General features: G+C 37.6%; 4 protein-coding genes across 9 annotated transcripts in view; 2 read left to right on the forward strand and 2 right to left on the reverse strand.

Annotated features, from left to right (window-relative positions):
* The first annotated feature begins 3,259 nt into the window (after nt 1-3,259).
* Nucleotides 3,260-10,844, forward strand: LOC149820469 (putative polygalacturonase At1g80170). The gene is made up of 9 exons (XM_089981808.1): nt 3,260-3,421; nt 4,050-4,184; nt 4,305-4,441; nt 5,807-5,955; nt 7,534-7,615; nt 8,679-8,771; nt 9,015-9,123; nt 9,954-10,067; nt 10,554-10,844. Exons 1-9 carry the CDS (start codon nt 3,260-3,262, stop codon nt 10,842-10,844), a joined length of 1,272 nt encoding a protein of 423 aa, XP_089837934.1.
* Nucleotides 10,845-27,201: 16,357 nt separating this feature from the next.
* Nucleotides 27,202-99,286, reverse strand: LOC149820470 (TOM1-like protein 9). Its single transcript, XM_089982834.1, has 10 exons — nt 98,717-99,286; nt 96,433-96,511; nt 72,734-72,832; nt 72,547-72,660; nt 63,016-63,173; nt 62,097-62,178; nt 61,806-61,891; nt 61,372-61,554; nt 27,836-28,560; nt 27,202-27,701 (listed from the first exon to the last, which is right to left on the reverse strand). Exons 1-10 carry the CDS (start codon nt 98,815-98,817, stop codon nt 27,370-27,372), a joined length of 1,959 nt encoding a protein of 652 aa, XP_089838960.1. The 5' UTR covers nt 98,818-99,286; the 3' UTR covers nt 27,202-27,369.
* Nucleotides 99,287-103,089: 3,803 nt separating this feature from the next.
* Nucleotides 103,090-133,434, forward strand: LOC149820471 (uncharacterized). Of its 2 annotated transcripts, none has more exons than XM_089982973.1 (6): nt 103,090-103,400; nt 104,527-104,654; nt 104,799-104,902; nt 124,070-124,157; nt 124,432-124,493; nt 132,877-133,434. In XM_089982973.1, the coding sequence occupies exons 1-6, from the start codon at nt 103,288-103,290 to the stop codon at nt 132,928-132,930; spliced, it is 549 nt and encodes a 182-aa protein (XP_089839099.1). In that variant the 5' UTR covers nt 103,090-103,287; the 3' UTR covers nt 132,931-133,434. The 2 variants fall into 2 exon arrangements, with proteins under 2 accessions (XP_089839099.1, XP_089839100.1); XM_089982974.1 differs by having other exon boundaries at nt 103,212-103,400; nt 132,902-133,223.
* Nucleotides 133,435-143,430: 9,996 nt separating this feature from the next.
* Nucleotides 143,431-144,179, reverse strand: part of LOC149820472 (putative lactoylglutathione lyase, chloroplastic) — a 6,438-nt gene continuing 5,689 nt past the window's right edge. For all 5 annotated transcript variants that reach the window (XM_089982248.1, XM_089982254.1, XM_089982249.1 and 2 more), the window contains one exon: nt 143,431-143,694. In XM_089982248.1, the coding sequence (XP_089838374.1) occupies nt 143,653-143,694 (42 nt within the window). In that variant the 3' untranslated portion in view covers nt 143,431-143,652. The remainder of the gene's footprint in view (nt 143,695-144,179) is intronic.

The following is a 144,179-nucleotide window of genomic DNA, read 5'->3' on the forward strand; positions in this document are numbered from 1 at the left end:
GAACTCCAACAAAGTAACCCTAAATATCAACAATTACGTGAGTGTGTGAAAAATAAAGTGTTACATCTAATAAATTAAATAACATGTGATACGCTTGCATCACTTACTCACCACGGGTATTTACCCGATTTGCATTGTTTTTTTTTCACTTACTTACCACGAGTGGCTGAGCACAAACGAGTTCCGTTGAGAAATCTGCAAAAAACAATGTTTTAAAATGAAGTCACAAAAAAAAAATCGAGGCAAAATAAAACATTTTGCATAGGCCTTGAGAAGCCCAATAACCCAATGACCTACCAAAACCGCAGGGGGTCGACCCCCGACGGTTTCACAGGGGGTCGACCCCCTCACGAAAACCGCAGGGGGTTGACCCCTTGTGTTTCGGCAGGAGAGTTGACCCCCTGCCGAAACAGTAGAGGGTCAACCCCCTTTTGGAACATAGGGGTTAACCCCCTCCCTTTCTGGCAGGGGGTCGGGGTCGACCCCCTGCCTGTTCCGGCAAGGGGCTAACCCCCTGCCGGAAAGGCATGAGGGTTAACCCCCTGCCGAAACGGGGGTCGGGGGGTCGACCCCCTGCCTATTCTGGCAGGGGGTTAACCCCCTGCCTGTTCCGGCAGGGGGTTAACCCTTTGCCTTTCTCCGGGTGAACGCCGGTCCCCGTAATACCTTTCTCCGGCGAGCGGCGAGAGCGGGCGAACGACGAACGACGGGAGCGGGCGAACGGCAAGCGGCAGGAGCGGGCGAACTGCGAACAGTGGAAAAAAAGAAAATGAAGGAAAAGAGGTCTGCGATTAGGTTTATCGAAAATTAGTGACGGATTAATTCTGTCGCTACGCCGTCGTAAATGGAATTTACGAACTTAGCGACGAAGTATATTCCGTCGTCAATTCCATCACAAAATAGCGATGACAAATTGTTTGTCGGAAAATCCGTCGTTAAATGGTGTGTCCATTACGATAAAATGTTCCGACTCAAAATCCGTCGCTAATTAGCGACGGATTGTGCGAGGGGATACATATCGTCGCTATTTTCGTAAATTTCATTGATTATAGTGACAAATATATTTCTCTCGTTAATTCGTCGCTAACTAGCGACGGAATTATTATGTCGCTAATCAGCTATTTTCTTGTAGTGATTTACCATTGACAAAACTGGCTAAAAGTATTATTAATTCAGGTTGTCTTGGTAAAGAAAATGGAATACAAACCCAACTTACATAATTTTTTAGGACATTTACAAGACATAATTTTTATGATATAAGTATAATTGTACACTTGGATCAGATATTTGGCAAAAGCATAGCCCAAACCTTCCCATGTTGCCTTTGTTGGGTTCGAGTCATCCTGAATGACTTTTGGGTCAGTGTTTTTTTATGTCCATACCCCAATATCCAGAATCAGGTTTGAGCCGGGTATTGAGACGAACCTGACCCATTGACGGACCTAGCTAAAAAGAAAGGGAAAAAAGAAAATGTTTATCGATCATGTTGAGCCAGGTTAAGAAAAGGTAAATATCAATGTATAGACCAATGTTGTCAGTATCGGTATCGACCCTCAAATCGTTTGGCCAACTTATCAGGTGATCAGCCAAAAAATAATTTAAAATATTACTTGTCAATCAAAACATGACACATGTTAAATTAAGCTGTTAAAATAATATTAAAAATACTAAAAAATAATTTTAAGTTTTTTTTGCATTTATTAAAAAATAGCCGATTCAGGGGTGAAGCGTGTTGATTTTCTGCCGATATGATATAAGAATTGGCCGATATGCACCGATACTGACAACATTGGTATACGTAGACAGGTTGAAATGAATAGACTTGAAAATTGTATAAGAAAGCCTAGATCCACTTATAACCCAGTGGGTTCAGGCCAGCTTGAGACAGGACCCTGGTCATGTTTCAATCCAGTTTTGAGTCTGGATCTCACTCATGACACGTAGAATTCTGCTTTCGGATCTGATCTGTCACCCTCTGGCACTGGATCCACAGAAAACAGATCATGCAGGTAGAAAAGATTAAACGGGTCGGATCTGATACGGTTCTGATGTATTCATTTGCCTGATTCTGACCCCAATCCAACTAATCCCAGCATTGTTTGTTCCCAATTCCACCCGTTCACAAAATGGGCATTGGTTTTAGTGGGAGTGCATGCGGCGGGACACAAACAGTCCATGGGGATTCTTGTGTGTCCCATCCCGTATAGGCACACATTTACCATCAAACTTGGGCACAAAAGTTAGGCGCCTTGGATGTCGTTCATCTTAAAAATAAGCGACACCCATCAAACATAGGGCTCATTGTGAATCGTTCATTTTAAACCATTCCGATGACATCCATCCGGAGCATGAATGCCGTCGGGATAAAGCGTGGGGCCCATCCAAGTTTTGGGCATCTCGCTCATAGCGTTTTCGATGCCATTCGTTTTGAGATCAACGGCATCCAAGGAAGCTCTGACAGTATTACAGTTAGAGCTCAGTCTTACCTGATCCCGTCTCCCCCGAGTTAGCTTCGGTCCTACCAAAATCTGATAAAGATCCGACCCACTTAAACCCCTTACTTAGGGTTCCCACCCAGCCCTGAGTTAATTATATTATTATACCATATATGTTGTAGAGACTGGAATAGCAATAATCCGCCCTTTGGTAGCCGTAACTAACAATATAATGATGTGCCTACCATCTGTGTTTGGAGGCCTTTTCTTCTACTTCTTCTCCTTATCTTTTTTATGCATTTACAAGTGACTTTCAATAATATTCAAACGTCAAGGCAACATCCCTGCCATTGAGGAGCAATGCACCTTCGAGGGTATACAGGGCATTATGAAAAACAAAGGAAGGATTTTGGTAAAAAATAGGTCTCGTATCCTCCTACGTGGCAGCCGTTGCTCATCCCACTTTTTCCTATGGTACAACCATTTTCATCTCTTCACAAATTAAAAGCCAAAAAGGAAGGATTGGAGAAAGGTTTGGCTTCTAGAACCAATCGGCAAGCAGAAAACTATATTGGAAACGCATCTGTCAACCTGTCAAATATGGCACATAAGGGCGCATTACTATATCTGCACATTGCCTTGTGCCATTTTCTGCAGTTACAGTAAGGAAAAATAAATGCCCAAGAGATGGCCTGAATCCTGTGTAATCTTTTGGTGCCCCCATGTCAGATGCCTTAGTGAAATTGCTCTCGATATTAAGGGGGCACTAGTCTCAGATAAATGTGTCATTGGTTTGGCTTGTTTGCACCAAGTGCCCATCAGAGATGTATCCTTCACCCTCTCCTACTTCACTAGTCATTTGTATCATATTGGCATCTCTTTTGCCATCCCGTGGTTGGGCAGCGGACATTCAGAGAGCCAATGGCAAAGTCTTCAATGTTGTTCGATATGGAGCAGTTGGTGATGGCAAGACTCATGACACCCAGGTAGAAGTTTTTGATAAAATTTGTTTTGTATACATGGTGGCAATCTCTAAACATACTTTGTTTTTTTATGATTAGGAACTAAGAACCCTTCAGGATTTAGCCTCACCTTGTAGTGGTAAAACCGTCCCACAATGTTGTTCCATACCTGTCATGGATTTGATCTTAGTGGAGAGAGAAGATCCAATAATTTGGCTGAGTAATTAACAAAATACTCGGAACAAAAAATCACTGCTCAAAATGGTGATAATCACCCGGGGCTATGTGGACTCCGTTATCGCAGCGATTTTCTGTACTTTTTGTGGGTCGAGCACTGTGTTAAATACTCGGTCCGATCATTAGATGTGCTCTCCCAAGCGGGAATCGAACTCGTAATGTCTAGAGCCTTGGAACATCTAGACATCCTTTGGAGACCTTTTGTTGATCTATATCTGCAAAAAAAAAATCGAGTAATTTCCCTACACAAATTAAGGATTTAGAGTCATCAACAACACTGAAGTGATGTTCAACAAGGTTGTGATATCTAGAAGCTAGAATTTGGAATAATTTTTAGATAGTAACCTTGGTTGTAGAGTTTGTGAAACTTGGATATGAAACTTACTGTGGTTTATATGGTCCATATCTTTCCTAGGCATTTCAAAAAGCCTGGGCAGCAGCATGCAGCACAGCAGGCCCAGTGACATTGATCGTCCCTATGGGAAAGACGTTCTTGGTGGATCCTTCTTACTTCAATGGCTCTTGCATTGCTAATTCTATTCATGTCCAAGTAAAGTCTCTCTCTCTCTCTCTCTCTCTCTCTCTCTCTCTATATATATATATATATATATATATATATATGACTAGTTTCTATTTTGTTCTTCATGTTTCCATTTTGGCACGAGTGCAGATTTTTGGGAATATAACTGCACCTCGCAATCCTTCTGAATGGAAGAATACGAACACAGACTATTGGCTTGCATTCTACAGTGTCGAAAGATTGACCATCGACGGCACCGGCACGATCAACGGCCGCGGCACCCTTTGGTGGGATTGCAAACAAAGATCTGTAAGTGTGTATATTGATAGACTGTAACTCGTCTCCTCAATCCTTCTTTCTTTTTCGCCGTGAGAGTTCTGGTCATTTTGTATGAGCAACTTGTGAACATCACCAAGCTAGAGGGATCATCACGGTTGGCAACCCATCGGAGTATCCCTTGCTGCAATGCCAAATCTGAGCGCACTCACTGATGGGCAGAGGGACCTCTAGGGTTTTGCTTCTTAATAAAGAGAAAAAACCATCATTATTGTTCGGACATTCCGTTAACAGGCTGAGAGGTGAACCTCAAGGGTTTTACCAACTGAAGGCCTACCAAGAGATCGAATTAAGTGGCGTACCAAAATACAAAAATATTTGTGTTTTGAGGCATTTATCAACACCACTCATTGTGCAAACAATGTGGGCTAACAAAAAGCAACATTAGGCAAACATAGGTTGTGATAAGTAGGGATGTAAATGGTTTGGATTTCAAATCCCAAAATACATTGAAGAGTCAAATCAGATCAAATTGAGAACAGCCAAAATTTGCAAAATCCCTTTTGGGCTTAGGCAAACATAGGTTGTGAGCGGGCCGTTGACGGGTCGAGCCTGGTCAAGACCGACCTGTTGATCAATCAGGTCAGGCCTAGGCCCAAATCGGGTGAAGCCCGAGTCTAATACAAAGTCCACGGCCTACCTGCTGCCCATATGCCTAATTCGGACGGGGTTGGGCTGGGTTGCAAGTCATAATATATTCACAATTTGTTGAACTCATAGTTTCTTTTAAAGAATATCTAGAAAATGTAAAAGAATAGATGGGATCCAAGATGGATCCATTTTTTGAATCGCTTACTTACCTGATTTTTATATTTATAGCATTTCCCGACCTAAAATTTTGTTGGGTTGTTTTAAGCTCAGTTCGGGTCAAGCCTTCTTCCGAAAACTAGGCCCCGAGGCCTGACCCATTCAGGCCGCCCAGCCTGTTGTCCAGCCCTAGTGATAAGTTACATCATAACGGCCCCCATGAGGGTATTTTATTTCAGGGTAAAGTGTTGAAATGTATTCCTTCTTAAATATATTAAATTTATTTTTTTATTTCTTCGTGCTAATCTTCCTTTTTGCTAGTTCAATTCTAACAGATCTCTCTCTCTCTCTCTCTCTCTCTCTCTCTCTCTCTCTCTCTCTCTCTCTCTCTCTCTCTCTCTCAGGCTTGTAAAGTGGCACCCTCGGTAAGAGATAATGTTTGTTAAGAGCATAGATTTTGTTAAGTAGGTCACTAGGAAATGCTAAGAGTAGCGTGGTGAATGGGGACAGGCATTTTACATTGCACACTGCGACTATTTCACCTTGAGTGGACTCAACTTTGTCAACAGCCAAGCTGTGCATGTAAAGATAGTATTCAGCCAGCACGTCAGAGTATCCAAGCTCAACATAAGAGCACCAGCTGATAGCCCAAACACGGATGGCATAAACCTAGGAGGCTCTCAGCACGTGGAAATTGATGACTGTAACATCCAGACAGGTATGGTATTGAGTCCTTATCACTACTTGAGTTGCAGCTCTATCATGCATATTTATGTTACATGCATGGACACGGCTGCGGATACATGGATACAACCATTTTTATGAAGCTTTTCAATATGACTTGTATATAAGAGGACATGGAACGATTGTCAAAATAGATCATTCACGGAGGAAGGATCAGGTGCAATCTGATTTTACACTTTTGGTGTGCTGCTGCACCTGATCACCCACCATCTTTGGGATATAGCCTGTCCGTTGTGGCGCCAAAAAAAAACAGATGAAGGGTGATCAGGTGCAGCAGCACACCAAAAGTATGCAATCACATTGCACCTGATCTGCTATCTCATGCATGTAACATAGATCCAGATGCACTACTGCGCAGCCTTACTTTCTCAGAGCCCAAAGAGGCCGTTCTGATGGAATCATCATCTCTGCCCTTTGTGATACAAAGACCTGTTGATAGCAGGGGCAGAGACACTAGTTAGATATATGACCAATCGACACTTGGTTTAACTTGGTATACGAGATTATGGATCCCGTTATTTGACATAGGATGGGTTCCATCCAACATTCAATCCTAGCTGTCCAATCAACAGCTAGGATTGGTCCATCTCACCTGGTTGTGGTTGATCCTAGCCATCAAGATGCATCAGTTGAATGGCTATGATCGGCATAGGATCCTTTGTATCATATGTCAAAGGATGGGATATTTTTGTGCATTTGAGTCCTGAATATGATATGAATGTGTAAGGCTGCGTTTGATGAATTGCCTCAAATGACAGATCCTAGACAATATTAGATCCTAGAATCTCAGGCACACCGATCTCTGGCCCGGCCCTCCACCCCAAATGATTCATGTATTTTGGAGGTCCAGACCAGATCTGGTCAGGAGGTGCTGATACCGGGTTCAGACCCAGATCCAATCAGATCTTTCATAGAAAAAACCATATTGGTGTCCATCAAAGATTACTTAGACCAGTTCGGGTTCAAACCCAATAAAACAATATTTTTTATATTTTTTATATTTTTTACATTGACAAATTGCTGATTTTGATTGGATAAACTGGTCTGTTTGCTATCTGGATCTCACGGTCCAACTTGGATATATTTAGCTGGACCCTTCCTTTGTTATCAGACCCTAACAGTAACGGATTCAGTATGGGTCAGGATTGGGTCATACCCAACCATTGACACCCCTAGAGAGAGAGAGAAATTCACTGAAAATTAAAAAGTACATAACATATATGTTATATAAGTGTATAATATGTGATATATTGGCATTGGAAAGAACCCAGTGGTAGCACCCTAAGTACCAGCATCAACATGGGCATACTAAGCATTTTGAAATACCCACGTTACATATGTATAAACTATTCCGTTTTCATGCTTAGTTAAATGCCCTTTTATACTTTCTCAAATGCATTTTTTTTTTCGATAGGCTTTCACATACAAAGTTTTCTGACCATACAAAAAATTCAATATCTGAAAATTTGCACAGCCGGAGAGGAGAATGACATTATACATTACATGCTTACTTTGTACCCAACCTCAATATGATTTTCATGTGAATTTGCAGGAGATGACTGCATTTCTATTCTGTCCGACTCGTTTGACCTCAACATCAACAGGATCTCCTGCGGACCAGGCCACGGCATTAGGTTTCTTCATAACTCTGCCAATTAACGTCTTATGTCAACTAATAATTCTTATTTTCCTGCTAGTCCCTGTAAGTAAGGCTGTTAAACAAGATGAGCTGCTGCTGCTGCTCTTGGCTTGGCTTATGTTCGGCTCATAAAGAGCGTGCTCTTACTCATGAAATGGGCTTGACAAGCTTTGCGCATGAACAACCAATGTTCGGCTGGGCTCAGCTCCTATGAGCTCGAACACCCAGTATATTCTGCATATAGTTTATATCATAGAGTGAACATGGTTGAATTGTTTGGCTTGCAAGCAATAAGTTTTAGAGTTCAAATCCTATTGCTTACAAGTTTGAAATAATTATTTATTTTGTAAATGAGTCAGTTTGAGCTTGGCTTTGTAGGTTTAGGGTATAAATTTTATTATTCTCAATTCTTAAAAAATATATATTTGTGCAAATGTCGACTCCACACAAGGAACAGCCGAGCTTGAACACCCTCTGTTCGGCTCGTCATCAGCCCTACCTGTATGGCATGTGTACCAATCGACTACCCGGGGTTTACTTTGTAGGGAGGCAGGCCCATTAAGTGACCTGCATCTCTAGGAAGGTTACTCATCATTAAAAAAAATCTTATTTTTCATTGCCATTTTTCATGGCCATACAAGATACGACGTAAGACCAAAGTGAGCTAATATGGTTATGTTATACTGCCTATATCCGACCATCTTAACCCTCACCATAATCCACCCACCACCGAATTTGATTCATACCCACTTGGGTCCAACTCGAACATGTTGAGATTCATCCTAGTGCCACTTATACCCAAACTCGAAACGCTTGTAGGGGACTGGAACCCAGTTCACCTAGGCTAATCTGAATTATGATATCATGGGACTGGCCCTACTCCAAACAGTTCTGACCGGGTCCGCACAGACTTGGACCAACACTTTTTCAAATTGGGTCTAACCGGTTCATATATCAGGTAGTCTTCAGATCACACTAAATTTTACATAGGCCTAGATTGGATTAAACAAAACCCAGCTCCAAACCACCTGTGGAGACAAAGGCAACCTGGACTACAGATTAAGGATTAACCTTGAAGACTTTGGGTTGGATCAAGGACATGTTGATCCTAATTCAATAGGTTCAGTTGGATCTGTACCAATATACTCCAGGTAGGTTAGATTTAAACCCCCCACCCCTAACTGGGTCAAGTCCTACCATCCATTTCCCATAGGGATGCAAATGCTTTGGATTTCGGATCAGAAAATACATTAAAGAGTCAGAACCGGAACATCCAAAATTTGCAAAAGCCCATCCTGAATCCGAACCGTTTGCGACCATCTTCAATTTGCACTTGAGTCTTATTTTGATCGAGTGAAAATTGCTTCTCAACCATTTATCTGCATCTGGGGCAGCATTGGAAGTCTTGGCAAGGATGGGACTGAAGCTGCCGTGGCAGATGTGAATGTCAAGGATGTCAAGTTTACTGGAACTACAAACGGGGTCCGGATCAAAACATGGCAGGTCTGTGATCCAACTTAATTTTTGGTATGCATGTAGTAAAAAAAAACTTATCATGGATTATTAATGCATGTAGTAAAAATTAATACCAACTTAATTTTTGGTATGCATGTAGTAATAACTTATCATTTATAGGCCAATTTTTTTTTGCCCCTAATTCCATAGAAGGGCCGCGTGTTTATTAATTTCTTGATATAGGCCTTTGTTTCCCTGAACTGCCAAACAAAGACCTGCTCTTGACATTGAGTACCAGCAAACATGGCAATTTTCATAGATAGTAACCCACTGTTTTGCCTGACCCACTCACCCTAATCTTGCATTATGTCTTATCCATAGCAGTGATAAAAATGTTTTTTCAGGTAAATATAGTACGTAGTCAAATTTTATGATAAGTTGAAACTTCTTTTCTTATCAAGTTATTGGCAAAAAAAGTACATTAGAAAAATAAAAACACCGAATTTTACTTTCTGTGTATGCTCTTCTTTTACTTTTTCTATAGAGGTAAATTTTTATGCAGCTAGCGGTGCTGGCATGCTCCACTGCTGATGACCATCCATTTAATTTTTTTTGGAGATGACCACACCCATCTCCAGAAATGTCAAGATGGGTGGCTGTCAAGCGCGTGAAATATCAAGATGGGTGGTTGTCAAGCGGCTCGCTGCACTGCATCTAGTGTGAACACTATTCCATGATACTGTTTGGTGCATGATATATTAGGATGGTTTCACAGGATTGAAAAACTATCTGGATGTCATTAAAATTGGCATCAATAGATAGAGGTGGTTTAGCCTCACCATTTTGTCTATAAACTCAAAGTTTTGTTTGATTTGCAGGGAGGTCGTGGATGGGTCAAAAACATAGTCTTCGAGCAGCTCCAATTCACAAGAGTAGACAACCCAATCATAATTGACCAATACTACTGCCCTAACCATGAATGTGCAAATCAAGTAAGTGATTTCTTGAAAACGTGTTCAACTTAAAAAAAAAAATCAAGCTTTTTGGTTGTCTTGAAATTAATCAAGTACGTGATTTGAAGATTTTGTTGTCTTGAAATGCTTCTTTCATGGCCTCCTAAATTAAATTCCATCAAGACAAGTCTTTCCCGAACTGTAGTACTAGCCTTTGAAGGAAGTTGTCATTTGAAATGATGGTACTAGGTCCGGACCTGGATCTGATCAGACCTACCACAAGAGAAACCATACCCACCTGAATCCTATAAGGATTACATGAACCAGAACCAGACCATAAATGGTAAAATAATATTTTTTATCATTTTTACATTGAAAATTTGTGGATCTTAATTCGAACTCGCTTCAGGCCTGGGTCTAGTATGAAATTTCACAAACCATACCCGGCTCCATATATTAGTCGGACCCTTCGGCTAGCTAGTTTCAAAAGCATCGTTTTACTCATTAGTGTGTCAATGATTGCAGACAGCAGCAGTGCAAATAAGCAATGTGAGTTACATTGGGGCGGCTGGCACTTCAACAACCGAAGTGGCCATCAACTTAAAATGCAGCAATAGCCTTGGGTGCACAGGCATTTTGCTGGACAACGTGAGATTGGCGCCTGCAGATCCCAAGAAAAGTGCCATGGCTGTCTGCCATAACAGTCGCGGAACGTTCAACAATGTTGTTTTCCCACTTGTTCCTTGCCTTTCTTCCAACAAACGATCAAGCCAATCTTCAGGGGAGAGGTGGGACCTTAATGAGCTCGGCGAGTGAGGTGGCTTTCCCACGCTACCCAAAAAAAGTTGTCGAATACATTGGATTGGAAAATTGCTACCTAGAATTTGTAGAGAAATGTTTACATGTTTCCTTATGCTTCGAAGAAATTTGGGCATTCTTTTCTTGTGTTTATTTTCTCTGTTTGATTGGTGTCTAATGAACATTTCTTTCTTGCATACGGGCAGAGAGGATGAGGATTTGCATGTGGGTATGGTGCCAAAATGCTGTTCACATACATCTCACTAGATCAGCAACTGAGTATGAACAATCAAATCTGACCCTTAATGTTGAAATAGAAGATAGTAGATATTCTTAAGCAGAAGAAGAATGTGAATGTTGTCATTCATGCATACGCGCGTACATGCTCTCTCTCTCTCTCTCACTCTAATAACCTCGTAATTCCTAATCCTTCTATGTGAGGTTTTCAAGACTTTGTTCATCGACATTTCCTCTACCCTATTCCTTTAACCGGGGAGCGTTTTTCTTGATCAAATAGGCGGTCTCGTCCGTGATGTAGGGTCCTTGATAGGGTCTTTGTCACCCCTAATTTATTGGACCTCATTCCCGACGTTAAGTGTGTGTTGTTTGCTCCCTCTATCTCGGATCATGGGCAAATCATTACTCATTGGGGGGTGACTTTCAACCTACCAAGAGCTTTGCGTTTGAAGAATTGTGGCTTCAGAAGCCATATTTTCTCTCGGTTATTGTTAATTCTTGGAACAAACCTGTTGATGAGCATTGGGCCGCGCTCCGGGTTCAAAATAACCTTTCTCGTCTAGCTAAGGATATCAAAGTTTGACTTCATAGTCGTAATGTGGAGAAATTTCAGCAAATGACCGCATGAGATCAAGAGATTTCTGCATTGTATCAGTCTATGTCTTCTCCTGACTCTTTTTCTGATTTGCAACTTTTCAGTCTCCAGGCCAGGTCCTTAGATTTAATTATGCTCTTGAAAAGCTAGAGGGTCAAAGAGGAAATTTGTTGGAAGCAGAGGTCTAGGGTGAAATGACTTGCGGCTGGTGATGGCAACACTAAATTTTTTCACTCATATGCTTTCCATCGCCATAGGAGGAAGGTCATTCCTTCTATCTTCACTGAGGGTATTTTCTATCTCAATCAACACGTTAATCTGGCAGTCTCGCTATATTTTAAGGACTTATATTCTACTTTCGTTAACTGCGGAGGGTATCTTTGGTAATGTCCTAATTGGTTCAATTCAGCCTGAGCAAGCCAGATCTATGCAAAGGAGGTTCTCTGACGATGAGATTTTTAGGGCCATTAAGGATCTGTTGGGTTGAAAAGTGTCTGGCATTAACAGGTTTCATGTCGACTTTTTTAGAATCTTTTGGGACTGTGTTAAATCAGACGTGGTGAGCATGTTTGATGAGTTCCATCGTAACTCCAGACTGCCTTATCATTTTCATGTTGCTATTATTTTGCTCATTCTGAAAGATGATGAGGCCACTGATATTTCAAGATTCTGCCCAATCTCAGTTACGAGTGCTCTCTATCGGATGTTTGCCAAGGTTTTGGCGAATAGGCTGAAATCGGTGGCTAACCAAATTTTTTCAGACTCTCAGTTTGCCTTTATCCGTAATAAGAGGGTCCAACACTCATTCATCATGGCATCCAAAGTTGTGCATTCCTTACAGCATAGCGGTCAACCTTACTTTATCCTTAAATTAGACTTTCATAAAGCTTTTGACTCTGTGCATTGGCCATTCTTATTTCAAATGTTAGCAAATTTCGGTATTGGTCGTCGTTTTTCTAGGTGGGTGAGGGAGCTGGTCTCAAATGCCTAGGTCATGTTAAATATCAATGGTGTTAGAGGAGACCGGTTCAAGCTGGGGCGGGGTTTGCGGCAAGGGTGCCCCCTATCGCCTTTGTTGTTCAATGCAGTTGCTGAGGGTCTTGTAGTCTTGCTTAAGCGGGTTGCTGTATCGTGTTTTATTGATCCTTTGCAGGTTTTCGACTTCCCGGTCATATTCTTACTTATGTTGATGATATGATCATTTTTTGTCATACAAATGTTCAACAAATGCTTAGGTTCAAGCTTATCATTTAGTTCTTTCTCTCTCTATCGGGGCTTTCTCTAAATGAGACCAAATGCTCTATTACCATGTTCAATGTTCATGCCAATATACTTGCAACTGGAAAGAGAATTTTTAATTACACTATTTCTGACTTGCCTATTATGTACCTGGGTTTGCCGTTACAAGTGAAGCACCTCTCTTCTGCTGCTTGGGCTCCGATGCTTCAAAAAGTGAAGCGCAAATTGCTTTCGTGACAGTTATCTTATCTCTCCATCGCTGGCCGTCTAACCATAGTCAAACATGTTATTTCAACTATTCCAGAATTTTTCATGTCTATGTTTGTGATGCTTGTGGGAGTAGAGAAGCAGCTGACGCGCTTGCTGGCAGGTTTTCTATGGTCTGGGTGTCAACTCAAGGGTAAGTGTCACTTGATTGGTTGGCGTTTGGTGGTCTTATCTCGGCGTATGGTTGGTTTAGGCATTCCTGCGCCCAGACTGCGGAGCATTGTTCTTGTCGCCAAGCAATGTTGGTTGGCCCACCAACCGAATAACCCTTGTGCTAGTTTGCTTCTTGCTAAATATGGGGCTCCTGCTCTTATCTCGGTTCGTCTGGGAACCCAGGGTTTGGTGCTCTCGCACTTGCATAAATCGTGCTTGAGGGTTTTAGACTGCTTTAGTGACCATTTTGAGGACTTCGAAAATTTTGGTCAGTGGATTTAGGTCGTTACATATCTAATTTTTTTTGTCATCCTTTGATATTTCAATTAGATTTATTACCAAATTGTAATGACTCAAATCGGGGCCTCTCGAGCCCAAGTTCGTGTATGTTAGTTCTTAGAGGAAATTTACCAAAATAACCTAAAAACCCATGCTAATTTTTTTTCATAAGGATTAATGGACCATATATCTATCGACAATAACTATTATCATCCAAATAAATATGACAAAATTACATATTAAAAATAAAACAAAATACAAGACAAAAAATACTCTAAGTGCTAAAAAAATCTGGTGGTAGCTGAGTCTAAGTCTATGGTCAATTTATTCGGTTGGCAACAGTCCCTCAACCTACAACTGTAACCAAGAGAAGGGGTGAGTCTATAATTCAGTAAGTTTTTATTTACAAATTACATACAACTGTTGTGAACTTTAAGCTCCTAATTTAGTTTAGTTTGCTAACTAAACAAACAATGTTGTTTATGGATTTTACCCTCCCTTTGTTACTTCTCTATCATCATTCTCAAAGTAGACATTCACATTCTACTATAATCAGCTATTCTGAAAATAGTCTCCTTGGGCATAGCAACACATGTAGATGACTCAGAGTCTATGCTGTTGGCTAGACATATAAATCACTCACGACAATATAGTCCAAACTGGTACAGATTATGCACTTACAAGTGTTGCAGTTGTTCGCCAATTACAATGCAGGAGCCACAAAGTGCTCATCGTTAACTAGCCGAAGAACTCGAGAGGCTATATCTACCCCCAAGGTACTCAAGAAGTTATACTTGCCCTCAAGGTGTCAAGGAGATATACATGCCCCCAAGGTTTGTTGTTTATGCTACATCCTACATGTGTCTAGTGGGCGATGTCTTTAACCCCTAAGGGTCACCTAGGAATTTTTGAGCAAATCCTGAGGTACATATACCCCAAAAAATGCCATAGATCATGTCTCTCCTAGTAGAGTTTCTTATCATACCCTATATTGTTATCCTATGCATATTATTCTTTCAGGTTTCATTTCTTAACGTTAGTGCCTTACATAAAAACCAATGTATGTACACTAAATACTTTTAACATGTAAATACATGTTGTATATCTAAGGATAACATTCCACTACAAAATCAACTTATTATATCACGATACTTATAATGCTCCTCCCAAAGTGTATGTGTGACATTTTCAGGATAGATCTTATCCTGAAACTTTGGAAATCTACTCTTATTTCTCAGTCATACATCAACATTTAACAATGTATTACATGCATTAATGTTATGATTATCTTCACACAGGATACATTCATAATCTACATCATGTCATAAATTAGGAAACATGTACCATATATCATCATATTTAAGCATCATAATGAACATCAAGGTTATGGATTCTTAAGCATGCTAACCAATTGTTATATTCAAAATAAGATAAAACTAGCATACTTATAACACATAAAATCACATTGCATGATGCCTAAACTAACCAGCATATATTTTGTTTAAATTAAGAGTAATTTGCAAATGTTCACTTATTGAGTTGTAGACTCACCTCCTCACTTGATTACAACTGTAGGTTCAAGGACTGTTGCCAACCAAAAGAATTGACTATGAACTTAGACTCAACTACCATCAAACTTTTAAGGACTCAGAGTATTTTTCATCCTGTATTTTCTTTTATTCGGAATATGTAATTTTGTCACTTTTATTTGGATGGCAATAGTTGTCAATGGATGTATGGACCTTAAATTCTTATGGAAAAAAAATCTAGCATGGTTTTTTAGGTTATTTTGGTAATTTTTCTATGAAAACTAATGTCCATGAACTCGGGGTTGAGAGGCCTTGGTTTGGGTTGTTATAATTGGTATCAAAGTCATGTTTTGAAAAAGAAAAGATTTTGAAAAAAATATATCATGGATTGAGGATGATTAAGATTATAAAGTCTTATAAGAAGGATAATTTGAATCATCCAAGTGAATCAGTAGCAATGAGTCAGAGAAAAGTCCATGTAGTTGGTTAGATCTTGAACTTATTGAGTGTTTCATGTTAGCATATATGGATGCTAATAGTAACAATGAAAATGACCATAGGAATGATAGGGATGCAGGAAGGCGGAGGCATCCAGAAATCATTGATATAGACTAAATGGTCATCGTCCTATCACTTTTTGTCACAACTCTGATAAATATATCCAGGAGAATCGGGAGTATGACACCTCTCACTCCTTCCCGGACCCCAATCGTTGTTATAATCAATGATTGGGGGAAAGGATATGAAGCGGAAGTGGTAGCACGTCTCCAACCACCCGTTGGGGAATCACCAGCATCACGGGGATGTCTTCCCTATAGTCATGTTAGGAGAGGACCAATAAAGAACTGTGGAGACAGGAGTCTAGCAGCTTATGGTGCATGTTATAGTAGACTCTGCTATGGCCACTGCGGGGCAGGGCCGAGCAATGCTACACCTGTTAGTAGCTATGGAAGGAGTTAGGAGCATCACATAATATCCTATCACGAGGATGCTAGGAGGACAGTTGTGTAACAAAATCGGAGCATTGTTGTCCCAAAAGAAGATCAAGCAAGAGTACTGACATAGCCTCTTCGGGAAATGTCATTACCTAGGAGAGGTAGAGGGCATATAAACATGCACTTATACCTTTGTGCCTTTCAAAACACTACAGCACCATCACCTATGAGGGTTCCTTCAGACTCTGAGCATGAGGAAGAACCCACATACACCCCAAGTGCCCCTACCCTTTAGTGTGTTTTATGATGTTCGTCGAGTAGTGTCTTGTAAGTCAAGTAATAAAGGCCTGTTGTGGCCTAGTTGTTAGTAAGAATTCATGGGTTGTATTATGGAAGAACTTGTGATAACTTTGTAAAGATGTCATTTAATAAAATAATAGTTTATGTGTGATGGATGTGTTTGCTTGCGCAAATGTTGAATGACTAACATCTACAAGTATAATTATTCAATAATTTACTTTATTCTAAATTGCAGTATGAGGACTCACCAAAGTACATCATACCAATTCAGGGGCTCCCAAGCAAGCAAGAATCTAGTTGCCTCTTCTCAAGCAAAGCAAGCATATGAGGGTTCTGAAAGAAGGGGTACTGCAAGCCCTAGAGGTCCTGTTTCTTCACAAGCATCAGGGAGTCTTCCTCTATGTAAAATGAGAACAAAAGGTAGAGGAGCATCACCAACTTCACTCACGCAAGGGCATACTACAGTAGAGAGTGGTGTGCCTCCCAACTATACCACAGAGAGAATTTTGTACGAGTTATTACAAAATTCACTGCAATAGAGATAGAACCAAGTAGCATCAAAAAATAGTTCTTGGGCTGAAAAGTTCAAGAATATGAGAGTGTCTACATTTGATGGAACTCCTCAGGGAGAGGTGGTAAAAAAGTGGATGATGCAAGCAGAAAATATATTGGATGTGATACAGTGCCCCGAGGACCAGAAGGCTTGGGTTACAGCATCAAACCTAGTCAGTGATGTAGAGTACTGGTGATGATCCATCAGAGATGTCCTAAGTAATGGAGAGTTTGTTCTCTAGATCACTTTCAGGAACAAGTTCTACCAATAGTTTTTCTCTAGGATCGAGAGAATAAAAAAAAGAGTTCAAAAAGTTTGAATAAAGAAGCATGAGTGTGGTACCCTACACTGCCAAGTTTAATTCGTTGTTCAGATTCACAAAGAATTTAGTATTTACAGAGAAGTAGAAATACAAGCTCTATGAGTGTAGACTAAAGCTCAAGATTTTGAGAATGATGGGACCATTGCAATTTCAAAAGTTTGCCAGATTTGTGAAGATGGCATCTCGTTTCGAGTTTTGGGATGCCCGAACAGCGAAACTAAAGACAGAGGAGAAGCTAAAACAAGTATAATAGAGATAACCCAATTCGTCATCCTGTGGTTTTTTTAAGAAGAGGAAAAACAACAACAAATTTTTAAAGGTACAAGAAGAAAGTAGTGTGATAAGCAGCAATAAGCAATTGGAAAAGAAGCCTGATCAATAAGAAGCAAAGAAGCCTCGGTACCAAGGGTCACCTTCCAAGAGCTTCAATAATTATAGGACTTGTGACCTCAAGCATGATGGTCGTTGTGATCAGAAGAATATCAAGTGCTATAATTGCGGGTAAACGAAATACATCGCAAGAAAGTGCCCCCAGCCAATGCAAGGAGATGGAGCAAAACCCAAAGATAAACCAGTTGCTCCAGGTTGAGTTTATGTGGCGACTCTATAAGAAACTCTGGCCAGTCTGGATGTTGTGGAAGGTACACTTTTTATTTCTAGTGTTAGTGCTCATGTTATTTTTTACTCGAGTGCAACACATAGCTTTACTACCCCTACTTTTGTTGCACTTTTATCTGTTCCACCGATATCTCTAGACGTAAATGATCAAATAAAAATATCAGTAGGGAAGACCGTTTATATAGATAAGGTTACCAAAGAATACTTAGTGCAAATCGAAGAACGTCTATTGTCGGTAGACCTTCTGATACTAGAATTTAAGGGAGTGAATGCTATCTTGGGCATGGATTAGTTATTTGAACATCATGCGATGATCAATTATCAAAGAAAAAGTGTCAGTTTTTAATACCCTGAAGCCCCAATATTCGCCTTTCAGGGTGTTAGAAAACTAGCGAAGCTGACAATTATTTCATGTCTTTAGACCAACCATTACCTACAAAAGGGTTGTCTTTGATATTTGACATATATGATGACAGAAGTTGGTGATAACCTTACAGTCACAGAGGTAGATATTGTACGAGAGTTCGTAAATGTTTTCCCTAAAAACTTTTAGGACTTCTACCGGATAGGAAAGTCGAGTTCTATATCGACCTAGTTCCTAGCACGACAGCTATCTCTATTACATCATATAGGATGAGACCTACAGAACTTAAAAAACTCAAGGATCAGTTGCATGAGTTATTGGAAGTCGGATTTATCCGACCATCGGTGTCACCTTGGAGCGCACAAATCTTGTTTATGAAAAAGAAGGATGGGTCACTGCGGATGTACATCGACTACAGAAAATTGAATGCAGTGACAGTAAAGAACAAATATTCACTGCCGAGGATAGACGATTTATTCGATCAACTCTAAGGAGTAGCCTATTTTTCTAAGTTGGATTTATGCTTCGAGTATCATCAATTAAAAATTAGGAAGGACGTAGCCAAGATAGCTTTTCGCTCAAGGTATGGGCATTATGAATTTTTTGCCATGTCCTTCAGCCTGACAAATGCCCCGATTGTATTCATGGATTTAATGAATCGGGTATTCAGATTATTTTTGAACAAGTTTGTGATGGTATTAATAGATGATATTCTTATCTATTTAGATAATAAGGAACAACATACAAAACACTTGAGAATAATTTTGCAAATACTTAGAGAACATAAGTTATATACTAAGTTCTCTAAATATGTGTTTTGGCTAAATCAAGTCTCATTTTTTGAGACATATCATCAGTAAGGAGAGAGTGATGGTGGAACCGATAAAAGTTGAAGTGGTGACCAATTGGTCTAGACCCAAAAATGCCACTAAGATTTAGAGTTTCCTGGGTTTAGTTGGGTATTACAGGCATTTTGTCAAAGAATTTTCAATTTTGGCAAGCCCCAATGACAAAGCTGACAAAGAAGGATACAAAGTTTCAATGAAACAAGAAGTGCAAGCAACGTTTTCAAGAGATAAATAAGCGATTAATCACTGCACTAGTGTTAGTTTTACCTTCTAGCACTGGCGGTTTTACCGTTTATAGTGATGCATCGCATAAAAGATTGAGTTGTATCCTAATGCAACATGGCAGGGTTATTACATATGCATCTCGACAATTAAAGGTACACAAGATGAATTATCCAACCGATGATCTGGAGTTGGCGGCGGTAGTGTTTACACTCAAAATTTGGTGACATTACTTATATGGAGAACATATTAAAGTCTATACTGATCACCAAAGTTTGAAATATTTTTCTCCCAAAAGAAATTGAATATGAGGAAGAGAAAATGACTTGAGCTACTCAAAAATTATGATTTTGAGCTAAAATATCATTCAAGGAAAGCCAGCATAGTGCTAGTGCACTTAGTTGGAAAGCAGAAGCAACCACAAGAATATCAGTATCAAACTTGCTTGTCAATATTGTAGAAGAAAAAATAGAAGTGCAATGCCTACCAGGTGGATTGATGTTTGTCCAGACAACCTTAGGGTTTAAAATTTGGGATAAGATCAAGGAGAAGCAACCTTTAGATAAATAATTGGAAGGAATCAAATCAGCAGTATCTAAAGACGAAGTTCCAGATTTCAAGATGGATGACCAAGGTATTCTGAGATTTCAAGATTGAGTATGTATTCTTAAGGATACGGAACTTAGGAATCAACTTCTTGATGAGGCTCATCATTTCAGGTATTCTATTCACCCTGGTAGTACGAGGATGTATAGAGATTTAAAGGACAACTTTTGGTGAAATGGAATGAAGAGGGATGTTGCTGATTTTGTTAGTAGATGCCTTGTATGTCAGCAAGTAAAGATCAAACATTAGAGACCAAGTGGAATCTTGTAACTGCTAGCCATACCTATATGGCAGTGAGCGGATATCATAATGGATTTTGTTACATGATTTCCTAAGACCAAGGAAGGATTGAATGCATCTAGGTGATCGTCGATAGATTGACAAAGTTTGCACATTTTATCATGTGCAAGATAATGTGTTCCTTCAAGCAATTGGTTTGTTTCTTTATTAGAAAGATAGTGAGATTGCACGGAGTGCCAGACTCTATTGTATCTTACAAAGATTCAAAATTTACCTCCAAATTTTGGCAACGCTTTTGAGAAGCTATGGGGACTCAATTGAAGATGGGCACAACTTTTATCCTTTGACAGATAGATAGTCAGAAAGGACCATTCAAACACTGGTGGATATTTTGGGAGCTTGTGTATTAGAGTATCATGACTCTTGACACAAGATTCTACCATTAATAAAATTTTCTTATAACAATAGTTTCCAAGTCAGCATTAGTATGACTCCCTACGAAGCTTTATATGGGAGACATTATAGAATGCCTTTGTGCTAGGACCAGGTAGGAGAGAGGAAGACATTAGGGCCAGAATTGGTTCGACAAATGGAAGAGCAAATCAAATTCATCGGTAAAGGACTCCTAGCAACTCAAAGTCGTCAGAAAAGTTATGCAGATAAGAGGCGACGTGAGTTGGAGTTCAAGTAAGGTAACCACATTTTCTTGAAGATATCACCTTTTAAAGGGGTAATGATGTCTGAAAAGAAGGAAAAAATAAGTCCAAGATATATTGGACCCTTTAAAATCTTGAAAAAGATAGGTTCTACTGCCTATTGGTTGGTATTACCTCCATCATTGTCCAAGATACACAATATATTTCATTTATCCATGTTAAGAAAGTATATGTCAGATCCTTCACACATACTAAACATAGTTGAATCAGTATTGGATATCCAAGAATACTTAAGTATTAGTGAAGAACCAATCGAGATTTTAGAATTCAAAGAGGACAAACTGATAAAGAAGGTTATTTTGATGGTCTTAGTAAGATTAAAGCATCACATCAAAAATAAAGCTACATGAGAGAGTGAGGCAAACATTCGTGCATAATTTCTTCAATTATTTCCAGGTAAGATTCGAAAAGAATCTTCTTTTAGGAGGGGTGAAAATGTAACGTTGACTAGGTGAGAGTAACCCCCACCTGGATCGATAATCTCTCTCTCTCTCCCATTAAATGGGTAATGGGAGAGAAAGGGTTCATGCCTTATCCTTATACAGGTGTTACCCCCTCTTTCTCCCACGTATGGAAAGTGAGGGAGGTAGACGGGGAAATGCCTCTTAAAGAGGCAAGCGGGGGTGAGGGGTAACACCCCTCACTCATGGCTATAAAAGCCATGGGTTTGCTCTCTCTCCTTTATCAATTTTGGCAAAGAGAGGAAGAGAGAGTGGACACATAGAGAGAGAGAGGAAGGGATTGAGAGAAAGAGGGAAGAGGAGGAGAGGAGAAAAAGCAGAGGACAGAGAGGAGTGCCACCGCCGGCGGATCAGGTAAGTCTTTCCTTGTTCTAAAAAAAAATGGCAGGGACAGGGGTTGAACCTTGTTGCCTAACGCTCTCAATGGGGAGGCACAGAGGGGATTGTCCCCTCTACCCTGGCAACCATGTGGTTGCCAACGACTATAGAGGTACATGGATAGGGAGGTGACCCTGTCCATACTGCCCAAAATGGTGAGGCATAAAGGGGGTTCCCTCTGTCCTCACAACCGGCAACCAATAGGTTATCAACGACAGAAAAAAAATAAAAGGGATGTTGGGGCGGACAGCCATCGACAATCGTCGGTTGCCGACAGTGCCACCGCAGTCGTAGTGGAAAGCAGAGGGGGAGGTGCCCTGCATCAACTGTTGGCTATTGTGAGGTTGTTGAAGGCAATCATAACAAAGAAGAGGGGGAGATAGAGAGTTCAGACTCTCTATCTCGACCCTCAGTAACCAGGGCAGACTCAGTTTGCACAAAATGGCAAATCGAGCTAGTCCGCTCAGTCTGGGTATGACCTAGATCGAGTTGGGCAAGCAACAAAAGACTAACCAGCTGACTCGGTCTGGCAATAGTCCAGACCAAGTCAGACAAGAGGGGAAAAATGATAGACTGACACAGTCTAAACATACCAAGTCGGGTCTGTTAAACGATAGACCAAGTCGGGTTTGTTTTTTAGCAAACTAACTTGGTCTAGACAGACCGAGTCGGACCTATTTTTTGGCAGACCGAGTTAGGCCAGCTTTTGGATAGACCGACTTGGTCTAGGTTGAGTCAGGTTTGATAGACTAACTCGGTCTAAACTGGGTCGGCCATGTTTTAGAAAAATATATAAAAAGAAATAATAAAGCATTAGTATATATATGTGAATATATAAATACATATGTGTAAGCGAATATGGACATGTATATGAAGCAGGGCAAAAATCAATATGGTGAAGACCTCAATTTTTTAATGAGTTGAATCTGGGTTTGGATCTCAATTGGATCTAAACTCATATCAGATATCGTGTAAGTAACATGGATCTAAAACAAATTTGGATCTAGTTGGGTTTAGTTCAAACCCAAGTCATTTCCATCGTTAACGACACACTTGTACTAAACCTATTACGAAAAAGTTTGGATCGGTCATACCGTATCCAAGATCCAATCATGTTTATAGTTGAAAAGCTTGAAGGATCGACATTAGAATAAAACTGAATTTGGATCCAATACTCAATCAACAAATCCAATTAAACTAAATCTGAACTATAGTGAATGTGAATTAGGTGTGGTGTAGAGACAAAATGAATCTAGAAAAAATTACATGAACTCAGGGATGGTCGAAGAGTAAAAAAATCATTTTGTCCTTGATATGCCTTATTAGTAAATGAGGCATAACTTTTCATCCCGATATCATATTCAAATGATTTTTGGATCCTTGGATTTTTTTTTTAGTAGGATCCATTAGCGGGAGATATAATGACAAACTTTAAGAAAATAGAGTTATAGTTTGGAATAAAAGCTTATAGGTATTTTTATATTTTTTTACAAAGATGAGACTTTAAATGATGATACAAGGTTTTTGTCTATTTCAGATCAGAACTTGTGACAAGACTAAAGTTATTCCTTAGAATTTAGAATTTAAGTGTTTCAATTAAGTGAATATTTACAAATTTTTCTTTAGTTAAACAAAATACATGTTGGTTAGTCTAGGCATCTTACAATATGATTTCATGTGTTATAAGTATGCTAGTTTTATCGTATTTTGAATAGAACAATTGTTTAGTAGGAATCCATAACCTTGATGTTCAGTATGATGCTTAAATATGATAATACATGTTACATGTTCCCTGATTTATGATATGATTTAGATTATGAATATATCATGTATAGAGATAATTATGATATTGATGCATATAATAAGTTGTTAAATGTTGATGTATGACTTTGAGAAATGAGAGTAGAGTTTCATAGTTTTGAGATAGGATATGACCCGAGAATGTCACGCTTATGCCTTGGGAGGGGCATTGTAAGTGTCATGACATAATGAGTTGACTCTGTGGTGAAATATTATCCTTAGATATATATGTGTCTGCATGTTTAAAAGTAGTTAGTGTACATACATTGGTTATTGTGTAAGACACTAATGTTAAGAAATAAAAGTTGAAAGAATAATGTGCATAGAATAACAATATAGGGTATGATGAGGAACTCTACTAGGAGAGACATGGTGTAGGGTATTATTCGAGGTATGTATACCTCGTTTATACCTCAAGATTTTCTCAGGAATTCCTAGTGACCCTTAGGGGTTAAAGACATCGCCCACTAGACACATGTAGGATGTAGAATGAACCACAAACCTTAGGGGTAGGTACATCTCCTCGACACCTTGGGGCAGGTATAACTCCTTGAGTACCTTGGTGGCAGGTATAGCCTCTCGAGTTCTTCGACTAGCTACCGATGAGTACTTTGTGGGTCTTGGCTTGCAACCGGTGAGTAGCTGCATTACTTATAAGTCTATAGTTTGGGTTGGTTTAAACTATATTGTTATAAGTGGTTTATATGTCTGGCCAACATCGTAGACTTCGAGTTGTCTACGTGTTTCTACACCCAAGGAGGCTATTTTCAAAATAACCAATTATAGTAAAATGTGAATGTATATTTTGAGAATGATGACAGAGAAATAATAAAGGGAGTAAAATCTATAAACAGCATGTGCTTAGTTAGCAAACTAAATTAAGATTAGGAGCTTAGAACTCACTGCAGTAACGATCGTATCTAATTTATAAATGATAACTTACTAATTTATAGACTCACTTCCTCTCTTGGTTACAATTGTAGGTTTAGGGACTACTGCCAACCGAAAGAATTGACCATGGACTTAGACTCAGCTACCACCAGACTTTTCAGCACTCGAAGTATTTTTCATCTTGCATTTTCTTTATTCTGAATATGTAATTTTGTTACTTTTATTTGGATGGTAATAGTTGTTCTCAATGGATGCATGGACCTTTAATCCTTATGAAAAAACATTGCATGGTTTTTTAGGTTATTTTGGTATTTTTTCTCTGGGAACTAACGTCCATGAACTTGGGATTGAGAGGCCCCGGTTTGGTTTGTTACACAAACCTTGCCTAAAATATCCACCTTAATTTCATTATGGATTTAAAAGACTCAAATCATGCACATATTCAATGTGATTTAGATTCAAACGAGGATTATCCATATTCAACTATATAATCCTAGTCTAACATGAATTTTGAGTCTATATTTATAAGATCCAATATTGCAAGGATCCAAACCGATCTAGATTAATAACATGAAAGCACTTAACAACAGAGCCAAAACCTACACTTTTTGTTTTCTTAAAACACTCCAGTTTATTTTGCATCAAATGCACAACTTTAAAACTGTTAGCTCTGAAGATTTTTGGTGATGTAAGTGCTAATTAAATTTTTAAATCCACTTCCCTTAGAAAAAAAATCAATAAATTCACTTTTTTTCTCCCTATCTGTCTCACCAGGATCGATTTTCCTTCATGTTTCCTTCAACTATCACTTGTTAGGCTGTCAAAAACTTAAAAAAGAAACCCATTCTCATAGGCAACCTATGGTTATTACCTTAGAAAAAATGAAAAACCAGTAAGAGAAGAGTTGTCTCTCTAAAAAAAATAAAAAAAGAAAAGCTCTCTCTCTCTCTCTCTCTCTCTCTCTCTCTCTCTCTCTCTCTCTCTCTCTCTCTCTCTCTCTCTCTCTCTCAAACTGTTCGATTTTAGAGAGATGTTGGTCTCCACAGGCCAAATGTTCAAGGAGCGATGCATGTCATGTGTGAACTAAAGGAATTGCAACATATTAATTGTTGACCCTCTCATCGTAGTCGTATCTTCAATCAGGTACGATTATACTTTTGGATAGGTGCGTCATACAGGTGTTACGATGTTTGGATGATGAGGTTGTGAAAACCTTAAAGTGTGCATGTAGCACAATGTTAAGATCACATAAATGGTGACAACTCGCCTTCACAGGCAAGATGCTCGAGTGGGTCTAACAGACCAGAGTATGTAGAATGGGGCGGCGGTTAAGAAACCCCCGGCGTACCCATTCAACCTTCACAGTTCATCAAGGGAGAGGATGAATGATACAAAAACTTTGATGGACAGGTTGTTAACAACCACCCTACGGGCGAAAGACTCGGGTTCCCCAGTCATCGAAATCAGGGGAATTGAGATTACCATAAATTATCCTAGGTGGTAACTCTCAGGTACTTCTGCAGAAGATGGATGCATCCATGGGCCATGAATGCTTTTGGGGATTTACTCTCTTGGTCACTGAACGTCCCTTTAAGAGCAGACTCAGTCAGTCATTCGGGTTAATGAAAAACACCTGACATAATAAACCCCAGGATTGGTCTCGGTTGTTTCTATGATTCGTATCTGTGCGTACCCACAGGCCAGTTGATATCAAAACTTAAAGAATATCATTTTCATAATAAGTTGTAGATGATTGAGATTTATACTACTCGAAATATTGTTGCTATATCTACTTTAAGACAATGGATCTTTGCATATATTGTACTTGCTAAAGTAGATTACATATTGTACTTGTTGCTTTTAATGTAATAAATTATTTATCTCATGAATGTTCTGCTTTATTTTATTCTACATTATCTATTCATCCACGAAACTGACCTATTTCATGGGCAGGTGATGAGTAGAACTTCACAGGCGACCGATGGCGCGATGCAACATGGCTCAAGATTTTTCTTCTTTCTGCTGACGTCTTGGTTCTGAGTTTTGAGTTTTTCTTTAGATTATTAGATAGTGAGAAAATGCTCATTTTGTAATAAACCGAAAATTTTATTAATAATCTATTGTTTTATTTTCTCACTTCTTTTAAGTAGTTATTTTATGTAAAATGATGATTTTACTACTAACGTACCTAGAATTTGGTAACTTGTGCTCCTTCCTAAATGTCTTCTGTTATTGATTTTTAAAGTAAAAACTTTAATCTATGAAAGGTTTTTCGTCAATGTTTTCGAAATCAAAGTTGAAATTTTAGGGCGTTACATACACTATCAGGACATAGCACTAAGTATATAACTTGGAGCTATTAAATCAACATGTAAGAAAATTTTAGATGACATGAAAAAACAACTGATCAACTTCAAGAGAATTACGCCAACTCTTCTCAAGTAGAGTCCTCTTTCGAGTCTTTGGCGATGATTGGACATGGACTAGGCCAAGGGACCTCACTGGAACTTGAAGAACACGTTTGCCATGCACATCTTGAGAAAATGCATCAGGAGACCACAAGTACATGGCTTCCGTTTTCAGATGCATTTTTGACAGTTACACAACTTTTTCCATATTTTGTTTGTAACCAAACAAAATACAGAGGATGGCAGTGGATCTTCTGTAACTGGTACCAGTCACTAGAAGACTTGGCCTGAACAGAGCTGGATCCCAATTAACATACTAAGCGTGAAAGCCTAGCAGATTCGATTTTGCAATGAGAAGTATGCATTTCAACAACACAAACTTTGAATCATAATAGGGGGCCATGCACCAACTTGAACAACAGAAGCAAAACCCACACAAGCTCTCATTTTACACAGAAATCGTGATGATTATAATATGTGGGAAAAAAATGGACATGATTTTAATAAGCAAATCAACATTCCAACAGGAAACCTGAAGAAAATATCAGAGCCAGGGATGAGAAGATATATCATTCAAAGCCATTACATGCTAGTAGAAGTAGAGGGTTTAGACTTTATTTTTGCAATGTCTACAAGATCTCCGAAAAGTTTGTCCTCAGGCTTAGCTGGTTTCTTCGGCTGCAAATAAGATCCAGAAGTCTGGTAAGAGCCCATGGGTCTGTCATCTTGAAGGAAAAGGCCTTGTGTCCTTTGAGATATATCTGTTGTCACCGGGGGGTATGCAGGCCTTCTTTGATCGAGAAACTGCACCTCCGGCTGCTGAACATAAGGAAAGCCCATGGGCTGAGGAGCCTGCATCGGCTGAATATCCCAGGGTGCTGGTGGAAGTGGCCCCACGCTCTGTGGCCCTGCTCCTGCAGTATTGAGAGACCAAAAATGAAATAATTCAAAAAGCATTCACAGGCATAGTACTCTTTGTAGAACAGAAATTAAAAGTTGAAAAGAGATGAAAGGGCTTGGATGCAGTCAAAGCAGATGGCAATCATACCATACGCAAGAATCTGCTGTTGAGGGTTCAAGTTTGGTGCAACCTGTCCGCTCCAGGCAGGATGGATTTGATTAATATGCAAGCCCTGCAGGTAAGCTGCTTGTTCATACTGAGGTGGTCCCATACTTGGGATGCTTCCATTTGGATACACTACAGGCAGCATCTGCTGCTGCTGTTGGTGAGGTGCTCCCATGGTCAGGATGGTTCCATTTGAATACAATGCAGGCTGTTGTTGCAACTGTGGAGGTGGTCCCACGGTTGGGATGGTCTCATTGGAATATAGTACAGGCTGCATCTGTTGCTGTAACTGTTGAGGTGTCCCCATCATTGGGATGGTTCCATTTGTAAATGGTGCAGACTCTACTTGCTGCTGCTGTTGTGGTGTCAATTGTGGTAGACTCTGAAACTGGGAGGTTACCTGAGATGTCGGTAGAGTCATCTGAGAACCCAGAGAATCGGTAGCCGCGTTCTGAGAAAATTGATCTGAAAGTGCTAGTATGTTCTGCTGCTGCAACTGTATCTGTGACTCAGAGGAACTGGAACTTGGTTCACCAACAGGAACTAGAGCTAGCACATCATTGCTAGTTGGTGACAGGTAATCTTCACCACTAAGAAGGTCCATCTTGGGATTAACTGTGAGAGCAGGAACTGAGACAGTCCCTGGTGGTGCAGGAAGCAGTAGTTGCTGCAAAGGAGGTTGATTTGCAGTACTACTTGATGTGGACCTATGTTAAATCATGCCATTTTTAAAATTCTAATCTATAGTAATGACAACAAAAATGACTCGTTTGATTGGCAAAATAGATCATCATTAAAAAGACATGAGAAGACAATCAGCCATAGGAGACAAGATTTTGCTACTATTGGATAGCCATCAAACAGAGGTTGCTCATAATGAGTTTCTGATTCAATTCTTCAAGCATAGCACATCAAAACAAGACAATTCTATGCCTATTTTCTGTGCCAAAATTTCTTAGTGCCATCTTGGCTAGATAAGATTTTAGTTCATACACTGTCACAGGGAAACGCCAACTCCCTCTCATGCGGTATCCTCTTATATACTATATTAAATGGAGATTTTCACAAAAAAGGCATGTCCTGTGTCCTTGTTACATAGTTCATACATCTAGACTAAAAGTTGTTTCAGTCAATATTTTCATGTATCCACTGATGAGATCCAGTGTGATTTCACCGGCAAACCCTCAACTGCACCTTTTTTCACTTGATCTGCCTGTAAAGATGAGCTAAATTATAAAGGCAGACAGCTAAGCTGGTGTTTGTTTCAGTTCTCCTAAATGTGATGCACATGAACCATCAAAACTTTCAATCATTACCATAGAATTTCTTCTGAGCAACTGCTGAACTACATCAAATCTTGAAAAAGCAGTTGGAGTTAACCATTATTTTGCATTTTCTGACTTGAAGATCTCTCTTCAAGTCCACAGCAGATGGGTGTGGATCTATGAGCCCAAAACCACCTATTGAATCAAATGACCTAGTTAACATTAGTTGGTGCAATAATCCTGATCAAGGTTGTCCGTATCATACCGAATCGTATGACACGTATCGTAATTATGAAGGAAAAATGATACGATATGCACTTGTATCGTGATGAGTGTGTATCGTACCATATCCTATGATACGGCCTGTATCGTACGACACAGACTCAACACAGTTAAAAAGGATCCGAAAAGTAATTTTTTTATTTTTGGGTTTTACATACCTCTTGAGGGCCGACTCCCTCATTTGTGTAGAGGTCATTAGAGAGGTATTCACACATCCTAAGACTTGTCAGAGTAATTTGGGGGCTGATCCGTGAGCAAAAGAGAAGGTTTTTGCGATTTCATCAAGAGTGAATTTTCACCTTTTTCACTCAAGGAAGTGAGTTAAGTAAAAAAAAAACTTATTCTTTCCTTTTTATTGAGCTCTTTTAGGGAATATGACATTAAATAATTGGGCATGGCAATGGGGAACTCGAATAATGAGTGAAAACCAGTTGAAAATCAAGTGCAACTATTGTCATACTGTTATTTTGAGTGGTATCTCTCGGTTGAAGCATCATTTAGCTAGGACATATCTCAATGGTGCGGCCTACACAATCAAGAAAATTGTCGATGTCATAAAATGACAATGCCAGTAATTATTTACTGGTTTGAGAGAAAAAGGATAAGAAAAAGTGACAAGTGAGGCAGAAATGGGGTATGCAGAACCCTAGGAGGATGAAGATAAGCTCTCTACTTTTGATCCTACAGTTCCTAGTATAATATTAGAAGTAGGAAGTTCTGCAGCGAAAGAAAAAAGTGTAGTTGGTGCTAGCAATAGTGTCACATGAACAAAAAGAAGAGAAGGAAAAAGGAGATTAGGAGGGAGTTCTTCGAGAGAAGGTAGAGCTAGAGGCTCTATTATGAGTTTTTTCCTTATAGGATTGCCCCTGAGGCGCAAACCGATATTCGCATTGCTATGACTCCTCAACATTTAGTAGATTAGGCAAAGGCCGTGGTTAGGACATGGTTTTATAAATAATGCATTCCTTTCAATGCTGCAAATTTATTTCATTTTCAAGCCATGACAGATGTCATAACCAGTATCGGGCCTAGATATAAGATGACTTCATATCATGCTTTGAGAAGAAATATGATGTGGTATCGACTGCGGGTCGGTCCACGATCCAAGACCCAACTGGATCGTCACCTGCGGAAGCTATAAACTAGTAAACTATATTCTGACAGGGTTCAGTTCGGAGTCGTTTAGACTCAGTTACACGCTTAGTCTGTCAATGGTGACAACACGAAAATTGGTCACACTTTCGCCTTACCAATGAACCTAAGTTTGCAATTTTCTAACCACAGGTGGTTAAGAAACAACTCTAACAAGAGGACAGTTGACTGGTTTTAAAACCTGGAACTCCTAGCACAATCCAGTTGGGACATACCAGAATGAGAATGATTCTTAAGGAATCTGCCGAAGATCCGAACACGAAAGTTTTAGAAAATATTATTGAGGTTCCAACGAAACAAGAATTAGGTTGATCGAAGTCGAAATGGCTCATATACGACTCAATCACTGGGTCGGATTGGTTGAGTCCTGGACAGTCACCCACATGACTGTCCACACTGTTCCTAAGCATTTTTGTCAGGATAAATGCCAGAATCAGAAAATAGGCAAAACATAAAAATTGTAGGCGTGTTCGATAGCTTTTCAACAAACTATGACACGCAGAGTTTCAATATCTGAATCAGAGAGTTATACTCAAAACAACGAAGACTGGTTCTCTTTGACAGAGTTCCGATAATCAATAATATTTTCATACTCTTTTAAGCACCAAAATTATATTAGGTCAATTTTAGTTTAATGTTTAAAGTTTGACCTGAATAGACAATCACTTCAAATGGTGGACAATAAGATTTCCCTTCCGCATTACCCCAACTTCGGTTAGTCTAAGCAAAGAAATATCACACAAAAAACAAATTTGTCTAAGCAAGTATTTCTAATAAAATCACTTTTAATGCAGCAAATTAAAATCTATTGATGTTCTAGTCAAACCAAAATTGCTGACAATAGACAAAGGTTCCAGTAGTATTTCGTAAGTCCACAATGAAACAAAGGCACGAGTTAGTTCAAGACAGCAGTTGGTCAAGGATAGCAGCACAACGAACAGGGATGGAAAACGTTTGGAAAAGAAGGTTGTTCACGACAGCAGCACCCACGATTTTGCAGCTCCTCCAGATGGCTTCTTCGACAACTCGAAGACCAGCAACTTGAAACAGCACTAGTCACGAATCTCTCGGACTAATGGTAGCAATAAAACATTCACAGCACACTAGAAATCACAGCAATGGCTTGGCTAGCAGCAAACGGTCCACACGACCAAGTTGCAGCTTCTCAGCACCAAGATTCTTCACACAGTATGGAAGTTGCAGCAACCAGCAACTCGTCCAGCTGAAGCAACCTTCAGAAAACCATCTAGATGTAGAAGACGCCCATGGAGTTTTCCACCATTTTTCTTGAATAACATTTTTTTTCAAAGAGAGCATGACTTTCTCAAAAGGAATATAGAACTCAGCAAAGGCTGACGCTTGATCCAAATGCCACTTCTAACATGTCCAATGGCTGAACACATTTTGAAATTTCTTTTTAACTTAACCTTAACTCATTTTGCCAACAACCAAAGCAATAATAGGCTTCCACGATTTTGCTTATAACCCCATTTCACAATTTTTCCAAGAGCCTCATAACTCACCTTTCACGCCCTTTGTGGCTGGTTTAAATAGCTAGAGTATGGGTCCACATTGGCTCAACCCCAAGGGTGCCAATGTGGATCCAATCATGAGTAAGTATTGTATCTTTTGCAAGATCCAATACTTGCAAATTGAATCTCTCTCAACGGATAGCTCTAGATCCAAAACCATAAATGAAATAAAAAATAAAAAACTACCCGAATATCCACATACACCCTCTAGTGCCCAAAATCCTAACGGACGCCAGAACTATCCGGATTCGTAGAATCCGGCACCTAAAAAAAATAAAATTAAAAGAAAAATAAAATTCAAAAATACAATAATGATTTCAACATTCTAAAAAATGGAATCACAATATAAAATATATTTTCTAAAAAGATAGAAATCAAAGTTCTCAAAAAGTAAGATATGCATACAACAACAAAACAACAACAACTACGCCTTCATCCCAAAACAATTGGGGTCGGCGATATGAACCAACAAAGAAAATCATTCTGGGTCTTCCGCATGAATCCTTCTCCTCCATTCATTTCTATCCAATGCCATGTCCTCGATGAGGTTCAAAGCATTCATATCCTTTCCTATCACCTCCATCCATGTCTTCCTAGGCCTACCCCGACCTCTTTTAACTAATATATTTTCCCATTTCTCCATCCTTCTAACTGGAGCATCATTAGGCCTTCGTCGAATATGTCCAAACCACCGTAAACGATTCTCTCTCATCTTATTTTCAATGGGTGCAACGCCTACCTTCTTACGTATCTCCTCGTTCCGAATCTTATCTTTTATTGTATTTCCACACATCCATCTCAGCATACGCATCTCAGCTACACTCATTTTTTGAATATGATGTCTCTTGGCAGCCCAACATTCCGTACCATATAGTAAAGCGGGCCTAATAATCGTCCTATAAAACTTTTCCTTCAACCGCAATGGCATTCTACGATCGCACAACACTCCAGTTGCACTCTTCTATTTCATCCACCCAACCTTTATCCTATGATTTACATCTCCATCAATTTCTCCATACTTTTGAATGATAGATCCCAAATATTTGAAAGAATCATCCACCGGTATTTCTTTCTCACCAAGCTTCACTACACTCCCATCTCTATTTCGTTGCTTACTAAATCGACATTCCATGTATTCTGTCTTACTCTTACTCAACTTAAAACCTCTTGCTTCCAATGTCTGTGTCCATAATTCTAACTTAGCATTAACCCCAGCTCTAGACTCATCAATCAAAACAATATCATCAGCAAACAACATACTGATAAAACAACTTTTGGGTTGGGTACTTTACCTTGAATACCGAGAAAGAGGAGGGGAGAAGAGAGGAGAGACTTTCTTGGAATCGGCAGCCACTGTTTTCTGTGTGCTGCACTAAAACATCATTAGTATATAAAATAGGTTTACAATGATATTTTTACAATGGCAAGATTGCCCCTGGTTAGTAATGTACAATACACGTGAACACGTGAATCTATTCTGTATGGATATGGATCCAGTACTGGATCCATATCCGATCTATATTCTAATACCCTCCCTCAAGTTGTGCATGGGATTGAACCATGTGCAACTTGTTCTTCAGATACCAAAAGCGGTTGCTTGTGAGACCTTTTGTGAACATGTCAGCAACTTGGTCTTCTGAAGGCACATAGACCGGTTCAATCTCTTTGTCAGCTATCTTTTGTCTGATGAAATGTTGATCAATCTCAATATGTTTGGTCCGTCCATGATGAACAGGATTGAACGCAATTTGTACAGCACTTCTATTATCACACATGAGGGTTGAACTTGAGATACTCTCTCCCATTTCTGTAAGGAGATGTCTAACCCATGTTACTTCTGTTGTGGTAGCTGCCATAGATCTATATTCTGCCTCCGTGCTAGACCTTGCCACAGCTTTCTGCTTTCTGCTACTCCATGAGATAAGATTGCTTCCAATAAAAACACAGTATCCTGAAACCGACCTTCTTTCATCTGGGTCTCCTGCCCAGTCTGCATCTGTATAGGCCAATATGTCATGTTTCGGTATTGTCCATGAAGATTGAGCATATTTGAGGCCATCACCCACCGTGCCTTTTAGATATCGGAGAATACGCTTGACGGCATCCATATGACCAGTCTTTGGTTCATGCATAAACTGAGATACTTGATTTACAGAATATACAATATCTGGTCTAGTAAAAGTAAGATACTGTAACATCCCCACTAAACTGCGATACTTGCTTGTATCAGGATACAACTCGCCATCACAAATGCTGAGTTTTTGATTGACAACACTGGGTGTGTGCACAGGTTTGCAATCTGTCATTCCTGCTTTGGCCAAAAGATCAAGAGTGTATTTGTGTTGAGTTAATGACATTTCCCCATCCTGTCTGTCCACCTCTACACCAAGAAAATACCTTAGTTTTCCGAGAACTTTCATCTTAAATCGCATACTCAGCAAAACTTTAATTTGTTGAATATGCTCTGGAGCATTACCAGTGACCACTATATCATCAACATATATAAGTAAGAAAACTACAGTGGTTTCATCCCTGTATATGAATAAAGAATGATCTAGTTGGGAACGAATAAAACCGTGGTTCTGAATCTCTGAGGAGAAGCTTTCAAACCATGACCGGGAGGCTTGTTTTAAACCATACAATGCTCTGGTTAATTTACATACATATGCTTTTGGGTCTCCCTCTGCATAACCTTGAGGTTGCTCCATATAGACCTCTTCTTTTAAGTCCCCATGAAGAAATGCATTTTTGACATCAAGCTAACTAAGGCTCCACCCATGCTCAATGGCCAGGCCGAGGATAATGCGAATGGTTCCCATTTTCACTACTGGGCTGAAGGTCTCATCATAATCTTCACCATATTCTTGGGTGAAACCTTTGGAAACAAGACGTGCCTTGTATCGTTCAATGCTCCCATCCGGTTTATATTTAATTTTATACACCCATTTTGAGCCAACAACATTTTTATCTGGGGGACGACCAACTATCTCCCATGTTCGACACTCATGAAGTGCCTCTATTTCCTCATTCATCGCCTCAATCCATTTGTCAGATTGAACAGCTTGACAAAATCCAAGTGGTTCTTCATGTTTTTCAACCTTGGATAGGAAAATCTGAAAATCCATAGAGAAGTTATCGTAACTTACCCATTTTTCAATTGGGTGCCTTATCCTGCTTGATCTTCTTGGGGCCTCCACGTTATTGGGGAATGTCATGTGTTCTCCAACAGGTGCATCTGTTTGCGCTCTAGGTCTTCTGGTGTAGACATTCCCTTTGTATCTCTGACATTCTGTTTCCGACACCTTATCTGAAACCGTCTCATTATGTATGTCTTCAGGAGCCAAAGTGGTACATTCAGCAGCATGTGAAATAAGTTTAGCACTGAGCCATGGATTATACCAATTATCAGCCATATCACCATATTCACGATCATAATTAGCTTTATTTTCTGGAAAGCTATTTTCATCAAAGACAACATTTCTGGAAATTCTGATCCTTTTATTGATGTGGTCATAACACCTGTACCCCTTGTGTTCATCTGCATAACCTACAAACTGGCATATAGAGGCTTTGTCTTGAAATTTGTTTCTCATGGATTTGTCAACATGTACATAACATGTGCATCCAAAAACTCGTAACTCATCATAATTAGGCTGCATACCAAAGAAAACATAATAGGGAGACTGATTTTCAAGGATAGGCATAGGAAGACGATTTATCACATGAGTAGCAGTGTGAAAAGCTTCTGTCCACAGGTTGATGGGCAAATTACAACCATGCATCATACTCATCGCACTTTCCACAATATGTCTGTGTTTACGTTCAGCAATTCCATTTTGTTGTGGAGTATACGGGCAAGAAACTCTACGATGTATCCCATTATCTTTCAGGAAATCTAAAAATTCTTTGGAGGAATACTCACCACCTCCATCACATTGGAGAATTTGAATATTTTGGGAGAATTGATTTTTAACATAGGCATGAAAGTGACGAAAGATAAGAAAAACCTTTTATTTGTGTTTCATGAAGAATATCCAGGTAAAACGGGAAAAACTGTCAATAAAAGATACATAGTATTTACTTCCAGAAGAAGAAGGATTGGGAGCTGGACCCCAAACATCAGAACATATCATCTCAAAAGGAATAGAAGATCTTTTATTTATTTGATGAAAGGGAAGTACATGACTCTTGCAAACTTGACAACTGGAACACATTTTATTCTTTAATGAAACTGAAACAGACTCTGAAAGAAAACCATTGGACACTAACTTTTCAATAAAGACTTGACTACAATGACCAAGACGAGAATGCCAGAGATCTGGCTTATTACATTTGGACAAACTTAGGACATTTTCAGAAACGTGATCAGACTTGGGCTTCAAGACACTGGAGGCTGGATCTTCATTGAAGACATACATGTTTCCACGTCGCTCTCCTTTAGCGAACATCTCCTTCGTTTGAAGATCCTTGACAAAGACAGAAGTAGGAGTAAATTCCACAGATGAATTGGTAGAGTCAACAAGTTTAGATACAGAGACAATGTTTTTCTTTATATTTGGTGCATGAACAACATCAGATAAAGAAATAGATGACTCAGTCAAAGGAATAATGACATTGCCTATGTTTGAAATAGGGTAGTGAGTCCCATCTCCAGTTACAATATTAGATTTTCCAGAATAGGGAACCAAAGTAGAGAATTTACCTGCATTGCCAGTAACATGAGTCGATGCCCCGGAGTCAACATACCATATTCCATCATCATTCTGTTTCAAGTTCAAATTGGCCATCGCAGATAGGAGAAGATCCTTAGCATCATCACTGACTCGAAAGGTACCTGCAGTTCCTGGTGTAGCAATATTTCTATTATTTTGCGATATGTTTCGATTCTGCGGGTTGAACCAACAATTGGCTTTGATGTGACCCCGTTTATTACACTGATAGCATGTGGGAACATTCCTTGAAAAACTGGCTGTGGAATTTGGTGTGGGTAGTAATCTGCGTCCACCCTGGATGGCAGTTCCCCTGCCTCTGCCACGTCCTCCTCGTGCTCGATCAACTATCATCCATGTGGCAAGAATCTCATGCGTAGATGATTGTCCAGCTGAAGTATCAGACATGCTCTTCAGAGTCATTTCGTATTGAAGCAGTTTGGCACGTAATTCCTCAAAACTGAGTAAAGTAGGTAAGCACAATAAGGAGGTCACAAGGACGTGATATTCTGATCCCAAGGCATTCAATGTTTGTTGCACATTTTCTTTATCTGATACTGGATATCCAACCATGGCTAACTGGTCCGTAATACTTTTAACTTGATTTAAGAATTCAATAATGCTCATTGCCCCCTTTCTTAACATCTGAAATTCGCGTTTGAGAAACAACACTTTAGCCTCTGATATCTGGGAATATGTCTGAGCTAAAACCTCCCAAAAAACTTTGGATGTGCAATCATCAGGAATGGAAATCAATATCTCTTGAGATAATGTGGAAGTAATGTATGCAACAAGAGCCTGATCGCGCTTCATCCAAGAAACAAGAGCCTGATCTAATACATACACCACGGCACATTTTCTTGAATTGATCTCGTAAGCTCATCCATCACTATAGCAAATAGGAAAGGGCTTAAAGCAGATCCTTGATGTAACCCAACCGTTATAGGAAAATTGGTTGTCACCCCTCCACAAGTGCGGACATTGGTTACTACTCCTTCATACATATCTTTAATTATACTAATGTACTTGAGAGAAACACCTTTCTTCATCATTGTCCACCAGAGAACGTCCCTAGGTACTCTATCGTAAGCCTTCTCCAAATCAATAAAAACCATATGCAAATCTTTGTTTCTCTCTCTATTTCTCTCAATAAGTTGTCTAAGAAGATGTATAACTTCCATAGTAGATCTTTCAGGCATAAAACCAAATTGATTCTCCGATATCATGACAACCTTCCTCAACCTAGACTCAATCACCCTCTCCCAAAGTTTCATAGTATGACTCATGAGTTTTATACCACGATAGTTTGTGCAATCTAGTATATCACCCTTATTCTTATATAGAGGCACCAAAGTACTCTTCCTCCACTCATTAGGCATCTTATTTGTCCGCCAAATCTTGTTAAAAAGATTTGTCAACCATTCTAAACCTTTTTCTCTCAAGCATTTCCAAGCCTCGATAGGTATACCATCTGGGCCAACTGCCCTTCTTGATTTCATTTTCTTCAAAGCCTCTGCAATTTCTTTCTTTTGAATCTTGCGCATGAAGTCACGATTCATCTCATGAAAAGGAAAGGAAAAGTCTCCAAGATCCTGAGCATGACTTTCATTAAATAGCTTATCAAAATAATCTTTCCATCTCTCCTTAATCTCCTCATCTTTGACTAAAACCCTTTGTGTTTCATCTTTGATACATCTAACCATACCCAGATCCCTCGATTTCCTATCTCTCATTTTTGCAATCCTATAAATATCCTTCTCACCCTCTTTGGTATCCAACTTGTCAAAAAGTAAGATATGCATAATAACAATTTTACCCTTGAGATCCATTTGAACCTGAATAGTCCAGATTTTGATTGGATCTTCTAGGGTACCTCTTTCTAGATGAGTCTGTAGAGTTTGATTCGCATCCAACTCCTCTTCAATGTGATGGTGATCTGGATGCTCTGCATCATCCCGCGTAAGTTGAAAAAGCTTTATCCATGAAGTTGAGTCCTCGTCAAGCGCATCGCCATGGTACTGCTCCAAATGTTTGATATTAAACACGTCTGAAGTCTTGAAATGGGATGGCAGCTTCACCTTGTAATCATTATCATTAATAACTTTAGTGATTTCACAGGGCCCAATGCACTTAGACATTAATTTACCATGCATATCATTTGATATTCTTTCTTTAATTAAAGTAACCCACACAAGATCTCCAGTTTTAAAGATTACTTGTCGGCATTTCTTATCATAACTGGATTTGTACTTACCAATATTCTCTTACAACCTTTGATGTACATGTTCATGAATATCATCTAAAAAAGAAATATGATCCTGGACAAAATTTCAAACAAGACCAACAACAAGAATAGGGGCTAAATCTACAAGACAATATGGGTTAGAACCTATGTCACACGGACTCGGCTAAGGAGGTGCCGCACCTGAGTCGACACGCCCCGACACGGGTGTGGACTCGGGTGCAGCTTCGGACTCGGCCCAGACTCGGTCAACACCGAGTCGGACTCGGTCAACGAGTCGAGGTCGAGTCCGTCCACATTTTGGACTCGGTCAACTTTGACAGAGTCCAAAAATGTCCATTTCGATTTTTAAATTATGTTTTGGATCCGGGTCAGGTCGGGTCGGATCCGGACCCGACCCAGATTCAAATTTCTTTTGCAGTCGAACCCTAAAAGGGGTTTATCGACAGGGGGAGGGGCTTACCCTCTCGATTTTGCCTCTCCCCCTCAGCCCCTGCAGCTTTCTCCTACACCCACATCGGCGATCCAGACTCTGGCGACGGTACGCACAGGCAGCCACTGTCTCCCCCTCCGTCAACACTCAACAGGTATGTCGACCCTCCTGCACCCTCTGCTCCTTGCGAGTTCTAGCTCGCCATTATTTTGAACTGTTACACTCAACTTTATTTTATTTACTTATTTTCTTTTCAGTTTTCAGATATAATGGCGAGTTCTAGCGGTAGTGTCAATACATTTGGTTTAAGTTCTAACCCTGAATTAGAAGTTTCTCAGCCACTTTTGAGGCTTGTGACAAAAGGGGCAAAAGCTAGTAGTGGTGGTGGTGGGAATGTGCAGTTTCATTGTAATCTATGTAAGACTGTTTTCACAGGTTCTTATACGCGTGTGAAAGCACATCTTTTGCATATTCGTGGTCAAGGAATTAGGGCATGTTCTGGGGTTGACAAAGACATGCTAAAGCAATTAAAAAAAGAACAAGAGGAAGCTGAAAAGAAGAAAATTGCAAAGATGAGAAGCGATTCAATTAATTTGCCTTTTCCTACTGCTAGTGATATACAAGAGCTTTTAAAGAAAAGAAAGATGAAAAGCAATAAAGCAATACAAGTGTCATTCAAAAACATGGCAAGAGCAGAAATTGATAAAAAGATTGGTCGATTCTTTTACTCAAACTCAATTCCTTTTAATGTAGCTAGAAGTCCATACTGGAAAGATATGATTACATCTTTGGCTAATTGCAATTTGAGTGGTTATGTGCCTCCTAGTTCAGAAAAACTAAGAACAGTCATTCTTGCAGAAGAAAAAAATAGAATTGAAGACTTGTTAGAGACCCAAAAATTTGCATGGAAACGACATGGAGTGTCGATTGCTTCTGATGGGTGGACTGATAGACAAAGGCGGCCACTGATAAACTTCATTGCTTACTCACTTAATAGGCCTATATTTTTTAAGACTGTTGATGCATCTGGAGAGTATAAAGATGTTGAATATTTAAAGAGATTATTTGTCGAAGTGATAAAAGAAGTGGGTGAAGAAAGTGTGATGCAAATCATTACTGACAATGCTCCAGTTTGCAGTCGTGCAGGAATGAATTTGGCAAGTGAAGATACATATTCACATATTTTTTGGACTCCTTGTGCAGCACACAGTTTAAATTTAGCACTTAAGAGTATATATAATTCATCAATGATGCACATGCACATGAAATGTGCTTATGGATTGAAGAAATAGAGCATGATGTTCGAAATATTAGAAATTTTGTTATAAACCATCATCATGCCCTTTCTATTGTTAAAATGTAAAACTGTACATATATGTATATATAATAATATTATATTATTATATATATATATATATATATAAATACATTTTTAATTTCTTTCTTTTCTGTATTTTTTTCCTTTATTTTTATTTTTTGTTTTTATGTCATCTAGTTCAGTTTGAACTAGAATGACTGTTGCTAGTCAAGTCCTGTCCAGACTTGACTAGCAATAGAGCTGTTGGACTGACACAGTCCAACAGCTCTTAATAGAGCTGTTGGACTGACACAGTCCAACAGCTCTAAATAGAGCTGTTGGACTGTGCCCAACAGCTCTATTGAGTCCTCTTTCAGCTGTGTATATAAAGGGGTGCAGCCCCTCTTGTATTTTACTCCAATGCTTCTTAAGCAATTGGTTTTTCATATCAATAAAGAATACATTTTTTATTTTTATTTTGTTTCCAGTTATACCCTTTTTAAGGGTTATGCTTTAGTGTCATTCTTGACACTTGCTCTTGTTAATCAAAGCTCGTGTTTCGAAGATCCCCATTTCATTTCATGGTATCAGAGCCGCGGAAGTACTAAATCTTGAGGAAAAGCTGCCTCGGTTTCCGTGCCCGTTTGCAAAAGTGTTCGCCACTTGAAGAGAAGTGTTTTATCACTTCATTGGAGAAGATTTCACATCTTGTTGTATTGTTTTTTTTTTTTTCTTTCTTTCTCATTTTTCTTCTTGTTTCTCTTCTATCCCTATTCTTTCTCTCCTTGTAATCGATGGATGACAATGATAAAGTCACCATCATGCCTATGAAACTAAGCGATACGAACTATGTAACATGGGCTTCAATCATGAAGCACCATATATGGGGAAAAGGCTTATGGGGGATTGTGGATGGTTCCGATTCGGAACCTAAGCTATCTCTTACTAAAAAGGAGGGAGATAAAGAGGTCCCTCTATCGGAAGAAGAGAAAATCAAGGCTATTGCCTCATACGAGAAGAAATGGAAAGAATGGAGAATATCTCATGCGAAGATAATGTCATGGCTTATCAATAGCGTTGACATTAAAAAATGCTCAAGTCTTGCCAAATTTGATCATGCCGATAAGGCATGGGAATACCTTAAGAATATGTATTCCCTTAAAGATATTGCACACGTGTGCAACCTCCAAGAAAAAGTTCGAATGATGACACAAGGAGACAAAACTATTCGTGAATATTACAATGGGTTGTCCGAACTTTGGGAAGAACTTTCCCTTTTAGAACCAAAGTGGCATTGTGCCGAAGACATCGAGCTTCGTCAAAAACAACTCGATGCTGAACATTTTTACCAGTTTATCACTGGATTAAGGCCGGAATTTGAAACCACTAAATCGGCCCTACTTCACAGGGGAAAAATTCCTTCTATTGTTGAAACTATTGAAGAGTTAACAATGGAAGAAAATCGTCTCCGGAAAGGTTCTTTAAAAATTGAAGATGATTCCGTTTTAGCCGTGTCTAGACCAGGGAATCATGTTCGATCATATAGGCCTCCTCACTTTAACCGACAAAATGGTGACTATGATAAGAAGAAAGTTATTTGTCATCACTGTCATGAACCGGGACACTACAGGCCACAATGTCCCAAACTTAAGGAACTGAGAGAAAAAAGAGCTGCAATTGCTGGATCGGAGCCTAAAGATCAGGATGCACCAGTTTCCCTGGCCCAACTAATGGAGATTCTTCAGCCTCTCATCAAAGGTGCCTCTTCCTCATCTGAAGCTTCAACCGGCGCAGCAGCCTCATCTTTTTCTGATTTAGGTAAAATTTCTTGGCTTCTTGACTCTGGTGCATCTTTTCATATGACCCCAAATAATCAAAGTCTATCCAAATGTGTTAAAAATAAAACAAGTGTGTCAAAGGTCTTTACTGCTGATGGGACTTCTCTTGAAATAGAAGGAATAGGAAATTTTGAAAAAATTTATAAAACAAAAAATTTTTTTATTCCAGAAATTAGACATGTTCCCAAATTAAATTTAAATCTTTTATCTGTATCTCAAATTTCTGATTATGGGTGTAATATTTCTTTTTCTTCTCATGGTTGAGTTACAATCAAGGTCATATTCATCAGATGTTGATGTTAGATCTAGCAAAAAGGAGTACTCAGTGACGTCTTTTAATTTTCTAAAATCAAAGAAGCTCTCCTTTTCAAGAAAGGAAACATTTCTAGACACATATAGTTTATTATTTTTGAAGTCAAAACATCTATAACCTTTCTGGTTTTCAGCATATCCTAAAAAGGCACAGGGAATCGCACGAGGGGAAAGTTTATCATTTTTGTCAGTAAATATGAAACATTTGCACCCAAATATTCTTAATCTAGAGTAGTCTGGAGAAATGTTCATAAGTTTTTCAATGGGAGTGATATTTTGTAACGAAGAAGATGGCATCCTATTAATGAGATAGGTGGCAGTTAAGGCAGCTTCTGCCCAAAAGTCTTTAGGGACTTGATTTGCTATTAATAAAGTTCTAGTGGTTTCTATAATATGGCGATGTTTTCGTTCTGCCAGTCCATTTTGTTGAGGTGTATAAGGACAAGATCTTTGATGTGTGATGCCATGCAATTTAAGATAATTTTGAAAATCTGTGGATAAAAACTCTCCCCCTGAATCTGTGCGAAAAATAGTAATATCATTTTGAAACTTGTTTTTAACCATATTATGAAAAGTTTGAAAGTATGAAAATACTTCAGACTTATGTTTGAGAAAGTACATCCACGTATGTCGGGAGAAATCATCGACAAAAATAACATAGTAAACAAATCCTCCTTTAGAAATTACTGGTGCAGGACCCCAAACATCCGAGTGTATTAATTCAAGTGGTCTTGAAGAGAAAAAGGTTCTGTTCTGAAATGGTAATTTTTTCATTTTGCCGAGAATACAATCTTTACAATCAAATGATTCAGAGTTACAAAATTTCCCTAGATTTGGAAAATGTTGGATTTTGGCTATATGTGGGTGACCAAGTCTCTTATGCCACAGTTCCAACTCTATTTTTTGAATATTATAACAAAAAGCTTTCTTCGGCATTTCCAAAAAATCCATGTAATAGAGCCCTCCTTCTCTATGGCCTTCCCCAATCAGCTTGCCTGACTGGCGATCCTGTACCCAAGAATATGGGATTGATTATGAAGAAACCTTTGCTCCGGTGGCTCGTATGACTACTGTCCGAACCTTAATTGCCTTAGCTTCTATCAAAAAATGGTCTATTTTTCAAATGGATGTCAAAAATGCTTTTTTAAATGGAAAGCTAGTTGAAGAAGTATATATGGAACCCCCTCCTGGTCTAAGTATTCCTAAGGGTAAAGTCCTTCGCTTAGAAAAAGCTCTTTATGGACTTAAACAAGCACCAAAAGCTTGGTATGATAGGTTTAGTCGTGTTATGATTGATATTGGTTTTCAATTCTGTTTAACTGACACTGCTTTGTTTATTAAGAATTCTGATGCAGGGATCATTGTGCTTCTTCTCTATGTGGATGATATGATCATCACCGGAAGCGATAAACAGGGAGTTGCAACAATCAAAACACTTCTTAAATCTCATTTTGAAATGACTGATTTGGGCTTGTTGAGATATTTTTTAGGCATTGAAGTTGCTTATTCTCCTAGAGGATATTTATTATCTCAGACTAAATTTGCTTTTGATATTGTTTTCAGGTCTGGTATTACTGATGATAAGAAAGTTGACACTCCAGAAGTTGTTAATGTTAAAATGAAGATTGATGATGGAGAACTTCTTGCAGACCCTACTCCTTACAGACAGCTTGTCGGGGCACTTTCCTATCTATCCATTACCAGACCAGATATAGCACATGTTGTTCATACAGCAAGTCAATTTCAACATGCACCTACTTCTGTTCATATGGGAGCAGTCATGCGTATTATCAGATACATCAAGTCCTCTCTTTCACGAGGACTTTTCTTATCTTCCTCCTCTTCTCTTGATTTAATTGCATATACTGATGCTGATTGGGGAGGTGATCCCAATAACAGACACTCAACCACTGGCTTTTGTGTCTTTTTAGGGGAATCATTAATCTCGTGGAGGTGTAAAAAGCAGCAGAAGGTATCTCTCTCATCCACCGAAGCTGAATACAGAGCCATGGCAACCACGACCATGGAAGTAGTTTGGCTCCGACGACTGCTTGCTGACATGGGAGTTGAAGCAACAAAGGCTTCACAAATGTGTTGTGACAACAAAAGTGCGATCTACATTGCCAGTAACAGAACATTCCACGAACGCACCAAACACATCGAAATGGATTGTCACTACGTCAGAGAGGAATATCTACACGGGATAATTGATCTGCCATATGTCACTTCAGAATATCAGTTAGCAGACTTCTTTACAAAGCCTCTCGCTGCTCCCCGATTTCACTTTCTCTTAGACAAACTTTCGCTCATTGTACCGTAAGTTTGAGGGGGAGTGTTAAAATGTAAAACTGTACATATATGTATATATAATAATATTATATTATTATATATATATATATATAAATACATTTTTAATTTCTTTCTTTTCTGTATTTTTTTCCTTTATTTTTATTTTTTGTTTTTATGTCATCTAGTTCAGTTTGAACTAGAATGACTGTTGCTAGTCAAGTCCTGTCCAGACTTGACTAGCAATAGAGCTGTTGGACTGACACAGTCCAACAGCTCTTAATAGAGCTGTTGGACTGACACATTCCAACAGCTCTAAATAGAGCTGTTGGACTGTGCCCAACAGCTCTATTGAGTCCTCTTTCAGCTGTGTATATAAAGGGGTGCAGCCCCTCTTGTATTTTACTCCAATGCTTCTTAAGCAATTGGTTTTTCATATCAATAAAGAATACATTTTTTATTTTTATTTTGTTTCCAGTTATACCCTTTTTAAGGGTTATGCTTTAGTGTCATTCTTGACACTTGCTCTTGTTAATCAAAGCTCGTGTTTCGAAGATCCCCATTTCATTTCATCTATATTTAATAGGCATTCTGATCTCAAGTTGCTGAAACTCGTTTTGCTTCTCTCATTGTTATGATAAAAAGAATTAAGCAACTCAAGAATGCATTGATGATGATGGTGGCTGATCAAGATTGGAATTTTTATCATACTGAAAATGATGTTAAGGCTGAAGCTATCAAAAAATGCATCTGTGATGATTTTTGGTAGGATAAAATTACATCTTTTGTTGAATTTACATAGCCTATTTGGAAAATGTTGAGAGAAGTTGACAAAGATGTACCCATGATTCATAGAATTTATGAAATGTGGGACAATATAATTGAAAAAGTTCAAAGTATTATTTTTATACATGAGAAGAAAGGTATTGCACTTGATGATTCAGAATTTTACAATCATGTACATTCAGTTTTAGTGAGAAGATGGGATAAAAGCAATACACCTTTGCATTGCATGGCACACTCTCTCAATCTAAAATACTATGCAAAAAAATGGTTGACAGCAGGTGTTGGTCGTGTTTCTCCAAATGAAGATCCTGAGATATCAAGAAATAGAATGATATATTTGGGAAGACTTTTTAATGATCCTCACATGTTTAAGGTTGTAAATAGTGAGTTTGGCAAGTTTTCTACAGGAAGATTTGATTCTTTAGCAGCACTTGTGGCAAGGGACGAGGAAGATCCCCTTAATTGGTGGGCAACATATGGATCAGAGACACCAAATCTGTAACGTCTTGCAATGACGTTGTTATCCCAACCTGCTATATCATCTTGTTGTGAAAGAAATTGAAGTACATATGCTCAAATTCACAACATTAAAAGAAACAAACTCACTAGTAAAAGAGCAGAGGATTTGATTTATGTTCACTCAAATCTACGATTAATTTTTCGCCGCACCAAAAAAGAGTATAGGTACTTTTTTTTTCTTTGTATTCAAAGTTTGTATTTAAATATTTGTATTCAAAGTTTTAAGTTAGATACTAATATAGTCATTTTTTGATGCAGTTGTGGACCATCCAAGAATTGGGATGTAAATCCAGAAGATTTTGACTTGGAGGGAGAACATAATTTACATACTCTCAACATGGACTACCTCGATCCTGTTCTTCCCTCTAATTCAGACGATGAGGCAGATTTATGATAAGTTTTGTTGTTTATCACACTCACAAGCTTCTTTATGTGTTATATTTTAGTAAGTTTGTGTTGTTAAGAATTGCTTTTTTATTTTTGCTTTAAAATTTACCATCTTTATGTGTTAATTTATTGTTATATATAATTATATATATTTTTTAATATATATATATAGTCGAGTCCCCGTGTCCAAATTTTTTGGAATTGCGCCGCACCCGTGTCGCACCCGCACCCATGTGACATAGGTTAGAACCATACAAAATACAAAATGGGTTAAAACCAGTAGATCGATTAACAGATTTATTATATGCAAATTCAACTTGCAAGGATGTGGGGCCAGGACTTAGGTTTATAATCAATTAAAGCTTGTAATAAATTTTCTAATGATATATTCACAATATTAGTTTGACTATCGGTTTGTGGGTGAGGAAAAGTGCTAAAATGTAATAAAGTTCCTATTTTTTTCCATAATTGTCTCAAAAAATGTCCCACAAATTTAACGTAACCATCTGAGGTGATAGCCTTCGGAATACCATGCAATTTATACTTAAAGAATAAATCCACTATATGAGATGCATCCATGGTCTTCCTATAGGGCATGAACCTAGCCATTTTTGTATACCTATCCAACACAACAAAAATAGAATCTAATCCTATCATGTTTTAGGTAACCCTAAGACAAAATCCATAGTTATATCTGGTTAAGTTTTTTCTGGAATAGGTAAAGGTAAATACAATCATGTGTTTGTGACAATTACCTTTCGATATATGACAAGTATGATATTTTTCTAGGAACCTAGTCACATCCTTCCTCATACGTGCCCAAAAATATGTCGATGAAACTAATTTCATTGTTTTATCCCTACCAAAATGACACTAATTATGTAATTCTGAAATTAGTCTAATCCTAAGGGAACAATCAGGTATGCAAAGTAAATTTTCCTTAAACAAAAAACCAACTAAAGAGAATTCAGCATGATTGTCATTTATTTCATTAAAAAAATTTAAAAGTAATTATTATTAGCATATAACAAAGCAAATTTTTCAAAACCCCAGATGGACATTTTCATGGTAGAAAGTAAAAAAAAAATCTACTTAATGCATCGGCTACTACATTGTCTTTTCCAGCTTTATGTTTTAAAACAAAATTGAATTTTTATAAATACTCAACCCATTTGGCTCTACGTGCATTTTATTTTTGTTGACCATTGATATATTTTAATGTTTCATGGTCAGTATGCAAGATGAATTCTTTATGCACAAGATAATAATGTCAATGCATTAAATCTCTAACTATAGCATAGAACTCTTTAGCATAGGTATTGTATTTCAACTTATCTTCATTCAAATTTTCACTAAAGTAGGCAATGGGTTTGCCTTCGTGACTTAAATCAGCACCTATGCCCATGCTAGAAGCATCACAAGACAATTCAAAAGTTGAAAACTGGGCAAAGTCAAAATAGATGTAGAACACAAATGAGATATTAGAAGTTCAAAAAAAAATTGGGTTTCAGGGTTCCATTGGAAAGTTTTTCCTTTTATGCAATCCCTTAATAGGGCAGCAATGCTACTAAAATGTGGAATAAACCTCCTATAAAAAGAAGTTAATTCATGGAAGCTTCTAACTGCAGTGATAGAGTTTGGTACTAGCCAAACTCTAATTGACTCTATTTTGAACGAATCAACAAAAATCTCCATCGTGGACACAACATATCCTAGAAATAAAACTTCAGTAGCAAAGAACACACACTTATCAGCAAAAGCATAAAATTGTTTTTTCCGAAACATGTCAAAAACTAATCTTAGATGTTGAATATGCTCATACTCACTTTCGCTATAAATGAGAATATCATCAAAATACACAACCAAGAATTTTCCTATATATGGTCTAAAAATTTGATTCATGAGCCTCACAAAAGTAAATGGAGCATTGAATAACCCAAAGGGCATCACAAGCCACTCATACATCCCATCACGAGTCTTAAAATCAGTTTTTCATTTATCTTCGGGCCTAACTCAAATTTGATGATATCCACTTCTTAAATTTAGTTTGGAAAATATTTTAGATCCTGTCAACTGGTCTAACAGATCATCTAACCTAGGAATGGAAAACCTATACTTGAAAGTAATCTTATTGATAGCTCAACTATCAATGCACATTCTCCAAGTAACATTTTTCTTTGGTACCAACAAAGCAAGAACTGCACAAGGACTAAGACTCTCTCTAATGTGTCCCTTAGCTAAAACCTCTTCTACTTGTTTACGAAGTTTTTCATACTCTATAGGACTCATCCTATAATGTGGGGCATGAGGTAAGATCACACCTGGGTGAAAGTCTATATGGTGTTGCACATCTCTAAGTGAGGGTAATCTAGCTGGAAGCTGTGAAAATCTCTACAAAAAGAGATTGTGTGTAACACCACAATACAAGAAATACAAAGAGTGCACAAAGGCACAAAGGAGAACACTCACAAGTGCACGAAGGCACGGATACACATGCACAAAAGCATGAAACAAAATGAACTTCAATTCATAAGTTCCCAAAAGGGGCTTTACAAAAGCATTATTGCATATGCACTCACAAAAAAGGATATGTTTACAAGGGCCACTAAGGCCTATTTATAATGCAAAAAGAAGCCACAGGGTGCAGCTCAATATGACTATTGGAGCTGCACCCAACGATCACATTTGTGACTGTTGGGGCAGCTCCAACAGCTATATGGAGTTGTCTCTTTCACAACAGTCAAAAAGAAAAAAAGTGTAAAAAGAAAAAGGTGTAAAGTGCAAAAGTAAATAAAAAAAGAAAAAGTAAAAATGTTAGCCCATTAGGGTGGCTGACACCTATTGAGTAAAAGGACTGAAATACCCCTAATGGGTATTTCAGTTTACAGTTAAAAGAGACATAATATTTTAACACTCCCCCTCAAACTTAGGTGTCACGACCGAAAGTTTGCCAAGAAGGAAGTTAAATCTTAGAGAACACAGCGCCTTAGTGAAGAAGTCTGTCAGTTGATATTCTGATGTAACATAAGGAAGGTCAATGGTTTTTCTTAAATATTCTTCACGAACATAGTGGCAGTCCATCTCGATATGCTTCGTGCGTTCATGAAATGTGTCATTTTTGGCAATGTAGATTGTATTTTTATTATCACAACATAATTTTGTGGGCCCTTGAACGAATATTCATATCTTCCAACAAGTTGCGAATCCAAACAATCTCCATGGTAGTAGATGTCATGGCTCTATACTCAGCTTCGGTGGATGAAAGCGATACTTTTTGTTGCTTCTTGCATCTCCAAGAGATTAATGATTCACCTAAAAAATACAAAAAACAGTGGTGGAGTGACGGTTATTTGTGTCACCTCCCCAATCAGAGTCAGTATAAGCAATTAAACTTAATTCAAACGTAGAAGATAGAAATACTCCCTTGTTTATTGTACCCTTTATGTATCTAATGATGCGAAGGATGACGCTCATATGGACTGTAGTAGGTGCATATTGAAATTGACTAGCAACATGTAATGCATGAAAAATATCAGGCCTGGTAATATTGAGATACGTTAGGGATCCAACCAGTTGCCGGTAAGGTGTGGGATCTTTTAAGAGAATCCCATCATCAATCTTCATCTTTGAACCTACTATTTCAGGAGTTTCGCAGACCTTGTCATCTGTGATTCCTGATCTATCAAGAATCTCACAAGCAAGTTTAGTTTGAGACAAAAAACAACCTCTCTGAGAATAGGCAACCTCAATTCCCAAAAAATATGTCAGAAATCCTAAGTCTGACATTTCAAATCTTGAAGTCAAAATAGATTTAATGCTCTTGATTCCTTTGATATCATCACCTGTTATTAACATATCATCAACATATAACAATAATATAACAATCCCTGCATCAGATTTCTTAACAAACAATGCAGTGTCAGTATAGCATGAAGTGAAACCATTTTCAGTCATTACATTGTTAAACCTATCGTGTCAAGCCTTAGGTGCTTGTTTCAGTCCATAAAGAGCTTTACGAAGACAAAGAACTTTATTTTTAGGGATTTCCATACCAGGTGGAGCATCCATGTAAACTTCTTCATTAAGATCTCCATTTAAAAAGGCATTTTTGACATCCATTTGGTAAATATTCCATTTTCGAATTGAAGCAATGGTGATAAGACATCTGACAGTAACCATACGAGCTACTAGAGCAAATGTCTCTTCATAATCAATCTCATATTCTTGACTGTACCCTTTAGCTACAAGACGAGCCTTATACCTTTCAAGAGAACCATCACTCTTAGTCTTGACCTTGAAAACCCATCGACATCCTATAGTTTTCTTGCCATTGGAAAGAGATTGAAATTCCTAAGTGTTAGCTTTCTTAAGAGCTTTGAGTTCACTCTCCATGGCTTCTCTCTATTCAGTACATTGTTTGGCTTCTCCAAAAAAATTTGGTTCAAAATAAGAGTGAATGGCACTCAAACAAGCTCGATATTTAGGAGAGAAAGAATCAAAAGATACGAATCTAGAGGGAGTCCTTCTAGTTCTTTCAGTTCTCCTAGGATGAGAATCATGAGTGGAAATAGTCTCACTAGGTTCACTATATAGTTCAATAGCACTCCTAAAGGTGCTTCTATCTCTATGAGAATAAGTGATGGGTTCTCTAGATACATTTTCTTCTTGAGGGGTAGAAGGGTTAGAGTTATTGTTAACATCGAAATCCTTTTTGAGTTTCCGAATAGCCAAGGAAAGCACAAGGAATGGCTTTTGGTGAGAGTTTATCATTTTTATCGGTAAGAACAAAGCACTTACAACCAAAAACTCTCAACCTATTATAATCGAGTTCTTTTTCATATAGAATCTCAAAGGGAGAAATTTTATCTAAATTTTTGGATGAAAGTCGGTTGATAAGATAGACGGAAGCAAGAGCCGCTTCGGCCCAAAAATTTTTAGGAATATTTTGGGAAATGAGAAGGGTTCTAGTGGTTTCAATGATATGCCTATGTTTTCTTTCGACCAAACCATTTTATCGTGGGGTCTTAGGACACGATCTTTGATGAACAATGCCACAATCCTCAAGATATTTCTTAAACTAATTAGAGAGATATTCACCTCCGGAATTGGTCCTAAATATCTTTAAATTACTATTAAATTGATTTTTGATCATCATATGATATGTTTTAAAACATGAAAAAACTTCATGCTTATGTTTGAGAAAATATATCCAACAATATTATGAGAAATCATCCACAAAAATCACATAGTAAGCAAAACCACCTTTGGATATGACAGGTGTCGGTCCCCAAACATCCGAGTGAATAATTTCAAAAGGTTTAGTACTAAACATAGTCCTTGGTTCAAAAGGTATACTTCTCATTTTTCCAAGAATACAATTATTACAAGAGAAAGTATTTTTACAAAGATCTTTAACAAAATGTAGATAGGATAACTTGGTAATGTTGGGATGACCAAGTCTCTTGTGCCAAACATTTATGTCTTTATGTTGAGCCACATTACAAAAAGTGTTTTTAGGAATTTGAAGGAAGTTCACATAATACAAGTCTCCTTTCCTAGAGTCTTCCCCAATCAATCTCCCGGACCGGTGATCCTGTATTAAACATTTATTAGATGAGAATTGAATGTTACACCCAAGGTCCGTGAGTTGAGAAATGGAAAACAAGTTTAAATTTAATTTTGGTATAAGTCTAATTTTTGGAATAAAGAAGTTTTGGGTTTTAAAATTTTCAATTCCCTTAATTTTGAAAGAAGTACTATCCGCGGTCAAAACAAAAGAAGGTGACACGACACATTTTTAGAATACTCGAAAAGAGATGAAATGTTTGGGGTCATATGAAAAGATGCACCCGAATCTAAGAGCCAAGAAGTTTTACCTGGAGGAGAAGAGGTGGATATGGCGGCACCGGAAATAGCTCCCTTTAGAAGAGGTTGAAGAGCCTCCACAATTTGATTGAGAGATAAAGCTTCTTTAAATAGCTCCCTTTAGAAGAGGTTGAAGAGCCTCCACAATTTGATTGAGAGATAAAGCTTCTTTTGAAGATTCCTCTTTGGATGGTTGAGATGTAGTTGCCATTGCTAGAAGTTTCTTTCATTTTGGGCAAACTGGTTTGATATGACCCGGTTCTTTGCAAAAGTGACACGAGATTTTGCTATAATCTTTTCTTCCTCCTTGATTACCTTGATTTTGATTCTTAAAATGAGGAGGTCTATATGTTCTTAAATTGTTACCGGGTCTAGAAACGGCATTAACACCATCACATTCTTCTTGATTTGTGGACATTGCAAGCACACTAGGATTTTGCTTGGTAATGCCCATACGGGTTTCCTCTCCACTTAATTTAGTTAAGACATCTTCAAGAGAGGGAGAGGTAAAAGAGGATAGGAGAGAAGATCTTATTTGCCCAAACTCGGGCCTTAGCCCATTCAAAAAATTGAAGAATCGGTCTTCTTCTAATTGCTTATGACGAAGCTCTATGGCTTCTCCACTCCACTTGGGTTCAAGCATGGCAAGCTCATCCCAAATTGAAGAGAGTTCCGCAAAATACTCTCTTATAGACATATCACCTTGAACAACAGTTAACGCTCTCTTTTCAAGATAATACTTATGGGACAAGTCCCTAGAAGTATACATCTTCTCAAGATACTCCCACACTTGAGAAGCCTTTTTAAAATTTATAATGTTGGCATTAATCCTTGTCTCAACGGAAGAGAAAATCCAAGACAAGATCTTGAAATTCTTCATTTCCCATTCCTCATGTTTTCTACTATATTCCTCAAGAGCATTAGTTCTTTCATCTCCCTCAAGGATTTTGATTTCCCCTTCTTTAACCAAAGTAATTTTAGGCTTTGGTTCCGGAATCGAGCCTTGAATGTAACCCCAAAGCCCTTTCCCTTTGATGTGAGCTTCCATATTTCCGGCTCACACGTGATAATTTGAACCATTTAGCTTGAAACCAAGAGAAAAATGAGTCTTTCTCACCCATTAGAGAGGAAAGAAGAAAGAAAAGAATACGTACCACAATAAGATTTTAAATCTTTCTTGTTGTAGTAATCTTCTAAAATATTGAATGAAGAAGAGTCTCCACTCCAATCACCAAAAAGTTGAAGGCACGTTTTCCAAAGCACTTGATATTGAGAAGAATCACACCAATTTCTTTCTCCAAACAACCTTGCTCTGATACCATCTGAAAATCTCTACAAAAAGAGATTGTGTGTAACACCACAATACAAGAAATACAAAGAGTGCACAAAGGCACAAAGGAGAACACTCACAAGTGCACAAAGGCACGGATACACATGCACAAAAGCATGAAACAAAATGAACTTCAATTCATAAGTTCCCAAGAGGGGCTTTACAAAAGCATTGTTATTGCATATGCACTCACAAAAAAGGATATGCTTACAAGGGCCACTAAGGCCTATTTATAATGCAAAAAGAAGCCACAGGGTGCAGCTCAATATGATTGTTGGAGCTGCACGGTCACATTTGTGACTGTTGGGTGGGGCAGCTCCAACAGCTATATGGAGTTGTCTCTTTCACAACAGTCAAAAAGAAAAAAATTGTAAAAAGAAAAAGGTGCAAAAGGCAAAAGTAAATAAAAAAAGAAAAAGTAAAAATGTTAGCCCATTAGGGTGGCTGACACCTATTGAGTAAAAGGACTGAAATACCCTTGATGGATATTTCAGTTTACAGTTAAAAGAGACATAATATTTTAACAGAAGCTCTTCAGAAAAAATATCCTGCAATTCTTCCAACAAGGCTGACACTCTAGGATTGACAGATGATGAACTAGACTCACTAGAAGGTACATCTACAGATAATAAAACATAGCAGACACTGGTATGTTCTAAGGCTTCCTGAAGTTCATGTCTTGACATGAACACACTAGATAACTTAACCTTGGGAGCAGAATTCTTAGTTGAAGTAGGGTGGAATTTGGGGGTGGCAAATGGAGATGAAGATGTGGAAGTATATTATGCAGATGATGATGAGGTCGAAGACAACGGAGGTAAATCTTTATAAGGTAACAATTGTATCTTCTTTCCTCGTATGTAAATGAATAAGTGTTGGACCTACCATTATGTATGACAGATCTATCGTACTGCCAGGGTCTCCATAAGATCAAATTGCTCGCATCCATGGACAGCACATCACACCAAACCTGATCAAAGTAGGTGTTTCCTATCGAGAACTTAACCAAGCATTGTCGGTCAACTCGAACATCTACACTCTTTTGGAGCTACGACATTTGATAGGGTCTAGGGTGAGTTCTAGTACCCAACTTCAACTTTGATACGGCTTCTACAAAAATAATATTTTTGCAACACCTTAAATCTATGATGAATCTACAAACCTTACCATCAATGATACAGGCAGACTCAAAGATATGGGTTCTAAGCCATCTATCATTTGTATCTTGATGAGGGGTTAAACACATTCTCCTCGAGATGAGTGTCTCTCCTCTATCAGGCAGCAACAAATCCTCATCCACGATCTCTTTAATTCTTTCTTCAACTTTTCATCATTTAAATCATATATAGGATCAGACTCTAGATCAAATCTTGAGTCTTCTTCCTCATGAATACCTTCAGTAAACAATGTTTTCCCACGACATTCAATAGACTTATGACCCGCTTTCTCACAAGTATAACACTTAATGGGGATGCATGAACTCGTCGGCCTAGACTGAGATGGACTTATCGCATTTTGGCTCGTTGCCCTAGTATGAGAAGTGACATTGGGGTGTTGATAGGATGGAACAATCTTTTGTGAAGACTTCTCCCATTGTCTAGCTCTCTGATGAGCTTTTGACACAGTGCAACATTCGACAAAATTTAACATATCATGCAGATGAAAACTTAATCCACCAATGTATTTGGACACTAATTGCTATTCACTCTCTCATATATCATTCCTAGCAACTAGATCATGGAACTCCCCAGTCTATTGGTCAACAAACTCCGTACCATGCTTAAGGTTATGGTATTTTTTATATAACTTTCGATGATAATTGAAAGGAAGGAACCGAGCTTGAAGTTTTTGTTCCATATGCTCCCAATGCTCGATAGGTGCGCGACCCTGATGTTTGCGGGTCTGCTTGAGCTGCCTCTACCAAGCTGCAGCTCTACCCTTTAAACTAAGGGCGACTAACCCAACTCGCTTTTCTTCTGGAACCTCCTTAAATTCAAGGATTTCTCGAACCTCGCTTATCCAGTCTAAAAATTCTCCAGGGGTACTAGATCCCTTAAACTCAGGGATTTTGAACTTAAACCTGGATTCCCAATTCGATCTCCTAGGTTTATTCAAATTTCTATCTGAATACACTTGCCTATAGGTGTCAAACTCACTATCCGAGTCATATAAACTAGTCTTATGACCTCTTCGGGATCCGTGCATACTATGCTCAGATCATCGTTCTCTCTCCATGGTTAACTCTTCCATCCTTCTATTTAATTTCTCGACTTGTCGCCACAAGTCGTGATTCTCATACCTAAGGTCTCGGTTTTCACTTTCGAGATTAGGTTCACCTCGACCATGGCTACTTAATCGCCCAGACATGGCGAACTACCCAAGAACACCCTAGGACCATAATGGATCCTACTACGAGGCTCTGACACCAACAATGATGTAGAACCGACTGCGGGTCAGTCAACGATCCAAGACCCAACCAGATCCTCACACGCGAAAGCTATAAACCGGTAAATTATATTCTGACAGGGTTCAGTCCGGAGTCATTTAGACTCAGTTACGCGCTTAGTCTGCCAATGGTGACAACACGAAAGTTGGTCACATTTTGTCCTTTTCAACGAACCTAAGTTTGCAATTTTTTACCACAAGTGGTCGAGAAACAACTCTGACAAAAGGACAATTGACTGGTTTTAAAACCTGGTACTCTTAGCACAGCCCAGTTGAGACATACTAGAATGGGGATGATTCTTAAGGAATCTCCCAAACGTCTGAACACGAGAGTTTTAGGAAATATTATTGTGGTTCCAACAAAAAAAAGAATGAGGTCGATCAGAGTCTGGATGGCTCAGATAAGATTCAATCATTGAGCCAGACTGGTACAGTCCTGGACAGTCGCCTGCGTGACTGTCCACTCTATACCTAAGCATTTTTGTCAGAATAAATGCCAGAATCAAAAAACAAGCAAAATACAAAAATTGTAGGCATGTTCGATAACTTTCCAACAAACTATGACACGCAGAGTTTCGAATCTGAAACAGAGAGTTATACTCAAAACAACGAAGATTGGTTCTCTTTGATAGAGTTCTGAGAATCAATAACACTTTCATACACCCTTTCAAGAACCAAAATTATATTAGGTCAATTTTAGTTTAATATTTAAAGTTTGACCTGCACAGACAATCACTTCAAACGGTGGATTCTATAATGAGATTTTCCTTCCGCCTTACCCCGACTTCGGTTAGTCTAAGCAAAGGAATATCTCACACACAAAAAACAAATCTATCTAAGCAAGTATTTCTAATAAAATCACTTTTACGAAACCATTTTTCTTCAGACAAGAAATATAGCAAACTAGAATCTATTGAAGTACGTTCTAGTCAAACCAAAGTTGCAGACAATAGACAAAGGTTTGAGCAGTATTTCAGAAGTCCATGATGAAACAAACAAGTTGTGTCTAGCAGTGACACGAGTTGGTTCAAGACAGCAGCTGGTTAAGGATAGCAACACAACGAACAGGGATGGAAGACGTTTGGAAAAGAAGGTGGTTCATGACACCAGCACCCACGATTTTGCAGCTCCTCCAGATGGCTTCTTCGACAACTCAAAGACCAGCAACTTGAAACAACACTAGTCACGAATCTCTCAGACTAATGGCAACAATAAAACGTTCAGAGCACACCGGAAATCACAGCAATGGTTTGGCTCCCAGCACCAAGATTCTTCACTCAGTATGAAAGTTGCAGCAACAAATAACTCGTCCAGCTGAAGCAACCTTCAAAAAATTTGTTTAGATGTGGAAGATGCCCATGGAGTTTTCCACCATTTTTCTTGAGTAAATTTTTTTCAAAGAGAGCAAGATGGGTTGCATGACTTTCTCAAAAAGAATATAGAACTCAGCAAAGGCTGAGTAAAGGCTGATGCTTGACTCCAATGTGGACAATGGCTGAGCACATTTTGAAATTTATTTTTAACTTAGCCTTAGCTCATTTTTCCAACAGTCAAAAGCAATAATAGGCTTACACAATTTTTCAAAAGGAGCTCATAACTCCATTTTACGATTTTTCAAAAGGAGCTAAAAATAAAATAAAAGAAAAAGAAAATAAAAAATATAAGAATGATTCCAACATTCACAAAAATGGAATCACAATATAAAATGTATTTTCTAAGATATGCATAATGACAATTTTACCCTTGAGATCCATTTGGACCCGAATAGTGCAGATTTGGATTGGATCTTCTAAGGTACATCTTTCCAGATCAAGTCTATAGAGTTGGATTCACATCCAACTCCTCTTTAATGTGATGGTGATTCAGATGCTCTGCATCAAAATATTTTAGATGCTAATGTGAATGAAATGAAGGCTTATTATAATGAGATGAGGCAATATCATGGAGAGAGACAGGGTGTAGCATCATGGCAGATGTGCGAACAAACAAAAAGTCGAGGACCTAGATCAATTTTCTTATCTATTGCCCTAAAGGAACCATGTTTTTGAAATCAATTGATTTGTCTGATACGCCCAAGACAATAAATATATTGTTGAGGGTTTTTTACCAGGTTGCGAAAGATGTTCAGCCTCAAAACATTATATAATTCATTACTAATAATACAGCAAATTATAGGGCAGTAGGTAAAGAATTGACAAAAAAATTTGAGTCATTCTTTTGGATCCCGTATGCTGCCCATTGCATAAACCTCATGCTTGAAGACATCGACATCATGGATGAAGTATATCAAACAGTTGAATACTACCAAGAAATTACTAAATTTATTTATAATCATGCATGGGTTTTGAGTCTAATGAGAAAGTACACTGGTGGTGCTGAGTTGATTCGTAATGCAGTTACCAGATTTCCTACGAATGTTGTGACAGTGTAAAGTCTAGTAAAGAATAGAGTTGCACTAAAAAAATGTTTAAATTCATATCCCCATGCATAAAAAAGAAATCTCAGAGAAATTGTAAATATTGTATTCAGAAGTGAATTCTAGGGTTCATGAATAGAGTTGTTGAGAGTTATTATACATTTGGTGAAGGTGCTTTGATTGATTGACAGTTAAGACAGACCAACTATTAGTTATCTCTATTAGGTAATAGATAAGGCAAAAGAGGTCATTAGAGATAATTTAAAGGGGAAGAAAAAATTGTACATACCTACATAGAACATCATTGATCATAGGTGGACTGGGCAACTTTATCAACTTTTTCATGTTGCAACATATTATTTAAATCTTGCATTTAGATACTCCCTTGCTCTCCTATGTTTAAAATGGACACGGAAGTCAACAAGAAACTTTTGGATTGCATTGAAAGGTTGAACCTTGATTATAGCATTCAAGATCAAATTCATAAGAAAATAAAAAATTATGATACTGCATTATATGATATGGGAAGACCTTCACAGTGCGAAACCATGCCACGATGCGTTCAAATAATTTATTTTGTCTATTTCAATTTTAATTTCATATTGCTATTTAGTTATGATGTTTTGTATGATTATATATCTGTTATTGTCTTATTGATTTATCATTTTCTTATTTTTTTTCAAACATGTAGTGGGTTAGGTTTGAAAGTAATGTTCCAAACTTGAGAGATTTTGTCATTCACATTCTTAGTCAAACATGTAGTGCAAGTGGATGCGAGAGAAACGGGAGTGTCTTTGAGAAATTCATACAAAAATAAGAAATAGATTAAAGCATAAAAGGCTCAATGATCCCGTCTACTTTCGCTACAACTTACAGTGCAAAACCATGCCACAATGCGTCCAAATAATTTATTTTGTCTATTTCAATTTTAATTTCATATTGCTATTTAGTTATGATGTTTTGTATGATTATATATCCGTTCTTGTCTTATTGATTTCTCATTTTCTTAATTTTTTTTTTCAAACATGTAGTGAGTTAGGTTTGAAAGTGATGTTCCAAACTTGAGAGATTTTGTCATTCACATTCTTAGTCAAACATGTAGTGCAAGTGGATGCGAGAGAAACTGGAGTGTCTTTGAGCAATTCATACAGAAATAAGAAATAGATTAAAGCATAAAAGGCTCAATGATCCCGTCTACTTTCGCTACAACTTACGACTGAGGCAGAAGCATATAAAATTATAAAGTTTATTTGTCATTTTCATTTAAAAGACAACTAATTTTAATTTTTTCTTGTATCTTTTTAGGCAAATCGAAAAGTTATCAACAAGGAGGCATGAAGAGCAATTTGATCCCATCAGTTTGAAACATTTTGATGAATTGGATGCATGGGTTGAAGATGAAACAAACACTTTTAAATGAAGAGGACATTTAGTAGATTAACATAAAAGGAGCACCAGAGGTAGATGATGAAGACCCCACATATCTTGAATATGATGTGTATGTTAAAGGAAGAGAAGAATAAGATAATGATGATGAAGAAGATGATTATGATTATTGAGGTCTTATGTAATGTAATATGAAAGTATGAGTCTTGTGTCATGTTCTTAGTTGCAAGATATTTAATATTTTGCATTGTTCTTGTGAGATATGCATGCAATATTATCTATGATTTTATATTAGTTGATGTTTGATGATGTCTTATGCGGCTCTTAGAGACAAACACTTCATATGTGATTTAATAGTTGTATCTTATGTAATTAATCATTGTTTCATGTGATATGATTTTTTAGATTTTTTTCAAAAATTTTCTGATTTTTCTTGATTTTTCTTGATTTTTTTGGATTTTTTATTAAAAATTTATGATACATTTTTTATACGAGACGATATGGTATAACTATGAGACGATACGGTATAACTATGAGCCCGACCGATACGGATTACGATATGATAAATACAACCTTGGTCCTGATTATTGTTGATTTCTCATAAACAGCAGAACTTACTGAACTATTTCTATGCTCTAAATAATCTATTTTGCATCTTTCCGAGACTGGGCCAGGCAATAGAGGGGATCTCCAGACAGGTGTAATCCACATATATAAGAGTGAACTGAATAACCCAGATTAATTCAATTCAGATTTGACAGGCAAAAATCTAATTAATGTGAGTCTAGAATCTGGGTCATCCGACTCCCGTGAACGATCACAAAGTCAAACACTTCAAAACTCTAAGTCTAGTGTCGCATTGTTGATGCACATTACTCACTCTATAATTCCATATTTTTGTAGTACATACGGAAATTGTGACTCCACTACATACACCATCAACAATCAATCCCAAGTGCAAATAGAAAACCATAAAGGATATCATGTCATAAAAGAAAGCTAAAAAGCTCAGGGGACACTAGGATTATCCTATTACCCCTGTTCCACATTCTTTGAACTAGTTTGAGCAGCATCTGAACCATCACCAATAGCTAGAAGGGCAGGTTGATTTTTTTTCACAGGACGAACTGCCATTCCTGAAGCAATTGCATCATGCTTAGAAAGCAGTCTTTGCAAATCATCATTTAATGCTAAACCTTGACAAAGTAGTTCCTCATCTCTGCAAATGAAAAATGACAAACATCAGCACCAGTAGTTGAATCACAAAATTGGATTCATCTGAAATGTCGTCACTACACAGAAACAAGAACCCACATACTAAAAGGATTTCAAGAGTACAATTATCCGGAATTTCAGTTCCACAATCATGTGTACTTTCCTTTCCCAAGAAGTCACAATTGCCATATCTATGCTAACTAGATTATAAAAAATAAAGTCTATATTAACTAATCAAAGGTCAGAAATCCTTACGAAGTAGTGTTCACAAGCTGAACAACTCTCTGTTCATAAGAACGGCATTGTTCTACAAGGTCCACCATTACCTCTTGTCTGAGATCCTGCAAGTTGAAATAAAATTTCAGCACCTTGCAAAATTAACAAAGTAGATTTCCCCCAATTCAGGTTGTTATACCAAGATTACTTAGTAATCATAAACTAAATGTTTGAAAATATGATAACTACACATCTTTCAAGTATCATGTTTAATCCAGGAAATATCTCGTTTGAACATCTACAAATACATTGAAATATCTACCATGCTACCTCTTTGTTGCCTGGCTCCAAAGCATTTAGCATCTCAGCAAGAACATCCATGATACCACGAGCATTCTGAATTTCAGCGAGGCTGTCAATAAAAGAGAAAAAGACCTATAAGAACAAAGTGCGCAAACAGTGAACAACCTATTTATCCGCTGATTCCAAAATCAAGCAAAATATTGATTAAGCATGTGCATGACTATACATAATCAAATGGAACTGGCTCTGGATCATAGATTCAATTTTATACCAATTTGTTTAAAAAAAGTAAGCAAAAGATTAGACCATCACTAGCCTCAGAAGTGAGATATTTAACAATGTGTGTGTATGTGTTTTAATCAATACAGATAAAGATGCCACAAATAGGCTGATGAAGCACAAGCTTTAATACAAACAGGTTTACTCATCTCTTCTTTACAAATCAAAAGTCAAAATTCCTTAGCTGCTTGGAAGAGAAATGCAGTCATATATTAAACCAAATTTAGAAATTGAAGGCATGGAACCAAATTGTAGAAATTAGAAAAGTAAAACAATATAATATGACTAGTCCAGAAAATCTTTTTAAAAAACCCACAGGGCGCAGATGTATTCATGCCATAATTTCTTAAAAGATAGAAAAAGAAAGACCAATCTCTCTCTCATATTAATGAAGAGGAACGCTAATATGTTTTACCATGTGCATTTTACAAACAAGATGAAGAAAAATGATTTAAAGTACAGAATTCTACTTGATTCATGTAGTTATTGTTTATCATATTTCTAAGGAAACTAAATAATAACAAATGGCCAGCAAAAGCAAACCATGCATTCAAGTGAAATTATTCAAACCAAAGTCAGAACATGCAAAGCCACTTAGTTCAGTGGCATTATGAATTAAAATCATATCATGCCCAAGTATGTGCTTCAGATGAAAAACAAGTTATACCTCAAACTTGGAAACTCTGAACCCATCGATGATGCAGGAGCTTCTCGCTGGTAATCCGGGGTACTTGCTGATTGAGGATAATTTGATAGAGACTGTGTCTGAGGAGTGAATATGGAAACAGCTCTCTCAGATCTCTGGGGAAATACAGCACCTGCACGCTGGTATAGAGACAATTTGTGAAAATTGTAAACTTGACTCAAATACATATCATTGCATTTAGGAAATACAATGTTGTTAACAAGTTCATTATTGCTAATTAGTGATTCAAATGGTTGTCCAAAATGACATAGCAATTTGAAATTTGTCACTAAATGGCGCAGAATCCAAGACATTCCAAATCGTAATCCAAATGTCAAATCAAAATACATTTGGATACTAACAAGATACAAACTAATACAAGTTTTGTGAATAAATGATTTCATTCATAATGAACAATAAAATACATAAATAAATACATGAAAACCTCACTACAAAATGCACTCAAGAACACTCAAAAATATCTAGAACTACCCATCACTCTCTCACTTTACAAAAGTACACACCCACCCATATTTATAGAAAAAAGTATAGGAGAGAAGAGAAGTGGAATGGAGAGGGGAAGTCCTCTCTCATTAAAGAATGAGAGAGAGCTCCCAACGGCAAGAGTAAGTAAAACTAGCTTTGACTTGACTCACATGTATATTATATATATTTACAATATATATAATATATATTATTATATATACTATATATATTATTATAATATAAACATAATATATATTAAACAATATGTATATATATACTTATATTACATTAATCTTAACACCCCTCCAAACTTACAATGTTTCACTGTAAGTTTGAAATTACAAAAGAAGAAACCCATTGCACAAAATATCTTCATAGACTTCATCAAGTTCTTTCATTTTATGCTCTTCAAGGAGTGCTCAATCATATGTTCCATTACATAAAGGATCTACAACATCATCAATTCTTGATATTCTCAAAATGACTTTAGAATCATTCATATCGTCAATATTTGAAGAACATGTAAAGAGAGCAAAACAAGAGATATCTCACAATATATATATATATATATCAGAGTTACCGAAAGCTTCTTCGGTAGGTGGAAAGCTCGCTTCCTGGAAACTCGCTTCGAAAGCGTGATACTCCTCGCTTCTGAAACTTCATGGGAAGCTCGATTCCCCCACGCTTCTTCTATGCTTCTCATACACATGGTCTATAAATACTATATGCCTTTTTCACGTTTCTTTTTATTTTTTTTATGTATTTTCTCTCACGCTTTCACTCACTTTCCATGTACTTTCTTTAAATTGGTAACCATCATTGTTAGATTTTAACAAAAATTTAACTCTTTTACAAAAAAATCATGAAATATAAGAATGATCAATTTTATTTTAGTTTTTATTTGTTTCTTGATTGATTCCATATTGCTTCATTTTTTATTCATATTTCGCTTTTAAATTGAAACTTCGCTTCCTGCTTCGTATAAATTTTAAAATGCCTCGCTTCTTGCTTCTGTTTCCCATATTGTTTCCCGCTTCCGCTTCCTAGTTTGGCAACCTTGATATATATATATATATGTGTGTGTGTGTGTGTGTGTGTGTGTGTGTGGAGAGAGAGGATGGCCAATCACAAACATAGGATATATGCAAAATATTTAATAAGTCAATTTAACATTTTTCAAAATCATTTAAAGTAAGAATTGATTTTGAATAGTCATTAACTACAAATATGAGTCATTGACAAACTCGACTTCAAATAAAGAAATCATAGTTCTTAATTCATAAGAGAACATAATTGCATATTATCAAAAAGTGAAATACATGCACAAAATATCTCAAAGAATAGCTCATAACTCATTAATTACTTATTTATGAAATCATGTATTATTCAATACACACATATATTTATCACATTAATGTATAATAGACTTGAAATATGATTTTTTCAAGCAATCATTAATATGATGAAGAAATAACCCACAAAAGAGTTTAAATCCCAAACTATTCTTACACAGCAGAAAATACAATAAATGATTTTCATCACTTAATTAAGAGAAGTCAAATGCACAAAGATCAATTACATCTTTGGAAGTAATATCAGTTACGCAACTAAAGAAGTCACTTATGGACCAATTTTAAAAGATAATAATAAACAAACTTTCAAGAGCACATGATTAGAAACAAGCGAAAATACAAAAAAGAGATCCTCATAAGAATCCACACAAATACAATAAGAGTGCATAAGCACCATTTTACCAATCAGGTAATACAAAGTGAGAACAATCTCAAGAGAAATCAGATACACACAATAGCCACTATGGGCATATACATAAGAGATTTTATTAATGAAATGCATAAACTTATGCAAATTATGCATGACAACCAATCATGAAGTAACTCATGCAAGTAAAGCATATATAATGCAAATTGCATGAAAAAATTTCAACAATTATTTCTCATAAAGGAACAAATGAGTTTGGAAAAAATTACGAAGAGATTTTAAAAATCTCATACATCATGATAAATGAAAAACATTAGTTTGATCACCACAAACAATCACCTCCTAAGCCTCCAAACCTCAAACATGAAGTGTATCAACGACTAGAGCAAGAGCATAATCACCATGTCACTAAAGGGTCAAAAACACACATGAAGGTGTGTATAAACATTTCGTGTCTACATATAATGACACTTAAGACAAGTGTATCAGCGACTATAACAAGAGCATAATGCCAATGATAGGCTAAAATCATGCACAAATGTGTAAATAAACATATTTTGTCTATATATAATGACACTGAGAAATCAAGTGTATCAGCAACTAGATCAAGAGTATAATGTCAACAATGGGCTAAAATCACACACAAAGGTATGAATAAACATTTTTTGTCCCCATATAATGACACTTAAAAATAAAGTGTATCAGCGACTAGATCAAGAGTATAATGTCAACAATGGGCTAAAATCACACACGAAGGTGTGAATATAATATGTTGTCTACATATAACGACATTAAAAAATCAGGTGTATCAATGACTAGATCAAGAGTATAATGAGCTAAAACCACACACGAAGGTGCAAATAAACTTCTTTTGTCTATATGTAATGACACTTAGATAAGAAGAACAATAGGAGGAAACACAAAAGGTAAGAGAGCTTGTAATGAAAACACATTAATGTTATCAATAAAATTATCAATTTTAATCATTCGATACACCATGGTTTCAAAAATAGATAGCCATTATAGATAAACAGAGTTACAATCATCCATAATAACAATGATCATACAACAAATGAGTGATACAATACACTCAGATCCAGAGATGAAACAACTATCAGTTAGAGCCAAACTATAAGTTGACAATCTAAACTGACATAAAACAAGGTGCACACAACTCACCCCAACATCTCTAAATCAAAAAATAACAAGGCCAAGAGAAATAATGCATCATATAAAATTTTGTGATGGACACAACAAATGCCATAAGAAGGTAATAAATACTCACGAAATCATTTTTCAAAAAGGTGAGTTCATAAAAAGAACCGATTTGAAAAGGCAAAGTTTCAAATAAAAAATCCAATAAAGAAAATGAAATCTTAGAATGAATGTAATGCAATCATATGCCCAACAATATCCCATGACAATTTTTACAATCTTTAATAAGCAAACAAAAATTATGCTTAATATAAGTAATTCTTCAAAAATGAATTCATAAATCCACCAATCAAGGAATAAGTACACTAAGACACATTACATACAAAAGATCCAATGACTCTCAAAGAGAAAACAAGAACAACATATATGATCTAAAAAGAATCCCTTTAGATTTAAATCATAAGTCTACTACGAGACAACAATGACATTTAACATTAATAGAGATTCTCAAGGAACTATTTATAAACCCAAAAGCATATATAATTATCACTAATCATGAATACTCAAAGTAATAATATAATCTAATTACTTATAGCCACATAGGCTATACAAAAGCTATGAATTTTAAAACTACATACTAAATATCATTTACAATGCAACAAATATAAACCCTCTAAGGGGCAAAATACAATCCATAAGGAGAAAAACAAGTTAATATTATGACATACAAAATGCATTCAAGTATGAACAAAGCATCCAATGCACGAGTCATTCGTAATACGCATGACAAAGAAAAATGAATACAAGTCATATAAAATATCTAAGATCATTCTCATGTATGATCAATTGAGGATGTTTTTCAAAGAATTAATTTAGCATAACGAGAGCAATATCTTAAAGTCAATCATTGAAGCCATATAAAAATATGGGATATGAGCATGTCGATATGAGAGCATACAAGATATTCATGGTATTACCAAAGAATTAAAATTATGATGACTCACGATATACATTATACAAGAATCTAAATTTCGCAAGGAACATATTTTTAATATAAAATTCACATAATATACCTAATAATCATGCTTTGACACATGCTTAAGGGCACCAATGATCATTACAAAAAAAATAGTATTTTGCAAACAACATGAAAAACATATAAGCATAATATTTAAGATTTTAAAGAAAACTAGATACTTTTGTAAAATATAATTTTCATGACGACATTTTTCAAAACATATGCATATTCTTAATCAAAACATATATTTCATGTAAACATGCTTACACATAATTTTTTACAAGTTTGAATTTTAATTAACTTGAAAACATATTCATTTTTAACATATTAATAAATATCTACCATAAATATTTATTTAAGGTAGAGAATCCAAAGAAAATACATACAGTACGAGAGTCGCGAGTCCAAGCCGTTAATCAATTCAAATCTTTCTTTTGAAGCACAAACACGAAAAAGATACTAAGACCAAGATACCTTGCTTTGATACCATATCACGAAATGGCACGGCATAATTTTTCACAAGTTTGAATTTTAATTAACTTGAAAACATATTCATTTTTAACATATTAATAAATATCTACCATAAATATTTATTTAAGGTAGAGAATCCAAAGAAAATACATACAGTACGAGAGTCGTTAGTCCAAGCCGTTAATCAATTCAAATATTTCTTTTGAAGCACAAACACAAAAAAGATACTAAGACCAAGATACCTAGCTTTGATACCATATCACAAAAATGGCACAGAACCCAAGACATTTCAAATCATAATCCAAATGCCAAATCAAAATACATTTGAATACTAACAAGATACAAGCTAATACAAGTTTTGTGAATAAATGATTTCATTCATAATGAATAATAAAATACATGAAAACCTCACCACAAAATGCACTCAAGAACACTCAAAAATATCTAGAGAACTACCCATCATTCTCTCACTTTACAAAGGCACACACCCACCCATATTTATAGAAAAAAGTAGAGGAGAGAAGAAGAGAAGTGGAATGGAGAGGGGAAGTATTCTCTCATTAAAGAATGAAAGAAAGCTTCTAATGGCTAGACCATTTGGAGCAAGTCAAACTAGCTTTGACTTGACTCCCATATATATTATATATTTATAATATATATATACTTATATTACATTAATCTTAACAATTTCTACTTATAGGTGAATAAAACTACAGTATCAGAAACTGATAGATACATACGTTTATATAAATGTAAATACAAATATATATATATATGGGTTAAGATTTTTTACAGTCGTTTATAGGTGCAAACGACCAAGCAAATGGGGCAGAATGCCCTTGTTTGGGTTTTTTTTCTCACAGCTAACACCATAGATGTGATCTACAGGTATTGTTTAGTGGGAACCAACTTTTGGATCACTAGAATCCGACTTGTATACAGGTATTGTTTAGTGGGAACCAATTTTTGGATCACTAGAATCCAACTTGTATACATGTTTTTCTGACGAACCAAAAAACAATGGCTATGAAAGCATTGATTTTTTCTGACTCATAAAAATATGCTTTTTGTCAAAAGACATGATCTAAGAGTTAAGCATAATGAACACCACTATCTCGGAGGTTAGATTGTGTCAAAAGTCAAAACAACTCACATTGTAACATTCAAGCTAGATTGTAGGTACAATCGTTTGTACCAAATATATACCACACACACACACACACATATATATATATATATAAATGTATATATATATATATAGGAATGAAAACCTACCCACTAAAAAACATGCCACAGCTACCCAATGAAAAAATTTTGGTGTTTTTTTTTCAAAATTCTGATTGTTCGGATGTGTTCATCATGATTGATTTACTAGAAATCGACACTTGGATCATGAATTTTGGATAGAAAAAATGGTATTTGGAGCCTCAAAAATTGTACATACATATATATATAGGAATGAAAACCTACCCACTAAAAGACATGTCAAACCTACCCAATGGAAAATTTTTGGTGTTTTGATGTGTTCAACATGATTGATTTACTAGAAATCAACACTTGGATCATGAATTTTGGATAGAAAAAACAGTATTTGGAGTAGGGATGGCAGTGGACCGGGGGGGGGGAAAGTGGGGCCCCGCCCCGCCCCGTTTGGACCGGTGATGAAGGGTATGAAACGGGGATGGAGGCAGGGACGAAGGTTAAAATCCATCCCCGTTCGAGGATGGAGGCTGGGATGGACTTACACTTTTCCTTGCCCTGCCCCCACCACGATCCCCGCCCCGCCTCATCCCCAAACCTTCTAAAGGATGGCAATAGACTACGGGAAAACGGGGCCTCGCCCTGCCTCATCCCCGTTTGAACCAGGGATGGAGGATATGAAACGGGGGTGGAGGTTAAAATCCATCCTCGTGTGGGGATGGAGGTTCTAATCTTGAGACGGGGCAGGGGCGGAGACGTTGTCCCCCGCCCCGCCCCGGTCCATTGCCATCCCTAATTTGGAGCCTAAAAAATTTATGAAAATTGAACGCCATTGATTTTTATATAAAAACCTATCCATGCATCAGAATCAAATGCTTCAAGAACTGATTCCTATAAAAACAAGCATATAGATCACATCTGTACGGTCAAAATTTAAAACAAAACACCAAAATATCCAATAAAATGTGTGGTGGGTAGGCTTGGCATGCTTTTTAGATGGTAGATTTTCATTCCTATATATATATATATATATATGAGAAGGGGGATGGTCCACCCCCTGTCCTCCCCTTCAAAATCTGTATGTTAGAATTGTTTTTTAGTAAAATTGACCATATAGATGTGATCTCCATGGTTGAAATTTTGAAAATATAAGAATAGACTCTTGGATCAAACCTTTTTGATGTATAGATATGATTTTACAAGGGTCCAAAAATAAAAAAATTTATAAAATTTTCTATATTATAAAATCTTACCTACACATAAAACTTTGATCCAAGAGTCTAATCATATGTTTTCAACTACAGAGATCACATCTATACGATCAGACTTGCCAAAAAACATATGTAACATACAGATTTTGAAGGGAAGGACAAAGGGCTGAACATCTCTCTCTCTCTCTCTCTCTCTCTCTCTCTCTCTCTATATATATATATATATATATATATATATATATATATATACATGGAGTGATGAAGCATGTTAAATGGGGCTTTCGGATTTTTCTAGTAGATGTGTTTGACACAGTTGATAGATGTGTTTGACACAGTTGATTTACAACAAATCCACCCAGATCATAATTCTTCAATGAGAAAAACGATATCTGGAGCCTTGAAAATTTAAGAAGATTTTGGGCCATTGACTTTTCAAACCTTATAAAAAACTACACATTTGTTGTGCAATGCTCCAAGAGCTGATCTCTATAAAATCAAGGATGAGGATCACATCTGTACGACCAAATTTTAAAAATTAAAAAGAAAAGAACAAAAAATCTATTTAGCACATTTCATTTAGCATGCTTTCATTGCTCTCTCATTTAGTATGCTTTCATTGCTCTCTCTCTCTCTCTCTCTCTCTCTCTCTCTCTCTCTCTCTCTCTCTCTCTCTCTCTCTCTCTCTCTCTCTCTCTCTCTATATATATATATATATATATATATATATATATATATATATATATATATATATAAAGAGAGAGAGGCGACTAGGGGTCTACCAAAGTTAGCAACGTACTGCAAGAGTTTGGTGGTTTTCAAGGTGTTTTTTGCAAATCTGACCCACAGATGCATTAAGCATGGTCGATTTGCTAGAAAACAACAGTTGGATCCTGTTTTTTCGATGAAAAAATGTAAATTATTCAGCTTCAATATTTATGAAAATTGTAGACCATTGATTTTCTACTCATGGATTGGACTGGGAAGATCCAAGAGTCCATTCTTATAAACTCAAACATGAAAACACCTGTACAGTCAGATTTGAGAAAAAAAAAACTTTAGAAGCCCAGTAGGCATGTGTTGGAGTTCCTAATAGTTTATATCCTAAACTTCCCTAAAAGCTTCTAAAAACCATAGTTTCATGTCTTTTTTGCTTAATCTTAACCTTTAGATGTATTCATCATTGCTTATTCACTAAAAAACATGCTTTGTATCTAATTGATTCGACAAGAAACATCAATTTCTTGCTTGCCAAGTTTTTGGTGCAATATGAACCATAGATTTTGAATCACTTTAAATATGCATCTAAACAAGAAAAATGCCTAATCTAATAAATTGTTTTCACTAAACTATAGAGAATATACCTATGAGTTCAGATTAAGCAAATATCTGAAACTGTGTCCCTTTGAAGCTGTTTAGGATGGTTAAGGAGATAAAATTGTTTTGGAGCTACTCATTACTCTCTATATATATATATACATGTATATATATACATATGTGTGTGTGCACGTGCACATGTGTAGAGTGATGGGAACATGCAAAATGAAATATGCAAGATTGGTCTAAATCGGTTTTCTGTCATTTGTCTTGCAATTCTGACCTTGTAGATATGTTTAGCATAGTCGATCTGCTAGCAATTAAAACCTGGATCATGTTTTTTTTATCGGGAAAAAAAACTTTTGAGCATAAAAAATTTATGAGAATTTTGGCCGTTGATTTTTAAAATATATAAAAAAAAACTGCCCACGTGTTGGAATCAGATGATCCAAGAGCCGATCCCTATGAAATCAAGCACACAAATCACATTTGTACAGTCACAAAAAAACATTTTTCTATCAGTTTTGCATATTTTATTTTGTAGGTTTTCATTACTCCATATATATACTAGAATATGAGAACTAGGCATTTCCGATGCCTTTTTGCAAATCCAACCTTGCAGATGTGTTCATCATGGTCCATTTGCAAGGTAAAACATGATTTTTGGATGCATGAAGATTTATGAAAATTCTGAGCCGTTGATTTTCAAGCCTTAAAAAATCCTGCTTATGCATTACAATCGGATGATTCTTTTTGGAAAATGTAGATGCCTTAAGACTTTTTAACTATCAGTTGTTCCTGCAATCTCTATCTTGAATACCATGCAAAAAGGTGAGAGACCCTACCAAATCATTTGAACTTAATATCACATATACCCATGTCCAATCAACTTCTTAAGAAACCTTTAAAGTTCTAGAGAATAATATAGCAATTTCTTACCAACAACTCCTGGTATGCAGCATAATATTGTGGGTAACGTGCCCTTGGCCCACCAAAAGCTTCTTGCCAGGTGTCAATGAGAGTCAATATCTTTTCCCTAACATGCACATCAGGCTGCAATAAACACAATTTAGGGTAGCTTAGGGAGTAGAAGTGCAAGCAATGGAGAGAGAGAGAGAGAGAGTACCTTCTTTTTAACAACCTTCACCATTACATGCAGGACATCCCTCCCCGCAACATGCATGTGGACAATATCACCACAATTCTTTACCAATGTCTCAAGAAGCTACAATAGGAAAAACAATGATGAGCCAACAATTGAAAAATAAGAAACATCCTGTGAAAATTCCCCAAGCAGTTCATGAGTCTCTTCAAATTTTTCTATATGACACCTTAATTATTGGAGCAACCAATGAAGTAACCCATACATGCCTTCAAGACCAAACCATCAAGATAAAATAACAATTAACTTTATTATCTAAAAATCAACAATGGTGGATGATTTTCTGAATCGGCTAAAAGGAAGAAGACATAAAAAGATAGAAACAGGTTCATGAAGCAAAGACTCGTTTAGTGACAGCCAACTATCCAGGGTGAGCAACAAGTAAAGCTGTTTAAGAGGAACAGGAGCAGGCTGGTTGGGCCAGTCTAGACACCCAAAATTTTTCATGACAGCATCTAAATTGTTTGAGTTGCCAATAACAGCAGTTTGCTAAGTTCATGAAGCAAATTTATATCCAATTAGATCAATCCATTCTGTGTAAGCAAAGATGTAACGAGGGCACAATGAGCAATCAATCCCAAACCTTAAATTAATTTATGTTTCAGCAATAGAATAGCATTATTTTGGGCTTTGGAAGACAAATGGTGATCCTAAAAACAACTAGCTAAAATTTGATGTCCAGTCACAACTTCCAACTGCATGTACTCTGGTTAAATAGGAATATTTTTACATGCACGTATTTCAGTTCCATCACTCTCAGTGCCTTACATTAATTGCAGCATCAAGTTTGACTGGAGATAATACACATGATCTAAAGCAAATACAGTGAATGTAAATATTAGGAAACTAAAATCCATAACTACCATATTTCAACATAAACCATTTTTCTCAATAACTATGACACTATAAGCGTCCACAACATTTCAAAAGCCTGTACATTGATAGAAGTTGGGGCGACCCCTTTCACTGAAATTTGCAACCTAGGATTACCATACCACAATCCAATGGGTTTGGAATCCCCACAATCAGCAGATCAAGAAAGGAAAAAACATAAAACCCCAAGAGCTTAACATAACCCTGTAGATTTCTATTTGGAGTTGTAATATCTCGTAATTTTTCCATGACTTTTTAGCCCAAAAAATATAAATTTTAAATTATATACTTATATTTAATTGATAAAAATCGTGAAATATATATATATATATGAGATGACATCAGCTAGGTCTGGACGTGGTCTAGAGCCCACTGACAAGATCTAATTGTGTTAAGAATAATTGGAGAAAATTATTGTTTTTAACATTTAAATTCAAGCAAAATTTAAGTTAAATTCAGGCAAAATTCAGAAGCGAAATTTAGCTAAGACCATCTCGGAACGTAGATCTTGTAAGAGATCTGTTTTCTCGAAATCGGATAACGGCTGGCCCAAAAATACTTTTTTTTTAAATGATCGACCTCTATTTTTGAGTTTTTTCTGGTTTGAATTGGACTAGACCCGCTCCATTGGACCCAAAGTTAATATGAATCTGGACCCAGTCTAGGATCCATATTGACTAGGATCTTGTCGAGATTGGGATCCAATTGGATTGGATATGGATTTGCATCATGGATCCAATTTAGATCCATAACCCATCCATGGTAATTTTAAAACTAACATGAATTTAAAGTTTTGAAAACTTTAAATATAGACTAAGGATGAGGTAGAGTTCTACCTGAGGCAGAACTCTACCCCATATGGACTTCCAGAAAGGGGGCATCCCTCTCCTAGAATATTCTCTTGAAATATAATAATAATAAAATAAAAATATTTAAAAAATCTAGAAATGATAAGTAGAGTTCTACACTTGGTAGAACTCCACCCTTATTGAGAGGGTCTAGAAGGGGGCATCACCCAATCTCTAGAAGAATTAAAAAAAATAAAAAGAGGATGGAACCTCTCTCCCTCTAGAACTCGTGTTCTAGAGAGAAAGAGAGAGAGTGAGAGAAAGTTGAGAAAAAAAAAGAGAGAAAAAATTGTGGTAAGAGAAAAAAAAAGTGAGAAAAGAGGAGGAGAAGAAGTCATCTGATGATTTCTTTATCTTTTTTCTAGTTTTATGATCTTTGAATCAAGGTACGGGTTTCTTTCTTAATTCGCAAGGGAAAGGACTTCGTATAAATTGATTCGAGCATGGGTTTAGAGAGAAAAAAAGGAAATCTGATATATATGTATATATGCATATATTTTCAAGTTTGTCGATTTTATAAATCTGATATATATGAATATATTTTCAGGTTGTCGATTTTATAAATCTAATCATATATATGTAGATATTTCAGTTTTCTTGATTTTCATGCTCATGCATCCGAAATGAATATATACATTTTAGATTTGCCGATTTCATGCTCATGCATCTGAATATATATATATATATAAGTTTTGTCTATTACATGACCATGCATCTGAAATAAATATGTCTCTTATTTGTCGATTTCATTACTCGTGCATCTGAAATATATATGTATGTATATTTTTGATTTGTTGATTTCATGCTTATGCATATATGTCTTTTTGATTTGCCAATTTTATTGCTCATGCATCTGAAAATATATAATGCATTTCATTCATGCCAATTTTAAGTTTATGATGTATTTTTGTGTTGGTTGATTCATGTACATGAATCTGACCAACAGTTATATATTTTTTGTTTGGTCGATCCATGAACATGAATCTGATTATGAAAATGAATTTGACCAACAGTTATATATTTTTTGTTTGGTCGAACCATGTACATGCATCTGGTCATGTGCATGAATATGATCAGAATATGTATTTTCTAATTAGGTACATAAATCTGATCCTAAATCGATCAATTTGTAATTCGCATATCATACGCATGAATCTAAATACAATTAAATGTTTGCATGACTGTGATCATACACATGTTTAATTGATTATATGCTTAAATTTGATCATGAATAGTGTGGTCTGCAAGCTCTCTATGTACATGTGTATGTGCTTGGCTTAATGTGTATTTTTTTTTGTTATAAACGTGCATTGTGAACATATTATGAAACTGTATATAGGTTCACTGAAATTTTGCAATTGTTATAAATCACTTTTTGAAATATGTTAGTGGTTGTGTGAACCACTATGGACCTATGTAGGTCAGGAGCACGTGTTGCTCGTGTGTTATTGATTTGTCTATACATTGTAAAATGACTTATGAAAATTATTGGTTTTTCCACAATTTGATTTACGATGTTAAATTGAGGGTCAAGGCCCGAAATGGTTATTGCATGTTGATTTGCAAAATGGTTTTTGCATAAAGAACTTGAAATTGATTTGAAATGATAAAAGAGACCAAAACAGTATAATTAAACTCTTCCTTGATGGCGGTCATGGAGGACCGTGAGGATACTAAAACTCAGTGTGCAATTGTGTCCCAAGAACCTAATGTCTGGTTCACTTTTCGATCATAGTTTTAGGGAGCTTCCAACCACTTTGCCTAAGGGTGGTGGTGTTGACTTAGTTGTAGTTAATAATATACCAAGAAAGTGGCATCAGTGAATGTTGATTTTCCTGATGTCCCAATATTAGGTGTTGATTCCTAATGTTTTGGTCGATGGTATTGATTCTTGATATCGATTAATGAACAAGTCTTGAATCCAATAAATAAAATACAAATTGTGTGTTAAAATATGACTGAGAAACTAACTTGAACCTTGGGAATTGTGTCTGTTTTGAGTATTCACAGGTTTAAGGAAAAGTAAAAATTAAATTTATGTGCATTTAATAGGGGCATGCATGAAAAAACAACCTTGATAAATAACTTAATAAGTTATTCATTTATGTGCATTAAATCATGCATACTTTACTATTCAGCATTAATTCATGCATCTCTATATATTTGATTTTGCATGATATCTGGTTGGATGCTTAAATGGTAAGTTATTCTTTTCTATTTCCTCTGAAATTTATGCATGAGTTAATTTATGCTTTTTCCTTTACTATTGGATTTTTAGAAGATTCCGTACAAGAACTTCGGGTCTTACCCGTTTTCTAAAATTGTTTTAAAGGCATAAATGCTCAGTGACGTGTAGGACTGGATGACCGGAGGAGGAGAGATTTGTAACTTGATGTTTGGGTTCTGATCAAGGCTTGGAATTTTAAGAGAGTCGATTTCTATATTTAGACATTCGACTTATTAATTTAATTAATGAAGTTTAATTTATTGCTTCTAATCGATTTAATGCACGAAATGGTTTGTGGTTTGATTATATTAAATCTGTGATGTACCTATAATGAAATATGCGGAAGAAACCAAGAATGCTAAAGCATTCACTATGTCCCACACGGACAAATGCAACAAGCATAAGAGAGGATATCCACTAAGGGATATACGAAGGGCCTTATAAAAAAGCTACACACATGAAAAATAATATCACTATTATTGAAGAGGAGCTCTCAAGAGCAATACAACATAAAGGGGGGTTCCCCCTATTTATAAGAAAAGGAGACCAAAGGGGCTCCCAATAGAATCGTTGGAAGCCCCCAACGGTCACAATTGTGACCGTTGGGGGCCCCAACGACTCCATTGTGGGGCCCCTTTTGGTATTCCAAAAAGCGATTTAAAAAATAAAAAACAAAAATTAAAAAAACAGAAAAATGAAAGAAATAAAACAAGTACCCCTATTGGGTACTTGTGAAAAGACCATAATACCCCTATCGGGTATTATGGTGAATACATCTATAAATACATCTATATTTATATATATATATATAGATGTATTATTACATATGTCTTAACACCCCCCCCTCAAACTTTACGGGGAGATAACCGAAAGTTTGCCAAGAAGGAACAAGAAGCGAGGAGCAGACAGGGCTTTGGTAAAGAAATCTGCAAGTTGATATTCTGAAGTGACGTATGGCAGTGTAACTGTCCCACGAAGATATTCATCACGTACATAATGACAGTCCATTTCAATATGTTTAGTCCTCTCATGGAATGTGTGGTTGCTGGCAATATAGATGGCACTTTTGTTGTCGCAACAAAGCTTCGAAGCACCGGTAATTTCAACTCCCATATCTTGAAGAAGACTTTGAAGCCACACAAGCTCCATTGTAGTAGTTGTCATAGCCCTGTATTCTGCTTCAGTAGATGATAATGAGACTTTCTGTTGTTTCTTACATCTCCAAGCAATTAGCGAATCTCCTAAGAAAACACAAAAGCCAGTAGTTGAGATTCGATCATTTGGGTTTCTTCCCCAGTCAGCATCAGTATAAGCCAGTAAATCTAAGGAAGAGAGTGAGGATAGGAATAGCCCTTTAGTCAAAGTATTTTTGATGTATCGAATGATCCGAAGCACAGCACTCATATGCACAGATGTAGGAGCATGTTGAAATTGGCTTGCAGAGTGCACAGCATGAGCAATATCATGCCTGGTGATAGTCAGATAGATGAGGGAGCCGATGAGTTGTCTGTAAGGCGTAGGATCATCCAACAGAACTCCATCCTCCAGTCGTAGTTTAGCATTGATAACCTCGGGTGTCTCCACCTTTTTGTCATCTGAAATCCCAGATTTGGAACATACGTCTGCAGCAAGCTTCATCTGTGACAATATATACCCTCGAGGAGAGTATGCTACTTCTATACCAAGAAAGTACCTGAGAAAACCCAGATCAGACATATCAAAATTATGTTTTAACATATTTTTAACATTAAGAATACCACGTTCATCATTGCCAGTGATGATCATATCATCAACATAAAGCAGAAGGATGATGATACTATTACCTGCACATTTAACAAAAAGAGCAGTGTCAGTATAACATAAACGAAATCCCAATTTTAACATGATAACACTAAATCTATCATACCAAGCCTTAGAGCCTTGTTTAAGACCATATAAAGCTTTTAATAACCGAAGAGTTTGACCTTGGTTATCATTAATTCCCGGCGGAGGGTCCATATATACTTCTTCATTCAACTGACCATTAAGAAAGGCATTTTTAACATCTAATTGAAATATAGGTCATTTCTTAGATGATGCTACCGCTATTAGAGTTCTAACGCTTGTCATTCGAGCCACGGGGGCAAAAGTCTCCTCATAATCGATGTCATATTCTTGTGAATATCCCTTAGCAACTAATCTAGCTTTATAACGTTCTAGGGAACCATCACTTTTTTTTTTACTTTGTAGACCCATCGGCATCCTATAGCTTTTTTATTTGGAGGAAGGTGAACTATTTCCCAAGTTTTAGCCTTATTTAAAGCATCTAGTTCAACTTTCATTGCTTCAACCCAATGAGGAATATTTTTTTTTTATTATAGTGGGAAGGTTCATAGTAAGAATGCAAGGCAATTAGACAAGCTCTATATTTAGGTGAGAGAGTTTCATATGAGACAAACCTATTAGGTGGAATTGATTCTCTAGAAGAACGCCTAAGGGAGGTTTCTTCTAGGGGTTCATTAAGTCGCAAGAATTTTTCTAAAGCACTAATAGGTTGTGCTTCCTCACGCCGAGTGTATACTTGGAGATTGTCACCATTAGTTGGTGATATACCATTATCATGAGAATTTTCTATAAATTCCGGATGACTCAAAAGGTCATCATTTGAGTCTTCTAAAAGATCATTGATAAACAAATAATCAATTTCATTTGGTTTTTCCAAAATTTCAAATCCATTTTCATCTTCTAAAAAGGTCACATCTTTGGAGACAAATAATTTATTGTTCTTATAGTCAAAGCATCTATAGCCCTTTTGATTTTCACCATATCCTAAAAATACACATTCTATTGCTTTAGGTGACAATTTATCTCTTTTATGTAAAAGAACAAAGCATTTACACCCAAAAATACGAAGATGATTGTAGTCGGGTGTCATATTGAAAAGTTTTTCATAAGGAGAGATATTGTTCAATTTTGAAGATGGCATCCTATTGATTAAATAGGTGGAGGTTAACACGGCTTCGGCCCAAAAACTTTTAGGAATATTTTTAGAAATGAGTAAGGATCTAGTGGTTTCTAAAATATGTTTATGTTTTCTTTCCGCTAGACCGTTTTGTTGAGGAGTTCTTGGGCAAGATTTTTTATGACAAATGCCATGTTGTTTTAGATATGATTGAAAATCATTTGATAAGTACTCTCCACCCGAATCGGATCTAAGAATGGATATTTGACTTTGAAATTGAATTTGAACTTTTGCATGAAATTCTTTGAAGAAGTTAAAAACTTCTGATTTAAAGTTAAGAAAATAAATCCATACATATCTAGTATAATCATCAATAAAAGTAACATAATACGAATAACCACCTTTGGATAGAACCGGAGATGGTCCCCATACATCGGAATGCACCACTTCAAAAGGTCTTGTTGTCACAAAGGTTCTAATAGGAAAAGGAGTAGACTTCATTTTTCCAAAAATGCAATCTTTGCAATTGATATCTTTTCTTTACAAAACTTGTTTCCAAAAGAAAAAAGATACATTTTAGAGTAACTTGGATGTCCAAGCCTTTTATGCCAAGTTTCAATATTTTTGTCTTGGACATAAGTACAAAATGAGGTATTTGGAAGTATTAAGTTATCCATAAAATAAAGGTCTCCCTTCCTATGGCCTTGCCCAATCCGCTTCCCGGACCGGAGATCCTGCACAAAGCACCCTTGGGATGAGAAAGATATTTCACATCCATGGTCGGCTATTTGAGAAACGGAAAAGAGGTTAAGATTTAATTTAGGAACTATTCTAACTTTTGGAACAAGAAAATTTTGAACATTTTTAGAATCAAGAGTTCCAATACCATTTATTTTGAGAAAAGTTCCATCGGCCGTAGAGACACAAGATATTTTTGAATTGGTGTGCACATTGGTTAATGCATTTTCATGAGGAGTCATGTGAAAAGAGGCTCCGGAATCTAAAATCCAAGAGTACGTACCGGGAGGTGATGATGAGGCAATGGCGGCACCGGAGGTGGAAGAAGTAGACTTTAGAATTTGTTGGAGAGCCAAGGAGATTTGTCCAAGAGTATCTTTGAGATCCCCGTTCTTGCCTTCATCTTCTTTGGTGGATGATTCTTTAACGAAAGCCACCTTTGGCTTGAATGCCCCATTTAGCTTTGGGCAAACGGGTTTAATATGTCCCGGCTCATAACAATGATGACATATAATCATTTTTCTTTCACCACTCCCTTGCTTACCAAAATGAGGTGGTTTGTATGTTTTAACATGATTGTCGGGTTTAGATACGGCAAGAACTTCCTCTATGCTTTTACCCATGCTATGCCTAGTCTCTTCTTGGGTAATCTCGGCAATAGCCTCTTCTAAGGGAGGAAACGTAGATCTATGGAGAAGTGAGGATCTAACTTGTTCAAATTCCGGACGAAGCCCAAATAAAAATTGAAACAATCTATCTTGTTCCATTTGTTTTTGTCTTAGTACCACATCCTCCATAGCCACCCATTTAGGCTCTAAAAGAGCCAATTCATCCCACAAAGGATTTAGAGCACTATAATAATCTTGTATGCTCATGTCACCTTGTTTTGTGGTTCTTACTTTTTCTTGCAAAAAATAAACTCTTGCAAGATCCTTTTGGGTAAACATACCCTTCATAAAAAACCAAGCTTCATTTGCTCGGCGGAATTTTGCAATATTTGCACATACCTTGAGTTCGACATTATTCATAAACCATGCTAGGATTTTTGCATGGTTGCTCTCCCAATCTTCCATTTGGTGGTTATAATCTTCAATGGCCTTGAGACGAGCATCGCCTTCAAGTGCTTTCTCTTGATCTCCTTCCATCTTTGTGAGCTTAAGTTGGGGTTCCGGAACGGTTCCCATTACATAACCCCAAAGCTTCTTGCCTTTGAGATTATTCTCCATTGCGGATGCCCACATCATGTAATTTTTCCCATTGAGTTTGAATGATAGATCGATCTTGACTTCCATTGCTACAAAATGAAGATGTGAGAAAGAAAGTAGAGAGAGACACGATTTTACCTTAGAAGATCGTATGGCTCTAATACCATGTAATGAAATATGCGGAAGAAACCAAGAATGCTAAAGCATTCACTATGTCCCACACGGACAAATGCAACAAGCATAAGAGAGGATATCCACTAAGGGATATACGAAGGGCCTTATAAAAAAGCTACACACATGAAAAATAATATCACTATTATTGAAGAGGAGCTCTCAAGAGCAATACAACATAAAGGGGGGTTCCCCCTATTTATAAGAAAAGGAGACCAAAGGGGCTCCCAATAGAGTCGTTGGGGGCTCCAACGACTCCATTGTGGGGCCCCTTTTGGTATTCCAAAAAGCGATTTAAAAAATAAAAAACAAAAATTAAAAAAACAGAAAAATGAAAGAAATAAAACAAGTACCCCTATTGGGTACTTGTGAAAAGACCATAATACCCCTATCGGGTATTATGGTGAATACATCTATAAATACATCTATATTTATATATATAGATGTATTATTACATATGTCTTAACAGTACCCTGGGTCCTTGGGAGGTTTTTCATAAATGTTTAAAAAAACACTATTTTTCGAGGGTCAGTTGGGGTCGTTTCAGAGTTGATATCAGAGAGTAATCAAAACTAGTAAGAACCACCACCACAAAAGTCACAAACTCGTACTCCAGAAAGAGTCTCTACATCACTGGTAAGATCTATCTTGTGAAATTTTGTTTCCTTACTGTCTTGAAAATTGAGAATTTCTATATTTTGACTGTAGGGACAATTATATTTAAATCAACGTGTTGTGAATTAAATTTTGTGCTTGATATGATTGTGATTGTTGTATTGCAATCTTAAGGAGTAGGGTTGATCAGGTGTGTAAATTTTACTAATAAATTATGGTTAAATTTGTTTTATAGATGTATACTCGTACTAGCTATACTTCTAGTGCTCCAACGAACTAGCAGGAGCAAAGGGACTTCCAAACGAATGACCTCAACGGTCTGGCCAAGACTGTTACCATGTATGTCCTAGCGCAGATGGCACAACCCACAATGTGCGTCCATCCCGCATCAGTTGTTACTGCGAATAATGGTGTGGTCACATATGAGAAGTTTCTGAAGTTGGATCTGCAACCTTTTTTCGGGAAAGTCGACCCAGAGGTTATCGAGAGCTGGGTCGAGGATACCGAGAGAGTGTTTCATGTCCTACCAATACCTGAGGATCGACAGACAGCCTTTTGCACGTACTATCTGAAGGGCGATGCCAAAAAATGATGGGACACCCTTTGCCAGGTGAAATATGCAGGCGTCAAGACCATCCCATTGGAGACCTTTAGAGGGGAGTTCTTAGAGGCATACTTTCCCTCCTTTGCCAAGGACAGAATACAGTAGCAACAGTTCCTCGAGCTCACGCAGGAGCACATGAATTTGGTACACTACACCAAATTCAGGAGGTTAGAGAGGTACTGCCCCAACTTTTCATTGACGACAAGGCTAGGGCAACCAAATGTGTGCTGAAGGACAGACTTCGGGTCCAAGTGATGACCACTCGTCCTACTGCGTTCAGTGACGCCATCGAGTGTGCTTCCATTCTAAATAAAGAGTGGGAGCGATTAAGGATGGGCAGTCGAATAAGGGTGAAAACCGCAATGGCGGAGCGTAAAAGAACCCACCTGCGGGTGTCAAGACGTAGAGGGCCAAGAGCAAAAAGCAGAAGACCCATCAAAGGAACCAACAGAGTCGACCCCAGCAGAGACAGCAGCAGGGGAAGGCTCAGTCGACTTGTAAGCAGTGCAACAAGAACCATCCTCAGGGTTCTTGTTCGCTCTTCAAGGGGGTCAGCTACTAGTGTCAGCAGCTCGAATATATCATCTCGTACTGTCGAAACAAGCCAACAACTCCAGGCAGTCAACAGCAGCAGGCGCAAAGGAAGACAAACAGGTGAATCTATGCTGCCACGGTCACTGTGCAGAGCGATCAGGCTGACCTGATAAAAGGTATTATCATTGGCGTTGACCATCTTGTTTGTGTTATTTTTTATTCGGGGGCAACCCATTCCCTTATATCTTCTTTTACTGGAGTGCTTGACCTTGTATCATCTAGCCTAGAGAAGGTTTTAAATGTGATGTCTCGTATAGGTGTGCCCACTCAAAGTGGGAAGTACCTTCCTGCAGTTCGCGTAGTTATTAAGGGACACGAGTTGTCTACCAACCTAGTCATATTCAACATGACATTCTACGATGTCATTCTGGGTATGGACTAGTTGTCTCGGCATAATGCGACTCTCCAGTGTCGGGATAAGAAGGTTTGCTTGGAGTGCCCTGATTTGTCAGCACTGGTGTTTCAAGTGACTAGGCATGTGAATGAGGTGAAGATCGCCTCGGCAATGAAGATCTCGAAGTACTGCAAGCAAGTTTATGTGGGGTTCTTGGCCAGTATGTTCGCCACGAACAATCAGGACCCCTTTGAAGCAATTGGACGTGGTTTGCGAGTTTTCGAATGTCTTTCCAGAGGACTAACTGGGTTTGCCACCTCACAGGGAGATCGAGTTTTCAATCAAATTAGTGTTTGGCACGACACCAGTGTCTCGTGCGACATATCACATGGCACCTGTAGAGCTTATTGAGTTGAAGAAGCAGCTGCAGGAACTTCTTGACAAGGGTTTCATCAGGTCGAGCGTGTCACCCTAGGGTACACCAGTCTTGTTTGTCAAGAAGAATGATGGATCCATGCGACTTTGCATTGAATATTGCATGCTGAATCAGGTTACCATGAAGAACAAGTACCCTTTGCCCATGATCGACGATTTGTTTGACTAGTTACACATGACAAAGGTGTTCTCCAAGATCAGTTGTAGATCAAGGTAGAGGATATTCTGAAGACGGCGTTCAGGTCCAGATACGGGCATTACGAGTTTTGGTGATGTCTTTTGGACTCACAAATGCACCTACAACGTTTATGAACTTAATAAATCAAGTCTTCAGGTTGTGGTTGGATCAATTTGTCATCGTGTTTATTGATGACAACTTGATATATTTTGAGAGTGTGGAGAAGAACAGAGAGTACTTGAGGATTGTGTTGCAAACATTAAAGGATCATAAGTTATATGCTAAGCTCTCTAAGTGTGAGTTTTAGCTTGACAGGATGATGTTCCTCGGTCACGTTATATCATAGAAGGGAGTAGAGGTGGATCCAGCTAAGGTAGAGATAGTGTTGTCTTCGAAACAATTGAAGATAGTGTCTGAGATCAGGAGTTTTTTTTGGGATTGGCAGGGTACTACCGTTAATTCATACAGGACTTCTCGCATATAACTGACCTGATGACGAAGCTATTGTAGAAGGAGGTGAAGTTTGTTTGGAGTTAGCAGTTGTTGTATTCACGCTGAAAATTTAGTGTCACTACTTGTACAGGGAACAGTTTGAGGTTTTGTCGGACCACAAGAGCCTTAAGTATATTTTTATGCAGAAGAATCTGAACTTCAGGCAACGCAGGTGGTTAGAGTTACTCAAGGACTACGAGTTCACTATCGCTTACCACCATGGTAAGGCGAATGTAGTGACAGTTGCGCTATGTAAGAAGATATCGGCTACGACAACCAACTTGATTGATCAGAGTTGGGGTTTATTTGAGGAGTTTGTCAAGTGGCAGTCGTTTGCAGACGAAGCCGGACACATCCTTTGTGCAGGGATGAGGGCATGACCTGAGATTATTAATCGTATCGAGGGGCTTCAGTCAAACGATCCGGACTTCAAGAAGTTGTGTGAGAGTAACCAGAAGTCAGGTACGCAAGTTCTGTGATGAGAAAGATGGGACTATTATGTTTGGGGACAGATGGTGGGTTCCGAAGGCATTTCGGGAGGAGCCAATGAGAAAAGCCCTCAGGTCAAAGTATTTTGTTTATCTGGGTTCTACCAAGATGTTCAAGAACCTTCAAAGGACATATTTATGGAACGAGAAGACACGGAATGTCGCAGAGTTTGTGCCCCGATGTCTTACTTGCCAGCAAGTTAAGATCGAGCACCAAAGACCTAATAAACCATTGCAGCCTTTAGACATCCTTGAGTGAAAGTGGGACAACATATCAATAAACTTCATCGTGGGTTTGCCGAAGACCCGTTGTCAGCATGATGCCATCTAGGTGATAGTAGACCAGTTGACAAAGAGTGCCCATTTTCTGTCGATCAGGGTGAATCAGAGTTTGGAGACCCTTTCAAACTTGTATGTTGATGAGATTGTCTGACTTCATGGGGTACCACACTCTATCATGTCAAACCGAGATCCTCGCTTCACATCATATTTCTTACGCCAGTTGCAAAAGGCAATGGGTACCACGTTGAAGTTCAACATGGCTTTTCACCCACAGACTGACGAGCAAACAAAATGCACAATCCAAACTCTTAAGAACATACTTAGAGCATGCGTGCTGGATTGGGCAAGAGATTGGGACAGGCATTTGAAACATGTAGAGTTTTCATACAACAATAGTTATTATGCGAGTATTGGTATGGTCCCATGTAAAGCTCTGTATGGTAGACCATACCCCAGTGTGCTGGGACGAATTTAGAGTGAGAGCACTGGAGTCTCCAAAGGCGATCCAACACTACTTAGACAAGGTGCAGATGATTCGTCAGTGTTTGGTTGCAGCACAGAGCAAACAGAAGAGCTACGCCCAATAGCAATGTAGGGAGCTTTGCTTTGTTGTAGGCGATCACGTGTTTGTCTGGATATTGCCTACGAAGAGTGTATTCAGGTTTGGAAAGAAGGGGAAGCTTAGTGCTCAGTACGTTGAACCTTTTGAGATCCTCGAACTTGTTGGCGAGTCAGCTTACCGAGTGGAGCTTTCTCCTCAGTTTCTTCATATCCACAATGTCTTCCATGTCTCGATGTTGAGAAAGTATGTACTCGATCTCTCATATGTTATTCAGAATAAGGCAGTAGAAGTACATTCAGATATGACGACGGAAGAGAGACCGGTGGAGATTGTGAATCGCTAGGAGAGGACACTTCGGAATAGGACGATTCCGTTAGTGAAAGTGCTTTGGCAACTTCACGGATCGAACAAGTGCACCTAGGAGCCTGAGGCCGATATGCACGAATAATATCCATATTTATTCGGTACGCTATATTTTTGTGGACGAAATTTTTTTAAGTAGGGATTAATATCTCATGATTTTTTAGCCCAAAATATATAATTTTTAAATTATATACTTATAACTAATTGATAAAAAATATGAAAATATATATATGAGGTGACATCAACTGGGTCTAGATGTGGTCCAGAGCCCATTGAGAAATTTATTGTTTTAACTTTTAAATTTGAGCAAAATTCAAGCAAAATTCAGGTTAAATTCAGGCAAAATTCGGAAGCGAAATTTAGCTAAGACCATTATTAAATCCGTCTGGAAACGTAGGTCTCGTAGGGGATCTATTTTCCCAAAATTGGATAACGATTGGCTTAAAAAATGTGTTTTTCAAAAATGACTGGCCTCTATTTTTTAGTTTTTTTTGTTTAGATCAGACTGGACCCGCTCCATTGGACCCAAGTTAATATGAATCTAGACAAAGTCTAGGATTCATATTGACTAGGATCCGGTCCAGTTTGGGATTCAATTGGATTGGATAGCTATTATACGAGCTTTATACATCTCGAGAGATCCATCACTCTTGGTTTTGACTTTGAAGCGTTTGAAATTCCCAAGTGTTCGCTTTCCTAAGAGCTTTGAGTTCACTCTCCATGGCCTCTCTTCATTCAATACACCGTTTGGCATCTTCAAAACTTTTTGGTTCAAAATATGAGTGAATGGCACTTAGGCAAGCCCGATATTTAGGAGAAAAAGAATCAAAAGACATGAATCTAGAAGGAGTTTTTCTAGTTCGCTCGGTTCTTCTAGGGTTTGAATCATGTGTGGAGATAAACTTGCTAGGTTCAATATATTGCTCAATAGCACTTCTAAAGGTGCGTCTATCTCTATGAGTATAGGTGATAGGGTCTCTAGTTATATTTTCTTCTTGAGAGGTAGTAGGGTTAGAGTTATTGTTGATCTCGACCACTTCATTGTCACTGTTATATGTTGATTCATCATCACTAGAAATATCATCATCTTTAGATAAAAGATCAAAAAGAAAGGAATAGTCGGCATTTTCTAAATGTGATTCATTCTTTTCAAAACCACTATCATTTTCCAAAAATGTAACATTCCATGAGACATATAACTTATCATTTTTAGTATCATAACATCGAAACTCTTTTTGGGTTTCGAAGTAGTCAAGAAAAGCACAAAGAATGGCTTTAGGTGAGAGTTTATCATTCTTATTTGTAAGGATAAAGCACTTACAACCAAAAACTCTCAATCTATTATAATCGGGTTCTTTTTCATATAGAGTTTCGAAAGGAGAGATTTTATCTAAATTTTTGGATGGAAGACAATTAATAAGATAAACTGAAGCAAGAGCCGCTTCGGCCCAAAAAAAAATTGAAATACTTTGGGAAATAAGAAGGGTTCTAGTGGTTTCAATGATATGCATATGCTTCCTTTCGGCTAACCCATTTTGTTGTGGAGTCTTAAGACACGATCTTAGATGGACAATACCATAGTCTTCAAGATATTTCTTAAATTCATTGGAAAGATATTCGCCTCCGGAATCGGTCCTAAATATCTTTAAATTACTATTAAATTGATTCTTAATTATCATATGATATGATTTAAAGCATGAAAACACTTCATGTTTATGTTTAAGGAAAAATATCTAACAATATCGAGAAAAATCATCCACAAAAATCACATAATAGGCAAAGCCTCCCTTGGATATGACGGGTGTCGGTCCTCAAACATCTGAATGAACAATTTCAAAAGGTTTTGTGGTAAACATAGATCTTTGTTCAAAAGGCATACTTCTCATTTTTCCAAGAATACAATAATTACAAGAGAAAGTACTTTTACAAAGATTTTTAATCAAATGCAAATAGGATAACTTAGTGATGTTGGGATGACCAAGTCTTTTGTGCCAAACATTTATGTCTTTATGTTGGGACACATTACAAAAACGGGTTTTAGGGATTTGAAGAGAATCCACATAGTACAAGTCTCCCTTCCTAGAGCCTTCCCCAATCAACTTCCCGAACCGGTGATCCTGTATTAAACACTTATTAGATGAAAATTGAATGTCACATCCAAGGTCTGAGAGATGAAAAGTAAGTTCAAATTCAATTTAGGTATAAATCTAATTTTGAGAATAAAGAAATTTTGAGTTTCAAAGTTTTCAATTCCCTTAATTTTAAGAGAAGTGCCATCCGCGGTTGAAACAAAAGATGGTGACAAACTTTTAGAATATTCGGAAAGAGAAGAGATGTTTGAAGACATATAAAAAGATGCACCCGAATCTAAAAGCCAAAAAGTTTTACCTGGAGGGGAATGAGTGGATACGACGGCACCGAAAATAGTTCCCTTAAGAAGAGGTAGAAGAGCTTTCATAATTTGATTTAGAGAGAGAGCTCCACTTGTAGATTCATCTTTTTGTGGTTGCCATTGCAAGTAGTTTCTTCCATTTAGGACAAGTCGGTTTGATATGACCGGGTTCCTTACAAAAGTGGCACACAATTTTGCTATAGTCCCTTCTTCCGCCTTAACCACCATTGGATCCTTGATTTTGGTTTTTAAAGTGAGAAAGTTTATATGTCCTCAAGTTGTTGTCGGGCCTAGAAACGGCATTAACTTCATCACATTTATCTTGATTTATGGGCATTGCACGAACACTTGGATTTTGCTTGCTAATGCTCATACGAGTTTCCTCTTCACTTAACTTGGTAATAACATCTTCAATGGAAGGAGATGTGAAAGAAGATAGAAGAGAGGACCGAATTTGTTCAAATTCGGGTCATTTAGGAAGTTAAAGAAGTGATCTTCCTCTAATTTCTTGTATCTAAGTTCAATAGCTTCGTCACTCCACTTGGGCTCAAGCATGGCAAGCTCATCCCAAATAGAGGATAATTCAGCAAAGTACTCATGAATAGACATCTCATTTTGTTGTAGGGACAATGCCCTCTTTTGAAGATAGTACTTGTGAGATAAGTCTCGTGAAGTATACATCTTCTCAAGATAATGCCAAGCTTCGGAGGCTTTCTTGAATTTGATGATGTTGGCATTGATCTTGGTTTCAACGGATGAGAAGATCCAAGATAGGATCTTGAAGTTTCTCATTTCTCATTCCTCATGTTTCTTTGAATATTCTTCAAGAGCCTTTTGTCTTTCTTCTCCATCAAGAATTTTTATTTCTCCTCTTTCAACCATCGTAATTTTTTGTTTGGGTTCCGTTATGGAACCTTGAACATATCCCCAAAGCTCATTTCCTTTAATATGAGCTTTCATATTTCTGGCCCATACGTGATAATTGGAACCATTGAGCTTAAAGCCAAGAGTCACCCATTAGAGAGATAAGATGAAGGAGAAAAATGCGTACCACAAAGAGATTTTAACTATTACTTGTAGTAATCTTCTAAAATATTTGATGAAGAGAAGTCTTCATGCCAATCTCGAAAAAAAATTGAAAACACGATTTTCGAGGCACTCGATATTGTGAAGAATTACAAGATTTTCCTTTCCAAGCAACATTGCTCTAACACCATGTGAAAATTACTATAAAAAGAGATTTTTTGTATAAACACAATACTAGAAACACAAAGTGTGCACAAAGGCACAAAAGGAGAACTCTCACAAGTGCACAAAGGCACGGATACAAATGCACAAACGTAAAAAATATCAACTTCAATATCTAGGGTCCCAAAAGGGGTTTTACAAAAAGTGTAAAAAAAACTAAAGGGGGTCACCCCTATTTATAAGAGCATGGAGACTTGGGAGGACTCCAACATGTGCATTGGGAGTCCCCACATGTCACATCAACTAAAAATAAAAAAGACAAAAATAAAAAATACAACAAAAGAAATTATAAAAAATGTACAATCATACTCTTAAGTAAGAATATGCATAAAATATGTGAATTTACATAAATACCCTTATCGGGTTTGAGATATATATATATATATATATATATATAGAGAGAGAGAGAGAGAGACATATACATATACATATATAGATATATATGTATATATCTCTCTCTCTCTCTCTCTCTCTCTCTCTCTCTCTCTCTCTCTCTCTCTCTCTATATATATATATATATATATATATATATAAGAAAGACTACATTTTAACAATCCCTACCCAGATCAGTCATGTATATGAGTGCAAAACTAACTCAGATCAGTCCCATGTTGTGCCGGGACTGATCATTGATGTGTAATTTAAAAAATAACTATGGATCGGTGCACATGAGAACCCTTTGTCGGGTATGTGTGTAAACCAGCCTGATACAGAGCAATGATCTGTTTTAGGATAAGTGTTGGTCGGGTTACAAGGGACTTCGATCAGTCCCTGATAGCGCTGGGACTGATTGGTCTGAACAGGAACCAAAAAAAATATTATTTTATGAATAGCTGGCCCAGTCTTTTGTTTTTTAAATTGGTTATGAAGGGGTTCAAGGAACTAATCCACTCATGGATTAGTTCCGAACCACCCATATGAACAGGGCTGACCAGTCGTTAAGTTGGCTGGGTCTGACCTGTTTCATTGAATTTGTTCTTGTTTAAAAATATATATATAATAGTAAGGAACAACGTTATTGTAAAAAATATATATGTATATATCTGGTGTGAGGAGGAACCCTGTGTCTGATCCGTTATGGATCAGACCTACTCTGAGATGTTGGAATGGGTCAGACCGGTCCCAGTGGGACTGGGTCTGAATGATTTCAACAAACCCAGTTTGGGCACAACAGCTCTAATAAAAAAAAATGTGCTAGGGTTCATGAGGAACTGACAATGTTTAACAACTCCATGTTGAACTTCTGAGTTGTGTGGGATGATTTCTCATTATGGTGGTTGTTTCATATGCCTATTAGCATATATATATATATATATATATATATATATATATATATATATATATATATATATATATATATATGGCAGTTGTAAATTAAAGAAAACCAAATGAGGTTACACATCTTAGCCGTCTGTCACCAGGTGAATTGTGATATTCAAAAAGAAAATTTTAACTGGTATTTTCTTCCAGCTTGTATATGAAAATTTTATGTGATGAACATGTAGTCAATCTTGTGGCTGATCTCCATCTAGACATGTTCATTTTGGTTGTCACCATGACACATTATCGTTGAAAGTAAATATTCCTTTTGGTTGCCATCCTTCATCATGTTAAGTGTTAAATAAACGCTCACTTTTTTCAACGAATCAATGATTTCTTTTCATTAACTCTTTAAGTGTTAACAGAATTTGAAGTTCAATTCAATTGTCATTTCGGTTAATCTAACCCTTTAGATTACTTATTCATGATTTACATTGGAATTTGGGTCAGATCAGTTCCAATAAACCTGCTGGAGTATGACAGAAAATTTAAAAAAAAAACATGAAAATTGTATCATGTTTGAATTCAGATTATGCCATCCATATACCTGATAAGAATATTGTGCATTGTGCCGATTTAGTCTTCTGTGGTCAGTATGAATTTGCAATTTAGTTGGCACTGTTCATGTTATTAGTTTAATTTGTATCTCTTTTAGTTTTTTTAAAACATTGGCTAGGGAAAATAATTCTCCATCAGCGATTCTTCAAGCACTCTGGAGTTGTATCTCATGTTGCGCATGTTGTAATTATGTCTTTATTAATTTTATTTGTGTGCCAATCATATGATGCATTTGTGTTTTGCTTTAGTGGTATTGTCACCCCCACTCAGAAAATATTTAATTGTCTACACAAACAAGCATCATATAATTCCGTTATTCATTTGTTTTGTTCACTGATTCTTTTTAAACTAGGTCTGTCCATTATCAGACGTCAGTTGCATATATATATATATATATATTGTGGTGAGATGTGTTGTTTATTTTGATGAATCAACATGTTTTGCCTATGATATATGTCTTAATTTGTTATGTGTACAGTATTGTTAAGGTGCTACCTAACCCCAGATAGTCCACCGAAAAAAATAAATTAATCATGTTATAGATGACTCAATAATTTATTCCTTCTTATAGTTGTTGTTTACTGATAGCATCACATTACATTTAGGTCTAAGGTTTGACCAACATTGCTATAATTATTATACAGGTTTACATTAAATCCAATAAAGTTTCTTGCATGCTTGGCTTGGCACGGTTTATACTCAATTAACATAGTGTTGCGTGGATTCACATTCACAAACCACATTTCATCCATCCTAACCAATTCAGATGCACATAGATTCAGTTTAATCTGTTTTAGTCCTACCAATTGCAACTCACTAAGAATTAGATTATGATAAGACTTATTTGGATTTGTTTTGGTTCGGGTGTGAGCCTTTCCTCGACAATGTACTATGGAATTAAGATAAGAAATTTTCTTAGTTGTTCTATATAGACCTATCACAAAGTGGGTTTTGTATTTGTTCCTTGGATTTTTTGAAATTTGGTGCATATACCCCAACGGGTATGTGATTGTGTGAGTTCAATTCAGATTTGAACCATGATTCCAATCTGTGCTCATTTGGGATCATACATGTTTCCTAACCTGTCACACCCTGATTCCTTGTAATGTTGTTTAAATGCATGATCAAAATTTCTATCAAACATGTTATCATCAGGTGAACTGCTATCACATGCCACTGAATGAATGCTTGTAGCGAATTTCAAATGTTTGTGCAACAAAGTGTGTGCAGCATGTAGTAAGGTATGGATGCATGATGCGATTAGTATTTGATGCCCATGAACGAATGAATGTGAATGTGTACAATAAGCATATATGCCATGAAAATGACAATGACATTGAATCATGCATCAAGGTGCCCAAATTAGAGGCACGAATCTTAGAGATAGATTCCTTTTGTGTGAGCGTAAAATATCTACCATTTCATATTGGTAAGTGCATGCATTATTGATTTGATCATGCATAAAATTATTATTAGCTTCTGAAAATTTGCCGTCTCATGCCATTGTGATATCATGTATATCTGAAATGGATGTTTGTCTGAATTGATGAATAATATATCATGTATTTATCTTTGATTGCTTGATATGCTTTTTTTAAGTTTGAGTTTGAGTTGCTCTACCAGACTTTAACAAGTCTTACCCCGTTTTATGGGGGATAGGTAATGCAGGTAAAGTATGATGACTAATTGAAGTGAAGGACTGGTCGAGCTGCATCCTCGAAGGTCCACTCTTACCTTACAATTTTGGTAGACATGATTTTTTGTTTTAATTACTTGACCATGTAGAGACTGAATTATTGTTTTTATACTCTGATTTGAAATAGAATTAAAACTCTTTATATTTCAATCTTATATTGTACATGGTTTGACATATGTATATCCCATATATTTTGATTTGATTGTTATCTTTAGCATAACCCCACCCAAAATCTTAACTGTTTTTTAAAATTGTTTCCGCATTATAATAATTGATTGACTTATCAAAAAAATATTGGTCTCGAAATTGTTCAATATTTGAATAATAATTAAGGTTAAAATTTTAAAGGTGTTCCAGGTTGATCCATGTACATGAATGGCCAACAACTGCTTATTCTTCTGATTTGGCCGATCTATGTATAAGAATCCGATCATATAGATGAATCTGGCCAGCAGCTATTGTTATGTTATGACTGGCCGATTCATGTATATGAATCTGATCATGTATATAAATCTGACAAACTGTGGCAAATTTCTGACTGGTCGATCCATGTACATGAATCTAACCAACACATTATATTTTCTAAATTTCTTATTCGGGTACATAAAGTTAGATCATGTACAAGAATCTGATCGACACTTGTAATTTTCTGCATAGCCGATTAATGTACATGAATTTGATATATGATCTTTCTTAGTTGATTCATATACATGGAGTTGAACATGTACGTGAATTTGTTCAGCACACACATGAATCTGATCAGAAATTATGTGCCCATTCTTGTTAGTTGATTCATTGTACATGAAGTTTATCGTAGTTAGCTAGTCATGTACATGAATATGATCAGAATATGTATTTTCTAAGTACATAAATCTGATAATAAACCGATCAATTTGCAATTTGCATATCATACGCATGAATCTAAATATAATTAGATGTTTGCATGACTATGATCATATGCATGTTTAATTGATCGTATACATAAATTTGATCATGAATAGTGTGGTCGCCAAGCTCTCTATGTATATGTGTATGTGCTTGGCTTAATGTGCATTCTTTTTTTACTATGAATGTACATTGTAAACATATTGTGAAACTGCATATGTATGTTCACTGAAATTTTGCAATTGTCATAAATCACTTTTTGAGATATATTAGTAGTTAAGTGTGAACCACTGTGGACCTATGTAGGCCAGGAGCACGTGTTGCTCGTGTGTTATTGATTTGTTTATACATTACAAAATGACTTGTGAAAATTATTGGTATTTCAAAAATTTAATTTACACTATTAATTTTGAGGGTCAAAGCCCGAAATGGTTATTGCATGTTGATTTGCAAAACGGTTCTTACATAAAGAATTTGAAATTGATTTGAAATAGTAAAAGAGACCAAAACATTATAATTAAGTTCTTTAATGTCACTTCCGCAGTATATGAATCTTGGATGGCAGTTATGAGAGACCGTGAGGGCGTAGTAGATGTTGATTTTCTTGATGTCCCGACATTAGGTGTTGATTTCTAATGTTATGATTGATGGTATTGATTTCTGATATCGGTCGAGGAACAAGTCTTAAAACCAATAAATAAAATAAAAATTGTGTATTAAGCTATGACTGAGAACCTAACTTGAACATCGGGAATTGTATCTGTTTTTAGTATCTGCAGGTTGAAGGAAAAGTAAAAATTAAATTTGTGCACATTTAATAGGGACATGCATGAAAAAACAACTCTGATAATTAACTTAATAAGTTATTCATACATATGCATTGAATCATGCATATTTTATTGTTCAGCATTAGTTTATGCATCTTTGTATATTTGATTTTGCATGATATCCGGTTGGATGCTTGAATAGTAAGTTAATTGTGGTAAGTTATTCCTTTTGATTTTCTCTAAAATTTATGCATGAGTTAATTTATGTTTTTTCCTTTACTGTTGGATTTTTAGAAGATTTCGTACGAGGACTTCGGTTATTACCCGTTTTCTAAAAATGATTTAAAGGCACAGATGTTCAGTGACATGTAGAACTGGCTGGCTAGAGGACGGGAGACTTGTGACTTGATGTTTGGGTTCTAACCAGGGCTCAGGATTTTAAGAGAGTCAATTTCTATATTTTGACATTCGACTTATTGATTTAATTAATGAAGTTTAATTTATTACTTCTAATTGATTCAATGCATGGAATGGTTTGCCGTTTGGTTATATTAAATCTATGATATACCCCAGCTCCTTGGGAGTTTTTTCGCAAATGTTTAAAAAAAATACTGTTTTTCGAGGGTAAGTTGGGGTTGTTACAGGAGTAGAATACATAAAACTGAGTTCTACCATAACAACATAATCAAAGTGAAATTATCAACAAGTTGAATTATTTGGTACATATCACAATTAAGATATGGGAATAGGATATATTAGATACTGCATGAGTTCAGATACCAAGTAAAACATAGTATGAGAAGACAGTTTACTGATTAGATGCAAAGTGAAACAGGATCATGCTTACTGTGAGAGAAAGAAGCTGGATTTTCCGGTTCTTATTTCCAAGGCGCCTCTTAACTCCTTTTACAACATCCTTAGTCTGCCTGTTCTTACAAACAAAAATACAACAGGATAGATTCAACAACTAACAGCTTAATAAACAACTTCAGCAGGCAGATTATATCATTTTGGCAGAGAAACCAGCTTTAGAAACATCAGACAACCAGCAACAAAAGAATCATATTTAATTTTCATAAAGAAAATTCATACAAAACTTCAAAGTGGCATCCAAAAGCACCAATAGAGTATATAACAAAAATAGGACAATATACAACAAAACTTGGACAAGTTAGGAAGGGAAGATGATGGTAGAAAGAAATAATAGATTTCCCAATAAAAAAGCATGTATGAGATCATGTAATGACAAGATACATAATCATGTATTAAGCACCATTTCTGAGGCTCCCCATATTTCAAAGTTAAAAAAAATAAGTCCGGCAAAAAATTCATCTCCTCTTTCTTTTAAAGAATCCAGAATAAGACAAATATTGGGAGGCATGGATATGATAAACAAATGAAGACACAAGCGCTGGAAAGGTGCCGCATAGATCAAACAAAAGGGTAAACTCAAACTTGGCTTTCACACACACCAATCAGCAAAATAAATAATCATCAGTGAAGAAAATATAAAAGATATAAGGTGCCACAAACCAGGTACTAAGTGGAGAAAAACCCAGAAAAACACTAATCCACATTATAGCTCTTTGTAGTCAAACAGTTACTTTTTGTTTGTCATTCAACTTGAAACTTCCAGTTAGCTTAGATTATTATTGTCTTTCACATATCATCATGTATTAACATTGTGACCTACTCGGTTTTGGGTATCGTGTTTAAAAAAAAAACTCTTTTTCCTAAGCTGATGCCCTCTTTTATACCACTATAATTGCAATAGTTTGCAACAAGACACTGGGTGAATCTTCACCTACACAATTCATGACACAGTCTACAACACTGGAAGCAACTTATTTAAAATATGATTTGAAAGAGGCAAGACTCGATTTCAAACAAGAAGGATTCATGACCTAGGCTTGTTGACATGCAACAAAACTATATTGGGATCCATTTTGTGAAAGTTCAACCAAAAAGATGTATCATGCTTTAGACCTATGGCTCCCACATGCATATGAGATGAAGGCAATAGTAGTGGAGTTGAAGGAGCCTGATATGATATAGATTGTTCATGTTACTCTCCTACTTTATGGGTGGCACACTTTGTTTTGGTAAACCCCGATCAACATGGGAAAGACATCCTTGTAAGATGGAAGCAAAGTCGAGTCATTTCCATTCTAACCCATATAGCTATACCCTTCTTGATTTTCTAACCTTCTAAGCGGTAGAAAGAAACTTCCAGCAAATATGTTGACAAAGATTTGGGAATTAGAATACTTTTTTGAGGTACAAAATCAGCCCGAAATATTCCTCTTGCTTTGCAAGGTGAGTTCAGTAATATACCATTCCTTGCCGTTGGAATCAGAAGAATTCATCGCAAAAATATACAATGGGATAAATAACACACATTAGTTATGGGAAGATATTAGTTTGTCCATATCCCCATAATTTGAAATAAACAGGGAGAAGAGATCAACTTTCTTTATTCCATGTCCACATATTTCCTGATGACCAACGGAACTCTTTAATGCAAAGAGCTATTTCCATAAAACTCTGAATGCTTAAATATGTTCACGATTATCCAACCGGTTAAGTCCTCTTAACACTATAAAAGCATTAGCACATGGTATGATGCTCGATCATAAAACTAATTTTCTAATTCAACAATCAATTCCAGGAACTAATGGTATCATATCCACGTCCTTCCTTGGCAATCAGCATAAGCAATCAACTCAAGACATTGTGCATTAGACGATATGATGAATTGCACGAATCGATGCTCTAAGCAAACCCAACAATTAGAAAAGCTAAAAAAGAAAAATTCGGTTTATGAATCTAATACGGAAGCACACTCGACCATGCATCAATATGAAATTTCCAACAAAGAGAAAGAAGGGCTGCATCTCCAACCCCACCCCTGGGATAATTCGGCACAAACAAACACACAGATTAACATAAACCGTCTGATAGATCATCAAAATGATGACATTTCAACCTATTCAAGACAGCAAAAAAAAACGGAACTTCATACGAAATCCAACCTAATTGCCATAAAACTCGACGGAAAAAACGAGCACAAACAAAGATGGAGAAACAGGAACAGGATTCCACCGATAAAAGAGATGACGGGAAAGAGGTACCCGGGATCGTGATTGAGGATATCGCAGATCTCGATATTCATTGCCCAATCGGGGCCGATCAGCATGTCGCTCGTCGCCCTCTCCACCAACGGATGCACCATCTCGTCCGGACCCGATCGCAACAACCGAATTGAAGGAACGGCGCCGGAAGCACGCTAATTCCAAGTGGTGGCACGTCACCGTGAAACTTTCCGGCGAACAAGATGAAGAATCGGTGGACCAACAATCTAGAGCAAGAATAAAGAGGAGAAGGGTGGGCGAAAAAAATTATGCCCTCAGAGAGAGAGATCCCTGAATTATGGGCATATAAAACATTTAAAACAAATAAAAAATAGTTGAAAATATGTATAGTATGAAAATATAAAATCGTACAAATTAAGCTGTAATATCACTCGTGATTGTGTGCAAAATAAAACTTTTAAAAGCGTTGGAAATTCTTAAAGATTGTATCAGCATCTGAAAATAGCGTGACAATAAATAATTGGATACGATTGTGACAATGAGAAGCGGTCGCTCACGAACAATCCATTAACAAGTGCCTAGACAACTATACTCTCTCTCTCTCTCTCTCTCTCTCTCTCTCTCTCTCTCTCTCACAGTTGGATATCCTAAAATGGGCTCGAGACAAGCTGATGTTAGGTTGGAACCTTCAAGAATTTCCCAGATTAGAGAGTAACATGGTTTTCTTAAGTAGGCTTAAGTAGAATTACAAATTGTGGGATGTCTAAACTCTTGAAAATGAAAACTCCATGAAATTAACTAATTTTTATGGTTGATCATAGTTCTTGAAATGAGAAAACACTATAGAAATTAGTGTTTCTCTATTTCAAACATGAACATAGCTAAAATAGTGTAGGTCAAGAAAGAAACATAAGAGGAAAATAAATCATCATATGCATATTCCTTTCACATATCTACATGTGTTATGAAAACACATATTTATATAGTTGAGGAGAGAGAGATGATAGAAGAAGAGAGATGAGAAATTGAATAAATATCAAAATGCATAAATAATAAATTCACTTACCTTTGATTTGTGGACTTAGGCTTGAGCTTCTCCTTCTTTTGGACCTTTCAAAGCACTAGTAGGGTAAAGAAGAGTTTCTAAGAGGTACCCTTCACTAATCTCAAGTGAAGAAAGAGAAAAACTCTAAAAAATGTGAAATGAAGAGAAGAACAAGAGAGAGAAGGAAGAGATAAACTCTTGGATGCCTCTCCCTTTCCAATTGATGGGGTATTTATAAGGGGAAGGTAATGATTACTTTCAAAATATATAACTTAAATCAATAAAAATGAATAAAGGGTTGAGATTTAATCATTTCAATTCTCAATCCCAAGTATAACCCTTGACCTCTATATCACATGTTGAATTTTTCTAATATGGAAACCTATTCAAGCTAGAGATTTTAGCCCTTTTACTTTATTTATTCTACCTATGATATATTTAGAGATTCATATGGAATTTAGTACATCTCACTTAGATTCAAAAAACCCAATATCTAATCATTCTAAAAAATTGCCCCCGCTAGTTGTACTTCTATTTAATTAGATTCAAACTTATCATTACTATTTAGTTTTTTTTTTTCTCTTTACTTTAACTAATTATTATTTTATTATTCCATTTGGTTAAATTCAAACTATCATTACTACTTAGTTGTCTTTTCTCTTTACTTCAACTTATTATTATTTTGTTATTTCTTAGATATTTTATTTAACAACCTCATTTTATGATAATCTTACATTAAATCTTATTTTTCTCAAAATTTCATACAACAACAACAACTACTGCTACTACGCCTTTATCCCAAAACAATTAGGGTCGGCGATATGAACCAACAAAGAAAATCATTCTGGGTCATTCACATGAATCCTTCTCCTCCAATCATTTCTATCCAATGCCATGTCCTCGGCGAGGTTCAAAGCATTCATATCCTTTCCTATCATCTCCATCCAAGTCTTCCTAGGCCTACCCGACCTCTTTTAACTAATATATTTTTTCATTTCTCCATCCTTCTAACTAGAGCATCATTTGGCCTTCGCCGAATATGTCCAAACCACCGTAAACGATTCTCTCTCATCTTATTTTCAATGGGTGCAACGCCTATCTTCTTACATATCTCCTTGTTCTGAATCTTATCTTTTATTGTATTTCCACACATCCATCTAAGCATACTCATCTCAGCTACATTCATTTTTTGAATATGATGTCTTTTGGCAGCCCAACATTCTGTACCATATAGTAAAGCGGGCCTAATAGTCGTCCTATAAAACTTTTCCTTCAACCACAACGACATTCTACGATCACACAACACTCCAGTTGCACTTTTCCATTTCATCCACCCAACCTTTATCCTATGATTTACATCTCCATCAATTTTTCCATACTTTTGAATGATAGATCCCAAATATTTGAAACAATCATCCACCGGTATTTCTTTCTCAAAATTTCATATTGAGTCTTTAATTTTCTAAAATTCTATCTCAAGGTTATATTTTCCAAAATTTTATTTCAAGGTTATATTTTTCTAAAATTCTATTTCAAGGCTATATTTTTCTAAAATTATATTTCAAGACTATATTTTTTTAAAATTCTATTTCAAGGCTATATTTCTTCAAAATTCTATTTTAAGGTTATATTTTTCCAAATTTCTATTTTAAGGCTATATTTTTTCAAAATTCTATTTCAAGGTTATATTTTTCCAAATTTCGATTTCAAAGCTATATTTTTTTAAAATTTTAAAATGACTAATCAAATTTAATTAGTCCTACCAACTTAGCATTCTATACTCTAGATATATAAGCAATAGATATAATCAATATTTTTATATTAAGAATCATATTAAAATACCTGAAAATTGGTGGGTCTTATAATGAACCCCCACCCAGGAACCCCATAACAATTATTTATAACAAAAAATAAACCCTACCCTATATTGGATCTTGAATAGGGTCTCAATATCTAAACAGACCAAAAGAATCTATATCTAAAATTCAACTATGGATCCCCTTTTGTTGGATCCAATCACCCTTTGTTCCTCTTCTTCTTCTTGCCTTTCGCTAGAGTTGGATCTGACTTTGGATTCATAACTGCATCATCCTCCCCAGGTTGAAAAGGATTCGTCTTCGACAAATCATAGGTAGTGACATCCATGTCTCTAAATATGGGTATGCACAAAAGGGTTGCACCATAAAAAATAATGGTTTCTTCATCTTGCTTCGATTATTGACCCTCATCTACAATATCTGAATTCGTTTCATCATGCTCTTCATGTTCAACCAACTGAACCTGCATGTGGACTGTCAACCATTGGGCTGCTAGGTGTCCAATTTCATCGCAATGGAAACGTCTTGGTTTGCTCTTAGAGGCTTGAGCACGCGACTTGGTGTTGTGTGCAAGCCCTAAACCCTCACATCGCGTTGGCTGCTTGAAGTCCTTCTGATTGATGACCATAGCATCATGCTGGTCTGAACTTGCTCCCCGGGTTGAGGTGTCCTTGAGCTGTGTGACATTGCTAGTAAACCACTCATTGACTTGAGTTTTTCCTCAATATACATGGCATGTTGGGTTGCTTGATCCACATTTGACACTACAAGGCAAATCATTTACTGACTGACACTAAAGGTTACGGAATCCAAGCAGCCAATGTCGTAGTGTATTCGGCTACAAACTTCAAACCCTGCTAAAATAAAAGACATCGCCGATAAGCTTGCTGAGCATAATTGAGGCAAATCAAATCTTTGATTCACGAGAAAACTCTACGTTATCAGCTACTCCTACAGATTTACGCTATAGAAGTAGAAGCAATGAAAACAATGAAGAGTTAATAAAAAAATTCAAGAAAATAATAGCAATCATTCACCCAGTCAAAAGCCCCATAACAATTATTTATAACAAAAACAAAAACTCTGCCCTACATCTAATCTTGAATAGAATATGAATATCCAAACAAATTAAAAGAATCCAAATCTAAAATGCAACTACCGATCTCATTGAAACCCTTTCTCTATATCCATTGTGTCCAATCACTCTTGTTCCTTTTCTTCTTCTTCTTGCTTTTCGGTAGAGTTGGATCCAGCTCTAGATCCACGACTGGGTCCAACCAGACAATGTTCAAATCAATTAATTACGGGGACAAGTTGAATCAAAGGCCGAACCCCAGTCATATTGTATCCAATCAGGGCAGGTATCCAGTCATGAGCTGCCAACTTGGAGCATCAAAAACTCTACACCCTAAGCCGACTAAGGATGCACCAACCGGGGAAGTAAAGGTGTAAAAAACGCAAAAACTTGTTTTGCGAGTTTTTTTTTTTTTTATTGTTATTTTATTGTTAGTAGTATTATAATAAGTGCGTTATTGAGGGCGTTTGTGGATCCCAGAATCCGCTGTCAACGTTCCTCCCCCCCCCCCCCGTCTCTTGGCCGGTGTTTCCGAAAACCTCTCTGTGTGGCTGCCGACTGCCCCACCTTTTTCTTCCTTCCTGTTTTAGGGAACATCTTTCTTCTCTTTGGTTGGGCCTTGGAGGAGGCCGAAGGGAGAGAGAGAAGGAGGCGAACTAAAAGGAAAGAAATCATGGTATTCTACTTCAAGGCGACGCCGGAGGCTGGAGATTACACCATCTTTATGGGCCTCGACAAATACGAGAACGAAGAACTCATCAAATACGGCTTCCCCGAAGACATCTGGTGCGTGACTGACTGTCCTCTCTCTCTCATATGACATGCACAAATTGGACTTTTCGATTTTCCTTCCACCTAAAGCCAAACAAAAGATGGTGGAAAATTTAGGCCGCTATCTGATTTGCGTTGGTCGAGGCTTTCTCGATTTTGTTAAAAGAGTTTTTCTTTCAATTGGATAACATTCGCTCTTCAAAAAAAGGTTTTCTTTTCTTTTTTCTTTTAAATATTGTGTTGTTAGTTTTGTCTCTGATATTGAGTACTCCTTGTTAGAGAAGGGGGCCACAAAGAGGAATCTTGAGAGATCAAGATATGTTTTTTTTTTTAAAATTCCCTGATAGCAAGATGTCTTGGCTCTCAATATGCAAAATCATTGGATACTTAGCCAATTATAACAAAACGGAAGACGCGGTGGGGAGACAGAACCGCTTCGGCGATTGGTATGTTATATGCCCTTCTCTTGCTGTCATCCGTAGACTTTGAAGGGGTCATATGAAGACTAATATGCTTCACCACAGATGGGTCATTGCTATAGTCACGGCCTAAAGCTCGTCGCAACAAAGAGTCACGGTTGCCTAAATTATCTCTTGACCTATACCTTCCATTGAACCATGGGTTCTGGTACTTTGTGGCGATGCAAGGTTGTTTATTTACCCTTGCTAAGAGTTTTATTTGAAGCATAGCCCCATTCACCTTGACGTTTTCTGTATGAACTGTCACTAAGTATGCCCCTTCCCCTTCAAATTTATCTTAATTTTAAAGGATTTTCTACTAAAAAACTAAAAATTCTCCAAAATATCCTGACAAGAAAAGCTCCAAGATATATTTTTTTTCCAAGGATTGCATCTTTTTTCTTTTTTGTTTTTTTCTAAATGTTTACTCTTTGAAAGTCTCCAACTTTTTTCCCAAGAAAAACAGCTTGTTTCTAGATTTTACCAATTTTAACAGATCATATCTATGCGGTCGTGATAGCCTGCTAAATTGCCTTTAGTTTATGCATAAACCTAGTTAAAACTTGATTTTACATAGCTTATGGTTATTACTCATGGTCACTATTCTGTTATTAAATAAAATTTTCATATTAATTGTGGCATCAAAAGGAATGATATTTGAGAAATAGCAGATACATGTGCAGGTTCCATGTGGACAAGATGTCATCTGCACATGTCTATCTAAGGCTGCATAAAGGTCAGACAATTGATGATATAAGTGAAGGGTTGCTGGAGGACTGTGCTCAACTTGTTAAGGCAAATTCCATTCAAGGCAAGATTCTCATATTTCCTGCATGATATGGTTCTTTTGTGAAATCTTTTCCAAATGGTATTCCATCTAAGTAGCCTGGTTTTCTTGATTGATGAAAAGCATGTTCTGTGGTTCTTTGGCTGTCTGACATGTCAATCTTGGCAGGCAACAAGGTGAACAATATTGATGTTGTATACACTCCCTGGTACAACCTAAAGAAAACTCCGTCCATGGATGTTGGTCAAGTTGGTTTTCATAATCCTAAGATTGTGAGTATCTGAATTTATATAAATCATTTAATTTATTGCTTGAGTTGCATTACATTATTAAGATCAGCAATCGACCTAGTAGTCCTAGTTGTTTCCCAATACAGACTTGGAATAAGGTCCATGTAGGAACTAAGAGGGACCAGCGTTTGTTGATATGCTGTCGATCTTATTCTTACTTCATGAATGACTCATCAGTTAAAACTTTGAGTTACACGTGACTTTGCAATGGGGTTAATACTGTTTTTTTCTTTCTTTAGTTTTGAATAATGGATTTTATGCTTCCATTTCATCAGTTTTAACTGTTCATTGGTTGTACCATGACACAATGAGTTCTGACATGAATTGTGCATTTCTATGGATTGATCCATTTATTGAATATCACATCTCAGCATATGCAGTTTCTCTTTGATTTAGTACATGCTCAAATCCATACTTTTTTCCTGGTCCCATGAACTTAGATAAAGAAACTTTTAATAGCAATCAAATGAAAGAGATACTGTTTTTCGTAACAAAAAGTTCCACTCTTTTGCCTGTTTGTGTATTTTATTCTATAAAGTATTTCAATATTTTTTTTGGGCTTCAATTGTTTTTTTTGGGGGGGGGGGATGAGGAATGTTGGGAGATAGCCCCCCTTCCATTTCACTAACCAGAATAATAATTACAGTCGATCTTCTAAACAGGAATCATAACCAAGAATTACATCCCAAACCTAAAAAATTAAAAACAAATGCACACCATACTCAAACAAAAGAAATGACTCTATGATGGGTCTGGAGTTTTTTGTCTTGATCTGAGCTCCATATGCGAACCAGGTCCACCTGCAATATTCTTGGAGCCCTTAGGCCAACCACTCTTCCTGGGAGAGGGAGTCTCAAATCCTTTAGGAAACCCATCTCTAGAATCTGTTTCTCTTGCTCAATCCACTACAGGTAAGGGTCCTTACCTAATTCTTCATCATCTTTCTCCTTAGAAATCTCATATAGGTTTGAATCTCTTGCTAAAATCACCTCCACTGTCCTTACCTGATGTAGATTCTTCAAGACCCAAATCTGCCGAATAAGACATCAATTCCGCATCAACAAGAACTTTAGATCAATTGAGAGTCTGAGACTCTTGTCCTCAATAACCACCTAAACAGCCTCCTCCCTCCTCAGAGCAATCAGTATTTCCAATAATGACCTTGTGTGAGGCATCCCAAATAAGGCCTTCAATTCTGCTGGATTCTCCCTCACCTACCATATTCCTACATAATGCACATCCATGTGATTCATCTCATTCACCGATTCCACTGGGACACTAAATTATCAGCATCTAACTTGCTCAAATCCAGTACTTAATCAATAGAATTAATATCAGAATTAGCATTAATTTTAAAAGCATGTTCATCCTCATTACCCAGCACATTACATCTAGGACTATTATTATTAACAAAAAGAACTTCCTGATCAGAATGGTTCTGATTTACGTCTTAATCCTGCATATCCTAATTCAGAACACAAAATCTGTTTGCAGCAACATCTTATCTACGATCAGGTCCTTTTTGAACTCCAACAGATTGCTCAATATATTTTTTTTCAGAGTCAACCAATAAGATACCTTATTCTTCTTCTGCCAACCTGAAGAACTCATGTTCCTGTTAGTCTTACCAGATTTAATTCAATGCTATAATTTCTGGAACAACAAACAGAACATTTTCTATCTGACCCATCAAATACAATCTAAAGGTTGTCAGAAAATTGTTCACCAATACAAATTGAAAGGTTATCCTGAACTTTTGTATTAGTAGGCACTTCAGAAAGGATACAGGCAAATTGCCAGTTACCTCCAAGCTCTGATCTGTTATCAATCACAGCCAGTTAAGCCTTATAGCTTCAGTAATACACCAGAGGTCCAGAGCACATCCTTGCACCATATGGCAGCGGAAGGTTGTAAAACCTATCCCAAATAGGAACAGAAATTAGCCATGAATTAACAGTGTTCAGCCAGCTAGCATCCACAGACTCTTTGACTTCATATGTTGTAGATTGCCTTCATTAGCAAACATGATGACAAATTCACTCTTGGGCAAAAAAGAGAACACTTGAGATGTCTTAAAATTCCATTTGCTAATAAGCTCCTGTACATAGAACTTGCTCCATAGCCTTGGTATCCCACTTACAAACCAAACAATGGAGTACATCAACTTTTCCTTCTTTTTCTCATAAGAACTCAAAGGAATGTTGATGATCATGTGACCATCACCATCTAGGAGAGGAGGTTCTTCTCTAGGATCTGAAATCGGTATGCATCCAACCACCTGCACTCAAGATCTATTAAACAAAAGACTTAACGTCTGCAGCAGCTATCAACTCCTGCAGGTTGTGAACTGTAAGGCCAATATCAGATGCAGCATCCATGATCCCATCATCATCCTGGGCTAGATCATCCTTTGTCAAAGGAAGATTAGCTAGTGAATCAACCCTGATTAGCAGGGCATCACCAACCAGATCGGCTTCCTCTGTCTCCTGAAGAGAGGAGGAAAAACCCTAGGATGACTCATCCTTCCATAGCCATCACCCATCATGCCCGTAATCAATCTTTCAAAATAGTTTGATGGTTGAGAAGCATTCATGATTATCTTCTATAAAGCATCATGGAAGTTATCAAAGACACTAAAACTAGATTCCCAGTTGTCAATAATGCATTTCATGATTTTGTTGTTTGTCTTGTATAAGCTCACTTATTTTTCATACTGCTAGTAAACCATATAGCCATCCGAAATCAGTTTTCTGTTCTCATTATGGTCTGATGTCAAATATGCTTGAGCTGTCAGAATATTTATAAGATGTAAGGCTTACCATTTACTCCATCACAACATGCTGATTAACTTTGTCATCCACATTCGTTGACATCCATTTAGCAAGGCTATGAGTCTGTGTGACCTTATTCAAATTTAATACAAAGTTACTCATGTGTTTCTAGCATAAGCTATTTTAGTTTTCCTGTGGTAACTGGATTACATGTTTCAGATTTTTTTTACATCAGGATTTTTCTAAGCGAGTCAGATGTTAAAAACTCGTCTATTGTTCAGACTAGGTCTAGCTAATTTGATTCAACCAGATGCTATATTAGTTTGGAAAACCATAGATGGATAATGCCCTCTATGTATCATTCTTGCTATATATGAGTCAGAAGTGAAGTCATATGCTTTATCCATTGTCTTTTCTTATGGATATTTTCCTGGACCTGTAAGGGAATTAATATAATGTAGTAAGTTTAGAACTTTAAACTTATCTGTCAAGCCATCTGGCCTCCTTGATCCAATGGATTATAGGTTCAATCTTTGGTTGCATTGCACAATCTCTTTCTTGGTTGCTCCCTATTAGGACTTAAATTTTGAACAATTTTTTCCGGAGTTATTGTTTCTATGATCTTTTTAGATAAGATACTTCTTGCTTGTTCATACTCAGTTCTTCTACCTTTATTTTTCATTGGCAACAGTAGCATCATCCTAAGATATTGGTTCAGCATTAAGTAATTTTCCAAAATGACATGAAGTATCCAGTTGACTATAAACATGATACATTCTGAGGGGTAAAGTGAAACTGTAATCATGGCAAGTTTCCAACATGTACTCTTTCTGTTTTTTTTTGGATGGGGGGTGAAGTATATTTCAGTAATGTTTTTTCATACTTGCTGAAATGTGAAGAATAATCGTTTATCAGAAAAAGGGATTACACAAAACGTCAAGGAGTTTCTAAGCTCCTAAACAACAAAAGGCTGGAAAAGGCAAAGCAGAAATTAGGAGAGATGGAAAATGGCACCACTATTCTTACTCCTAAGCAATGTTGTGAAAAGTGTTGAGGCGTAGTATAGTGCTCCACCAAAAACTGAAGCGAGGCATAAGCCTTGAGGCGTAAAGCGTAAGCCTCAAATATTTTTTTAAAACTTAAAAAATATCTAAAAATACAAATAAAAAATGCTTTATTGATGAAACAACAAGTAATAAGAAATAGAAAATCTCAAATAAATACCGACAAATATGAGATTAACATATAAAAGTAACATTAATGTGTATATTGATATATGTAAGTTATAGTTGGCAAACTCGTGACTCGGATTTAGATCGCCCAACCCTTGACTCGCGAGTCAACAGGTCGACTCAGTAACTCAGACGAGTTAGGACTATGCATTTTTTATTGTTAAAATATGAAAAAATCAAAATCCTTATTGTATAATCACTAAATTTAGCACATGACATCAATGACTAAGCTATATAAGTATTCAATTATACATAATTGTTAATATTTATAATTTAAAAATATATGATTCTTTATAACAAGTATTCTTTTATGAGCATTGTTGACGTTATCAGTCGTTGATCGATCTTAGAGAGACGAGTGTAAAACCCCAATTAAAAAAAAAATTGTTTGGACCCGGGCCGGGTCGGGTCCGGACCCGACCCGGGCCCCTTTTTATTTAGGGTTTTAAAAAAACCCGAGCAGTCGGGCGCCGCAACCCCCCTTCTCCCCCCTGCGTTTTCGGGCTGGATAGGGAAACCCATCGAGGGTTTCCCCATTCAGGTGCCCCCCTGCGCCTTTAAGAGAGAGGTTCTAGGGCGAGGGGAGTCTCGCCTCCCTCTCGCAGCCCTCGTCCCTCCCCCTCCACGCCGGTCTTCTCCTTGCTGCGCACGCCGCCGACGCCGGCCACCACTCCCAGGTACGCCGTTCTCTTCTCTTCTCCTCCCTCTTCTTTTCCTCACCCCCCCTCTCTGTCACCTCGTCGGGAGGCCAGCAGGCTGCGCACAGCCCCTGCCGTGCCCTCTTGCCTCTCCGGTAATCACCGGAGGGCCGACAGGTGGCCTGCAAGGCCCCTGTCGTCCCCTCTTCCCTCTTGGGGTGCGCCGGAGTGTCGGCAGGGGACCAATGGCCCCTGCGACACTCCCTCACCTCTGTGGGTGACAGGGAAACTGACGGGAGGTCGGTTTCCCTCCCTGTCACCCCCACCCCGGTCTCTCTTTCGGCAGGGGTCAGTTCCCCTGCCACCTTTCGACCACCTTTAGGCAGGGGCAATGCCCCTGCCGCTTCTTGTTTTTTCGGCAGGCGGGGGCTCGCCCCGCTGCCTCTTGTGTTCTGGCGCGCAGGGGTAGTGCCCCTGCCGCCTTCCTGTTTAGGCTGGCAGGGGCAATGCCCCTGTCGCCCTTTATTTTGTTGGGCTGGCAGGGGCTCACCCCCCTGCCACCCTCTGGCTTCTGGGAGGGCAGGGAATACCCCCCTGCCGCTCTTGACCCTGCGGCTCCGCGATTTTTGACTGGCAGGGGTCGAGGCCCCTGCCATTTGTAGGTGTTTCTGGCAGGGGCCGAGGCCCCTGCCGTCTCTTGATTCGTCAGGCAGGGGCTGGGGCCCCTGCCATCCCTCATTTTCGACAGGCAGGGGCTGGGGCCCTTGCCATTTCTTCATTTTTGTCAGGCAAGGGCCAGGGCCCTTGCCATTCTGTTTGTACCAGGCAGGGGCCGAGGCCCTGCCTTTCCCTATTCTTGGGGTAGGGGCCGAGACCCCTGCCATGCGTGACCTGTTTGGCTGGGGCAAGGGCCCTGCCCTTCGCGTTTTGTCATGCAGGGGCCAAGGCCCTTGCCATTCGCTATTATTGTCAGTCAGGGGCCTAGGCCCCTGCCATTCCCTATTTCGTCAGGCAAGGGCCGAGGGCCCTGCCTTTTATTGTTCTGTCTGGAAGGGGCCGGTATCCCCGGTCACTTAATCCTACCCTTGCTCTCGTCGCACCATTTAATTAAATTATCATTATTGAATACTCACCCTGTTGCAGACCTCGCATCGGAAACCCTCCGCTCTGGCTCCGCGGCCCGAGCCTCGTATCATCTACACGCATAGACGCACGCAGCTGCACGACATCCCGAGGTAGGGGAAAGTCGCACGATGGGTTTGTAAGAATTAATTAAAATTATAAGGATTTTGTGATAGAATAGTTTATTTGGCATGCATTCTCACTCGTAGAAATCCCTAACTGGTGATTGTCTGTGTTGTGTTTCTGCATCTGTATTCTTTTGAAATTTCATACTTATTGTTGAAGCTCTACGAGTAGACTCATTGCTAGAAAGACCTTATTCCTGTATGTTCGCCTGACTCACTGTTATAAGTTACTATAAATGCCTTATTGATTATTGCCTTATGAATCTTGGAGGTGATTTCTTGATTCTTAGTATTCGAGCATGCCAAGCATAATACAGACATTTATAAAACCTTGTGATAGGCTATCTATCAAGAACCCACAAATTTACTTTGGTAATTAGACCTGAAGAAAAGTATGATACAATAAGTACGGGAGGTCATTCAGTACCTCAAAGTGATTAAGAAATTCCTTATTGATATCCATGAGATGATACCGGCCTCCCCAGGCCCCTCTGCTCAGAGAGCAATTCATGTTATGTATGAACCAAAAGAATCATAAACCATTATGCTGCCCTCTCATCGTAGTTGTACCTCTGGGAAGGTACGATCGTACTTTTGGACAAGTACATCCCATGTGGGTTACGATGGTGGGATGATGAGGTTGTGACAACCTCGATGAATGCTATTAGCAAAAAGCTGAGATCACATAAAATGGTGACCATTTCGCCTTCACAGGCAAGATGCTCGAGTGGGTCTAATGGACCAGAGCATGTAGGATGGGACGACGGTTAAGAAACCCCCGTCGTACCCATCCGATCTTCACGGTTCATCAAGGGAGAGGATGGATGGTACAAAGACTCCGATGGACAGGTTGTTAACAACCACCCCACGAGCAAAAGACTCGGTTTTTCCCAGTCATCGGAGTTAGGGGAATTGGGATTACCATAAATTATCCTAGGTGGTAATTCCCAGACACTTCTGCAGAAGTTGGATGCATCCATGGGCCACGAATGCCTTTGGGGATTTACTCTCTTGGTCACTGACCGTCCCCTTAGGAGCGGACTCAGTCAGCCATCCGAGTTAATGAAAACACCTGACATAATAAACCCCCGGATCGGTCTCGGCTGTTTCTACGTTTCGCGTCTGTGCGTACCTACAGGCCAGTTAATATCAGAACTTAAAGAATATATTCAGGAATAGATATAGATGACTGAGACTTACACTGTTTCTCTTTGCACTTATTACATTTGCTAGAATAGACTACAACTACTTTAATTGCTTAAATATCATAACTGCTGATCTCATGAATGTCCTGTTTTATTTTCATTCTACTTATCTGTTCGTGCACCTACTAGTTTGTTATGAAACTGACCCATTTCATGGGCAGGTGAGGAGTAAGACTTCACTGGCGGCCGATGGCGTGGTGCAACGTGGATCAAGATTCATTTTCTTTTTGCTGGCGGCTTGGCTCTGGGACTTTTTGGAGTTTTTCTTAGATTTATGGAACTTTGGAATAAAAGGCTCATTTTGTAATAAACTGCAGATTTTAATCGATTGCCTTATTTCTTAAATTTCTTTAAGATGTTGTACATGTGAATGATGGTTTTTCAGCTAACGTACCCAGGATTGTTGACTTGTGTCCCTTTCTAAATGTCTTCCGCTGTTGTTTTTAAATATTAAACTTTAAATCTTTGAAAGGTTTTTCGATAATGTTTTCGAAATCACAAGTCGAAATTTTCGGGCGTTACAACTTGGTATCAGAGTAAGATCAGAAAGAAGTGAATCTTGACTATTGAGCATCCCATCGCGCTGTAAGTAAATCTTTGATATTTCATAGCATGTTTAGACTAAATTATATTCTTGTTTTATTCGTAGTACCGTTGGATATATGGATCCAGTTACTGGTTCTAATGGTATTCGCGGTAGGAGCACGCGTAGTGTACGTGGCCGTTCCGTAAGGGGGAGGGGCGGACGTGAGATGTTCGGGGCTGGTTGCTGGGCTAACCGCCCTCCTCTACCCATTTTTACGGATGAGCAAGGCTTCGCACTACCGATCGCCTACTAGATACCCTTGGCAGCAGCGTGGGCTGAAGTGCATGCTCGAGAAGGTGGTTTCGCGCCTTCACACATTCAGGTGCACCATCAGACACCACAGGAGTCATCGGGAGATTTTGTTCCCCCTGAGTTAGCAGAGGAGTGTGGTTTCTGCAGAGAAACATGCCACACCATGGATGCTTGCTTCCACAAGGCTGAGCATGACGACAAGATCGCAATTTCGACTGCCGGCGAGCAACCGCCACCTCCGGCAGACCCAGTGGGCGGTGTATCACCCACATATACACCTGCGACGGATTCTTCAGATTATAGTCTTGGCTCACCGGAATATACTCCGGCGACGCCTCTTTACGGGCAGGAGCCCTCCTACGATGAGCCACTTCCCTTCACCCCTAAGCGCAGATTCCGGCGCACAGGCAATAGAAGGGAATATCTTAGGAAGTATTCTAGTCGTCCCTAAGGGGAGGTAGCACGCACCCAGTTTTGTTGGAGTCTGTGAACTCATTTATAACTGCGGAATATAACTTTTGCTTATGTACCAGCACAGCTAGATTCTAAATATTTGACTCTCGGAATAAAGATCTATGTTATTGCCTTTGTTTCTATACTTATGCCTACTGGTACGTCTTTAGTGTTTTTGACTTTAATTTTGGTTGCTTTTTAAGGATGGCGGGAAACTCAAGCCACAGCATGGCCGATGAGTTGCGTGAACAGAGGGGATTCATGATGGATACCCTCAACTCCTTAGCTGAGGCGATTCGTAACCAGGGTCGCCCCCATCAGGATCCGGGTTCCCTTGCTGGGAATGCACCAACCGCCACATATGAAAAATATCCTGACCTGTATTTTGATTCTTCAAGGTAATAGATATTTCGCGGACGCAATTCTTTTAAGAGGGGTAGGATGTAAAACCCCAATTAAAAAAAAAAATCTGTTTGGACCCGGGCCGGGTCGGGTCCGGACCCGACCCGGGCCCCTTTTTATTTAGGTTTTTAAAAAAACCCGAGCAGTCGGGCGCCGCAACCCCCCTTCTCCCCCCTGCGTTTTCGGGCTGGATAGGGAAACCCATCGAGGGTTTCCCCATTCAGGTGCCCCCCTGCGCCTTTAAGAGAGAGGTTCTAGGGCGAGGGGAGTCTCGCCTCCCTCTCGCAGCCCTCGTCCCTCCCCCTCCACGCCGGTCTTCTCCTTGCTGCGCACGCCGCCGACGCCGGCCACCACTCCTAGGTACGCCGTTCTCTTCTCTTCTCCTCCCTCTTCTTTTCCTCACCCCCCCTCTCTGTCACCTCGTCGGGAGGCCAGCAGGCTGCGCACAGCCCCTGCCGTGCCCTCCTGCCTCTCCGGTAATCACCGGAGGGCCGACAGGTGGCCTGCAAGGCCCCTGTCGTCCCCTCTTCCCTCTTGGGGTGCGTCGGAGTGCCGGCAGGGGACCAATGGCCCCTGCGACACTCCCTCACCTCTGTGGGTGACAGGGAAACTGACGGGAGGTCGGTTTCCCTCCCTGTCACCCCCACCCCGGTCTCTCTTTCGGCAGGGGTCAGTTCCCCTGCCACCTTTCGACCACCTTTAGGCAGGGGCAATGCCCCTGCCGCTTCTTGTTTTTTCGGCAGGCGGGGGCTCGCCCCGCTGCCTCTTGTGTTCTGGCGCGCAGGGGTAGTGCCCCTGCCGCCTTCCTGTTTAGGCTGGCAGGGGCAATGCCCCTGTCGCCCTTTATTTTGTTGGGCTGGCAGGGGCTCACCCCCCTGCCACCCTCTGGCTTCTGGGAGGGCAGGGAATACCCCCCTGCTGCTCTTGACCCTGCGGCTCCGCGATTTTTGACTGGCAGGGGTCGAGGCCCCTGCCATTTGTAGGTGTTTCTGGCAGGGGCCGAGGCCCCTGCCGTCTCTTGATTCGTCAGGCAGGGGCTGGGGCCCCTGCCATCCCTCATTTTCGACAGGCAGGGGCTGGGGCCCTTGCCATTTCTTCATTTTTGTCAGGCAAGGGCCAGGGCCCTTGCCATTCTGTTTGTACCAGGCAGGGGCCGAGGCCCTGCCTTTCCCTATTCTTGGGGTAGGGGCCGAGACCCCTGCCATGCGTGACCTGTTTGGCTGGGGCAAGGGCCCTGCCCTTCGCGTTTTGTCATGCAGGGGCCAAGGCCCTTGCCATTCGCTATTATTGTCAGTCAGGGGCTTAGGCCCTTGCCATTCCCTATTTCGTCAGGCAAGGGCCGAGGGCCCTGCCTTTTATTGTTCTGTCTGGAAGGGGCCGGTATCCCCGGTCACTTAATCCTACCCTTGCTCCCGTCGCACCATTTAATTAAATTATCATTATTGAATACTCACCCTGTTGCAGACCTCGCATCGGAAACCCTCCGCTCTGGCTCCGCGGCCCGAGCCTCGTATCATCTACACGCATAGACGCACGCAGCTGCACGACATCCCGAGGTAGGGGAAAGTCGCACGATGGGTTTGTAAGAATGAATTAAAATTATAAGGATTTTGTGATAGAATAGTTTATTTGGCATGCATTCTCACTCGTAGAAATCCCTAACTGGTGATTGTCTGTGTTGTGTTTCTGCATCTGTATTCTTTTGAAATTTCATACTTATTGTTGAAGCTCTACGAGTAGACTCATTGCTAGAAAGACCTTATTCCTGTATGTTCGCCTGGCTCACTGTTATAAGTTACTATAAATGCCTTATTGATTATTGCCTGATGAATCTTGGAGGTGACTTCTTGATTCTTAGTATTCGAGCATGCCAAGCATAATACAAACATTTATAAAACCTTGTGATAGGCTATCTATCAAGAACCCACAAATTTACTTTGGTAATTAGACCTGAAGAAAAGTATGATACAATAAGTACGGGAGGTCATTCAGTACCTCAAAGTGATTAAGAAATTCCTTATTGATATCCATGAGATGATACCGGCCTCCCCAGGCCCCTCTGCTCAGAGAGCAATTCATGTTATGTATGAACCAAAAGAATCATAAACCATTATGCTGCCCTCTCATCGTAGTTGTACCTCTGGGAAGGTACGATCGTACTTTTGGACAAGTACATCCCATGTGGGTTACGATGGTGGGATGATGAGGTTGTGGCAACCTCGATGAATGCTATTAGCAAAAAGCTGAGATCACATAAAATGGTGACCATTTCGCCTTCACAGGCAAGATGCTCGAGTGGGTCTAATGGACCAGAGCATGTAGGATGGGACGGCGGTTAAGAAACCCCCGTCGTACCCATCCGATCTTCACGGTTCATCAAGGGAGAGGATGGATGGTACAAAGACTCCGATGGACAGGTTGTTAACAACCACCCCACGAGCAAAAGACTCGGTTTTTCCCAGTCATCGGAGTTAGGGGAATTGGGATTACCATAAATTATCCTAGGTGGTAATTCCCAGGCACTTCTGCAGAAGTTGGATGCATCCATGGGCCACGAATGCCTTTGGGGATTTACTCTCTTGGTCACTGACCGTCCCCTTAGGAGCGGACTCAGTCAGCCATTCGGGTTAATGAAAACACCTGACATAATAAACCCCCGGATCGGTCTCGGCTGTTTCTACGTTTTGCGTCTGTGCGTACCCACAGGCCAGTTAATATCAGAACTTAAAGAATATATTCAGGAATAGATATAGATGACTGAGACTTACACTGTTTCTCTTTGCACTTATTACATTTGCTAGAATAGACTACAACTACTTTAATTGCTTAAATATCATAACTGCTTATCTCATGAATGTCCTGTTTTATTTTCATTCTACTTATCTGTTCGTGCACCTACTAGTTTGTTATGAAACTGACCTATTTCATGGGCAGGTGAGGAGTAGGATTTCACTGGCGGCCGATGGCGTGGTGCAACGTGGATCAAGATTCATTTTCTTTTTGCTGGCGGCTTGGCTCTGGGACTTTTTGGAGTTTTTCTTAGATTTATGGAACTTTGGAATAAAAGGCTCATTTTGTAATAAACTGCAGATTTTAATCGATTGCCTTATTTCTTAAATTTCTTTAAGATGTTGTACATGTGAATGATGGTTTTTCAGCTAACGTACCCAGGATTGTTGACTTGTGTCCCTTTCTAAATGTCTTCCGCTGTTGTTTTTAAATATTAAACTTTAAATCTTTGAAAGGTTTTTCGATAAGGTTTTCGAAATCACAAGTCGAAATTTTAGGGCGTTACAACGAGTGAGAGAGAGAGAGAGAGGAAAGAGAGAGGAGAAGAAAAAAAAAAGAGGGAGAGAGTTTGATTTATCATTAACCCTAATCACCTATTTAAATAGGTGATTAGGTGGAACGAGATTACAAATAGGCATACATAATTATGCTAAATTACGTATGACCACCCCCAGATTTATGAATATTACTTTTAACACTCCCCCTCAAGCTGGAGCATATATATCTATCATGCTCAGCTTGCTGCAACATCTTAAGAAACCTGCACTTGCGAGAGGCTTGGTAAAGACGTCTGCAACTTGGTCTTCAGAAGTTACATGACTAGTAGAAATATGCCCCGCCTGCACTAAGTCATCAACTTCAATGTGTTTCGTTCTCTTATGAAAAACTGGATTGTTAGCTATATAGGTGGCTGCTCGATTATCACACATCATCAATATTGGGGATGGAATCATCACTTGTTGATCTTTTAGAATGGACCTAACCCACATCATTTCAGTAGTTGTTTGAGCCATAGCTCTATATTCCGATTCAACACTGGAACGAGCTACCACAGTTTGTTTTTTACTTCTCCAATTTATTAAGTTTCCTCCGACAAACACACAGAACCCTGTGGTGGACTTTCTATCATTGATGGCCCCTGCATAGATTGCATCTGAGTACGCAATTATATTAAGGTTGGAGCTTTGTTTATATAGCAATCCCTTTCCAGGAGAGGATTTCAAATACCTGAGAATCATCATAGCTGCCTACCAATGCACTCGAGTAGGTTTGTCCATGAATTGGCTGATCTTGCTCACAGCTAAGGAGATATATGGCCTTGTTACAGTGACATATAAAAGCTTACCAACCAAGGATCTAAAACTTTTGCTGTCAATAGGTTCTGCTTTTTCATTATACATATGCAGTTTATGATTCATTGGTATATTGGTTGGTTTGGCACCTAACATCCCTGTTTCCTGCAGTAGGTCAAGTACATACTTTTGTGATAGAACTAACCCCTCATTGTTTCTGGCCACCTCTATGCCCAAGAAATATCTAAGAGAACCGAGATCTTTTGTGACAAAGTGCTTCTGAAGATGAATCTTTGTGTCTGAGATGTCCTTTGCACTATTCCCTTTAAGAATAATATCATCTACATATACAACCATAACCACAATACCAGCGGAGGTTTTCTTGATAAACAAGGAGTGATCTAAAGATGATCTGTTGAAGCCAAATGCAGACATAATTTCAAATAACTTCTGAAACCATGCACGAAGACTTTGTTTAAGACCATATATAGCCTTCTTTAGTTTGCACACCTTGCTACACTTCCCCTAAACCTCAAACCCGGGAGGTTGCTGCATGTACACAGTCTCAGACAGATCCCCATATAAGAAGGCGTTTTTCACATCTAACTGACATAAACTCCATCAATAATGAACAACTACAGATATGACCAATCGAATAGTCCCAAGACGGGCTACTGGAGAAAAAGTCTCAAAGAAGTCAGCTCCATATGTTTGAGTATACCCTTTAGCGACCAACCGGGCCTTGTACCTTTCGATTGAGCCATCCGAGTTATACTTAATGGTGTAGACCCACTTACATCCAACGATATCTGCATCAGTGGGAGGAACAACCAAATCCCATGTGTCGCATGAGAGCAAGGCATCCATCTCAGCCTGCATCGCTTGCTTCCACTTAGGATCTAATAACGCTTGATGATGATTAAGTGGGACAAAAGTGGTAGATAAAACAGAGATAAAATTCTTCATGTGAACCCCAAGCCGTGCCTCAGTAACAAACTTGGAAATAGGATGTAATGTGCATTGTCTTTTACCTTTCCTGAAAGCGATACATCTATCATCATCAACATTAGACATCTCAATATTTTCAGGAGAACTTACTTCTGAAGAAGGTGGAGATGTAGGTGCTGATTCAGATGATGATGTGCGAGTGTACACCAAAGGAGGATCATGATACCGAGCAATCGTGGGAGACTGAGAGATAGTCTGAGAATGAGAGATAGACTGAGAAAATGACTCCAAGGGAAAAGGAGGAATGGGAAGAGGCAGGGTATCACCATGTTCAACATGTAGTCTGGATGCAATGGTAGAAAAAAAAGAAACAGATTCAAGGAAAGATACATCCGCACTAATATACTCTCGATGGGAGATGAGATCATAACACCGATAGCCTTTTTGATTTTTGGATATCCAAGGAAGACACACTTGATGGCTTGGGCAGATAATTTATCACAGTTAGGTCCAAGTTTATGAACAAAGAAAACACATCCAAATACTTTGGGAGAAATTGGGAACAGTGAAGCATTAGGATAGAGAATTTGAAAAGGGATTTGTTCTTCCAAGGATAAAGACAACATACGATTAATGAGATAACAAGTAGTGAGAATAACATTTCCCCAGTATGAGGGTGGCATATTTGATTGCAACATAAGAGTGCGAGCTACATCTAAAAGATGCCTATGTTTTCTCTCAACAACGCCATTTTGCTGAGATTCATGGGCACAAATAGTTTGAGGACGGATGCCACAGTTTCGATAAAATTGTAACAATTCATTGGACTTGACCTCGAGAGCATTATCAGTGCAGATAATCTTGACAAGAGAATGAAACTGAGTCTGTATTTCAATGACAAAAGACATAAGAATGGAGGCAACCTCCGACCTTTCTTTTATTAAGAAAACCCATGACAATCTGAAAAAATTATCAACAATAACTAAGTAAGAACGACACTGAGATCGACTAGGTACTCTACTAGGTCCCCATACATCAACATGCAAAATCTCAAACATTGCTTGACTCGATGGACTCTGACGAGAAGGAAAGGAGCTTCTATGATGTTTGCTCAATTGACAGGCGTCACACTGAAATGAATCAGACGGAGAAATCTGAGGAATAATTCTACGAAGCTTTGGCAAAGGAACATGATCAAGACAAAGATGCCACTGATAGGTACTGGAAGATGGTTCAGGCACAAAATTCATGGATCCAACCGGCTGATGAAGATAATAGACACCACCCTCCTCATGACTTCCACCAATCCTCTTTCCCGTCAGCAAGTCTTGAAAATACAACACACATGATCAAATATCACCCTACAGTTATTCTCCTTAGCAATGCGACTAACAGACAACAAATTATGAGGAAATGAAAGAGCATGAAGGACATTAGTCAATTGAAGTGTGGGGGATATAAAAATGTTTCCTTGGCCTACAACAGGAGAAGACCTCCCATCAGCAAGTATAACATTGCGAGGTTCAGCAATAGAACTTAACTTTGAAAAATTATGTGGAGTCCCACACATGTGTCTAGATGCACCTGAGTCAATAATCCATCTACTACCTTGATAACTTAGGCTATCACCTGTAGAACATGCAACATCAGCAACGAGCATAGAATCACTCGAACTAGGAAGCTGGTGAGACACCAATTCATCGTACTCTGCACGACTGAGGATAACTGAATCACTGGAAGAGGTAGGTATAGTCTCTGCCTCGAGTTTAGCAACTTGAGCCTTGGATACATTCGGTTTAGGTGATGGGATAGGAGGTCAACCCGTCTTATCCCAACACTTATCTTCAAGATGTCCAAGTTTACCGCAATATGTACATTGAAGCCTTCCTCTTCCTCCTATACTGTGACCACGACCTCTTCCTCGAAAATTCAAAAGAGTACCTCTTCCACGATCTGAGGTGATTGCTAGAGCTTATGCCTGTGATTCAGATTGAGTTTGAGGAAAAGTGATGGCAAGCCTACTCAGACGATTATATGCTTCTGCAAGAGTAGGAACATTCAAACTTGTTAGCATTTGAACTTTGACAACTGAAAAATCAGATGATAGCCCTGTAAGGAACCAGGCAACCATAGTCTGCTCCTGATGGGTCTTCTGTTTGGTGCAGCATAAAGGTCTGTGTGCATTTAGCTTCTCAAAAGCAGACTTAACAGAGGCATGGTATTGGGCTAAAGTCTTTTCTCCTTACTGCAACCGGTAAATCTCATGCTCAACTTGTAGAATATGACTCACATTGGTTTCATGAGAATATGTGTCACAGAGATTTTCCCACGTTTGTTTAGTTGAGGTATAATAAATTAGACCATCAACTATATGAGGTTGTATACTGTTCATTATCCATGACATCACAATGACATTGTCTTCGTCCCAGGTGACATATTTTCCAGTTCTTTCAGTGGGCTCCAATTCCAATAGGATGTGTTTTTTTCGATGGCCAGAAACAGACATCGTGAAGGTGCGAGACCAACTTGCATAATTAGTATCATCTAGCTTAACCGAAGATCCATACGAAAATGGATTCGCAAAGGCCTTATATTCACCAATGACCTCTGCTTTTTGGTCGTTATTTTGAGCACGTGACTCAGCCATAAAAAATGTTCAACAAGGACAACAACTAGACATGACAAAAAAAAATATTTTAACACCCCAGCTATTTTTGCGCAACACGGGGCTCCTGCGGAGTTTGCTTCCAGATCTGAATAGCGATAAGATCATCACCACGACCACAGAATGAATAAACCTCTTTTTTAAGCAACGACTACCAACTTTAAGACTGAACCACCTACCATTTTATCTCCACGATGACGATCTAATCACATTCATACGATAGCGATCTGTTTTTTTAGATCACTATTTCAAGTCTGATCACTGACTGCAATAGAGTTTAACAACCTCCATTAAACTCTTTAACCCAAGATGACACCTATCAGATCTGAATCATGACCTATTTGTTTTCTTTAGATTAATGTGTTTCTCCTTCTGTGTCACGATGATCAGCTATGTCACAGGGATTCGGCTAGCAGGGTGCCGCACCCGCGTCAACGCGACGCGATGCGGGTGCGGTCAACGCACCCAGGGTCATTTTGGTCCAATTTTTCGGACTTAAAAAAATTTTTTTGCCAAGATTTTTTTTTAATATATGTCACAGGGATTCTCCAACTAGGTGTCGCATCCGCACCCGATGCGGTCAACTTGACCCTGGGTGCAGTCAACACACCCAGGGTCATTTATGTCTAACTTTTGGACTTTATATATATATTTATATTTATATTTATATTTATATTTTTGCCGCACCCCCGCACCCAGTTTTTTTTGGAAGTGCCGCATCCCCGCACCCGCACCCATGTGACATAGATGATCAGACATGACCACAAGCAGATCACGATCCACGATGTCAAACACTTCTTCACGCATCACGATCAGCAGCGGCCTCTTCATCACGATCAGCAACAACCTCTTCATCACGATCAGCAGTAGCGTCGTCCCAGAAGGGAGACCTGCTCTGATACCATGTTGACATTATCAGTCGTTGATCGATCTTAGAGAGACGAGAGATAACCGAGAGAGAGAGAGAGGAAGAAAGAGAGTGAGAGAGTTTGATTTATCATTAACCCTAATCACCTATTTAAATAGGTGATTAGGTGGAACGAGATTACAAGTAGGCATACGTAATTATGCTAAATTACGTATGACCACCCCCAGATTTATGAATATTACTTTTAACAAGCATTATGCATTAAAATCACAAAATGCATGACAAAAAATACATAATTTGCATGTGGATCGGTGGTCCTAAATCAGTGACCTAGTTGAGGTCCGATATGGGTTGACTCGGGTGATTCCCGAGTCGACTTGCCGGGTTTGCCAACTATGATGTAAGTATCCAAGAAATAAAAAGTAAGCCACAAGAAAACATTAAATGAAAAGTAAATGTAAAGTTTGCCATCTCAGATTTCATTAAAGAGTATCTGATATGCATATCAAATGAATTTGAGATTGTTACTTAAAGAGATGAAATAGAAACATTTAAGCAACTTCCACAAGAAAACATATAGAACAAAACAAACTTGAAATGCAATCGATATGAATAGTATGACAAGTATTTGAACAACAAAATTACCGCATACAAATAATTTTTAGAAAGGTTAGCTGGTTACATGGTTCATCCCTTGAGTGGGAAAAAAAGTTCAGAGGGACAGAGCAATGTTAATTTTCAAAACAGTGTTAATTTTTAGAAAGGTTAGTTGTAAAAAAGTGTTAATTTTCAACTTGATAAACAACAATAATGTCGGTTAACTAACAAGAAGGATAAAACATGTGTTTGAGTTGCGTGTGTGTGCACTCAGAGAGAGAGAGAGAGAGAGAGAGAGAGAGAGAGAGAGAGAGAGAGAGAGAGAGAGAGAGAGAGAGAGAGAGAGAGAGAGAGAGGCCCTTTTTGGGTCAAATGGGGGCTTTGACCACATTTGACCCAAGCAAAATGAGGTGCAGTCCTCAGGTTGAGGCATGCCTCGCCATAAGGCGTGTGAGGTGCGCCTCTTAGCGTATGAGGCGTGCACCTCATACAGTTTGCGCTTTTTATGTGCGCCTCAAGGCCAAAGGGCCCTCCCCTTGTGGCGAGGCGTGCTTTTTTGCGCCTCAGGGCACACTTTAACAACACTGCTCTTAAGTGTCTATCCCACATTATTATCTTGCAACATAACACATTCATTGCACGAGTTACTCCAGTCATCATCATCACCACGAATGGTTCTACATAGTCAACCTTGAGTTTTATTTCTCATTTCTTTCTTGTTTAAAGCTAAACTATGATTCTCACTGCAGTCTTTCATATATTTATTTTTTTCTTTCTCTTTATTTCGATGTACCAATGCATGTCTATTTTGGTTTCTTTCTAAAGCTTCACACGTTTAACATTATGGCAAAAAATATTATGATGTTGCTCTATTACTCTAATTCAGTGTGCCATTCATCATAAAGCCAAGAGGTATTGTTACATTCTCAATTGTCTCTAGATATTTATGCAATCCAGCCCTTATCATCTATCTGTTTTTTTTTAACTTTTGCTATCTTCATATACTCTTTTCACATTGAACACCTGGTTAGCCTTGTGTATCTGTTGTTAGTAAGACGGGAATAACTGTGCTGAGACTGCTGGCCTGATATTTGAGTATGAAGTATTCTTGATGTCTATACCTCTATGATTTTGAATAAAGTAGCATTGAGAAAAGTTCTCTACTCCATTAAGATTCTAACTGGATTTGGTGCTTTTGTATAGGTCCGTACTGTTAAAGTAGAAAAGCGCATGAATGAGATTGTGAATAGATTGAACAAGACAAAAGTAGAAAGAAAACCTGACTTGAAAGGTATAGTTTCATCCTGGTCCAGCCTTGCGTTGTGAAAGTTTGAATTTGAAGAATATCTTTGGCGCTGCAATTTACTTTGGTTGAATGAATAGACTTGGCTGAAGGTCATTATTGTTTTCTGCTGTCATTTTTCCATATATATGATGCCCTCTCTTTTCTGATGATTTTGTTTTTTATCTTTTTCAGTTTTACTTTCTGAACATTTTTCTTCTAGTTCAATCCTTGTAGTTCTTGTTGGAAAGTGACGTGACTTTAAATTATTTTGTTTGTGCAGCTGAGAGGGAAGCTGCGAATGCTGCAGAAAGAGCTGAACGGAAACTTCAGCTCAGAGACAAGGTATGGTGGAAATCAGTCCCTCCTTTTGATAACCACATAATAGCTGCAACTAGCTATCTAGTCAGACTATGAGAAGTAATGAAGGTCACAGGCTTAATTCATCTTAGCTGTTAAATCAGGATTCTTCTTTGTCCTAGACAATGATTTAAAAATTATTATAAAAGGAACTGAATTGTGATAAGTGATTCTTAACCATTTCCTTGTAATGCGCAATGTGTTTCTTGGAGCTGATAGCTGCTGCAGCTGTCAGTTGATACCTGAATTCTTGGGCTTGTTATTGGTCAAGCACATGTGATATGACGATTGGATGAGTCCAGTTATATCCATATCTAAATTCTTGGAGTTAATAGTTTTAAAATATATTATATATACATCTAAATGTGTATATATATATATGTGTTTGTTTGTTTGTGTGCGTGTGTATTTCTCTATGTAAATCAAAATATTGTTCAAGGATATTTTGGTCATGTCACTGTCTTGTATAGATCATGCCCACTAAGGGCACATTTGTCTTTGTATTTTTTATTTTCAATGTACATTATTCAGCATTGGAGGGCATTATGGGGAATTACCCATAGAGCCGTTGGGACCTCCCCAACAGCAACAGCTATATGGGCCTCCTCGCTTCTCCATTTTATATTTTAAGCTTCTCTAAGAGGTGTTCCTCAATAAAGCTATATGTTTTCAAAGCGTTCTTGCCCTTTGTGGCTCTTGTGTTAGCACATTAAGTGCATTTTGTGTGTTATTTATTTGTCCCTTTGTGGACTCAGTTTGTAATCTCTCTCGCATTTCCCACCGGTTTGCGATATGGTATCAGAGCAAGGGTGTGATTAAAGGAGTTTGGTGGACCGTGAAGGTTTCAGTTGGTGCATTGGGAAGTGTGCCATAACTCTTCTTCAAGTTTTCTTATCTTGCCTCGGTAACTTGATCACGCTTTTGGGTTTGTGGTTCGTGTTTTCTTTTGAGGTTCGTGGCTCTCTCTCTACATTGATAATTTCTCTTTCAACATGGGTGAAAAAGAATCCACGACGATAATTGTTTTCAAATTAAGTGATTCAAACTATCTTATGGGGGTAGCTGCCATGGAAAACCATTTAAAAGGAAAGAAATTGTGGGGTTATGTGAGCAAAACTATTTGTGAAGCCCAATTCATTCTCACCCAAAGAGATGGGGCTCAAATAAAAGCTCTAAGTGATGAATATAGATAAACTTTCATTGAGTATCAACAAAAAGTTAGGATTGGGAGGCTGAGAATGCTCAAATTTTATCTTGGTTTCTCAATAGTATGGAACTCAATATTGCGGCTAGCATTGTGAAATTCAAAAAGGCTTGCGAGGCTTGAATTTTTTTAAAAAACATGTTTGTGCAAAAAGACTTAGGATGATAATATTTTCTTCAAAAGGATATCCGGACCACCAAACAAGGACATAAGAGTGTGAGAGACTACTATGGCACACTCACCCTTGTGGGATGAACTTGAACTCTTGGAACCAAAATGAGAAGGTGTGGCTATACAATTAAGAATAAAACAATTAGATAAAGAATAATTTTTTTCTTTTCTGTATGGGCTAAGCCTCAAGTTTGAACAATTGTGGTAACATAGAACCTCTGCGACTTCACTCGATGATGCATTGGTGAAGTTTATCAAGCCGCAACTCGGCTCAATATGTCTAAGGGAAGCGAAGATGTGCTTGTTGTGTAAGACCTGAAAACAACATAAGGTCTTATATACCCCCTCAATTTTGAAAAAATTACTATGGAGATTAAAGAAAAGTTGTATAAAAAAGGCCGCCACTGTAAAAGAAGCTCCTAAAAAAGGCAATGAAAGCTCCAACAAGGGAGGAGATCTGAAGGAATCCATTCATCATCTTACAGAAGCTCTGTAGTAATTTCTCAAGAGCTCTCCTATACACACACAAAATACTCTGAAGCTGTAGAAATCCTTGAATGGATGGAAGCTATGAAAGTAGAATTAGTGGCACTTAAAAATGCTAAAACCTAGAAAATAGTGCCTTTACCCATAGAAAAAAAATATAGGATATAGATGGGTCTATAAAGTTAAGACAAGAAGATTGATCCCTTTAATGATATAAGACTCGGTTAGTTGTTAAGGGTTATTCTCAGGAATATAAAATAGATTATGAGAAAACCTTTGCTTCAGTTGCACGTATGATAATAGTTATCTCTGATTACCCTAACATTCATTAGAAAATGACATATATACCAACTTGATGCCAAAAATGTTTTTCTCAATAGAGATTTAAATGAAGAAGTGTACATTGAGTCTCCTCCTAGTTTTGAGATCGAACGAGGAAAAGTTCTTCGGTTAAAGAAAGCTTTGTATAGGCTTAAACAAGTTCTAAATGTTAAAATATATATATATATATATATACTTATATATATACATTCGTATATATATAAGTATATATATATATACATATATGTATATATATATATACTATCTCTCATTTAGATAAATACCCGATAGGGGTATTCTTGTAAAACCACATATGTACCTTTTTCTTTTTCTTTTTTTCTTTTTTCCTTTTTCTTTTTTCTTTATTTCTTTTCCTTTTTGTAATGACCACAAGGGGGCCCCACACTTGTAGTCGTTGGGGCTCCAACGGTCAGATTTCTGACCGTTGGGGCTCCAACGGTCAGATTTCTGACCGTTGGGGCTCCCAACGACTACAAGGGAGCCCCCCTTGTGGTTCCTTTTAGTGCTTCCCTCCTCTATAAATAGAGGAGGTCTTCTCCTCTTAAATGTATGGGTTTTTACACCCCTCTCTCTCTTTCTTCAATAAATCCAACTTATGACTTTAAGTCATTTCCTATATTTGTGAGGTTTTGTGTGTGCACATTTGGTGTTTGTGTTCTTGGCTCTTGTAGTCACTCTTAAAGAGTGACTTTTGCTCTATTGGTGCTTCCGCCTCTTTTCATTACATGGTATCAGAGCTCGGTTGGTGATTGGGCTTCTCTTTTGACATCTTGGAAAGCGTGCCTCTCAAAGTTTTTGAAGAAAGGAAGTATATTTAGTGCCGATGGAACGTGACTCTAAAGTGGAGCTCTCTTTCAAGCTAAATGGGTCCAACTATCTCATGTGGGCCTCCGCTATGGAAAATCATCTAAGAGGTAAGAAACTTTGGGGTTTTGTTATGGGGACTACTCCCGAACCCTCTCTTGTTCTTACCAAAATTGAAAATGAAGTTGAAAAGGCTTTAGATGGCGATGAGCGCATCAAAGCCATTAATGAACATCAATCCAAAATCGAGGATTGGGAAAACAACCATGCCAAAATCTTGGCATGGTTTATGAACAACGTAGATCTTAAAAATTGTGCCAATATTGCCAAGTTTAGAAGAGCCAATGAGGCTTGGTTTTTTCTTAAGGGTATGTATACCCAAAAGGATCTTGCTCGGCAATTCTTTTGCCAAGAAAAAATTCGTTCCACCAAACAAATGGATATGAATGTCCGGGACTACTTTAGCTCTCTAACTCCTCTTTGGGATGAGCTTGCCCTTCTTGAACCCAAATGGGTTGCTCCACAAGACATTGAACTAAGAAGGGAACAAATTGAAAAGGAGCACTTTTTTCAATTCCTTCATGGACTTCGCCCGGAATTTGAACAAGTGAGGGCATCTCTTCTCCATAGAAGCAAAGCCCTACCTATTGAAGACGCTCTTGCCGAGGTATGTCAAGAAGAAACTCGACTTGGCTTGAGCATTAGGAATGATGAAGTTTTGGCCGTTAATAGGCCCGGATCAAATGTTAAAGCATATAGACCTCCCCACTTTAACAAAAATATCAATGGGCCTAGAAGGGGAATAATATGCCATTATTGTAATGAACCGGGTCACATTAGACCGGCTTGTCCAAAACTCAAAGGTAAAGTTGCCGTGGTTGGGGAAACTTCTCCAAAGAAGCAAGAAAGTACCAAAGAAGGAGATATCAAAGAAACTCTAAATCATATCTCCGAAGTTCTTCAACATCTTCTCAAGACTTCTCCTTCAACATCCGGGGCCGCCATTGCCTACTCTTCATCTCTTCCAGGTATGTGGATACTAGACTCCGGTGCTTCTTTTCATATGACATCTCATAAAAATTCTCTTTCAAATATTTTTTCCGAACCTATATCTTCTTGTGTTTCAACGGCCGATGGTACATCACTAAAAATTGAAAGTATTGGATCTCTTGATTTCAAAAACTTCTTTGTTCCTAAAGTAAGAATCGTTCCTAAAATAAATTTAAATCTTTTTTCCGTATCTCAAATCACCGATCATGGATGCCAAGTCTCTTTCTCACCTAAGGATTGCACCGTGCAGGATCTCCAGTCAGGGAAGCTGATTGGGCAAGGCCATAAAAGGGGTTACCTCTACTTTATGGATTTTTTGACTCTCCCATCTAAGGCATCATGCAATCTTGTAAAAGACAAAAGTATTGGAATATGGCATGAGAGACTTGGCCATCCAAATTTTGTAAAAATGTCTCTTTTTCCGTTTTTGAACAATACTTGTAAAGATAATCACATGACTTGTAAAGATTGCATTTTTGGGAAATCTAAAGCTATTCCATTTCCACAAAGAAGTTACTTTACCACTCGGCCATTTGAACTTATTCATTCCGATGTGTGGGGACCTTCCCCTATTTTATCTAAAGGAGGTTTTTCGTATTATGTGGTATTTATTGATGATTTTACTCGATTCACGTGGATTTACTTCTTAAGTCGCAAATCCGAAGTTTTCTCCTTCTTCAAAGAATTTCATGCAATGGTCAAAAACCAATTTTTGGGAAATTTATCTATTCTTAGATCCGATTCGGGAGGCGAATATATGTCCAATGATTTTCAAAAATATTTAAAAGAAAATGGAATTTTTCACCAACGTTCTTGTCCCAACACTCCACAACAAAATGGACTTGCGGAAAGAAAGCATAGGCACATAATAGAGACTACAAGAACGTTATTAATCTCAAGAAACATTCCAAAATCCTTTTGGGCCGAAGCGGTTCTAACCTCTACATATCTTATCAATAGGACCCCTTCATCCTCTTTAAAAAATCTTTCTCCATTTGAAAAACTTTACAATATGTCTCCCGATTACAAAAGACTAAGAATTTTTGGATGTAAATGTTTTGTTTTAACTCACAAGAATGATAAACTTTCCCCTAGGGCTATTGAATGCATTTTTTTGGGATATGACGAAAAACAAAAAGGGTATAGATGTTTTGACATACTTAAAAATAAGCTTTATATCTCTAAAGATGTCACATTCCTTGAAGAGGAAAGTGGTTTTTCGCACCAACCAAATGAAAATATTGATTATTCATTCTTATTTGACTTATTGCCTAACGAAAACATCATAGATGATCATATTGATTCTAATGAATCTCTTAGTGAAGATCTTGTTGAACATCCAAATGATGATCAAAACCTTGAAGAAAATGTTTCAAGACAAATTCAAGTCTACTCTAGAAGGAATGAAAGGAATCCTCCTTGTGCCCTTGAAAATTTTTCCCAAAATGAGTTCACCGAAGAGACTTCTCAAAGAAGATCAAATCGGATTTCCAAAATACCAAATAGGTTTGTTTCTTATGATTCTTTTTCGCCTAATTTTCGAGCATGCCTTCTTGCTCTTCACTCTTTTCATGAACCATCTCATTACAATGATGCTAAACAATATGCTCATTGGAATGAAGCTATGCAACTTGAACTTAATGCTCTTAAAAAGGCACAAACTTGGGAAATCATTGATCCTCCCAATGGCAAGAAACCCATCGGATGTAGATGGGTTTTTAAAGTAAAAACTAAGAGTGATGGTTCATTGGAAAGGTATAAGGCTAGGTTGGTAGCCAAAGGATATGCCCAAGAGTATGGGGTAGATTATGATGAAACCTTTGCCCCCGTTGCTCGAATGACTAGTGTTCGAGCTCTTATTGCTATAGCCGCAGTTAAAAAATGGCCAATTTTTCAACTTGATGTTAAAAATGCCTTTTTGAATGGTAATTTAAATGAAGAAGTGTATATGGAACCACCTCCAGGTATGGATTTAAATGAAAAAATTTTGAAATTAAAAAAGGCTTTATATGGTCTTAAACAAGCACCTAAAGCTTGGTATGATAGGTTTAGTAACGTATTAATAAATTTAGGATTTTCTTCTTGTTATACTGACACTGCTCTTTTTGTGAAAAGAACAGGTGACTCCATTATTATGCTTCTGTTGTATGTTGATGATATGATCATCACTGGGAATGACAAAAAGGGAGTAAATGATGTTAAGTCTATGCTAAAAGATACTTTTGATATGTCTGACCTTGGTTATTTGCGATATTTTTTAGGTATTGAAGTGGCTTATTCCGAACGTGGATACATCTTATCTCAGATGAAATTAGCTGCTGAAATTTGTACCAAATCAGGAATATCTGATGAAAAGAAAGTTGACTCCCGAAGTTATCAATGCAAAACTTAGACTTGAAGATGGTGTTCTTCTTGAAGATCCAACTCCCTACCGTCAATTAATTGGATCCCTCACTTATCTATCCATCACCCGTCCTGACATAGCTCATGCGATTCATGCAGCAAGCCAGTTCCAGCATGGTACAACAAGTTTAATAATGTTTTGATAAATTTTTGTTATAAATCTTGTTATTCTGACACTACTCTTTTTGTTAAAGATACAAATACTGATATTGTTATACTCTTGTTATATGTTGATGATATGATTATTACATAGAAGTAACAGAAAGGAAATTGGTGAGATAAAAAATATGCTTTAAAAACATCTTGATATATCTGACCTTGATTTTTTGAGATACTTTTTAGATATTGAAGTTGCTTTCTCTCAAAGGAGGTATATATTGTCTCAAATAAAGTTGGCTGCAAAAATCATTGTGAGATCTGGACTATCTGAAGAAAAGAAAGTTGACATACCAAAAGTTATAAATGCCAAACTAAGACTAGAAGATGGTGTTCCTCTTGAAGATCTCACTCCATATCGCCAACTTATCAGATTTCTAACATTTTTATCAATAATCAGACCAGATATTGCTCATGCAATTCATTTAGCAAGCCAATTCCAACACGCTCCTACAGCAATACATATGAGTGTTGTTTTTATGCATTGTCAAATATATTAAGAATTCTATATCCAAAGGACTATTTCTATCTTCTTCCTTTTTAAATTTATTTGCATATACTAATGTTGAGTGGAGAGAATCTCAATGATAGTCTCAACTACGGGTTTTTGTGTATTTTTAGGATACTCACTTATATCTTGGAGGTGCAAAAAGCAATAAAAGATCCCGCTGTCATCCATTGAAGCAAAATATAGAGATATGACCACCACCACTCTAGAGATCATTTGGCTAAGAAATCTTCTTAAAGACATGAGATTGATCTTTTATAGTCCTACAAAGATGTGCTCTGATAATAAAAGCTCCATCTACATTGTAAGTAACCACACCTTTCATGAGTGAACCAAGCATATAGAGATGGACTGCCACTATGTTAGAGAAAAATAACTTCGAGAAATTATTAAGCTGCCATATGTAACCTCTGAATGTCAGTAGCTCATTTCTTTAGAAAGGCTCTCTCTGCACCACGTTTTATGTCACTTCTTAGCAAACTTTCGGTAATCTCACTGAAATTTTGAGGGGTATATATATATATATATATGTGTGTGTGTGTGTGTGGTTGTTCTCCATGTAAATCAAATATCCTTCAAGGTTATTTTGGGCATTTCACTGACTTGCATAGATAGTGCCCCCTAGGGGCACATTTGTCCTTGCTTTTATTTTCAATGTACATTATTCAACATTGGAAGGCATTATGGGAAATTACCCATAGAGCCGTTGGGGAGGCCCAACAGCTATATGGGCCTCCTTCCTCTATAAAAAGGGCTTCAAGCCCATCTTGTATTTTAAGCTTCAATAAAGCTATATATTTTGAAAGTGTTCTTGCCCTTTGTGGCTCGTGTTAGTACATTAAGTGCATTTTGTGTATTATTTATTTGTCCCTTTGTGGACTCAAAGTTTGTAATTGTTTTATTGCTCTTGTAATTCAACATTTGTAATATCTCTCACATTTCCCACCTGTTCGTGACAGATAGGACTTAGAACTGGGTCATGTTGGTGTCCAATGCGTTTATTCCAGATCTGCCCATCCGTTCAACTTTGCTTCGACCTTTGGACAGCTTTAAAAATGATAGTTACATGAGATTCTTTCCACCCTTCTTTATCCTGATATTTTCTTGTTCATGGCAATTATTAGCATTTTCTTAGGCTTGTGTACTTGGTGGAAATCAAAATTCGTTCTTAAACATGGAATTAGTTGTGCTTATGTTGATTAAATTTATCTTCTATATTCTGTTAAGTTGGCATTTATGTGTAGTTGCTGCTGGAAAATTTTGATGTAGAAACGCCGAGAAGAGATGGAGAGGCTTGAAAGGGAGAGACAGTCCGAGATAAGGAGCTACAAAGGTCTGATGGTCTCAGAGAAGATGACATCTAACAAACAAATTGCTGCAACAAGCAAGTCTCTGCAAGAGCTCGAGGAGGACTTCATGTGAGATCAGAGAAGTCGATATTTGTTCCCCAATCAATTTTAGTTGTACCAGTAACCTTCTGCCTCTGTCACTGTATACAGTGGCAGACAAACACCAAGTATTGTTCTGCTACCTAATTGTATGCTGGCATAAGGGTTGATTTTAATGGCAGTTTAGAGGAAACGGTTACTTATTATGTCGATGTCAATTTATAGCCTTCCGAACTATATTGTATCAACAGAGTATGTATTCAACTTCCCAAGTGGTTCTAGCGCAACTTATGAGATCAAGAGATGAAGTATCTCGGTCATGCGGGTCATCTCTCTCTCTCCAACGGATGTTGATGCGCACACACGCATCCATGCCAATACTTAAACGAAGCAATGACAACATTAATATGTCGATACGTGTTTCAGAATTATTTCTCTTGTTACCGATGTCTCTGTAAAAGAAGTCCGTATCGCTGATCGGGCATAGAACAATTTTTTGGCCTCAGAAGTTCTGAGTAGGTTGGGGAGGCTAGAAGTGCACTGGATTCCCGTCTGCCTGCAGCTCGTCAAAGGTCGCCCTTGAGCTGACCTGACCCCTCTGGGCTCCAACCCTTCCGAGAGAGAGAGAGAGAGAGAGAGAGAGACGCACGTATACGTGTAAGTAGGGTTTATGTACATGCATGTGTGCTTGTCTGATATGCTTCTAACCATTTATATATATTCAACTTATTTGAGATTGCACTTTTTAGTGTGGTGTGCAAATTTTGTAGTCTCTCGGTCAGAAACGCCTGGCCATGCTTTACCCAACCAGTTGGTGATGCATGCCCGTGTGCCAGTGCACCCTCCAGCTCGGCCATGAGTCTTGTGGGATTCGGCCTTGAGCCTTTGGTGCATTTTGGAGTTCCTTAGCTTGTTTTTGCTTAAAGTAGCTTGCTATTTCATCTTTCAGAAAATGACTGTACAGTACGGTAAAAATGACATGTTTCTCGAAATACTTCACAATTTTTGAAATCTGCCTCGCTCAAAATTTCAAATCGCCAACTTTTTTAGAACTTTCAAACCCCGTGAGATTCACATGATATATCGGCAGGGGTGTAGCTAGGATTCATGTGAGGGGGGGGGGGGGTGGGAGCAAACAGCGGTGTAGCAAAAAAAAAAATTTTGTGTGATAGTATGGGGTTCGGGGGCAGCGCCCCCGATTTTTTTTTTGAGATAAAATAAAAAATGGCCACAATTATTAATAAATATCTATTTCATATGGGCAAATCAAACTATTTGCTGGGCTAGGACTGGGCTTTTAATTTTTTTTTTAACTGGCCCGGGAGGCATGACTGGGCTACAACCCAGTTCTGCCCCCCCCCCCAGCTCCGCCTATGTATATCGGTATGCTCTTCGGGTATTGCAAACACCTAAAATGTAGATTCACACTTTTTTTGTGGACCTTAAGATGTTCACATAGGCAAATTTGTGAACCTCTTATAATTGAAACCTATATGACCACACAAGTAGTGTTGTAAATTTGCATATATTGGAGACATCCACATATTAGTTTTGCGAATGTCATAGACCTTCGCACTCTTGCCGATGTTCGCAAATAAGGTACTGCATTGGCATATATAGTTCGACATTCACAAGATACCGTGTGAATCTCCTTTTAGTAAATGATCCTCTAGGAGATCTGCAAATGGGTGTAGACATTTGCATATAATATGTTACGAATTTCATGAATTTCAGCAAAGTTTACACTCTGAAACAACCATTAAAAATAATGTATCACTTTTGCGAATCATGCATGTGAATCTCCCTAGACGAATATGCTTTGTATATGCGAATTTGCTAAAACAACACAAATATTGGAAATAAATACATTGCAATTTTTCTTATTGGTTGTGGATTTTTGTACCAACATTAAATATAATCCTTTGATTGTTTAAAAATCGATTGTCTGCACCTCAGGGCTATTTTTGCATAAACTAGGGCTTCTTGTGGTTCTCAACGTGCATCCCCCTAGCAAGTATTTTTAACAATTCATCGGTGACACTTCATCGTTGAGTTTTTCATAATCATCGCGGAGAGTTTTCTGGTAAGGGCATCTTTAATGGCTGAATCATTTATTTTTTTAAAATGAAACTTGAATTAATATTTTTTTGAAACATTGGCACAAGTTAGTTATTTTGTGGAAGAATTGCATGGTTTTCAAGTTATCTTTGCATATTCAATAGCATATTCTATTTTTTTGGAAGATGATATCATCCACCCCTTATGACACCATAAGTTGTCGTCAAGACCCCCCGCCATCTGTCATCATTGTTGGCTCAAGCAATGAGTTGTCGTCAACGTCTACCTCTAACGACAACATAACGTGTTGTTAAAAGTAACTTATAATCAACATAACTTGTTGTTAGTGGAAGTTGTCGTCAGCCACCTTTTTTGCATGCATCTAAGATAAGATTCACCTCTCCAGCCTTCCAAACTTGCAATTGAAGAGCCACCCCCCTATTCTTAGGTATGACCTTTGCATTCCTAGCACTATCACTTTGCCAAAATTCTGTCAAAGACTAGACCTAGCCTAACTGACCCACCTAGCTCACTTAGCCGAGCCGACTAGTCTAGTCCACATTGAACCCAGTTTAGGATCAAAATCTCCTTTGTCTCACCCCCTTTTGGAGCCTGCACCTAGCCGAAGTGCCACCCATGCTCTCCCACGCTCGTCAACTGTAGAAAAAGCTACTTAAGCTCGATGTGAGATTTTGGTTTTATTTTCTATTCACATTTTTTTATTTTGTGTGTTTTCCTAAGTTTTGATAGTCGTAACGTTCGTATGTCATTTGTTTTGTTATCTTTTTTTTTTCAAGTTTTGATGGTTCTCGCCATCGAACTCATTTTTTGTTGCAGTTGTTACCCATGACTCCATGATCTATGCCATGGTACATCTTAGTGGTTTGGGAGGTAAATGAAAAACAAAGTTAAATGGCTAAATCAGGTAATAGCAGTTTGAACCCGATAAGCATTTCAGATGTAGTTTCAGTCTAAAATTGAAAGTGTAACAACCCCATATTCACCTTCGAAAATACACAAATTTTTTTATTTTTTTAAAAGTGAATGGTGTCAAGACTAATCTATGGTCCTTATCCAACTAGACTAAGCTCTAGGAGTCAGTTTGGGCGCAAACGCTAGCGTTTAATAGCCCACTAGAACTAAGTTCGTGAAAGAGACATCAGAGACAAAATCTCTTTGTCAAAAAAATGAAATAAAACTCTTTTTTTTAATACAAAAAATATTCCATGAATTTGGGGCACATCACAAATTCACATCCACCATGCTAACTATTAATTTCAAACCATAGTTTAAAATGAAATAATTCAAACCATAATTTAACTTAATAAACTTTAAGTTTAAGTTTATAAAGTTTAAATTGATCCCAAATGTTTAAAACCCAACAACCAATCATAAATCATGCCATCTCCAATAAGCCAATTCCGCATCATGCCGCTCAGTTAAGCCTCAGCCTCACAATCTAAAAAATGTTAAATGATGGGCGAGAACTCACAGTTCTCGTACAAACTCTCACATTATCCAATAATAAAGAATAAAGCATAAATTCACCAAATATCAAGTTTAAAAAATATTTATTTATACATAACAATTCAGATATGATTACAACATAAACCAATTCAAACATACTTGCAATATCACATGATATAAGAATCAATACATACATTATTCATGTACCAATGCATATACGATGCATGAACCAATGCAAATTGCATCAATAACTTTTATCTCCTTCATTGACAATTGCTTTTGAATGCATTAACGCAAACCAATTCAAGTTCTCATCCTGAGGACTTTCTGCAGATACTGACATGGGTAAATCCTGAGGTCTAAGGTAGATCCCAACTATATCTTAATCTTAATCATACACAATTGTATTTTATTATTAATTTGGATCTCACATAAGTCTATCAACCGATATTGGGCAACCTCACCCTAGGCCGAAACATCAAGCATCATCATCTAATGCAGGGATGACAAGGGCATCCACACCCTTCGATGCCACTTTTCTTGATATACCAATACGCTATATCTGAGCTAACCCCACCATCCTCAGGAAAAATTATGAAAAGTTTTCTATAATTGTGGCTAAGAACGCGAACCTCCATATCAAGTTTTTAGGGCAAACAATGCACACGACGTTCAGTATCCTCATGGTCTCCCATGACTACCATCCAAAGATCCCAGTATCATCAGAAGGCAATCAAGGAATCCAATTATTAATACATTTTTCAAGTCTCTTATACCTTTTTCAAATTATCATACATTCTTTCTACAAGAACACAATAGATCCAACATCTACAACATACACCTCACCATGCATCATCCAATTGAGCTACCATCTCACTCGGTCATAATAGTATATCATTGTATGCCAACAAGTGCAATTAATCATATGTATCATAATTACAAAACCCATGAATTTTTTATAATTTTATGAAGAATAAATATGAATTTAATGTTAAAATATTTTTTGAGCTTAAGTTGGGATTTAATTGCAATTTGAACTCCAATTTGGATTTTGGATGAATTTGAAGTTGAAAATTAATTTTGAATTAGACTTTGATTTTTAAACTAGATTTAATCTGAATTTAAGTTGGACTTGATTTAAATTTAATTTTAAAGCTTATTACAAATTGAATTCGAGTTTTAAATAAATTTGGATTGGCATTGAGTGTGCATTTGAATTTGAAATTTTATGGAATTTGAATTTGAATTTGGGACTATGAATTCAGATTTAACAAATAGATCTCGGATATTGTAATTTGATCTGGATTTTATTCAATTTTTTATCTAAACTAAGATTAAATTGAATGTCATTTCGCAATGTAAATTATACATTAATTCAAATGTTTGTTAAATTTAGAATTAGAATTTAATTTGAATTTGAAGTTAATTAAGAGTGAATTTATATTTAAAATTTAATTTAATTTAATTTGAATGTAATTTAATGTGTATTTGGAGTTGAAATTTTAATTTGGATTTGGACTTTTGAGATTAGATATGGATATAGATTGGATGTGGGTTAACTAAATTAAAATGGATCTAAATTGGATTTGGAATCCAATATCAAAATTCACTCTAAATTTAAATAGAAAACTAAATAGAATGAAAAATATAATTAACTTGGAATTAATAAAGAATAGAGGTCCAAGAGGATGGGACGTCCCCCTATGTGGGTCCATCCTACTTGGCATATATTCTAATTTGCTAACTCCAAATTTCATAGAATTTCTACTTTAAACTAAAGCCAAATAAAAAAAATCTATATAGTTTCCTAATTTGAAACTTAGGCTAATTAAGCTATGGACTTGAAAATAAAGTTCTAGCTTAGTCAATTAAGAAGAAGAGGTTCCAAGGGTGGGACGCCCCCCCCTTGTGAGCTCTCTTAGCTAGTCGTGATTGCTACTTGGACCAAGTTGAAAGAAATTAAAAAGTTTCCTAAAAACTAAACAAGGAATGGGAGGAGATATTTCAAAAAAATTTCTAAACACCTTCAATTCCTAATTAGACTTAGAAAGTTGGAATTTGGTCAAATATGAAGGTTGGTGCTGGAGTTTGGCATTGAATATGGGATATAGAACCTATTATGTGGGGTTCCATACTCCTCAAATATATTTAAAGGTGAGGGCTCACACGCCTCTTATTTTGCTCTCTTTTCTTCTCTCTCTATTATCTCTCTCTTATTTTCTTTCTTCTTCCTCTTACCTCTCCTTCTTCCCCAACTGCTGGAGACTTCCATTAGAGGTGGTGGAGTGCTGATAGGAAGAAGGCCAACCATCTGGTCTGTCCAACCCATTCAACCTACGTATCGCGCAGACCATTTCTTGATTTCAATTTGCAAGGTAGGGGACAGGGTAGAAAACTAGTGCTCTATTGCAAGGGCTGTTTTGACCTCAATATGGCTCCAAATGAAGCTATTCAAGATTTTAAATTCAAGACTTAGGTGTGTAGAATACGCCAATATTTTTATTTTAATTTATTGACTTCATTTTCATAGAGTTGTCAATTTTTTTTTGAAACAGGCCAAGATAAAAAATGAGGACAGAAAAGCTAAGATTTAAACTCAAGCAAGATTCATCAAGAAAGAACAAGATTCAAGGTAAATATCTATACAATCACAAATTTTGATGTTCTAAACATGTTTACATCATCATACAATAATTATTTGCTTAAATCCATGTTAATCTTGCTAAAATAATAACATACAATATTCAAAAATCACAAAACCATCAAAAAAATAGCTCAAATAAGATTATATCTATGTAAGAATCATAATAAACCCTAAACAATAATGAAAACATGAATTCTTTATACATTAATATAATGTTTAATCATACTAAACATGAAATAATCTATCATACATGCTCAGATCAACTTTTTTTATCACAAACATGAAAACCCTAAAAACATTTTTGCCAAAACCTTTTTTAAAACGACCTTTCACATACTAGAACATGAATTCAAGAACATACAAATTTTTAAAACTTATAAATCAAGTATTTTATCAATATAAACTAAGATTAACATATTAAACATGCTGGAACAAATAAGATCTGATAAAGAACAAGAAAGAAACTTTTTCCAAATCATTTTTTATCTTTACAAGCCGGTAAATCATCCTATTTCAAAAAAACTATTTTTTTTATTCTTTAATAACATAAATCTATAAAAATGTGTTATCTAGATTAAAAATCAATCTTACAAAGGTGTTTCAAGGTCTAATCCATCATTGGTTTAGATATGAAAATCATCCCACACATATTTTATACGTTTGAAAAAATTGATGCCTACGTGATTAATGTACCTATCTTAATCAAGTTCTCAAACGTAGATCGGCTTTCATCTCCCATCTTAGAACCTTAGAGAAGCTTCAATGTCTAATGAAAAGCTCCAAGAAAAAAAAAGAAAGAAGATGAAAAACAAAAAAGAATAGGAAAGAATAATAATATAGAGACTTGCCTCTATTTTTTTCTTTTTTATAATGAAAAACCCAACAAGGAGGGGTGTCCCCCTCCTTGGAGTTTCAAACCTAATAGTATTCTATGTAGGGCTAATCCCTAAGAGTCCAATAAAATTGCACAAACTAATCTCTTAAATTAATTATGTAATTAATTTAATTAACTACTATTCGAATCTTACTTAATTACTAATTAATTTAATTAATTATAGATCTACTAGGGAGGAGTGTCCCACCCTCTCTAGAGCCTTATAGAGTTTTAAAAGACTCTCTAAGGTTTGGAGTGGATCCCTCTTGGGTCTAAAACCAAAATGATTTAGATCCAAAAATATGATATGATCTAGATCCAAAAACGTAGTTGGGTTGGATCTAAGAACCAAACAAAAGATTTAAGACTAAAACCAATTTAAAGATTCATATCCAAACATGAGATGCAAAATAATACTGGATCCAAACTCAAGTTTGGATCTGAACCTAAACCATACAAGATCCAAACAACTCTTAGTCACCCCTGACCCCTGTGAGCCACCCTAACCATAACTGGTACCCTACTGGGATGGGTGTGACCCTTCTGAGCCTCACATGGACCCTAGTTTGAGTCCAAACCACTGTTGAGTCAACGCAGACTCTCGAATATCACCTGAATTAACTAATTTTAAAAGTTAAATTAAAGAAAAAAATTGCAGATGTTACATTGGTTCCTTAAAGTAAGATTTGAGTGCATACTTAAATCGTATCCTGATCTATCAATGTAGATTGTTTTCCATAATTAGATTGGATTCAGATCAATACTATAAGTCAAATCAAACTCAACTTTTGATCAAAATCTAAACCATTTGTAATTAAGTAGCTTTGTTATTTTATGTTTTTACTAGATTCAGTATTACTGCATATAGTTTGAGTCTGTATTCAAACCTTAACTCATTGGATCTCATTCTGATCCAGTGTCAAATTATGATCTACTCTATATAGATTGGATCTAACACACCAGTGGATCATCTTGGTACTTTCAGAGGTATCATACAAGGGTAAATTTTTTATTCTCTAAGTTTATTTTTTTTATATAGTAGTTAAATATGTTTGATCTAATATTTTTTTAATTTGTTATTTGCAGACTGAAATAAATGTTGAGAAACCGATGGTAAGTGCATTCTACAAATAGACACACAATCATTCATATCACATGACATTCATTTGTAGCGAAGCAGAAAACACCTTTATAAGTAACTCACACTTGTAGTGTCACATTCATTCATTTTATTTTATATATTATCATTAGTTACTGATAACCAATTATTAACGACATGTAGACAAAGTTGCAATATGTAGAGAATGAAAATTCAATATTTTCTTCACAGGGAGGCCCATCGATGACGCAACAAGACATCTTTACTAAGATCCTCAGAGAACGATATGGACATGTGAGGAGACTGGGGTGCATTTTTTTTTTCAACCAAACCATCCAACTCCAACTATCTTCTCAGCTGGTGGTGATGCAGATGGAGCTCCAACAATTAAGAGAGGATGTAGAGCGGGAGAAAGAAGCAACTAGATAGGAAATGAAATAAAAAAGAAAAGCAAGTATATAGGAAATGAAGCGAGAGAGAAGTAACTAGGAAGCTCAAAGAAGAGATGAAAGCCTTAATAGATGCACATAGACATAACCCCCCATCTTATATTCAAATTTTTTAAACTCTTTGATTATATAAGAAGTGTATATGTTTTGATTTTTAAACTCTTTGCTGCAATTGCTACAATTAAATTTTGATTTATGTGAATATGAAAAGTGTATATATTTGTTGTAGCCTTGGAGAGGATGTAGAGAGTGTAAGGAGTTTATATTTGAAGTATGTTTATTGCATACTTGGAGAGGATGTAAGAAGTATAAGGGGTTTGTATTTGAATTGTGTTTATTGCAAAATTGGGGAGGATGTAGTGGGTTTGTATTTTAAGTGTATGTTTGTTGTAGGATTTGAAGTGTATGTTTATTTTTTGAAGTGTATATTTGAAGTGTGTTTATGTTGAATGTATGCTTGAAGTGTGTTGAATGTTAAAGGATGTATGTTTGAAGTGAATGGTTGAGGATGTATGTTTGAAGTTGAATGTTTGAGGATGTAAATTTGAAGTGTATTGAATGTATGTTTCGGTTGCAAGTTTTTATTGTAATATATATTTTTTTAAATGCAGTTTTATAGCCTATAATGACACCATTCTTGTCTCGTTGTTGTAGGCTATAAACCATGTTTTGCCGTTATAGCTAGCCTATAATAGCGAGCATTAACTCACTGTTATAGCCTACAACAACGAGTTAATGCTCTCCGTTATAGGCTCTCACCATTAAAACAAGCTTGCCGTTGTAGGCTACTTCATCACTATTAGTGTTTCCAGTTTCGGCGACCTATCTTGTTAGTGTTGGGCAGCCCTTTAACGATGACCTATAAATGTTGTTGTTATTGGTCAACAAAAAACCATTTCTCAACAGCTTGGTAAGAAATATCGCTGTTATAGGCCAATAGCGGCGAGAAATAAAGCAATAGTGACAGCAAAAATCACTGCTATTGACCATCATCCTTGTAGTATATGAAGCTACTTGAATCCAATCTGTTTGCACCCTATAAATACCATAGCTGCAGCTTGTTCACAGCCACTTCCATGACCACCTGATTATGTTCATGTTTTAACAGCATGCTCTCTCTCTCTCTCTCAATAATAATTCCAAAGGGAGGCAGGCAGTAGGACCGTTAATCTTGCCTGAAGGCATGCTAACAGCGGGATTTGGTTAAATCATATATTTTGCAACAAAATTGTTAGTTGCTCACAAAAAATTAGATAAGCGTTGAACACAATACCAAAAGACTTAGAATTGGAAGCAAAATACGTTGTCTCAGACTACAGCAGCAGAACAACTAAAACAATCAAGCAACAGAATGATACAAAGCTGAGGCACTGATTAGAGCTTCTTGTTAATGGTGACAAGATGCTTCTGTTTTCAATATTTTGGGCGACTGCAAGCTGAGGAGACAAGGCTCAAATACGCTGGGACCTTTTATGAGAAGGGGTCCAAATATATGGCTTGTAAAACGTGATAGTGAAGTAATGGCGCCCCTGAATTGCACAATGGCAGGTTGGTGGGGGTGGGTAGAGTTGAGAGGTGCATGGGAAGGAGTTTGAGGGGTGAGACGGGGATAACGTTACCAACAACCTCCTCACGGGCACGTAGTTGAAATCCGGAGGTGAGAGGGCCAAATCCCCCTCCCATCTTCCCGCCTTTCTCATAACCGGGATTCCAAACAGCAGAGGTGGAAGGGGATCTGGCATAAAAGATGCTAAAGAAAGGAAGATGGAGCTTGAAGAAATGCATATTATGATTTAATAATTTAAACCGAGACATTCATGAAAAAAGACACATCCTGGTGCGCCTACCGTATAGTATACAGCTTAGATTATTTCCAGATTTACAGAGACCGCTGAGAGGGCTTTTTTAGATAATTTGGAACTTTGGGATTCCCACTCTTCAGAGAACACTTGGAAAGAAACGCTCATCGAGGTGCCAAAAAAGAATGGCAAAGCATTGCAACGGTTCTATGCCAACATTCTGAATGTTTCGAGTCTTCCCTTCACTCTAGTTCTTTTGCAAAGTCGTCATTATCAACAAACACCTGAAAAAAGAAAAGTTCAACAAGAGACTTAAAACAAGAAATGTTTAAAAAATATTGCCATCTTTCTGAGCCATGTAAAAAAAGCATCATTAACCGAACTGTCAGAAATACAAAACGTGACTGGGTCGTATCAACCCGCACTGAGCTCTCTGACCAGGCCTAGGTTGTCTGACACAAATGAACATAGACAGATGGTGCTTTGTTCTGAGACAGACAAGTTACTGACGTAAAAACTTTGACCAACTAACGACAACCACTGGTTCAGTAATACTTTAACCACACAATGATCAACTTGGTAACTCAATAGAAACCAAGTTGGTGTCAGCATCACATTCTCATTTTTTACAGCATCTTTTATCTAAAGACATAAATATTTGGCCGGGCATTGGCTTGGCCTCTTGGCAGAGGCTGGGATAGTGAAACTAGTAATGTATGCTCCGCTTGTCTGGTAGAAGCAGCTAAGCTTGTCTGGTAGAAGCAGCTAG

This window comes from Nuphar pumila, chromosome 12, assembly GCF_984573655.1.
Source record: "Nuphar pumila chromosome 12, dmNupPumi1.hap1.1, whole genome shotgun sequence".
Lineage (NCBI taxonomy): Eukaryota > Viridiplantae > Streptophyta > Magnoliopsida > Nymphaeales > Nymphaeaceae > Nuphar > Nuphar pumila.

What these genes read in the sequence shown, in the direction of transcription:
- LOC149820469 (XM_089981808.1), top strand. Translation starts at nt 3,260, where the DNA reads ATGTATCCTTCACCCTCTCCTACTTCACTAGTCATTTGTATCATATTG. An exon ending in GCAAGACTCATGACACCCAG is followed by an intron (nt 3,422 to 4,049) that starts GTAGAAGTTTTT and finishes TATCTTTCCTAG; the next exon opens with GCATTTCAAAAAGCCTGGGC. An exon ending in TCCGGATCAAAACATGGCAG is followed by an intron (nt 9,124 to 9,953) that starts GTCTGTGATCCA and finishes TTTGATTTGCAG; the next exon opens with GGAGGTCGTGGATGGGTCAA.
- LOC149820470 (XM_089982834.1), bottom strand. Translation starts at nt 98,817, where the DNA reads ATGGTGCATCCGTTGGTGGAGAGGGCGACGAGCGACATGCTGATCGGC. An exon ending in ATCCTCAATCACGATCCCGG is followed by an intron (nt 96,512 to 98,716) that starts GTACCTCTTTCC and finishes TTGTAAGAACAG; the next exon opens with GCAGACTAAGGATGTTGTAA. An exon ending in TCAAAGAATGTGGAACAGGG is followed by an intron (nt 28,561 to 61,371) that starts GTAATAGGATAA and finishes GATTTAACATAG; the next exon opens with GTCCACATCAAGTAGTACTG.
- LOC149820471 (XM_089982974.1), top strand. Translation starts at nt 103,288, where the DNA reads ATGGTATTCTACTTCAAGGCGACGCCGGAGGCTGGAGATTACACCATC. An exon ending in AAGAAAACCTGACTTGAAAG is followed by an intron (nt 124,158 to 124,431) that starts GTATAGTTTCAT and finishes TTGTTTGTGCAG; the next exon opens with CTGAGAGGGAAGCTGCGAAT. An exon ending in AACTTCAGCTCAGAGACAAG is followed by an intron (nt 124,494 to 132,901) that starts GTATGGTGGAAA and finishes ATTTTGATGTAG; the next exon opens with AAACGCCGAGAAGAGATGGA.